General features: G+C 43.3%; 1 protein-coding gene and 1 long non-coding RNA gene across 2 annotated transcripts; one reads left to right on the top strand and one right to left on the bottom strand.

Annotated features, from left to right (window-relative positions):
• The first annotated feature begins 75,477 nt into the window (after positions 1-75,477).
• Positions 75,478-77,150, top strand: LOC120995174. The gene is made up of 2 exons (XR_005777545.1): positions 75,478-75,515; positions 75,599-77,150. It is a non-coding gene; the product is annotated as an uncharacterized LOC120995174 (long non-coding RNA).
• A 3,157-nt stretch (positions 77,151-80,307) lies between these two features.
• Positions 80,308-134,740, bottom strand: ADIPOR1 (adiponectin receptor 1). The gene is made up of 9 exons (XM_040424195.1): positions 134,653-134,740; positions 114,518-114,604; positions 105,923-106,065; positions 104,026-104,151; positions 92,113-92,284; positions 91,581-91,767; positions 89,733-89,920; positions 88,192-88,385; positions 80,308-81,757 (listed from the first exon to the last, which is right to left on the bottom strand). The coding sequence occupies exons 3-9, from the start codon at positions 106,058-106,060 to the stop codon at positions 81,629-81,631; spliced, it is 1,134 nt and encodes a 377-aa protein (XP_040280129.1). The 5' UTR covers positions 106,061-106,065; positions 114,518-114,604; positions 134,653-134,740; the 3' UTR covers positions 80,308-81,628.
• Between the last annotated feature and the right edge of the window lie 9,439 nt (positions 134,741-144,179).

Here is a 144,179-nt window from a genome sequence, read left to right as displayed (position 1 = left end):
CAAAACGTGACGCCCGTGTGAACCCAGCCTAAATCACCAAACTAGGCCTCAAGTGCACATGGTGCTCTCTCTCTTCCGAACCCTGCAGTGTCCCCAAAAAGCAGTTTATCACCACATAAGGGTAATTGTGCTCAGAATAAATTATGTAACAATGTTTGGGGTGCTTTTTCTCCTATTAACACTTGTAAAAATGAAAAATCTGGGGATAAAGCAATATTTTATTGGAAGAAATTAAATTTTTCATTTTCGCAGCCAAGTGTTTCTAAATTCTTTTAAACACATGTGGGGTCAAAGCACTCACTTCACCCCTTGAGGGGTAATGTTTACAAAATGGGGTCACTTCTTGGGTGTTTCCACTGTAGGAGTACCTCAGGATCTCTTCAAATGTGACAAGCACTGAAAAACCATTCCAGCAAATCCTGCCCTCCAAAAACCTTCTTTTCTGAGACCTACGGTGTGACCATGTAGCAGTTTATGACTAAATATGTGGTGTTGCCATATTTAGTAGAAAATGGGTAAACAAACTGTGAGGTGATTTTCTCCTGTTAACCCTTGTGAAAAAAAAACATTTTATTGTAAATAAAAATATAATTTTTCATTTTTACAGTGAAGCAATTCTAAATTCTATTAAATGCCTGGTGCACCAAAGTGCTTATTACACCCCTTAAAAAATTTAGGTTTAGAAAAAAAAAAAAAGAAATTTGAAAAATTGGTACTTAAATTCTAGGTCTTAAAGGGAACGTGTCATCAGAAAAGGACCTATTGTTTAAGTCACCTTTTTTAATGTTAAAAAATAAATTGGGGAATGTGGCTTGGCCGCAAGAGAAGCTCCGCCCATGCAAACTTATGTTACCACACCTGCTCTTGCCAGCGACTTTCCTTTTGCCTATGCTGATGCCAGGATTATTTCTGCTACATATAGGCAGGAGAAAAACAGCCAAGGACATGGCTAATAGACCGATTCACCATTTCTTTGCATTTGACATGGTGCACGCTAAAGATGGCGTCTTTCTCAGGGTTTCCGTCTGTGGGCTGCCTTTAGCTGATTTAATGTCTGTAAGAATTGTAACTTGGAATGTACGGGGGCTTGGCGATAAAGTGAAGAGACAAGCTGTCTTTGATTTAATTTATTAAACATTTGAAATTGAAATGTGGAAGGGCACTCACTAAATGGGAATAATTAATAAAATTGCATAAATATCCACATAAAACAATGATATTAAAACAGTAATAATAAAATAATATATTGGCACAGCAATATCAAACACCAGACATAAAATGCAGATATCTCATAAGTCCACAATCTTGTTATACATATGCTGTCTGATGATTGCGCAAGCCTACTGTATATTGCACAACCCGCTAAATAGGATCCAGACGAAGACTGAATTAGAAGTCCACACTCTCCATAGAAGACAATAGTGTAACTAATAAGTCCACAATATATACTTGTCAGATGGTTGGATATATATTACACGGGCCTGCTAAATTCATATATAATGCACAGACCTGCTATGTCCCATAATTGCTATGATAGACAGAATCCAGATGATAATAGGTGGACAGCAACAGGTGGTTAATAGCAGGATCGTATTACTATATTTGGTTTAGGATATAGTCCCCCTCGATTCAGGTACACAGTATTTGTTAGACAGTGCTAAAATGGTACATTACCGCTCCTGAGTTCTCCGGCTGTCAGTTGTAGACGCTCCTTATTTCAGCTTACCCAGCACGGCGTTCAGTTCGGCTTTACCCTGCGTGGCATCCCGCGTGGTTTCAGAGTCAGACGTAGCGTCCCACGTGACTCTACAGCCGCTTCCTGGAGAACGTCCTCAGTGTCCTGGGTCCTACTTTCCCTCTGCTTCCTCTCTCATTAGCTTAGAGACACAAGTATCTACGGGAATGTAGCATCAGGTATCCATGAATAATTTCATCAGCAACAATGTCCAATGTCCAGTTTCAGCATCAAACGCGTTTCAGGGTCTACACCCCTTCATCAGTGGCTATAACATTGGACTACTTGTGAGGGCTTTATATATCCCGCCATATTTGGGATAATACAGGTTATCCAAAATCCTGGAACTGGATTCATTATTCCATAGATAAATCCCACATTCATTCACAACTCCTAATAGGCATATATATGGAAACTCCTATACACTTATATTTGCATAAATTACATAAAAATCACTTTATTAGAAATAAATATGCAAATATAAGTGTATAGGAGTTTCCATATATATGCCTATTAGTAATTGTGAATGAATGTGGGATTTATCTATGGAATAATGAATCCAGTTCCAGGATTGTGGATAACCTGTATGTCAGTATGGGATCTGCATCTCCACTGCAGGGTGGCAGATCGCTGTCTACACATTGCAGCACTATGGGTCCCAGTACTGGCTTACCTTGTAGGAGACGCAGGTGCCCGCCAGCATACCGCCGCATCCGTCCTCTTTGCCAGGTGTCATCTGATGCGCTATAGCATGCGCGCGCGCACCTCTCCCTTTCTTATAGGGGTAGGCAGCTGGTTCCTGATTACCATCCCCACCCGGAGGCGGGACTATTTGTATTTAAGGCAGCTTCACTCATCATGAAGTGCCCAAGCGTGGTTGTTGTACCTCTTGACTCCCGCTGAAGCATTCCGCTGTGTCTGTTTATTGGATTTCCTGGATTCTGACCTCTGCTTCGTTTGACTACGCATCTGCCTGCTGTCTGTTTATTGGATCACCTGGATTATTGACCTCTGCACTGCCTGACTACACGTCTGCCCATCTCCTCCTGTAAGTCTGCCTAGATCCAGATCCTGCACTGCCTATGAGACTGCTTATATCTGCACTGCCTGACAACGAGACTGCTTATATCTGCACTGCCTGACTATGCATCTGCCCATCTCCTCCTGTAAGTCTGCCTGGATCCAGACCCTGCGCTGCCTATGAGACTGCTTATATCTGCATGCTATATTGCTCTGAACTTTGTGTTGCCTGTATCTGTCAAGTGACTTTTGAATACTGTCTGCCAGTAAAGACCATCTGTTCCTTTATTCTGCCTTTGTTGGACTCTGTTCTCACTACTGCAGGTAGCTGCATTCAAGGTAACCAGTGCAGACACCAGGGTCCTGTCTCTGAGAGTCAGCAGTCAGCAATATTGGACTAATTCCCAGTCCTCTAGCAGCTGACACAGAGGATCCACATCCTCTGGTCGTAACACTGTATTATCCCAAATATGGCGGGATATATAAAGCCCTCACAAGTAGTCCAATGTTATAGCCACTGATGAAGGGGTGTAGACCCTGAAACGCGTTTGGTGCTGATACTGGACATTGGACATTGTTGCTGATGAAATTATTCATGGATACCTGATGCTACGTTCCCATAGATACTTGTGTCTCTAAGCTATTGAGAGCGGAGGCGGAGGGAAAGTAGGACCCAAGACACTGAGGAGGTTCTCCAGGAAGCGGCTGTAGAGTCAAGTGGGACGCTACGTCTGACTCTGAAACCACGCGGGATGCCGCGCAGGGTAAAGCCGAACTGAACGCCGTGCTGGGTAAGCTGAAATAAGGAGTGTCTACAACTGACAGCTGGAGAACTCAGGAACGGTAATGTACCATATTAGCACTGTCTAACAAATACTGTGTACCTGAATCGAGGGGGACTATATCCTAAACCAAATATAGTAATACGATCCTGCTATTAACCACCTGTTGCTGTCCACCTATTATCATCTGGATTCTGTCTATCATAGCAATTATGGGACATAGCAGGTCTGTGAATTATACATGAATCTAGCAGGCCTGTGTAATATACACTCACCTAAAGAATTATTAGGAACACCATACTAATACGGTGTTGGACCCCCTTTTGCCTTCAGAACTGCCTTAATTCTACGTGGCATTGATTCAACAAGGTGCTGATAGCATTCTTTAGAAATGTTGGCCCATATTGATAGGATAGCATCTTGCAGTTGATGGAGATTTGAGGGATGCACATCCAGGGCACGAAGCTCCCGTTCCACCACATCCCAAAGATGCTCTATTGGGTTGAGATCTGGTGACTGTGGGGGCCATTTTAGTACAGTGAACTCATTGTCATGTTCAAGAAACCAATTTGAAATGATTCAAGCTTTGTGACATGGTGCATTATCCTGCTGGAAGTAGCCATCAGAGGATGGATACATGTTCTCATTCTGTTTACGCCAAATTCGGACTCTACCATTTGAATGTCTCAACAGAAATCGAGGCTCATCAGACCAGGCAACATTTTTCCAGTCTTCAACAGTCCAATTTTGACCCGGTGGGGTCTTCTGCTGTTGTAGCCCATCCGCCTCAAGGTTGTGCGTGTTGTGGCTTCACAAATGCTTTGCTGCATTCCTCGGTTGTAATGAGTGGTTATTTCAGTCAATGTTGCTCTTCTATCAGCTTGAATCAGTTGACCTATTCTCCTCTGACCTCTAGCATCCACAAGGCATTTTTGCCTACAGGACTGCCGCATACTGGATGTTTTTCCCTTTTCACACCATTCTTTGTAAACCCTAGAAATGGTTGTGCGTGAAAATCCCAGTAACTGAACAGATTGTGAAATACTCAGACCGGCCCGTCTGGCACCAACAACCATGCCACGCTCAAAATTGCTTAAATCACCTTTCTTTCCCATTCTGACATTCAGTTTGGAGTTCAGGAGATTGTCTTGACCAGGGCCACATCCCTAAATGCATTGAAGCAACTGCCATGTGATTGGTTGACTAGATAATTGCATTAATGAGAAATAGAACAGGTGTTCCTAATAATTCTTTAGGTGAGTGTATATCCAACCATCTGAAAAGTATATATTGTGGACTTATTAGTTACACTATTGTCTTCTATGGAGAGTGTGGACTTCTAATTCAGTCTTCGTCTGGATCCTATTTAGCGGGTTGTGCAATATATAGTAGGCTTGCGCAATCATCAGGCAGCATATGTATAACAAGATTGTGAGATATCTGCATTTTATGTCTGGTGTTTGATATTGCTGTGCCAATATATTATTTTATTATTACTGTTTTAATATCATTGTTTTATGTGGATATTTATGCAATTTTTTTAATTATTCCGAATTTAGTGAGTGCCCTTCCACATTTCAATTTCATTTTGCTTTTCTTGGGACGGGCGAGTCCAGTGAAGTGTGCACCCATTTTATTGTGCCCAATTGGTGAGCCACTGAATACACACAATTTATTAAACATTTGCCAGCTATTGTATGTCTATTGGAGACCCACTTAACTAATGAGTCCCTCCTGCGGATCAATAGAGGATGGATATCCCTGGCACTTCATTTCACATTTACTAGCCACTCCAGAGGAGTGACAGTTCTTATTTACAAAATGGTGGATTTTGCCTATGAATCATCCTCTGTTGATAAGCAGGGGAGATTAGTTTTTTTGTACAGGAAACTTTACGGAATGTCCTGTATTTTGGCTTTTGTTTATATCCCCCCCCTCCCTTTTCTTTTTGGGTACTTAGTCGTCCAATGACATACATGGAGCAGTGGCCGGAATGTCTTACTTTAGTTAACTTGGACTTTGTGTCATGGATCCCAAGATTGATAGGATTTCCTTAGGAGGGGATGCCCCCTCTGTACTTACTCAGGGATCTCCTCTGGCATGATTCTGCCAGGAATCTGGCTTTGTTGATGCCTGGGGGTTTCTGAGACGGGGGAGAAGAGCTTACTCGTGCGTTAGTAAATCTGGGAATTGCATGTCCAGGATTGACCTGGCCTTAATAAATGAAAAATATCTAGGTTGTAGAAAGCAGATGAGATATGAAGCCAGGTCACTCTCGGATCATGTACTGTTAGCTCTTGAGCTTTCTATAGGACATGACAGGGAAAGGGTAAGACCCCCCTTTAGATTAAACCCTCGCTGGTTGTCTGCTTTGGACAACCATTAATTAATTAAACAAGAGATGTCCTATTTTTGGGCTGTTAACTATAATTCTGCAGAGTCAATTGGTGTGGGACACATTTAAGGCCTTTATGAGGGGGTATTTGTTAGTAATATTTCTAATTTAAGAAGGGGATATGGGATTAAAGAGAGGAGTTTGAAAGAATCCGCTATATTCAGGGCAGACCTGTTTTTTTAAGAAAAAAAAACTGAAGAGACTAGAAGGGCCATGCAGAGTACAAAAATCAGTTATATTTGGATTTTCTTTTGGAAAAAGCCCAACAGAGGCTATTTTTTATGGGGCATAAATACTTCTGGGAATTGGATCGAACAGGAAAACTACTTGCAAAGGTGATCCACAATCAGGATCCAAAAAAAGAAATGGCCTCTGGTGACCCGATAACCCAGAATAGGACGGTGATCGGTGGTGTGATAATACACCACCAATCACCGTCCTGCAATCCTGAGAGGTGGTGGTCACGCCACCTCTCAGAATCGCTTCTGATTGGTTGACTGGGCGCGGAGCGGCAGTTTTGAATTGCCGGAGCTCCTCTCCCCGCTCATACCGGTCCGTGGAGCGGCAGAGAGAGGAGCCCGGCTGTGCTGTGAGGTTTTTTTTTGTGCCATCAGGCACAAATCTGTGTTTTTTTTTTTGGTGAGGTAGGAAGAGGTAGATTAGGCAGGGATAGTGAGGGAGAGTTAGGGGGGAAAAATAGTTTTTTTTATTGGGTTGTAGCACCAGATCGGGTGTCTGGGGTCCACAGCACTCAGCTGTGTGACCCTAGACCCCCCAGGGGTGCTGCAGCTTTCCCCCCCACACACATTTTTTGGGTGCAATTTTTTTTTTTTTTTTTTATATTTTTTTTTCTTAGCGTTAGCGCATCGCCCACCCCACCGCTGATCAGCTTCGTACCACTGATCAGCGTGTTTGAATCATTTTTTTTTACACCTTTCAAATTTTTAGTTATTTATTATTTTTTTTTCTGTTAGGTGTAGGGCAAAGTCTGTGAACACCCATCCCCCCCACACACACACTCCCCTATGGCCCGCCAGACATCCTCGGCCGAGGAGGCATACGCCCTGCTTGCCTCCGACTCCGAGAGCCCCAGTGAGGATGAGGATGACCCCACTTTCCTTTTGTTATCCGCGTCCTCCTCATCATCTAGAGATGATGATGAGCCCCCAAGGTGGCGGAGACGCCGCCAGGCGGAGCAAGGGGACTGCCATGCTAGGGGCCCTGTGGCCCACACTAGTACGAGCAGCTCTGGGGCTCGTACTAGTTTTCCGGCCCACCAGATAAGTCCACCTGAGCCCCCTACTGGTGAACTTGTCTGGTGTACCCCAGAGCATTTTGAGCCTGCGATTCCTGATTTTGTTGGCCAAGCAGGAATCCAAATTCCCACAGTGGGCTTCACTGAATAGGACTATTTTAGTCTTTTTTTCAGTGACCACTTTGTGAATCTGATGGTGGAGCAAACGAACCTGTACGCCCAACAGTTCATTGCTCAACACCCAGGCTCCTTTTTGGCTGGACTCCGGTAAGTGCAGCCGAGATAAGGACGTTTTGGGGCTTCGTGCTGCACATAGGCCTAGTCAAAAAACCTAGTATCAGGCATTACTGGAGTGGGGACGTCCTCTACCAGACCCCACTTTAAAGTACAGCCATGACACGTACCCGGTTTGAGGCCATCTGGAAATGCCTGCATTATGCAGATAATGCAGCATGTCCCCCCCAAGGTGATCCTGCCTATGAACGCCTATACAAAATCAGGCCTGTCATCAATCACTTTGGGGCGAAATTTTTGGAGGCCTATATACTTGGAAGGGAGGTCGTGGTTGATGAGTCTCTCATTGCTTTTCCGCCAGTATGTTCCCTCTAAGCGGGCGAGGTATGGCGTGAAGCTGTCCAAACTTTGTGAGAATACCTCAGGGTACACTTACAAGTTTCGTGTGTACGAGGGGCGAGATTCCCGTATTCAACCCCCAGAATGTCCCGCCACTCTGGGTGTTAGCGGGAAACTTGTGTGGGACCTTATGCACCCACTGCTAGATAAAGGTTAACACCTGTACATGGATAACTTTTATACTAGTATTCCCTTGTTCCAGTCCCTCGCCGCCAGATTCATGTCCGCTTGTGGGACTATGCGGAAAAATCAATGCAGCCTCCCTCCCCAACCCCTCCAGGTACCTATCCCCAGGGGTGAGACCCGTGCCCTTACCAGTGGAAACCTGTTGCTGGTCAGATATAAGGACAAGAGGGATGTCCTTGTACTGTCCACAATTCCCGGTAACGGCATCACCCCTGTCCCTGTACGAGGTACAGCGGCAACGGTCCTTAAGCCCAATTGTATCGTCAACTACAATCGGTATATGGGAGAAAAGTGGGGAAAATTGACTTCTACCTCACAGTTTTTTTTGCCTTCCTCTGGATCAACTTGCAGGATAACAGGCTGAACTGGATGGACAAATGTCTTTTTTCGGCCTTATGTACTACTACTACTACTACTACTACTACTACTACTACTACTACTACTACTACTACTGTGTTACTGTAGAAGAGTTGATATCTCTGATCAAGTCCTCAAGCCATATAATGCCATGCGCAAAACCCAGTCATGGTACAAAAAAGTTGCGGTCTAATTGGTACAGGTTGCCTTGTACAACTCTTTTGTGCTGTCCCGGAGCACTGGCAACACAGGGAAATTCCTACAGTTCTATGAGGCAGTCCTCAAGGCACTGATCTTTTCTGACCTGGAAAGAGCAGTCCGGAGTACCTCGGGAACCAGAGGCGCCCGGATCGTCCCTGGCTAACACTTTCCAGGTGTGGTCCCCCATACTGCAAAGAAGGGGCGGTCCCAAAAAAAGTGCAGTGTGTGTAACAGGAGGGGGATACGGAAGGACACCACCACTCAGTGTGACACGTGCCCCGATCATCCGGGCCTCTGCATTGACGGTTGCTTCAGGGAGTACCACACTTCCATGGAGTACTAAATTTATAATGCCCTTCCCCAATTTTAATTCCATTTAGCCACTGACAATTGGAAAAAAAACTATGGTTCTCAGACTTGAGACACTAAAACTATTTATTTTTATTTTTTTATATTATTTTGTAAAACTTAAATAAATAAAAAAAGTAGACATATTAGGTATAGCCGCGTCCATAAGAATCTGCTCTATAAAAATACCCCATGAGCTAACCGCTCAGATGAATACGGTCAAAAAATAAAAAAATAAAATAAACGGTGCAAAAAAAGGTATTTTTTGTCACCTTACATCACAAAAAGTGTAATAGCAAGCGATCAAAAAGTCATATGCCCCCCAAAATAGTGGCAATAAAACAGTCCTCTCATCCCGCAAAAAATGAGTCCCTACCTAAGATAATCGGCTAAAAACTTAAAAAAAAAACTGACTCTTAGACTATGGAGATACTAAAAGGATAATATAGTGTAAAACCTAAGTAAATAAAAAAAATTGACATATTAGGTATCGTCGCGTCCGTAAGAATCTGCTCTATAAAAATACCCCATGACCTAAGCCCTCAGATGAACACGGTCAAAAAAATAAAATAAAATAAAATAAAAACAGTGCCAAAACTAATATTTTTGGGCAGATTTTCAATTTTAAACCGTTTTTTCCAGTAACAAAGCAAGGGTTAATAGCCGAATAAAACTTAATATTTATTACCCTGTTTCTGCAGTTTACAAAAACACCCTATATGTGGTCATAAACTGCTGTATGACCAAACAGCAGGGCGCAGAAGGAAAGGAATGCCATACGGTTTCTGGAAGATTTTGATGGCCTTTTTTTCGGCACCATGTCCCATTTGAAGAACCCCTCATGCACCCCTAGAGTAGAAACTCCATAAAAGTGACCCCATCTAAGAAACTACACGCCTCAAGGTATAAAAAAACTGATTTTGCAAACTTTATTAACCCTTTAGGTGTTCCTCAACAGTCTACGGCACATGGAGATGACATTTCAGAATTTCTATTTTTGGTAACCTTGCCTCACAAAAATTTAATATAGAACAACCAAAAATCATATGTACCCTAAAAATAGTCCCAACAAAACTGCCACCTTATCCTGTAGTTTCCATAACGGGGTCACTTTTATGGAGTTTCTACTCTAAGGGTGCATCAGGGGGGCTTCAAATGGGACATGGTGTAAATAAACCAGTCTATCAAAATCTGCCTTACAAAAACAACACGGCGCACATTTCCTTCTACGCCCTACTGTGTGCCCGTACAGTAGTTTACGGCCACATATGGGGTGTTTCTGCAAACTGCAGAATCCGGGCAATAAATATTAAGTTTTGTTTGGCTGTTAACCCTTGCTTTGTTATTGTAAAAAAATGGCTTAAAATGGAAAATTTGCCCAAAAATTTAATTTCTAAAATTTCATCTCCATTTTCCAATAACTCTTGCGGAACACCTAAAGGGTTAACGACGTTTGTAAAATCAGGTTTTGAATACCTTGAGGGGTGTAGTTTCTAGAATGGGGTAATTTTTGGGTGGTTTCTATTATGTAAGCCTCACAAAGTGACTTCAGACCTGAACTGGTCCTTAAAAAGTGGGTTTTTGAAAATTTCTGGAAAATTTCAAGATTTGCTTTTAAACTTCTAAGCCTTGTAACGTCCCAAAGAAAAAAAAATGTAATTCCCAAAATGATCCAAACATGAAGTAGACATATGGGGAATGTAAAGTAATAACTATTTTGTAGGCATGTATTAGAGAAGTAGAGAAATTGAAACTTTGAAATTCGTTAATTTTGTAAATTTTTGTTAAATTTGGTATTTTTTTTATAAATAAAAAAGATTTTTTTTTTACTCCATATTACCAGTTTCATGAAGTACAATATGTGACGAAAGAACAATCTCAGAATGGCTTGGATAAGTCAAAGCGTTTTAAAGTTATCACCACATAGAGTGACACTGGTCAGATTTGCAAAAATCTGTGAGTAGTATATATCCATGGAACTTATTATGAGTAGGTGTAGATGGGTGATCAATGTGTACTCCTTGCAGCCAGAAGCTTGATAATAAAATACTGGAGGAGTGAGCACATACAATTTTTGTTGGAGATAACTCTGTTTGTGGACAACTATCACTTGTTGGAATTATGCATAAATGAGAATGAAGTATTTCTAATTACAAATAAATGGAAGATTTGGAGTGAGAAATTGTCCCTTCTTTAGGGCATAATCTCTTCCCTCACCCTTTTCTACTTTCTCCATATTCTGTTTCTTCTTTTTCTCATTTTTTCTATCTTGTATTTTTGTCTGTTGCCTGCCCGAGGTAGGGTGTTAGTCTGGCTCATGTCCGCCATTATCCTACTGTCCCTGGCAAGAGCAGGCATTGTTCCATTCTCCCTGTGTGTACTGGGACTAGTGCTCAGTGAACTCCTTTCAGCACTAGGAGAGTTAATCCCTTTTGTTTGCCCCTGACCAGGTGCTGGTTAACTTACTGATCAGCCTCCTATTCAGCTGGGCTGTGGAACCACCTCCTCACCTGAGCTTTTTTGAGGTTATTCTTGCTAGTAAACAGTGAAGGTGATCTCCTCTGGACATCAGTGTACCAAACCTTGTCTGTCTTCTGATTCTGATCCTTGCTGCCTGCCCTGACTTTGGAACTGTGACCTGGAATACACAAAAAATCTGCCTGCCCTGACTATTGGACTGTATTCAGGCTACGCTTTTGCCTGTATCTTTGGTGCTTCGCTTTACTGCTTTCATGTCAATGCATGGATTATGGATTACACAGGCAGAGAAATCCTCTGTGCTAGTTAGCAATATACATATGAGTCATATATTGGTTGAACCCTTCTCCTCATCTGGCTGCTCTGTTTCCTTATCACTTCCTTTTGTTAACTTGCATGTAGTGCATTTTCATAAGTGTACAGTATTATCTGATGATATTACAGTCATAATGGATGCTCATTGCCTTTAAGAGTGAAATCAACTTGAACCAAAGTTCTGTTATGTGGCTGAAGAGGCCAAGATGAGTTCATGGCAAGTTCAGTTTGTATAAGAGACATAGTGAATATTAAGGACATTGTATTTTAAAAGTTATTGATAAAAGATATGGGTTTATCTATAGGGAGTATATTGGTTTCTCCAGACATGTATGTCTGAAGGGAACAATGTTTGTTTCATGGCTGAGCCATGACAAGATAAGAATTTATATCCTTAAGACACATCTGGTATGTGATGTCTATTCATATATTCATAAGTATTATATATATTCATGTGTGCATTTATTTAGCTTTTTAGTATGAACATATCAATAATTCATGTATAATATGCAATACTGATATATAGTATAACCAAATATTAAGGTATACTTTATACCGTGTGTATCTCACTGGGTGGATATAGTCTTAGAGGGTATAGAAAGCACTAAGATTTTCTGCTAATGGAAGTTTCTCAGAAAAGCTAATGTTATTCCAGGTGCCATTACTCAATAGCTTGGACAGTTAGATATACAAACCCACGGTGCAAGTGTAAGGCCCATTGTATTTCTTATCAAACCAATAAATTCAAGAGTCTGGGCAAATCATAATGGTACCACTAAGTCTGGAAAGATTACTTCAGAGTGTCAGAAGTATTTGTCCTCTTTGATATACGTTAAAAAAGGTTAAAATGTACTCATATAAAATAAAGCCACGTTATCTAAGTTTTCACTTAAAAGTCTGATGTTACAACAGTGCCATCTGGAGGCAGATGGACAATATTACATCATTTACCTTTTTTTTTTTTAATACCATGCCAAGGGTTAATATGACATCATTGTGTTTTTAGCATATGAATACACCCACCTTACCTGATTGGAAATCCCTAATTCAGAATGGAATGATTCTTAGATAAGGTGGGGAATAATTACTCATGTGCAGAGCATCAGCGGCTCACCAAAAAGAAAAACTCACAAAGGAAACTGACCACAAGAAAGATCTACCAAAAGAAACTTGGATTATATTTTGACTACTAGGAAAGTCCTTGAGAACTGGTCCCATCTGAAACTCTGTCTGTCTATCTTTGACCCGGTAACGTATACTGTGCTTATTTCTCGTGATATTAATAAGATATTTCTCTCGGTATATAGCCAAAAGTCCCCAAACTGTGGGAATATATAGTGTTAGGTGCCTCCATAATGCTGATTATTCTCTTAGCAAAGATGCATATTGCTAATGGAAGATCTGACATTATTTGAAAAGAGGACTAAACCCTTGGGAAGTTATATTCCGTAGTCTGATTGCCAAGCTGGATATTTTGTCATATTAATGCATTTGTATTTTGTCATAGGTAACTTTAACTTGTACTGTGCTGGTGAGATAGTGGTGTGTTATTATTTTACAGCTTCATTGTTTGTCTTTGCAATTGTATTGATTTTATATTCTTGGTTTGTATTGTGTATAATAAATTACTATATTTTTGCATAAACAATTGTCCCTTTGTTTCACTGCTTGCACAAATCAAATTAAGATACTCGATAAAATAACTTAGAGGTGATTATATCTGCCTGAAGGATCATATAATTTTTATATATGTTTTTTTATCCTCTTTTATATGAAGATTCTTTTTATATAGAACATATCCAACATAAATAGAGGTCCCACCGAGATCGAGATAATTCTTTAGATTGATTGTGCAAATAGTGAAGGGTCCCATATTTCCACTCGGCTAGCCAGATTGTTGCTGACATCTGTGTATTGATTATTGATCAAAGAACATGAGTGCAACAGGCAGTGACCCGGGTAGTGGCCGTGCTACAGCAGATAGTCCATCTAACCCGGAGCAGCTGATCCATAACATTGTTGAATATATACATTCACGGGGTAAAATTGATAAAGATATAAATTAATGGATTAATGAGCTGCAGGAAAGAACCAAGGAAGAACGATGGGATATATGGAAGCCAAGTAGCCTGGTTGATAGATACCTGACATATATTGATGCATTACAAGATAATAATACCAAGATAGACCAACACCTTTTATGCACATTGCCAGCTGTTTTGTATGCATTGTTAGCGGTCAGTAATCTTTCACAAGATAGATATGAGTCTATGATGGGAACGAAAACCTATTTATACAAGTTAGAAACAGAACTAAAATCAGCAGAGGCAATGATCAAGGACTTAGAGTACAAGCTTGATCATAGCCATGATGCATATCAAAAGGCAAAAAGTGACTTGGAGGAGTAGCACCTCCGTTATTCAAAAATTCAGCAGACAGGCAAATCAAGCCATACTATGATTAATGCTGATAGAGATCTGTCTAATACTGTGGGATCTCCAGACCACCCAAATCTTGTGCCCCAACATCCAGACATGTCATCACATGCTCTTTAAGCAGACTCCATCCTAGACCCTAAGCCACCCGAAGGTGATGGCATGATTACACAGGAAGCATTGACCCAATTAAGTCGGGCATTCCAAACTGTAACCGCCCTACTAGGCGCCAGCAACATGAAAGCCCCTATAAGTGTCTCTCCACATATTCCCCTGTAGAGAGATGTAAGGGTTAAATCCCCTGTGCCATATGTGTCTCATAGAAGTGATCAAAGTGCATGTGATTCTGACAGTGATGTGGGAAAATGTGTATCTTATTCCCTACCACGCAGGCATGAGTTTGCCCATAAGAGGGATCAGGGTCCCAGGCGACCATCATATGCTGAAGTGGTCTCTAGGAGGAAAAATCCTCAGTATTCAGAAAAGGATCAGAGTTCCTCAAGCATTATTAAGTTTCTGGATGCCACTGTGCCCAAGTTCTCAAATAGCAAACCACTTAGAACTGTATGAGCCCACTAGGGATTCTTTAAAGTTGTACTCTGATGTTGACAGAAGCAGATTCCTACCATGGGCATTTGATGATAGGTACCGTCATTATTTTACTTCCTTTAGGGATAGAGGAATTCAAGATTGGCAAGATGTCTTGCATGAAATTAAACTGGAATTCGGACCTTACAGAACCATTACTGCTGCAAAACGTGAGATTTATAAACTCACATGTAGGCCCAATCAAAGTCCCCGTGAATTCCTCTCCAGCCTTAAAAATGCCTATGAGTTAGCATATAGATCCCCAAATTGGGAATCTGAAAAGTTTAAGGAGCTGTTCTATGATGCAATGCCAACCCAAATCAAACTTAGCCTAGCTAGAGATCTTGATATTGAAGCTTCCTTGGATAGGTTGGTGACGGCTGCCACCTCACTGTATAATATCAGTGAATGTCATGCTACAGGTGAGAGGAGGTTCAAAAAGTTCCCAGAGCAAAATGTAGCTAAAGCTAAGGTAAATCCTAGCTTGGGATTTGAAACCCAGCCACGTAAGTACCCTCAGTTTACAGGACCTGTCCGAAAAACCCAGCGACAACAGTTATGACTCAAACAGATAAAACCCCAAAACCTCAATGGGTCCGAGGGGAATAATTCTGGTGCTGGAAGATCCAACCACCGTCCCTATTACAATAGGGGTCCCTAGGGATACAGGCACTGGAATAACAGGCTCAGACAACAGAGGGAAGGTAGGCCTGAACCCTCTAATTTACCTAGGAGTAGGTCACCCACCAATAACCAGGGCGCGCCACAGGACCAAAATGTGCGCAAATCAAACGATCGGCTTGATCAGTTGGCAGAACAAGTGGCCAAGCTGAGTAACATCGTGAGTAAGTTGTCTCAGGGGTCCCAAGGAAATCAACCTGAACCTTTTTTAGGGGCAACTCCAGGTCCCAGCTCAGCCCCATAGAGCAGACAGGGCAGGGTCAGAGCCCAGGCCAACGCAAGGTTATCAAGGTGGTTGAGGAAGAATCTAAATTGATTTATAATCCTATTTTGCCTTGCAGTGTTCCTGACCTTAAAATTGTGGCCAGAGAGGAGGTGTCTACTATGTTATCTATCTAGCAGGTTAAACATGTCGATCCCTGCAATCCTGTGTCTTCTCTAACAAGTGATCCTATCGTATCAACGTCAGGCTGTGAACAGTCTATAAACTGTGACATAGTCCAGTTTTCCCCAAAGGTGGGGGCTATTACTCCTGCTCCGTGCAGTAGGAATGTCAAGGATTCACCAGAGGTCGGGACGCTGCAGAGAGGTCACGCTCTCAGAAAGCATGAAATGAATAGACACCCTAACTTCCTATATGATTTATTTCAGGTTAAAGGCCGATATTTTGTGGATTCTTATCTTCAAGATGAACATATCAGGCCGATCAGGGGTTTAATTGATAGAGGATCACAGGCCACTATCTTATCATATAGTTATTTCTAGTGATGAGCGGGAGGTGCCATATTCGATTTCGACGAAATTAGCGAATATTCACTTGAATATTCGTCTCATATTCGTCAAAATCGAATATTCGTCATTATTCTAGTTATCGCGATTAATATGCGATTTAAATAATCGCGTATTGCGATTTTAACTTAAGGTAACTTCCCTATTGGTTTGATATCTAGAATTAGCGAATATGACGAACGAATATGACGAATGTATTTGTCATATTCCTCAAAACGAAGATAACGAAGTATTCTCCATCTTCGTTTTATCTCCATATTCGTCAACTTCGCTAATTCTAGCAATCAAATAGGAAAGTTGACTAGAGACAGCTAAGTTTTTAATTCGCTATGCGATAATATTACTTCGCTTTTTTTTAAAATAAATAAAATAATTATAATACTTGATAATTATTATAATTATTCTATTTATTTTTTTAAAAAGCAAAGTAATATAATTGCATAGCGAATTAAACACAGCTGTCTCTATAGACGAATATGGAGCTAAAACGAAGATGGAGAATACTTCGTTATCTTCGTTTTGAGGAATATGATGAATACATTCGTCATATTCGTTCGTCATCTTCGCTAATTCTACCAAGCCAACCATAGTAAACCAGGTCTAAGTTGAAATCCCAATGCGATTACTTCAAGTTATAATAATCGAATTGCGATTTCAACTTAGAGCTGTGTTTCTAATGGGCCTGCTTGCTAGAATTAACGAAGTTAACGAATATGTAATATAGCAGTGCTATGTTGAAATCACAATGCGATTAATTCAAGTTATAATAATCGAATTGCGATTTCAACGTAATTCTTAAATCCGACAGTACATTCTAGTATGGAGGCGTTCCCATGGTGATGGGGACGCTCCATGAGCACAGAAGTCGGCAGAAGCGGCAACGGGCACTGACTGGAGCCGCCAGGAAGCCAGGAATCCTCAGAACAGGTAAGAACTACTTTTGGGAAGTGGGAAAGAAAAAAATATAACAATAAAAAAAAAAAAAAGAATATTCAAAATAGCGAATTTATAGTGCTATATTCTAAATATTCGCGAAGTGGCGATATTCGGAAAAAAAATGAGATTTTAGAATATTCGCGCTCAACACTCGTTATTTCCAACAAGTTCTGGATTTAAAAGCAAAGAGACCGAGATTAAAATTCTTCGATGGCTCTTTGATAAGTGTAGGTGGAGACGCTTTGCAGGTAAAAGGTACAGTATGGTTGAAATTTAAAATTGCCAAGAAGACAATTAAACACCCCACACTGATTGTGGACCTTCCATATAATCGGCTGATCATAGGAATTGACTTTCTGAAAAGGTTGAGTTCCATAATAAACTTCATTAATAAAGCAGTTTGGACTCAGGTGAAGGCACCCATTGCCTATGAATACTTTTGCAATGCACAAACCCAACGTGGTTGTCATATGATTGAAAAGAAGGCCTAACTCTGTTGAAGTTCATTTTAGGAACAGTGAAACGCCGGATGTCACGATCCTGAAAAATGGTAAGCCAGAGGAAGCTGTCAACGGTGCCACTCATATCATTACCATCCAGAAGGACAGAATCTAAAAGGTAAGATTGGATGAGGATGTAATGACTATTTCTCTTAAAGGGGGAAATCACGAAGTCGTGGACCTGGCCAAGTATACTCAATCCATGGTACAGATTGAAAAGGTCAATGACAATTTATTGATTCCCATACAGGTGAACAATATAGCCCGGGTGAAATATGCCAAGTTGGATCTGAAATCCGAAGCCAGCTACATAAGCCTAGGACTCTTAAAACAGGTCACCAATCCTAAAATGATTAAAAGTTTCTCTCCACAGGAAGATTCCCAGTCATAATGTGGTTGCAAGATGTCTTTTGTCTATCTCCATAGGAAGTCAGACTACAGAACATGTTTTCGTCGTGTTGAATGAACCACGGCATCAGATGTATAGGGGTAACGACCGTCTACACTGGTTTGCCGTGCAAATTGATCTAGCCAATAATAATCTGTGGTCCAGATCACCAGGAGACCCAGACGGATTCTAGGATGTAGAGCAAGCCTTAAAATGGGGACAACAGATGCCCTATGCCATAAGTATCATGGTTGCTGATGAGGTTAAAATCCCTGAAGGATGCAAACCATTTCTTCTTCCCTTTCAAGTGAAGGGACAAAATTTGAAGAACGCAGATGCTTTGATCTGTTTGTCCAACTGGATGCAGCAACTCGGCCTGAAGGTAAAACCCACTCCTATAATTAACATCCATCAGGATCCATTGCACATGATAATCCATAACATGGCTCCCCATAGCATATCCCTGCAAAAGAACACCGTAATTGGTCTAGCTATGGATTCGGAATACTATACTTTTGGATTCCAGAATTATGTCATTGGATTTATTCCTGATGAATACCTAACAGAAGAACAGGTAGTGGAACAATGTTTTTCCTCAACACCTCAGGGGTTATTCAATATCCATTCTGTTTATCCTTTCAGTTCTGAAGAAGGTACATGCCACATCTAAGAGTCATCATTGGTTTCAACCATGAAATTGATGAAAAGGAATATGAGTCATGCGAACAAGGAAAAGATAAGGTACGCTACACCCAAAATGATTTAACCAGTGAGCTTGAAGAAACTTACGAGTTAAGTCAACCTGAGATCTTTCCAGATCTATTCCAAAAGCATTCCTAGAACACTGTTGGGTCACTTTCTTCTAGCTGCGAGATTATGGATCACTAGAAAATGGAAAACTTGTTCATCCTTTACAATGGAGGAACTTTTAGCGCAAGTGAACTCCTCCTACCAATTGGGAAAAGCTGTTGCATATAGACTAGGATCCGTTATGTAATTCAAATAATTTTGGCGACTTGGGACTTCCTGTCCATTTTGTAAGGTTCCTTGATTTGTGGAATATAACTAGGTTTTTACATACTTGCTAATTGGACTTATCATACCCATTGAGGCTTCATACTTATTGATAGTGGATTTACTTGTCATATCTTTAAGTAAAACTAGTACTTGCAATCTTTCTCCCATTTTCCATTGTGTGCATTTACTTGTTTGTGTAAGTAACCTAGTGTATTATTTATCTATTAAAACAGAAATGTAAATAAAAAAAATGCTCACTTCACCCCTTAATACAGTACCTTTAGCGGCATATTTTCCCAAATAGGGTTATTTATTGGGGGTTTCAACTGTACAGGTACCTCAGGGTCTCTACAAATGTGATATGGCACTCAAAAACCATTCCAGTAAAATCTGTGCTCCAAAAGCCAAGTGGCTCTCCATCTCTTCTGAGCACTGCCTTCTGCCTATCCATAAGCTTGCATCCACATTTATGGCATTTCCATACCAAGTAGAACTCACTCATATACCACTAGGTCTAATACTAGACTCTCTCAATGCGTTATTATCATGTTTATCAGCAAAAGGTAGCTATTAAAATGCAATAGTTTACACACTGCCCCCCAGTGTATGAATTAAGCCTCATTAACACATCTGTGTTCCACGGATGTGTGCTGTATGTGTTCTCCACGGACAGCACACATACTCATTCATTTTAATGTGTGCATTCTCACATCCGTGTTTTACCATGGTCCATGGGTCAGTGTTTTTAGCACAGATGCATGCTCTACTTTGTCCCTGTTCACGGATTCCTCACGCCCATTATAGTCTATTGGTCTGTGAAAACCACAGATGCCATCCGTGTTTCACATATCATTAGGAAGAGATGCTTTGAAAATTATTTTTCAGCTGTGTAGTGTGAAACACGGACAGCAAAAAATGCAAACACGGATCCTTCACGGATGCATTACTGACCACCTTTTCACAGATTTCAGCACGGACATGGACGTGTGAATGAGGCTTTACTGTGTGAACAGAGTGTGAATTACTTTATTTTATTAGCCAGCTACAGCTGATACAGAGTAGCAGTCATTAGCAACAGCAAGTTGGCTTTTTAAATCACCTATTGCTTATAATTCAAGACAATAAATAAGAGTGAAGTTTTAATAAGCACTAAATATCTAAATAGACAAATGCAAAGAGGGGTAACTTGTAGCCCAATGGCTATTTGTTAATTTCTGCAAGGTACCTGTGGCATCAAGATGCTCTTTCTACACCATCATAAATACCTTGAGGGGAGTAGCTTCCAAAATGGTGTCACTTATTATTTTTACTCCAGGGCCTCTGATTTGTCAGTACCTACTACAAGCATTGACCTCAAATGCACATGGTGCTCTTTTATTCCTGTGCCTTGTTGTATGTAAAGGCAAAAGATTAGGGCCATATGCGGGGAGTTTTTAAAACAGGAGGCACAGCATAATAACAGAGCTTACTTTTCACACTGGCACATGCTGAGCACAACATATTGGCCACTGAAACAGCACATCTGTGCAAAAATTGTTAATTTCACTTTGCAACATCTGATTTAATTATTTAAGCAAACACCTGTGGTATCAAAATGCTCACTATAACCCTTGGTAAATTCTGTGAGGGGTGTAGTTTGTAAAATGGGGCTACTTCTTGGGGGTTTATTTTTTTTAAATAACCTCAGAGCCTCTGCAGTTGTCGTACAGTGCTGCATAAATCACCAAGCTAGGCCTCAAATAGGCCCTCTTTCTCTTCCGATCCCTGCAGAGTGCTGAAACAGCAGTTTATGACCACATAGGGGATATTAGTAATAAAATTATTTTTTATTTCATGTCCCAATTAAAAAAAATTCTCTGAAATATTGTGGAGTCAAGCCAATAACTATACCCCTAGGTAAATTACTTGAGGGGTTTCGTTTCTAAAATGGATAACTTTTGGGGTTTTTACACTGTACTGGTACCTCAAGGTCTCTGCAAATATCAAATGACGTATTAATAAACTCTATAAAAGACTTATGGGGACAAACTGCTCACTACACCCCTATATAAATTCCTCAAGGGGTGTAGTTTTCAAAATGTGGTCACTTCTTGAAAGTTTCCACTGTATGGGTAACTTAGGGTCTCTGCAAAAGCAACCTGGCACTCGAATACTATTACAGCAAAATGTGTCCTCCAAAAGCCAAATGGCGCCCCTTCCCTTCTGAGGCCTGTCGTGGGCCCATACAGCAGTTTACGACCAAATAGATGGTGTTGCTGTATTCAGGATAAAATGCTTAATAAAAGTGAGGGTTGCCTTTTTTTCTATTATCCGTTGTCAAAATAAAACATTTGGGGCTAAACCAACAGTCTATTGGAAAATAAATTGTAATTTTGCATTCTCAAGGCCCAATTCTAACAAATTCTATAAAACAGCTGTGGGATGAAAACCGGTGTTTCTTATATTTTGGCAGCTCAAGGCCTCTGCAAACTTAAGATTGTACTCAATGATTCTGTTTAAGTCAAATACCACCGCAGAATCAGGTTGATAAATATTGTGGTTTGTTTTGCTGTAATCCCCTGCTGTATTACAGTAAAAATTTTATTAAATTGAAAATCTGCAAAATGAATGTTTTAAACTTTTAACTCCCATTTGCTTTAATTCCTGTGGAACACCTGTTTTGAATAATTTGAGAGGAGCAGTTTCTAAAATGGAGTCATTTATGGGGGTTTTCTCTTATGTAAGCCCTTCAAAGCCACTTAAAGGGGTTCTCTGATACTTTTTAACCAAAAAAAATCTTCTTTTCCTCTCAGAAGCAGTAGATGGCACATCATCGCTGACATCACCGGTTCCTGCCGGCCTCCCCAGGTCGCGACGCCTGAACACAACTGCGCATGTCTTCTGAGTAGAGATGGCCTTGCGGTTCGCCCGACGGTCGGTTCGCAGCGAACTTTGCTTGTTGGCCGAACATGCGAACATATGGCGATATTCGCCAGCGCCATATTCTTTTACATTGCGAAGAACTTTGACCCATGACACATCCATCAGGTGGTACAGGACAGCCAATTGAGACATTTCAGCACATGGACATATCCCCTACCTTATAAATAGACCTGATCTGGCTGCCATTTTACATTCTGTCTTTTGTCAGTGTAGGGAGAGGTTGCTGTGTGGAGCAGGGACAGACTGTTAGAGTGTTAGTGACACAAATTGCTAGCTAATAGGGCCACAAAACTCCTTTTAAGGACTGGTATAGGTGTACTATTGTTTGAAGTGCAGTATATAGGGTTATAATACACTTATAATATACTTTCTAACATAGAAAGCATATTATAGTGGATTTGTATTGTGCAGCATTGTGACTGGTGAGCGGTTCTGCAGCGATACTACAACTACAAAGAGTGACAAACGCAATTAGAAAAAAGTATTATAACTGGTGTGATAGACCAGTGGCCCCCCAAAACGACAGATTGAAGCGTGTTATATAACAATATACTTTCATAATAGTGTATTTGGGTACTGCAGAAATTTTGCCTGTTTTGCTGCGTTCCCTCTGCTACACACAGTGACAAACATTACTGGAAAAAAAGTATTATAACTGGTGTGATAGACTAGTGACCCCCCAAAACGACAGATTGAAGCGGGGTGTTATATACCTTGTTCCACATACACTGCACTTCTCTAGAGACTTTTGTCACAGGGCGATTAAAAATATGACAGGCAGAGGAAGAGGCAGGCCCTTCCGCAGGGGTGGTAGGGGTGTAGGGTAGGAGTACCAGGCCGGAGCCAAAGTGGGAAGTTGCAGAAGGTGCGTTCGATTAAGTCAAAGGATGCACCAGACTTGGTTGAGTGGCTCACTCAGCCTTCTGCTTCTGCACCCTCCTCATCCTCTCTATCTGCACCCTCTTCACTCTCTGCTGTGTGCACCCCCAAAGACACCACCATATACCCTCCGCTTGAGTCACAGGAATTATTTTCCGATCCATCACAAGACATTTCCGATGCGCAGACATTCTTGGCATCGGATCAAGAAGAGGAGGTAGCAACGGCTGCCCCTCAGCAGTCTGACGACAGTACCCAGATCAGCCCAAGGAGGTTGGTCCCCGCTGTTGCTGCCTACTCCGAGATCTCTAATGTTAGTGGTGGGGAAGGTGACGTCGATGATGACGTGTCTATGGAAGTCACGTGGGTGCCCACAAGAGAGGAAGAGGAGGGGAGTTCAGAGGGAGAGATGGACCAGCAGATAGGGAGGAGAAGCAGGCAGAACTTATATTGCATAGGAGGGAAAAAGCAGACTGCTAATGTATCAGGAGCGAGCCATCAACCATGTACAGTCAAATCTGGCGCTCCCAGGACGCCAGCACATGGCTCCGCAGTGTGGGCTTTTTTTTAACATGTCCGCTGCTGACAATAGTGTTGCCATCTGCAGCCTTTGCAGTCAACGCATAAGTCGCGGTAAGCCCAACACTCACCTTGGGACGACCGCCTTTAGAAGGCACCTGGCCTCCCATCACAGAGCCCAGTGGGAACAACGCCATCAGAACCCACAAAGCCACACTGCAGGCGCTCACCGTCCAGCCTCTTCTCCTTCTCCTCACAATTGTCCTCCACTCCACCTTCCATTGTGCCGTCCTCACGTTTATCTGGCAAAAGGCAGGCTTCCGTGGCCCAAATGTTCGAGCGTAAAAAAATTATGACGCAGGATAAGCCTCTTGCCCAACGGTTGACCGATGGCTTGTCGGAACTGATAGCCCGCCAACTACTGCCATATAAACTGGTAGACTCGGAGGCCTTTTGAAAATTTGTGGCCATTGAAACACTGCAATGGAAGGTCCCAGGAAGGAAATATTTCTCCCAGAAGGGCACCCCGGAGCTATATGGCCACGTTCAGCGGCAAGTGAATGTATCTCTGGCACAGTGTTGGTGCCAAGATACATCTGACCACAGACACGTGGTCTAGCAAACACGGGCAGGGAAGGTATATAACTTTTACTGCCCACTGGGTGAACCTTCTGACGGCCGTCAAGCATGTAACCTGTGGCACCCGTGTAGATTTGGTTTTACCGCCACGGATTGCATGCAGGCCTGCCTCTTCTTCTCCTCCTCCTACTCCATCCTCCCTCTCCTCCTCGGCTGACTCCTCCTTTTCCGCTGCTACCGTCTCTTCCGCTGTGCCTCCCAAGATCCCCAGAACCTATTCGACATGGCAGGTGAGACGTTGCCATGCTGTGCTGCGTCTGTTGTGCCTGGAAGCCAAGAGCCACACCGGTCCTTTCAGCTTTGCGTTCACAGGCTGATCAGTGGCTAACACCGCTCAATTTGACAGTTGGTAAAGTGGTGTGCAACAACGGTGCCAATCTGCTGAGCACACTGAAGCAGGGCAAAATTTGCGAACTTGGTCGTGCAGAGATTCGTTGTCAAATACTCTGGGGTCCAGGACGTCTTGCGGCAGGCCAGGAAAATCTCGGGTCATTTCATAAGATCTTACATGGCCATGGCTCGCCTTGCTGACATTCAGCGGCGACACCACCTGCCCGTCAGACGTCTGATATGTGACTGCCCGACGCAATGGAACTCAACCTTGTATATGCTTGATAGGCTGCTCCAGCAGAAACATGCAGTTAACGACTACCTGTATGAACTCTGCGGCAGGACAGATTCTAGGGAGCTTGTTGTTTTTTTTTACCGTGCCAGTGGCTGCTCATGCGCGACGCATGCAGACTTCTGCGGCCATTTGATGAGATCACCAAACTGGTCAGTCGCAGCCATGGCGCCATCAGTAACATCGTACCTTACGCCTTCTTTCTGGAGTGTGCATTGCGTCGTTTCATTGATCAAGCCGTCGAGGAGCAGGAAGATGAGGAAGTCACAATGCTGGATGAATTCCCAGGGGGGGCTACTCCATCTGAGACAAGTCAACAACAGGAGTCTGAAGAGGAGGATGGTGTCGGGGCGGATGAGGAGGAGCATGAAGAGAATGCTTTAGACCTTTCTGGGATCCCTGGTGTTGTCCATGGATGGGGGGGGGGGGGGGGGAGGTGGGGAGAACGAGGACGACATTATCCTGGATGATTAGCAGGAGCCAGGCCACTACACTGCTTCCAGTTTTGTTCAAATTGGGGCCTTCATGCTCCAGTGTTTTAAGAGGGACCCCCATATAAAGAGCAAGGACCAGTACTGGGTGGCAACGTGCTTAGACCCCCGGTACAAATAAAAAATTACGGAATTGTTACCACCATCACAGAAGGCCTTGCTTCGAGAAATGCTGCATTCTGCTTTTGCATTTCCACTCACAGAGAAACAGTTGCGGGTACCAATCCAACAGCGCCTGCAAGAAGAGGGCGGTTTGAAGATGTGTTGGTCACTTCTGATATGAGATCATTCTTTCAGCCAACCCATCGACAGCTGTCCTCCGGATCCAGCATCAGGGAACGCCTAGACAGGTGTCCGACTACATCGGGTTAACGGCCGATGTGGACACTCTGAGAAGTGATGAACCCCTGGACTACTAGGTGGGCAGGCTTGACCTCTGGCCAGAGCTTGCACAATTTGCAATGGAACTGTTGGCTTGCCCCTCGTCCAGTGTCCCGTCCGAAAGGGCGTTTAGCGCAGCAGGGGGGATCGTGACCGATAAGCGCATTCGCCTAGCTCACGACAGTGTTGACTACCTCACATTTCTAAAAATGAATGAGGCATGGATCTCGGAGGAATTCAACACATATGACCAGTAGACCATGTTTGATTCAAATTCCTCATGACAGCCCACAAATATCCGCCACCACCCATAACAATTTATGGTCCCTGTCTTAGGTAAATACAGCAGCATAAAAGGCCTTTTTATGTCCGTTGAATGCCTAATTTTTGGGGCCTGTAGTGGCTGACACTTATTTATCGTGTGAATGCCTAATTTTTCTGACTGGAATTGAAAAACAATAGGTCTGTAAACGTTCTGCTAAAATGTGGAACGGATGCGGACCCATTTTATAGACGTGTGAATGGACCCTATATGTATTGGTCATGTATTTACCGGCTGCTGTCAGTTCTGGCTGATTTAGGCCAAGCTATTACACTAAAACAGAGCAATATTACAAAAACCAAAATACACGTTATAACTGTATAAACGATTTATATAACTTATTAGAAGTGGGGGGTGTGGTCTGCCGGCATGGAGTAAAGACGCTCACTGAAGAGCTCCCTTGCCATCCTGTTGAAAAATCCTGATTTCATTACCTCCTTTGATTTCTTGTGGACCCAATTAGGGTGTGAGACCCAACAAAAACCTCCGGTGGACAGCGGGAGGTAGCCGGCGGAAGTCCCGCTGCGCTCGTGGCGGAGAAGTGTGCAGAGGAAGGTCCGTGCACTGAGCGGAGCGGCCATCTTGCGGCGGGTCGGATCGTGCTGCAGAGACCCTGAGTTTGTAGCCACAGGGTGTGGCTGGTAGTGAGAATGGAGATCCAGGGCAGCACAAGGGAGGACTGCAGAAGGACCATCCTGCTCCCTAGTATGAGCAGCAGGTGAGCCAGAAAGATAGGGAGACTCAGTGGGAGTGGAATCAGTGAGCCCAGCTGTGCAGGAGACGTGGTGAACACCCTGTGAGGCGGCTGGAGGCACAACAGTAAAGGGCCCTTGAATTATCCAGAGGGGCTGAGTTGTAGTTACAGGGGCTGATAATAGCGTCACGCATCAGGTGGCTCAGAGACACCCACTGAGGCATAGGCCAGCCGATAATACATCTGGGGCCTTGGCTCACAGGACTCCCCATATCTGTGGACTCTCTGACCAGGATCACTGTGTGAGTCCTCTCCAGATCCATCTCCTGGACAAGGACTGTGTATTTGGTGGCTGTGTATGAAGGCAGATCCTCTTTTCTAAGTACTTATGGGCCGCAAAACTGCGACATCAGCAAGTCTTACTCCAGGGAAGGAGTTAGTAGATAACATGAGCCAGACAGACATGGAGACAGAGCAGTGAACGTCTGCAGGCCCTGAGACGCAGGCTGATAAGATAATGTCGGCCATTGCAGCATGTCAGGCAGTCCTGACCACAAAGATTGACCATCTACAGAGTGATATCAACTGTTTTCGCCACGATATGGATAAAATGAGAGATCGTACCACTGAAGTGGAGCGTCTCCTCGGTGATGTGGAGGATTCTGCAAATGTTACCTCAACAACTACTAGGAACTTACAACAAGTAAAAATCCTAATGGCGCGTGTGGAAGACGCAGAGAAACGCAATAGAAGGAATAATGTCAGAATCCTGGGCCTGCCTGAACGGGTGGAGGGGTCCAACTCAGAGGAGTATGCTGAGCGGCTGATTCGTACGGTGTTGGCTCCCATTGATCTGTCATCCAGCTTTGTGGTTGAGAGGGCCCACAGAATTCCTATGAGGCCTTTACCGCCGGGAGCTGCCCCACGACCTTTTATAATGCGGATTCTGAACTACAGAGACCGAGATGCTATCTTAGCGGGCCCGCCAGACGCAAGAAAGGTGTCCAGGTGGACAATGCGAGAGTGTCCTTTTATCCGGATTTTACAACAGAAGTACAGAAGCAACGTCGCCAGTTCAATTCTATCAGAGCACGTCTCAGGGAGCTCGGGATTAAATATGCCATGATATACCCGGCCAAGCTCAGGATCCAGGAGGGAGATAGATCCAGGTTCTTCCAAACTCCAGAAGAGGCGGTTGACTGGATAGATCAACAGCGTCCGCGATGACATGTGATGGCGCAGGCTGCAGGGACTCTAGCAAGCAACTGACGCCCAGGAGGGGCCACAGATTTATTAGTCCTGTCAAGCTGAGGTTGTTTACTCAGGCTCATTGTCGTTGCGCCTGTTAGCGTAACTGGCAGGACTGACTAACATTGTGTTATGTGATATCCTTATGGACAAGGGTTAAGCTCTACTTAGAGTTAGATAGTTCTTTCTTTGTATTAAATATTACTGATAGACTCAAGTTCCATGCTGGGTCATGTTCTAGCTAGATAGACTGTATTCCTTTAGTCTATAAAGCACAAGTTTCTGTTTAGGGAATTGAAGCTTAGACAGGTTGGGGATGTCTGGGCAGGATGGGTATGGAATGGGAAGTTTTGGTGGGTTTATTGTGTTGTGTGCGTGCAAGTATGAATGGGGCAGTGACACTGGGGTACCAGGAAGACGAAGAAGTTTTAGAAATCTGAAGATATGGCGGTATGCAAGCTGATCTCCTGGAATGTCTGGGGCTTGAATGACAAGGTTAAAAGAGCATTAGTGTTTAACTATGGTAAAAAATATAACCCTGATGTTCTTATTTTTCAGGAAACCCATCTCAAGGGGTCAAAAGTTCTAGCAGTGAAGCGACCATGGGTGGGAAGCGGGTACCATGCTACATACTCCAACAGCGCCAGGGGGGTGTCTATTTTGGTTAGTAAAACTCTTCCGTTTCAACTGATCTCCGTGCACATAGATCCATCCGGGAAATACATGATGTTACAGGCTACTATTAGAGGTTGTGAAGTAGTACTGATTGGTGTTTATGTCCCGGCGCCATTTAGGAGAGAATTGCTTGACCAAATTATGGGCAGGATGGCAATGCTCCCTGTGGTTCCTATTTTCATTTTTGGAGATTTTAACGCAACACTTGATAGCCAGTTAGACAGGTTTAGGCCACCTCTAAGACACGATGCGGCTCTATTATGTTGGGCGCAGGCTCATGGTCTTGAGGAAATATGGAGAAGTTTATATCCAGATGGGAGACAATACTCTTGCCACTCGGCTTCGGCTCACTCCTTGTCCCGGATTTATTTGGCCTTTACGAATCGGCCTGGAGTACCATGGGTGAAGGCGGCTGAGTACCTGCCGAGAGGAATTTCAGACCACGCTCCCCTACAGATTACATTGTCTCTTCCAGTTACTGTCACTAGATCTGCTTGGCGACTGAACCCAGTGTGGCTGGAGGTCCTCCCGGTTAGGACAGCATGCCTGGAAGCAATTTCAACATATTGGGAAATTAATGAGGGATCCTCTACTCCTTTGGTGGAGTGGGATACCTGTAAAGCAGTCCTTAGAGGGATCTTGATAGCTGCAATTGCGGCACATAGGGTGGAATTGCTATCCACGCGAGTGAAATTGGAGGGAACAATGACCCAGACTGAACAGGCATATCTTGTTGACTGCGCTCTGGTTGTCGGCTCAAAGGCAATATGCACTATACTTGACTGAATTCACAAAGAAGCGACTACTAGCTCAGAAACAAACCATTTTCTCAGATGGAGACAAGAGTGGTAAGGCGCTGGCGTACCTGGCTAGGGTGGAGACCCCACAAACAGTAGTGGATGCCATTAGGAACGAGAGGGGGGGATATATTTACCACGCTGGAAGAGGTTTGCAGTCAATTTGCCACTTATTATTCGACACTCTACACCTCCAAAACGAATAAGAACATAGCAGAAATCTCACGATTCCTAAAGACCGTCCCTATGACAAGGCTCGCACACGAGGATAGACAGATGTTGGATGGCCCTATTACCCAGTTAGAAGTCCAAACTGCCATCAAGTCAATGGCAAAGGGAAAGACTCCTGGTCCGGACGGCTTCCCGGTTGAGTGGTATCTGTTTCAGGTGGAGGAAGTGAGCAAAAGACTCTGCAACCTCTATAAACAAGCGCTAGAGTGCGGATCTCTACCAGTTTCCTTTTCCGAAGCCACCATAGTGGTCATACACAAGGCCGGGAAACCGCCAGATCAGTGTAGCTCGTATAGACCCATTTCACTGATTAACTCAGATGCCAAAATCTTGGCAAAAGTGTTGGCTAACCGATTGTCGTCAGTTATCTTGGAGATGGTCCAATCGGGTTTTATGCCCGGGAAGGCGACGGATATTAATCTGAGACTTCTTTTTACCAATCTCCAGGTGACGCACGATAGTGCAGGAAATAGGGCAATTGCCTCCCTTGACAACAACAAGGCATTTGATTCGGTGGAGTGGGGGTTTATGTGGGCAGTGCTGGAGAGGTTAGGGATCCCCCAATCCTTCCTCCGATGGCTGTACATGCTATATGCGTGTCCGACAGCCAGAGTCCGGGTCAATGGACACCTATCCAGACCGTTTGCACTGCGGAGGGGCACCAGACAGGGGTGTACCACTGTCACCTCTTCTGTTTGCATTGGTGATTGAACCCCTCTCGATCACTATTGGAAACAGCCCTGAGATACGGGGATGGGAGATTGCGGGTGTCTCTGAAAGAATCTCGCTGTACGCGGATGACATGTTGGTCTACTTGGGATATGTGGGTCCCTCGCTGGAAGCCCTTCTACAGACTGTTGACTCCTATGGGTCATTTTCAGGACTCAGGGTCAACTGGTCGAAATCGGCACTATATCTAGTGGATGACATCCCCCACTCAAGTATATCAGCTAAGTCCTCTCTGCAGATAGTGGACAAATTCACCTACCTGGGGATTGTGAGTCATAAGGATGTTACCCAATTTAATATACTAAATGTGCAGTATGTTACACAGAAGCTCAAGGCCTGGGAGTCGTTGCCATTGTCCCTGATTGGACGGATTAATGTCTATAAGATGGTGCTCTTACCCAAGCTGAGCAGCTCCACTAATGTTGCCTAAGTCTCACTTCCAAAGTTCGGAGCGGTTGATATCGCCCTTCCTATGGAATAAATCTGTGCCCCGTATAGCTAGGGAAACAGACCAACATGGAGCACGAGCAGGCGCAGTGGGATACAGCAGGCAGAAATTAAATAAACAAATCCATTGCGGTACAAAAACATTGTACGGTCAAACGCTGACCTAATGAGCCTATTTTCGGACAGATAGTTATATCAGTTTCAAGCTGCCATAATAGGCTATTCTGGATCAGTAACACGATTTGTGCATATAGTATAATTATGGTAAATACCAGTAAACATGCAGTATAGTAATGATGAAGACCAAAAACTTTTTGGACAATAGTAAAGCCACAATTCTGTACACATAGCAAAAAGATCATCAGTACAGTTTTATAAAATAACCACATGATTAATTTAGTACATTATACAAATAAATGAAACCATGATGGACCCAAAGAATATAATAATTATATATATATAATTGATGTAAACACACAGACATCGGGTATCATAATACACTACATAAATAAATATATATGTATAACAATTTCATAAACACATAATATCCTACAAAACAATATTCGTGATATGATCTCCAAACAAAAATATTCAACCAAATTCTATCATGTGCCCCATTGGCTGTTCACCCTAAATGGATGATAAAAAAAAATCATATATTCATCAATCTAGCATTAAACAATCTATACCAATGTAGTTAGGGTATATGCGAACCACAAGGTAGCCGACCATGCACCGGGGAGGAAGGCCAATCAAGCAAGGCGCAAAAGAGAGAGAGGGCCAACATACACAGATCTGCATACTAAATGTATATAGACAATCAGGTAGGCATTAGTTAATATAGGCGGAGGTGTATCACATAGAATATTATCAAAAACTCAAAGTGATATCCGAGGTATAACCAATGAAGTGCAAAACAATGAGTATAAGGGGTGTACCAGTGGAACCTGAGATGAACAAGGCTCAAGACAAGTACCACTAGCTTCAATAATTAAAGTGCAAAGTGCTTATAAAATGCTCAAAAAAATAAAGGGAACACAAAAATAACACATCCTAGATCTGAATTAATTAAATATTCTTCTGAAATACTTTGTTCTTTACATAGTTGAATGTGCTGACAATAAAATCACACAAAAATAAAAAAATGGAAATCAATTTTTTTAACCCATGGAGGTCTGGATTTGGAGTCACACTCAAAATTAAAGTGGAAAAACACACTACAGGCTGATCCAACTTTGATGTAATGTCCTTAAAACAAGTCAAAATGAGGCTCAGTAGTGTGTGTGGCCTCCACGTGCCTGTATGACCTCCCTACAACGCCTGTGCATGCTCCTGATGAGGTGGCGGACGGTCTCCTGAGGGATATCCTCCCAGACCTGGACTAAAGCATCTGCCAACACCTGGACAGTCTGTGGTGCAACGTGACGTTGGTGGATAGAGCGAGACATGATGTCCCAGATGTGCTCAATTGGATTCAGGTCTGGGGAACGGGCGGGCCAGTCCATAGCATCAATGCCTTCGTCTTGCAGGAACTGCTGACACACTCCAGCCACATGAGGTCTAGCATTGTCTTGCATTTGGAGGAACCCAGGGCCAACCGCACCAGCATATGGTCTCACAAGGGGTCTGAGGATCTCATCTCGGTACCTAATGGCAGTCAGGCTACCTCTGGCGAGCACATGGAGGGCTGTGCGGCCCTCCAAAGAAATGCCACCCCACACTATTACTGACCCAATGCCAAACCGGTCATGCTGGAGGATGTTGCAGGCAGCAGAACGTTCTCCACGGCGTCTCCAGACTCTGTCACGTGCTCAGTGTGAACCTGCTTTCATCTGTGAAGAGCACAGGGCGCCAGTGGAGAATTTGCCAATCTTGGTGTTCTCTGACAAATGCCAAACGTCCTGCACGGTGTTGGGCTGTAAGCCCAACCCCCACCTGTGGACGTCGGGCCCTCATATCACCCTCATGGAGTCTGTTTCTGACCGTTTGAGCAGACACATGCACATTTGTGGCCTGCTGGAGGTCATTTTGCAGGGCTCTGGCAGTGCTCCTCCTGTTCCTCCTTGCACAAAGGCGGAGGTAGCGGTCCTGCTGCTGGGTTGTTGCCCTCCTACGGCCTCCTCCACGTCTCCTGATGTACTGGCCTGTCTCCTGGTAGCGCTTCCATGCTCTGGACACTACGCTGACAGACACAGCAAACCTTCTTGCCACAGCTCGCATTGATGTGCCATCCTGGATAAGCGGCACTAGCTGAGCCACTTGTGTGGGTTGTAGACTCCGTCTCATACTACCACTAGAGTGAAAGCACCGCCAGCATTCAAAAGTGACCAAAACATCAGCCAGGAAGCATAGGAACTGAGAAGTGTCTGTGGTCACCACCTGCAGAACCACTCCTTTATTGGGGGTGTCTTGCTAATTGCCTATAATTTCCACCTGTTGTCTATCCCATTTGCACAACAGCATGTGAAATTGATTGTCACTCAGTGTTGCTTCCTAAGTGGACAGTTTGATTTCACAGAAGTGTGATTGACTTGGAGTTACATTGTGTTGTTTAAGTGTTCCCTTTATTTTTTTGAGCAGTGTGTAATATACTACGCCTCTGTAGTTGTGTTGTTTGGATTCCTTAGCCCTCTCAAATGCCTGAGAAACAACCTTTCTGGGGTAGCCCCTCATGCAGCCTTGATGTCAAATCTTGTGAAGCCTCCTTGAAGTCACTGAATTCACTGCAGTTACGTCGTTGGCGTAAAAACTGGCCCCTTGGTATACCCTTCTTTAGGTGTGCCGGATGAAAACTTGCAAAATGGAGTTGTTGGTTGCTGTGCTTTTACGGAACAAGGATGTCACAATTCTGGAATCCTGAAACTTTATTCGTAAATCCAGGAAATCAACGTCTAACTCGGAGATCTTATGCGTTAGAAAAGTATTCAATGAATTCACGTTGAGGTGGGCAATGAACTGTTCACAATCATGTCTGGATCCCTGCCAAAAGAAAATGATGTCATCTATGAAGTGATACCAGCCCACCACATTATCCCTGAACTGACCCAATGGGTACACCCGCGTGGCCTCCCACCAGCCTAAAAAAAGGTTGGCATAGGAGGGCGCACACCGTGCCCCCATGGCAGTCCCAGAGACCTGCCTATAAAAGGTGCGGTCAAAAACAAAATAATTATGTGTGAGCACAAATTCCAATAAGCTCACCAGGAACATGTGGTGGGCTGGATCACCAGAGGTGGAGCCAGACAGGAAGAACTAAACAGCCTCGAGCCCATCACTGTGGGCAATGTTGGAGTATAGTGACTCAACGTCACACGTAGCCATCAGAGTGCCAGGTAGTAAGACAACATCCCTCAATTCCTGTATCAAATGCATGGAATCCCGAATATATGATTTAAGGCCTAGAACATAGGACTGTAGAAAAAAATACATGCCTGTTCACATAGGCCCCCAATACCTACCACAATAGGGTGGCCAGGTGGTGTCTCAAGATGTTTATGCACCTTAGGCAGCATGTAAAATGTAGGTGTTATCGGACAGCTTACCTCCAAGAACTGGAGTTCCCATTTAGTAATGATCCTCATATCAGACGCCCTCTTCAAGAGTTGATCAAATTTTTTCTTAAATGTTACAGTAGGGTCTGCTGGGATGCGGGTGTAGAAGACTTTGTTGCCCAATTGACGCTTGGCTTCATTCATGTACATCCCCATATCCCACAGTACGACATTCCCACCTTTGTCGGCTTCCTTTATGACAAAGGATTTGTTCGGCGGCAGTTCTCGAATAATATTGGACTCAGTCACAGCCATGTTTCTCCCTTTAATGGTGTTCTTTTGTAGTTTGCGAACTTCTTGTAGGACTGCTTGGAAAAATAAATGGATATTAGGAAACATACTCAAGGAGGGCGTGATGGTAGATGGTTTGGATAAACTAAAGAATCTCCTACCCAAATCACTTTCATTCTCCTTGAGTAGGTCCATTAAATCCAGGAAGACACCGCGTTCATCCTCCGCAAGATCTTTCACTAATGTAGGTTGAGCATAAAAGAGTTTGAAACATAATTGTCTGCAAAACAAATAGACGTCCTTTATAAATTCAAACTTGTCAAGTGTACTCATGGGGGAGAACGACAGTCCCTTCTCCAAGATCAGTCTCTCTTTTTCTGATAATGTATAGGAGGACAAATTTATAACCTGCAATGACCCGATGTCCTGGGGATGTCCGGCTCTTACATCCGTTTTCTGTAGGATGGCGGATGATTGTTGCCCCAGCGCAATTGGGGTCCCCTTTTTTGGTGATTTACGTAGTCTCTCCGAGTTCGCTGTTTTCGGATAAAAAGTCGATGTCACTGTTTACATTAGTGGCAGTCTGCTTCATAGCGGTATCATGTGGATGAAAACCCTTTGAGAGTGCCCGTGTGTTACCACTGTGTTTCCACCTATAGGCCTGTTTTTTCTCAAAGTCACCCTTATCCCGCTGAAATTTGGATTTTTTACCCAACATAATGTCTTTATCAAATTGTTCAAGGGTATCCTTCAGTTTAACCTGAAAGATGTCTACCTTCTCTTTGTCATGCTGTTCAAGATTAGCTTCCAACTCAACGAGTCTATTTTTTTGAGCATTTTATAAGCACTTTGCACTTTAATTATTGAAGCTAGTGGTACTTGTCTTGGGGCATCTGGAAAAAGGCTTGTCCGGAGAAGAAAAGGTGAGCGCTACCATCAGTCCTGTGTCATGCCAACAGTAAAGCATCCTTAGACCATTCATGTGTGGGGTTGCTTCTCATCCAAGGGAGTGGGCTCACTCACAATTTTGCCCAAAAACACAGCGATTAATAAAGAATGGTACCGAAACACCCTCCAACAGCAACTTCTTCCAACAATCCAACAACAGTTTGGTGAAGAACAATGCATTTTCCAGCACGATGGAGCACCGTGCTGGAAAGGCAAAAGTGATAACTAAGTGGCTCGGGGACCAAAACGTTGACATTTTGGGTCCATGGCCTGGAAACTCCCCAGATCTTAATCCCATTGAGAACTTGTGGTCAATCCTCAAGAGGCGGATGGACAAACAAAAACCCACTAATTCTGACAAACTCCAAGAAGTGATTATGAAAGAATGGGTTGCTATCAGTCAGGAATTGGCCCAGAAGTTGATTGAGAGCATGCCCAGTTGAATTGCAGAGGTCCTGAAAAAGAAGGGCCAACACTGCAAATACTGACTCTTTGCATAAATGTCATGTAATTGTTGATTAAAGCCTTTGAAACGGATGAAGTGCGTGTAATTATATTTCACTACATCACAGAAACAACTGAAACAAAGATCTAAAAGCACTTTAGCAGCAAACTTTGTAAAAACTAATATTTGTGTCATTCTCAAAACTTTTGGCCACGACTGTATATATGATTTTTTATCATCCATTTAGGGTGAACAGCCAATGGGGCACATGATAGAATTTGGTTGAATATTTTTGTTTGGGGATCATATCACGTAGGATATTATGTGTTTATGAATTTGTTTTAAATATTTTTATTTTATTTATTTATGTAGTGTATCATGATACCCGATGTCTGTGTGTTTACATCAATTATTGTATCTCTTGAATTGATCATGGTTTTTATTGGTGCAATATATTTAAATAATCATGTGGTGATTTTATAAAATTATATTGTCTTACACTATGTCATCAGATGTCTTTTTCCCCACTAATAATTATTATATTCTTTGGGTCCATCATGGTTTCATTTATTTGTATAATGTACTAAATTAATCATGTGGTTATTTTATAAAACTGTATTGATGATCTTTTTGCTATGTGTACAGAATTGTGGCTTTACTATTGTCCAAAAAGTTTTTGGTCTTCATCATTACTATACTGCATGTTTACTGGTATTTACCATAATTATACTATATGCACAAATCGTGTTACTGATCCAGAATAGCCTATTATGGCAGCTTGAAACTGATATAAATATCTGTCCGAAAATAGGCTCATTAGGTCAGCGTTTGACCGTACAATGTTTTTGTACCGCAATGGATTTGTTTATTTAATTTCTGTCTGCTGTATCCCACTGCGCCTGCTCGTGCTCCATGTTGGTCTGTTTGCGTTCCACTGGGTGCCTTGGTTGTGACGTCGACACTGGGGTGCGTATCCGGTACTTGGAACGCATCGCGGCGCCAACTTCCGGACTGGGCGCCATCTTGCGCATGCACACTTGCGTTTCCAACATGCCGGCTTGTACCGGCACACGTATCTGCGCGCGACTATGCACCGGGGAGGATCCAGGTAACTTACACTCTGTCACCCGCTCTCTGTTTGCCGCCCCCCCCGATTGGCCATATCACAGGTTTAGTCAATTATGTTTTAATTATGCCGATTATAAATGTTGATACAACTATGTGGACATACATGGACCTCTGAGGAAGCTAGCATTTGCACTAGCGATACGAGTCAGGTTCTCTAGGCTCTCCTCACGGATGGATCTTGATTATCCCATGTGCTACCACTGTGTTCCACGATAAGTATTCTTGTTCAGGCTTCACAGATATTTCATTGTTGTCCTGCTGTGGTATTATTACTGCTTGGTGGTTCCATATATGCACTGTGCACTTTATTTCCTCATCTGTGAGGAGTGCTTTGTTCATCCATGTTTTTAATCTATTTGTCTCAATAAAATCATGTCTTAATTCTTGGAAGTGCGGCTGAGTTTTGGTATTTCTTTCTAGAATTGAATCTTCCGATTCTTTATGAAGATGACATACTCAGGGAAGTACTAAAGGATGGGTGCCGTATTGTATCTAGGAGACCAAATACCTTGGGTACAACATTATCACCATCTTTGTATATTCCAACACAAAAACAGACCCCACCCACGTGGCTCAAATATACGGGTTTCACAAAATGCAGGGGGCAACGTTGCAAAACATGTAAGGTGGCAAAAACAACAAAGGAATTCCATAATACAACACATTCAGAAACTTTCAATATTAAAAGTTATATCAACTGTAACACCATAGGTGTCATTTATATCATTATTTGCACTACATGCGATCTAATGTATGTAGAATGTACCAGCAGGAAATATAAAGAAAGATTACGAGAACATCTGAATTATATTTCCAATCCATTAACAACTGGAGTATCGAATGCAGCCAATCACTTTATTAGTGTTCATGACCGCAGCATTGACACTTTTAGTACATTTGCATTCGAACGTGTCAGTCTGCCAGTAAGAGGAGGCAATATAAAACAAAGAATTCTCCTACGGGAAGTCTTCTGGATCTGGAGACTCAATACCAGATATCCACAAGGTCTCAATTTCAGGAATGAATTAATGTATCTATACTGAATTTAGCATGCAGCAAAGCCGATCGTTACACTGTTTTTATTTTTTTTATATAACTATAAATTTTATACATATATTTTCCTTATTTTTTTACCTTAAGATGTGATCTCTGCATTGGCGCAAGCCTGGTTGATATACTTATAATACATACACATAAAAGGACCCATGTGAGGCTCATATATTTTTTATTGCCTTTATATTAGTAATCCCAACACATATATGATTCTTTGGAACGAGAAGAAAGAAGTTAGAGTGAAAATACTACTTACAAACCAGGATGGATCTCTTCCCCCCAGCTCACACCATGCGATTCATGGTAGATTGAACTACACTGCTCAAAAAAATAAAGGGAACACAAAAATAACACATCCTAGATCTGAATTTATTAAATATTCTTCTGAAATACTTTGTTCTTTACATAGTTGAATGTGCTGACAACAAAATCACACACAAATTAAAAATGGAAATCAAATTTTTCAACCCGTGGAGGTCTAGATTTGGAGTCACACTCAAAATGAAAGTGGAAAAACACACTACAGGCTGATCCAACTTTGATGTAATGTCCTTAAAACAAGTCAAAATGAGGCTCAGTAGTGTGTGTGGCCTCCACGTGCCTGTATGACCTCCCTACAACGCCTGTGCATTCTCCTGATGAGGTGGCGGAAGGTCTCCTGAGGGATCTCCTCCCAGACCTGGACTAAAGCATCTGCCAACTCCTGGACAGTCTGTGGTGCAACGTGACGTTGGTGGATAGAGCGAGACATGATGTCCCAGATGTGCTCAATTGGATTGAGGTCTGGGGAATGGGCGGGCCAGTCCATAGCATCAATGCCTTCGTCTTGCAGGAACTGCTGACACACTCCAGCCACATGAGGTCTAGCATGGTCTTGCATTAGGAGGAACCCAGGGCCAACCGCACCAGCATATGGTCTCACAAGGGGTCTGAGGATCTCATCTCGGTACCTAATGGCAGTCAGGCTACCTCTGGCGAGCACATGGAGGGCTGTGCGGCCCTTCAAAGAAATGCCACCCCACACTATTACTGACCCAATGCCAAACCGGTCATGCTGGAGGATGTTGCAGGCAGCAGAACGTTCTCCACAGCGTCTCCAGACTCTGTCACGTGCTCAGTGTGAACCTGCTTTCATCTGTGAAGAGCACAGGGCACCAGTGGCGAATTTGCCAATCTTGGTGCTCTCTGGCAAATGCCAAACGTCCTGCACGGTGTTGGGCTGTAAGCACAACCCCCACCTGTGGACGTCAGGCCCTCATATCACCCTGATGGAGTCTGTTTCTCACCGTTTGAGCAGACACATGAACATTTGTGGCCTGCTGGAGGTCATTTTGCAGGGCTCTGGCAGTGCTCCTCCTGTTCTTCCTTGCACAAAGGCGGAGGTAGCGGTCCTGCTGCTGGGTTGTTGCCCTCCTACGGCCTCCTCCACGTCTCCTGATGTACTGGCCTGTCTCCTGGTAGCACTTCCATGCTCTGGCCACTACGCTGACAAACACAGCAAACCTTCTTGCCACAGCTCGCATTGATGTGCCATCCTGGATAAGCTGCACTACCTGAGCCACTTGTGTGGGTTGTAGACTCCGTCTCATGCTACCACTAGAGTGAAAGCACCGCCAGCATTCAAAAGTTACCAAAACATCAGCCAGGAAGCATAGGAACTGAGAAGTGATCTGTGGTCACCACCTCTAGAACCACTCCTTTATTGGGGGTGTCTTTCTAATTGCCTATAATTTCCACCTGTTGTCTATCCCATTTGCACAACAGCATGTGAAATTGATTGTCACTCAGTGTTGCTTCCTAAGTGGACAGTTTGATTTCACAGAACTGTGATTGACTTGGAGTTACATTGCGTTGTTTAAGTGTTCCCTTTATTTTTTTGAGCAGTGTATATACACATGGGGGTTCTTCTATGAAGATTTGGGATTCCAGCAGGAATAGGATGCTATGTTAGAAAATGTTCACATTGCACGGATACTAATGCGACACTTTGAAGTATCCAAAAAGATACCGCATAGACATATTAAAAATATTCAAAAATAATAAAAACATGATGTATTCATGTATGGAATGTTCATATATTGACAGTTTTTCATGCATAAAGTGTGCCTGGTTCCACCGCAAGAAATTAAACATTTTATACACATGATAAGCCCTAGTAGAGATTCCAGCTCTGTGGATCCGAACTTTATTATTATTTCATTAGATATTTTATCTAAAATTATGACCAAATAATGTTATTCTAGGCAATATAGGAACCAGAGCTGGTTTATAATATACCTTTTCAACATTCAAAAGCTGGTCCTGTGTATCAAGCCAGCTATGGACTTGAGCTCGGTTTCCTTTAACCTGATTCACATTATGCAGTTCTGCTGACAATAGATGGAATCCGACACACAAATATGCGTGACATTGCTAAACTAAAACATGAACCTGGTATCCCCATGGATTTTCTATACTGCAGTGATACAAACATGGTATCCCAAAGTATGTTTTTTATATGGCTCTCTTGGTTGCGCCAATATGCAGGATTTGTTTTCATTGTGGTACTAAATTCGGATATTATATGTCACGGGTGTGTATGTATGTATGTTTGAACAAGTGTTTCACCTGCTGCTGATTGAGTCCACTTACACCTGTTTTCTCCCAAACCCCTCCCTTGTGGGTTGGGAAAACCAGGATGGACCCTATTTAAGATCGCAGCAGGTCAAATATCTTTGATTATGACTAAGAACATCATTGTTCGAAACGCATAAATCAACTGGGGAAGAGTGGGAATTTGTGCCACTGTGTTTGTATATACTTTGAACAAATTTTGGTGAATAAAAATCAGGACCAGAAAAAACATCTACAATTGGTGCTGGAGCCTCTTTTTCTCTTCATTTCTTTCTATAGTGTTGCTCATGTTTGCTTTTTTTGATACCAGGCCTGCACTCTGTTATGTATTGCTAGGTGTGCCCCTCGTTGTTCAGTGTAAGACCATTCGAACCGTTTACATCAGCGTGGTCTGCGTGAAAGACAACCTGCAAGGGTACCTGACCACACCACCAGGCAAAGGTTTCATCATCCTGCATGGACCAGGAAGCATCTACGCTGGACGAGGGACCAGTTGGCCTCAGTGCTGTTCACTAATGATTCACAATGAGCAGAAATGATGGCCGCCAACGTTGTTGGAAACGTAAAGGAGAGTGCTATGCATCAGCCACTGGTGAGCCTTTGGTGGTGGTGGTGGTGTTGTTATGGTGTGGACAGGTGTGTCTAGTCAATAAAGAACTGTCCTACACTTTGTGAATGGTACATTGACAAGCCCATAATACTTGAATAAAATCATTAATCCAGTCATTGTGCCTCTGCATGAACAACACAGGCATATTTTAATCATCATGGACGACAATGCGCCAGCTCATCGAGGTCGCATCATTAGGGAATGGCTGCTGGAGACTGGGGTACCTCAAATGGAGGGCTGCCTTTCAAGAAGAGTGGGATGCCATGCCTCAGCAGACAATAAGTCGACTTGTGAACAGCATAAGACGTCGTTGTCAAGCTGTAATTGATGCTCAAGGCCAGATGACAAGTTATTGAGACATTGACCTTTTTTGTGGCGGTATACCCACGGTTGTTGGCTTTTGTTTCAATAAATGGTTTAAGATGAAGAAATCACCATTGCATGCTTCTACTTAAATGCCCTACTTTCATGATATGAGAGTATAACTTTTTACGTGTTTCATAAATTTCACCCGAAAGCCAAGCATCCCTAACTTTTTGTGTGTAGTATATGTTGTTATTCTAACACCTTTACCCCTTCCTGCAAAATGCCATAGGATATAATGATCCAGTGGATGGCACAGAAAAAGACCTGTGCCTGCAAGATGAGCAGCACTTGCTCAATGTAATGTATATAGCCAACATCCCGCTACGTTTTTCATTTTTTTTTTACTGCAAAGCCACGACTAGCCACCCACTGTGCAGGGAAGTATAGCATGGTCCCATTCATGTGCTAGCATCGCTGTGGCCTCTTTATTCTCCGGATCTAACTACTGGGACCCCCACCAATCTTAAAATGATGACACATCCAACTCATAATGTTCTTACTTTATAAGATGGCAATACGTTTTAATTATTTAAAGGGGCTGACAGTGTTATTTTTTTGCTTTCAATTTCCCCATGCTTACCATATCAATTTTATCATGTACCGGCACTTTTGAATTTGCCCTTGTCCTATTTTTCTTGTGGTTCATCACATAACATAACCTGAAACGTCACACAGGCTAAGTCTGTCACTACTGTCACATCATGCATGTGCATAACTTTTAGATTTTTATTTATCTGATTATGGAGATGGGTTTGCAGTAAGGGAAGGAAAATATATGTGCATTACTAAACAGAAATAGGAATGGGGGAAGGTGAACAGCTAGCTGATCATGGGGCTAGGGTTACAATCAGGGAAGGAGAGGAAATTAGGAAGACATGATTTCTACACTCACTGGGAATGGCATGGTAGTTTTACCATGGTTTTGGGCTTCTCGTGGGTCTTGCAGGATCAAATGAATCCTCAGCAGTAAAGCTGGAACCTTGGAGTGCCAAGAGCACATGACTAAAGAACTGACCAGCACTGGGGCAGCGGGGTGGTGAGCCTTATAAAAACTGCCTACAGCTTGCAATGCTTTCTAGGAAGAGGAGTTGGAAAATCCATTTAACCATTAAACTAACAAAGTTTGTCAACATTTCTATACCTAGGCACACGACTATTATCAGAGGCACTGCTTGGCGCCTAAAGGAACACAGATTTTGAGTTAATTAAAATTTGATCAGTTTAGTAGAAACCAAATGCTGAACTGATCTGTCTTACTGTTGTCTGTAGCAACCAGACAGCAAGGAAGCTTGCCTAGAAACGTGCCAGTGAGAAATAAATAATACTCACTCTTCAGAAGCACAGGTTGCACTCTATCTCTTTCTTTATATATATTTCATGGCTTTCATGCCTCCTTTTTCGTGAGAAAGCGGAGCTCATTTCTATCCCATGCTGTGCGATGTTTCGGGGGTCACGCCCCCTTACTCATGCGTGATCATGGGATGTAACCAGGCCCCTAAATATGCACTAGATACATTACAACATATACAAATATTTTTATAAAGATTATATGCTCACAAAAATATAAAAAAAAAATTATTTAGTATTTAAAAACCTGTTACATAGACACTGTTTCAGAAGAACACTTTGAAATTGCAGATTTCATTTAACCGCTTTGGTCTCATTGTTTCCATTTTTGTAATCCATCTGGTTTCACGTTGTAATAATTTACATTTATTCTCTTCTGGTGTAATGCCTGGATTAATACATTACAATATTACCCATTTTAGTTCATACCATTTATGTCTCATTTCATGACAGTGTTGCAACAATGTAGTTTTGCTATATTTGTTTTCTCTTTTTTGTTCATTTCTATTTTGAGCTTCTATGTATCGTTTAATATTAGATTTATGTTCATTTAATCATATCCATATTTCTGTTTTTGTTTTTCCGATATACCACATGCTACATTGACATTGAATGCCATAAATTACATTTTTAGTCATACATGTAGCAAAGAGGTGTATCGGAATTATATTTCCTTGTCTTGGCTGGTTTATTGTGTCACCTTTTATAATAGAACTACAATTTGTGCACAATAAGCATAGGAAAGTGCCTCTCTTTTTAGCTGCTAAAAGGTTTGTCTGTTTTTCTTTTTGATCAAATATCTCCTCTAATTAGTACATTACTAATCATCTTCCCATTACGGTATATACATTTTTTTTTTCTTTAAAATACCTACCATATTTCTTGTCTTTATGAGTTGATAATGTTTTGGTTAAATCAAAGTTTATTTTAGTTGCTTACTTCAGGGTTTAGTCTATCATACACACCGCTGTGTACAGTCGTGGCCAAAAGTTTTGAGAATGACACAAATATTAGTTTTCACAAAGTTTGCTGCTAAAGTGCTTTTAGATCTTTGTTTCAGTTGTTTCTGTGATGTAGTGAAATATAATTACACGCACTTCATACGTTTTTAAAGGCTTTTATCGACAATTACATGACATTTATGCAAAGAGTCAGTATTTGCAGTGTTGGCCCTTCTTTTTCAGGACCTCTGCAATTCAATCAACTTCTGGGCCAATTCCTGACTGATAGCAACCCATTCTTTCATAATCACTTCTTGGAGTTTGTCAGAATTAGTGGGTTTTTGTTTGTCCACCCGCCTCTTGAAGATTGACCACAAGTTCTCAATGGGATTAAGATCTGCGGAGTTTCCAGGCCATGGACCCAAAATGTCAACGTTTTGGTCCCCGAGCCACTTAGTTATCACTTTTGCCTTATGGCACGGTGCTCCATCGTGCTGGAAAAGGCATTGTTCTTCACCAAACTGTTGTTGGAAGAAGTTGCTGTTGGAGGGTGTTTTGGTACCATTCTTTTTTCATGGCTGTGTTTTTGGGCAAAATTGTGAGTGGGCCCACTCCCTTGGATGAGAAGCAACCCCACACATGAATGGTCTCAGGATGTTTTACTGTTGGCATGACACAGGACTGATGGTAGCGCTCACCTTTTCTTCTCCGGACAAGCCTTTTTCCAGATGCCCCAAACAATCGGAAAGAGGCTTCATCGGATCAATCTGTCCCTGATGTTTTTTTTGGAGAGAAGTGGCTTCTTTGCTGCCCTTCTTGACACCAGGCCATCTTCCAAAAGTCTTCGCCTCACTGTGCGTGCAGATGCGCTCACACCTGCCTGCTGCCATTCCTGAGCAAGCTCTGCACTGGTGGCACTCCGATCCCGCAGCTGAATCCTCTTTAGGAGACGATCCTGGCACTTGCTGGACTTTCTTGGACGCCCTGAAGCCTTCTTAACAAGAATTGAACCTCTTTCCTTGAAGTTCTTGATGATCCTATAAATTGTTGATTGAGGTGCAATCTTAGTAGCCACAATATCCTTGCCTGTGAAGCCATTTTTATGCAACGCAATGATGGCTGCACGTGTTTCTTTGCAGGTCACCATAGTTAACAATGGAAGAACAATGATTTCAAGCATTACCCTCCTTTTAACATGTCAAGTCTGCCATTTTAACCCAATCAGCCTGACATAATGTTCTCCAGCCTTGTGCTCGTCAACATTCTCACCTGAGTTAACAAGACAATTACTGAAATGATCTCAGCAGGTCCTTTAATGACAGCAATGAAATGCAGTGGAAAGTTTTTTTTGGGATTAAGTTAATTTTCATGGCAAAGAAGGACTATGCAATTCATCTGATCACTCTTCATAACATTCTGGAGTATATGCAAATTGCTATTATAAAAACTTAAGCAGCAACTTTTCCAATTTCCAATATTTTTCTAATTCTCAAAACTTTTGGCCACGACTGTATTTACTATGACTCAATATTTATCAGTAGTTGTATTCATTTTGGTGCATCTCGACCTACATGGTATGAATAAATTGCAATTATCTCATATACTTTGCACTTTGATATACCACCCATCTTCATGCATTAATTACAATATAACTTTTTATGTATACTAATTACCTATTGGCTTTACATTTCTGGGAATGTGTTCCTCTTCTTGTAACATGATTTTTATATTTATTAATTTGTTTTTAATGAATTTAATAAAAGTATATATTTTTTTTAATTAACCCCGTCCCGACTGCCATACAGCTATATATGTGCTATCTGCACATACCCCGTGCAGCTAGCACGTGTATAGACGTCATGACAGCTCTTTAATCCAAGCACTGGCTGCTGTGTTCCCCCAATATGTGTACCCTGATCTGTGCCCCCTGATGTCTTCCTGTGCCCCGTCTGCCCCTTGATGTCTTCCCTGGTGTCCGTAGGTTGTGGCTGTGTTTCCTCCATGCCCTGCCCCCATCTGTGCCAGCCCTGCCCTCATTTTGACCCGCCACCACCCCTGGTGGGTCCCCCTGCTCCGCACCCCTGCTATTTGTGATGGCAGCGGCTCCATTCCTGAGCTGCCGCCATTAACAGCGAGTGTTAGCTGTATGCTGACACTCTGCTGTAAACCCTTAGATGCTGCTGTCAGCGGCATCCAAGGGGTTAACAGAGGGAAGGGGCTCCCTCTCTAAACCATCGGGCTGCCACACTGTGAAAATGTATACATATTATGTAGTGCCACGTCCATAATGATCTGCTCTATAAAAATGTCACATGACCTAACCGCTCAGGTGAACGCTGTAAAAATAAATACTGTTCCAAAACAACAAATTTTTTGGTCACCTTGCCCCATAAAGTGTGATTATGAATGATCAAAAAAAAAATCGTGTACCCAAAAATGGTACCAATAAAAACATCAACTGCAAAAAACGAGCCCCTGCACAAGACGATCGGCAGAAAAAAATAAATAAAATAAGGCGTTCAGAAAATGGAGACAAAAACTATTTCTTTTTCCAGAAATGCTTAATTATGTAAAACTTAAACAAAGAAAGTAGACATATTTGATAGCATTGCACCTGTAACAACATGCTCTATAAAAATAGTGCATGATCTACCCTGTCAGATGAATGTTGTAAAAAATAAAATATGAAAACTGTACCAAAACAGCAATTTTTTGGTTACCTCGCCTCACAAAACACGTAATATAGAGCAGTGTTTCCCAACCAGTGTACCTCCAGCTGTTGCAAAACTACAACTCCCAGCATGCCCGCACAGCCAAAGGCTGTCCGGGCATGCTGGGAGTTGTAGTTTTGCAACAGCTGGAGGCACACTGGTTGGGAAACACTGATATAGAGCAATTAAAAATGATATGTACCCCAAAATAGTACCAATAAAACTGGCACCTTATTCCCTAGTTTCCAAAATGGGGTAACTTTTTGGGAGTTTTTACTGTAGGGGTGCATCAGAGGGGCTTCAAATGGGACATGGCATCTAAAAACCAGTCCAGCAAAATCTGCATTCCAAAAACCATATGGCTCTCCTTTTCTTCTGTGCCCTGCCGTGTGCCCTTACATCAGTTTACAACCACATGTGGGTGCTTCTTTAAACCGCAGAATCAGGGTAATAAATATTGAGTTTTGTTTGGCTGTTAACCCTCGATGTGTTAAAGAAAAAAAAATGGATTAAAATGGAAAATCTGCCAAAAATAGAAATTTGATCTCCATTTTCCTTTAATTCTTGTGGAACATCTAAAGGGTTAACAAAGTTTGTAAAATCAGTTTTGAGTAACTTGAGGGGTGTAGTTTCTACAATGGGGTCATTTATGGAGGGTTTCCACTATGTAAGCCCCACAAAGTGACTTCAGATCTGAACTGGTCCTTAAAAAGTGGGTTTTGGAAATTTTCTTAAAAATTTTAAGAATTGCTTCTAAACTTCTAACACCCTAAAAAAATAAAATGACATTTACAAAATGATGCCAACATAAAGTAGACATATGGAGAATGTTAAAGGGAACCTGTCACCGGGATTTTGTGTAAAGAGCTGAGGACATGGGTCGCTAGATGGCCGCTAGCACATCTTCAATATCCAGTCCCCATAGCTCTGTGTCCTTTTATTGTGTAAAAAACCCGATTTGATACATATGCAAATTAACCAGATGAGTCCTGTATGTGAGAGGAGTCAGGGACAGGACTCATCTCAGGTTAATTTGCATATGTATAAAATCATTTTTTTTTTACACAATAAAAGCACACAGAGCTATGGGGACTGGATATTGCGGATGTGCTAGCGGCCATCTAGCAACCCATGTCCTCAGCTCTATACACAAAATCCCGGTGACAGGTTCCCTTTAAGTAATAAATATTTTACGAGGTATCACTTTGTTTTAAAAGCAGAGAAATTGAAAATTTTTCTAAACTGTGAATTTTTTAACATTTTGGGTAAAATTTTAATTTTTTTAATAAATAAAGGTGAAATATATTGACTCAAATTTATGACCATCATGAAGTACAATGTGTCACGAGAAAATCTCTGAATGGCTTGGATAAGTAAAAGTGTTCCAAAGTTATTACCACAAAGTGACGCAGGTCTGATTTGCAAAATTAGACGTGGTCACGGGGGTATCAATGACCCTTGGTCATGAAAGGGTTAATATTTGGGATGTCTGCACTTTATAGCTTTAATTGCATTGTAGTTCACATAATTCACAAAAGGCAGCTTTGTTTCCCTTCTCTGTGGCTGCGATGTCGAAAAAAAAATAAACTTTGAAGCAATATGTTAATGAGCTCACAAGAGCCCTGGGGCATTTTCTATTGCTTCAAGTGTCCAGGCCCCTCGGCGTTACTCGTCAGTAACTCCTACCCTGTCTTTCCTTAAGCCAGCCAAGTGTCCTGTGCTTACGTCACTATCTCTGCTCCTGAAATCCTGTGCCTGCATACATGACCACTGAGCCTGGGCATGCGCTGTGCAATATGCTCTTCCAGTTATCCAATTACGCACCAGTAAAAGTGCATGTGCAGTCCTTTTATGCAGCTGCCCACAGTTGAAGAAACTGATGCCCACAGAAGTTCACAAACAGTGCAAGACCATGCATAAAGGAAGTATGCAGCTGCAAGAGATCGGGAGGTCAGACTAGGCCAGGGATGGCCAACCTGCGTCTCTCCAGCTGTTGTAAAACAACTCCCACCATGCCCTGCTGTAGTCTGATAGCTGTAGGCAGTCTTGGCATGCTGGGAGTTGTAGTTTTGCAACAGCTGGAGAGCCGCAGGTTGGCCATCCCTGGACTACGCAGAAAAGAGAAGTGGGGAGGAGCAGGGCTCTGTTCTGATGGACACGTCTGGGCTGCTTTAGGGAAATGTACAGTCCCTTGGGCTATTTTATTCCCCATTAGAATAATTATAAAAATCTGTTTTAGTGAGCAAAAGAAAAGGGAGGAGAAGAAAGACATATTTGGAAATGATAATAGAACAGATACTCTGATACAAAAAGGTTAAATACTGTCACCAGTGGTGAAAAACTCATTTTCACTAAGCAATTCAATTTGAAAAGATCCAGGATTGTAAAATCGGAAGTATTACAAAATTAAGAAGTACTTCCACAAAAATGTTTATTCTCTGACCTGTTGGAAAGGTACATGATGTAAACTGGAGTGGCAGTATTTGTGAGTTATCCACTCTGTTCTGATCCTCAGCTGTGTCATGTGACCAACACTGACTTGTGTGGACAGGAAGCCAGTTTATATATTACTATGGGATCCTCAATGTCAGTCTCATACGAATGAATAGAGAAGTAAATAACTTCATGTCCTGTGTCAGCTGGTGAAATGACACAGCTAAGGATGAGAAAGGAGGTTATAACTCACAAATACAGTCAGTGGTAAAAAGATTACCATCACTACAGATTACATCACTACCCGTCTAACAGTTCAGAGAATTTTTTTTTTTTTGTGGGAACGCTACTTTAACACCTTCTACCCCAGAGTTTTTTTTTACTTTGCATTTTCGTTTTACGTTCCCCACCTTCCCAGAGCAAAAAGTTTGATTTTCTGTTCACAAAGTCATATGAGGGCTTATTTTTTGCTGGACAAGTTGTACTTTCCAAATCGCCACCATTTAATATTGCCTAGAATGTAGTGGTAAAAAAATTCCAAAGATGGTGGAATAAAAAATATAAACTGTTGCCACTGTTTTATGTTTTTTTTTTCCTCTTCATTATGCGGTAAAACTCACTTGTGATCTTCATTCTCCAGGTCAGTACGAATCCGGCGATACCACATATACATACTTTTCCTTGCGTTTTGATGCTGAAAAAAAATATAAACTTGAAAATTATTTTTTCTCATGTTCTGACCCTATGACTTTTTTTTGTAGTTATATGTGCAGAGCTGTATGAGACTCTGTGCTTTTCATTGATACCATTCTGGGGTGTGTACAACTTTTTGATCACTTTTCATTAAATTTGAGAGAGAAGCGACCAAAAAAAAAGGCAAATCGGCCATTTTGACCCGTTTTCCTTTTTGCCTTTCTGTATGGGATTATACTTTTATATTTTGAGTAGGGGCATTTTCACACACAGCTATACCCATGATGTGTTTTTTTTTTCTCATTTTGGGGAAAGGGGGGTGATTTGAACTTAGATTTAATTTTTTTTTATTGTAAAAACAATTTTTTTACTACGCCTCCACAACGTCACTACCAGCCTCCTTAGTGACAGGAAACAACCCCTTACCTGCTTCAGTTGTTTTGTGTCCCTTAGGAAGCAGGAGGTGTCAGCATGTGCCCTTCTGGTTTGTTATCCCCGACACGCTGCAGGAGGGGGATCGCGGGGCTAATAGATGACGCTCTCCTCCACCTATTTGCATTAGTCCAGTGTGAATACCCTTGGTCTGTGGGATTCCTGAAGGCAGTGGTTAGGGGGCGTTCCCAGGGCGTGCTCCTTCAGCATCGGGCAGAAGATTGGCAGTACCTGGTGAGTTGACGTTGGGACACGGCACGCAGCAGAGCGTCTGACCTTATTCCCCCTATAACCAGGAAGTGTGTAGCAGGAAGATGCAGCGTTCTGCCTTTGGTGCCTGCTGTTTTCTTCTGGTCAGCATGTTTCTCCAGCCTGACTGATTCCACCCGCAAAGCCACTGAACTTTCCAGGCCCTCTAGCCTGGTAAGCCTCCTCCCTGAGGATTTTTTTCTCCTTTGGTAGGATTGATTTTTTTGGCGATATTGCACAAGGTGTCTTGGTGCAGGCTTCCTTTTGGCGATGACCCTCTAATTGTCAGCCCCTCTTTACCTTCTAGGGCAAAGAGGGTTTGAAATCTGCAGGGGAGCTGTCCGTTGTGTAAAAAGGCTCTCTATGTCTTCCAACAAAGCCTTATGTTCTAAGTGTACGGAAAAAGTGGTTTCTGAAGAGTCTCTGTCCCTGGTGGAAAATCTTAGATCTTTAATTAAAGAGGAAGTAGGGGATGCCATTGAAACTAAAATGGCGTTGCAGTCACCAAAACCCTCTACATCTAGAGCTCTGACTTCTGTGGTTGAGGAACGAGAATCCAACTTGGATGAAGGACAGCTTTCATCAAACTCTGAATCCAGCATATCTGAAGACACATCAGGTTGACCCTTATGCTCTGCCGAAGAGACTGAAGCTCTGTTAAAGAATATTAGAGCCACGATATAGCTAGAGGAGTCAAAAGAACCCCTTTCGGTGCAAGATCAGATGTTCTTGGGGCTGGTGGATAGGAGAAAAAATAAATAAATAGTCTCCTTTTACGTAAGATTATTATAGTACTTGGGATAAAGCCCCTAAAGTAGACGCTCCTGAAGATTTCTAAAAAAAATCTTCCTTGCAGTTTGAGGATTTGGGTCTCCTTAAGAACCCTATGGACAAGAAGTGTGAATCCCTACTTAAAAAAAACTTGGGAAACCTCTACTGCTACTCTGCATTCTGGGATTGCGGCAACTTATACGGCAAGAACTCGAGCACTATGGCTGTCCCAGCTTGAAGAGCATATTGAGTCAGGCATTCCTAGGGAGGACATTTTGGCCTCTATTCCGGTTTTGAAACAGGGATCTAATTTCCTAGCGGATGCTTCAGCGGATATTGTAAAATTATCCTCTAGAACAGCAGCCTTGTCGAATGCCTCTAGAAAGGCTGTTTGTTTGAGGTGGAGGTCATGGTCTGGCGACTCTGCTTTTAAGAACAGACTCTGCTCTATTTCTTGCGAAGATGATAGGCTGTTTGGGACTGCATTGGATGATATTCTGGAAAAAGCTTCAGATAGAAAGAAAGGTTTCCCTACTGAATCTAAGTTTTTTCACCATAGGAGATCCTTTCGCTCCCATGGACGTCCTAAGTTTAATCAAAAGAAAAAAGACTCAAACTCTACGTGGCAGGCTTCTAAAGGGAAAGGAAGAGGGTTCCTCTTTAACCCTGACAATTCCGCTAGATCTACTTCACAATGACGCCAGGTGTCCAGTAGGCGGAAGACTGAAAAACTATGTGAAGGCCTGGGAAGAAATTCATGCTTGCCCTTGGGTATAATCAGTAGTAAGCACAGATCTCCAGTTAGAGTTTGTAAGTATTCCTCCAAACAGGTATCTGGAAAACAAGAAGCTATCCATGAACAATTTCAGTCCCTGCTCAGGAAAGAACGAGAGGATTTCTCAACAAGTACATTGTGTACTAAAAATTCAAAATGGTAATGGTAACGTCCACAATCAACCTGTTGACAAAGGATTACTTGATGTCAACCATAGACTTAACAGACGCCTACTATCATATACCGATCCACAATCAGTATAAAAAAAATATTTAAAAATGGCAGTCTGATTTTGGGGCAGTCTGCAACATTTTCAATTCCAGGTACTTCCCTTCGGCCTACGATATATGTTCAGCCCTGAGTGTATTGACAAAAGTGATGGCGGAAGTATCAAGTTACTTACACCTATCGAAACTTTTATTGATTCCGTATCTGGATGACTTCCTGGTGGCAGCCCCAACAGAGGAGATTTTAAAATCAACATCTGCAGGAAGTACAGACAACCCTGTCAAAACTAGGGTGGATGATCAATGCACAGAAGTCAGATCTCTGCCCAACTCGGAAGAAGGTACTGTGTTTCTGGGAATACTCCTGGAATTCAGTCTGATGTCTTCTTTTCTCCCAAGGGGGAAACAGGTCTTGCTAATTCAGAATGTAACAAGGTTTCGTTATTCGGACAGGACATCTATCAGAGACATCATGATGATCCTGGATCTCATGACCGCCACTATCCCTGCGGTAAAATGGTCCCAAGCCCATATGAGAGTCTTACAGACTTTTCTGCTGAGATCCTTGGACAGGACACAGACATCTCTGAACAAAACAGTGAACATTCCACACAAAGTGAGACAGTCATTAAGTTGGTGTTGCCAGAAAAATCTCAGAGTAGAATGGCATCAGACAGGACAGTTGGTCATTTTGATGGATGCAAGCAAACGAGGATGGGGGGCCCATCTGGAAAACTTTGTGTCCCAGGGAGCTTGGCAGGAAGATCTTTCCCAGGCATCCTCAAACCCAAGGGAGCTTTGTGCAGTCTGGCAAGCCCTAAAAGCCTTTACCTTCTCCATTCAGAACAGACACGTAAAGATCCTATCACACAATACTACAAGAGTAGCTTAGATCAACAAGCAGGGTTCTTTGGCTGCAATATCCCAAAAGATCTTTGTGTGTGTGTGTGGGGATCTAAAATCCCTGTCAGCAGTCCATGTGAAGGGAAAAGAAAATCTCCTGGCCGACTTTGAGCAGAGAGAAGTTAAAAGAAGGAGAGGAGTCTGAATCACTTGGTGTTCGATATGATCGGTGCATGATGGGGAGTCCCAGTAATCGACCTGTTCGCATCCAGAAAAAAACAAGAAAAAGTGAGAAACTTTTTTTCCCTTTCGATTCAGGACCATCCAACTCTTAGATGCCTTGGCCCCAGGAGCTGTTATATGCAGGGCTGTGCGGCCGCACAGGGCGCCATAGTGACAGGGGCGCTGGGCGGCCGACAGCTCGCAATGTAATCTGCGGCAGGCGAGGCTGTACTTGTGTTCTCCCTCGGGGCGCCCCCTCCCCTGTCTGACCTGCCTGCTGCCCCCGCCGCTGCCAATAAGAAGAGACGGGAGGAGGAGGGGAGGGGCTGTGGCCACTGCGCCACCAATGAAGAAAACTGACCTGAATACAAATACAGGAGGCGGGTGCCGGAATCAAATAGCCGGCACCCGACCTCTGTGACAGGGAGCTGCGATCAGCTGCAGTTGAGTTAACCCTTCAGGTGCGGTACCTGAGGGGTTAACTGCCGCTGATCGCAGCTCCCTGTCACAGAGGTCGGGTGCCGGCTATTTGATTCCGGCACCCGCCTCCTGTATTTGTATAAGAAACGTTGGTGGCACAGTGCGCCCCCCCCCCCCCCCAAACACCCCAGTATAAGAAACATAATTGGTGGCTCAGTGCGCCCCCCCCCCCCCTAGTATAAGAAACGTTGGTGGCACAGTGCGCCCCCCCCAGTATAAGAAACATTGGTGGCTCAGTGGGAAGTGCCAATGAGGGTTAAAAAATAATTTAAAAAAATTAACTCACCTCCTCCAGTTGATCGCGTAGCTGCCGGTCTTTCTTCAGGACCTGTGGTGACGTCACTGAGCTCATCACATGACCCATTACCATGGTGATGGATCATGTGATGTATCATGTAATGAGCACAGTGATGTCACCACAGGTCCTTTGACAGGTCATGAAGAAAGAACAGAAGACGATCAATTGGAGGAGGTGAGTTAATTTTTTTATTTTTTTTTTAACCCTCATTGGCACTGCCCACTGCGCCACCAATGTATATTATATTGAGGGGGGGGGCGCACTGCGCCACCAATGTTTATTATATTGAGGGGGGGCGCACTGCGCCAAACAATGTATATTATATTGAGGGGGGGCGCACTGCGCCACCAATGTTTATTATATTGAGGGGGGGCGCACTGCGCCACCAATGTTTATTATATTGAGGGGGGGCGCACTGCGCCACCAATGTTTATTATATTGAGGGGGGGCGCACTGCGCCACCAATGTTTATTATATTGAGGGGGGGCGCACTGCGCCACCAATGTTTATTATATTGAGGGGGGCGCACTGCGCCACCAATGATTATTATATTGAGGGGGGGCGCACTGCGCCAATGTTTATTATACTGGGGTGTTGGGGGGGCGCACTGCGCCACCAATGTTTATTATACTGGGGTGTTGGGGGGGCGCACTGCGCCACCAATGTTTATTATACTGGGGTGTTGGGGGGGCGCACTGCGCCACCAATGTTTATTATACTGGGGTGTTGGGGGGGCACACTGCGCCACCAATTTATATTATACTGGGGTGTTGGGGGGGGCGCACTGTGCCACCAATGTTTATTATATTGGGGGGGCGCATTGCGCACAACGATGGGTTAGGGAAATTTCACAGCAGAGTGCGCATGCGCTGGGAGCCTCGCCGGCGGTTAGGGTAGGGAAAAATTATGGGCCAGTGCACAGGTGCGGTGATCGGATGGATGTTCTCAGCTGGACACCGGCCGACACTGCGCATGCGCTGGGAGCCTCACCAGCGGTTAGGGTAGGGAAAAAGCACTGGCCCGTACGTAATTTTTCCCTTCCCTAACCGCTGGTGAGGCTCCCGGTGCATGCGCAGTGTCGGCCGGTGTCCAGCTGAGAACATCCATCCGATCACTGCGCCTGCGCACTGGCCCATAGTTTTTCCCTACCCTAACCGCCGGCGAGACTCCCGGCGCATGCGCACTCTGCTGTGAAACTTCCCTAACCTGACGTTGTGCGCCTGCGCGGCGCTGCACACCTCCTCACGTCATGTCCGGTGCGACCGGAAGTGATGAGGGTAGGGAAATCTCACGAAGTAGGGAAGTATGACATTACACCGGCCTTTGGGGTGTGTGGGCTGGTAACTACTTGGTTGGATAGTCAGCCAGCCTATGCCATGATGCCAGCAACAAGCAGTGTTTTTTTTTTTTTGGGGGGGGGGGGGCGGGGCGCCACAAGGTTAGCTCGCACAGGGCGCCTGGACACCTAAGGCCGGCCCTGGTTATATGCATTTCCTCCGATTGCTCTGATTCCCAAAGTACTAACCAAGACTATAGAAGAAAAGGCCAGGGTAATTCTGGTAGCACCCTTTTGGCCAAAAACAGCTTGGTTTCCCATCCTCAATAACCTGGCTGCAGAGGACTTCTGGAGTCTTCAGCTGCTTCCGGACCTGTTATTCCAGAGCCCAGTAGTACACCCGAGCATTCCTCAGCTACGGCTGACAGCTTGGATGTTGAACGTGCCATTCTGAGGAAGAAGGGACTATGGGATTCTGTGATTAATACCTTGATGAACAGTAAAAAAACTGTTACATCAAGTAGAAAGCCTGTTATATCTAATATTTAATTAAGGACCTGGAAGGCTTTTTTTTTTTTTTTTACTATCAGTGAGTAATTCCAAGCACTTTAAAAGTTCAGGTGGCAACTCTTAGTTCCTTTACAGGGATAAGACTGGCAGAGTTAGATCTAGTCAGAAGATTTGTTTAAGGACGCTAGTAGATTTCACCTGTTATGCAAGCGATTGTGGACCGACTGCACCACTGACTGGCTATACTCTGGAGGGGCATGACCAAGTAACTATCTGGTCTTCACTAGAGCCTCTAATGGTGAGGATAGGCTTGAGCCGTTCGGGTAGTTGCCAGGTGCCACTCCAGCGCAGTCCCCGAGTCAGTAGCAGCTGACCAGGGGGTCAGAGATACCGGTGCAAGCACAGAGGGGGAAGTACGTGGTCAGGAAGTCTGGGGTCAGGGCAGGCAGCTATCAAGCAAAATCCGATAAATCCAAAAGCAGGGTCTGGTACACAGAAAAGCAGAACGCCAAAAACACCTTCACACAAGGAACTAGACAAGCTAGTGACCATGAGTTGCTCAGGCATCTTCCTGGGGCAGGAAGTGCCTTTAAATACTTCCTGCAATCCAGCCATAGGCTGGGCAGACAGAGGGTGTGTACGTGCTGCCTCACAAGGGAGGAGACACACACCCATGCAAGCTCTGACAACCAGTACAGGACTCAAGCAGGAAGTAAGCTACAAGAGTTAAGCTACCTGCTGCCCACGCTTGTCAGCACAGCGTATTGCAGCAGGAGGGAAAAAGGGAGCCCAGCGCCCGTGTAGGGTAGGGGGTACGGGTAGGGGCAGCAGCACCGGCACGGACTGATGGACTAACAGCGCCCTTCTTTTAGGTCCTCAGTACACCCATGGGACTTAAATTTGGTCCTTTCAGGCCTTATGGAGCCTCCATTTGAGCCTATTTCTGACATCGCTTAATAAATGTTAAAATTGAAAACTTTCTTTTTTTTTTGCTTGCTATCACAACAGCTAGAAGAGTAGGAGAAATTCAAGCCTTCTCAGCCTTGCCTCCCCTACTTGACTGTTTTGGAAGATAGAATTGTTCTAAAACATTCTCCTAAGTTTCTTCCAAAGGTAGTGTTGAAATTTCATTGCAAACCATACATTTTTCTCCCCTTTGTTCACAGGCAATTGCAGAGGACGAGAGACTATTCCATAACTTAGATGTGAGAAGAAGCCAAAAAATCCTTCAGGAAATCAGAAGGGGCACGTAAAGCCTCCAGAGCACGTTGGATCAAATCCTGTATTGTCATGTGTTATAAGTTGAGGGACATCTCCCCTCTGGTGGGTCTGAGAGCTCATTCCACTCGGGCAGTTTCTACTTCCTGGGCGGAGAAAGCCTCTGCTTCACTGGAGAAGATTTGCAGGGCTGCTACCTGGTCCAGGCCTTCAACGTTCTTCAAGCATTATAAATTGGATGTTCTTTCCAACAGAGATTTGACTTTTGGTAGGAAGGTCTTATCTGCTGTGGTCCCGCCCAAGTGTGGCTGTTAGTTCTCCGTAAATTCTCCAGGTAGTGCCGTTGTGGAGGCGTGAGGAAAAGATGAAAATTACTCTTACCGGTAATTGGATTTTTCTCCACAACGGCACAAGGATTTCCCACCCTTGAAGAAAATTTTTCGTTTGAACAGATTTTTGTTGTCCGTTATGTTATTGGTATATACTTTTGATTAATTGTCTTGAAAAATTTTTAGGCATCCATATTTGAGTCCTAGGTTATTAACTGAAGCAGGTAAGGGGGAGGAGGCTTTTATGTGCTGACCTTTTCGGTTGTTTCCTGTCCCTAAGGAGGCGGGGTACTTTCCAGGTAGTGCCATTGTGGAGGCTAAAGGAAAATCCAATTACCGGTAAGAGTAATCTTTATCATCATTTTATATATATTTTTTTACATAGGGAACTATAACAAGCAATCATTAGATTGCTATTGTCATACTCTAATGCACTAGCATTGGAGTCTATGATGATTTTACTACTTTCCTATGGTGCCTTATTACGACAAGGGCTCCATAGGAAAGACTGTGCAGCAGCCTCCTGTCATTCACTAGGACAGGGGCTGCCGCACATAAGCTCCAGCTCCTCCCATTGTCGCACAGGGGAACATCACCGGAAGCCTGAGCTTTCAGTTTTCAGCGCGCTCAGATGCTGTGGTCAGGTTTTAACTACCGGCTTCTCTGGTGGCTGGGACTATCTCCACTAACTCTCTCCTTAATCCATTACAATCTGGTTTCCATGCCCTACATACATTCTACAGAAACTGCTCTCCCCAAGTGATAAATTACCTCTTGACAGCAATATGCAATGGTGACTACTCTCTGCTCGTTCTCCTTGACCTCTCTGCAGCTTTTTTACACTGTAAACCACCATCTCCTACTCACCATCCTACAATCTATCGGTCTAAAGGACACTGCCCTCTCCTGGTTTTCTTCATCTCTCTCTGACCACTCATTCTGTGTATCATTCGCTGGCTCCACTTCTCTCTCCTTTGCTGTTGGGGTTGCTCAGGGTTCAGTCCTAGGCCCTCTTGTCTCTCTACACAGCCCTAATTGGACAGACCATCAGCAGATTTTGTTTCCAGTAACATCCCTATGCTGATGACACAACTATACACTTTATCCCCTAACATCACCCCTACTGTATTACAGAACACCAGTGACTGTCTTTCCGCCGTCTCTAACATAATGTCCAATATCTGAAATTGAGTTTAAAAAAAAAAAATTGAACTTTGTGTTGCCATCAACTAACCTACCTAACACTACCATCATGCCTAGGCAGCACGCCCGCTGTCTCGGTGTTATGTTTGACACTGATCTTTCCTTCACCCCCTATATTCAATCTCTTGCCCACTTATGTTGCCTGCATCTCAAAAACTTCTCTAGAATCCGCCCCTTTTTCACTATGGAAACAAAAATTGATTGTGTCAATTACTGTAACTCACTATTAATTGTTCTCCCCCTCACCAGACTATCCACTCTCCAATCTATCCTTCATGCAGCAGCCAGGGTCACCTATATGTCTAACTGCTACTCCGATGCCTGCGCTCAGTGTCAGTCATTGCACTGGTTGCCCATACAGTATAGAATCCAATTTAAACTGCTTGTTCTCACCCACAAAGCTCTCCACAATGCTGCACCACCCTACATCTCTTCCTTCATCTCTGTCTACCATCCTACCCGTGATTTACGACTGACACCCACCATAATCTGAACCTCACTCACGGCGCCAAGACTTCTCCCGAGCTGCACCAGTCCACTGTAATGCCCTAACCCAAGAAATTAGTTTAAAACACAATATACAGTTTTAGGCGCACCACAAAAACACATCTTTTTACGGTGGCCTATCACATCCCCTTATCTAACTCCTCTCCATATATAGCCCATTTATCATCATTTTCTGAACCTGATCTTCCACCAAACTGTCCACCGCAACCCAAAAGCACTACAGATTGTAACCAGGGAAACAAGCAGTATATAATATGATGGAAAAATGAATCGAGCCAGCAAAGGAGGCAATATGGACAATCACAATAGATTATTAAGTGCCTTGTATTAACGTTCTCTACATGATAAATACCATTTGCTGACATGAGAAACCCCATTAAGTTTATCTAACAGTTTTATATTCTTATAATAAATGTTACATTCTAAGTTTTATAAGTCAGTGAAACGTAATTATTAGGCCATGAGTAAGAGCGGGCGGCATTTGTCATGTCGAATCCGAACTGGAAAACAGCAGGGACTGGAGCAGCAGCGGAAAACAGTGGATTGGTGGAAGTGAACAATGATTATTATTAATTTTTTTTGACAATTTGAGGTCGTCTTAATGTTATTAAAAAAACCTCCCTAGAAACCTCTTAACCGCTGCATAGAAGGTGCATGCAGCGGGCGAGGGAGCCCAGCATGGCGGGGACCCGATGGTTGACAAGGCAGCCCGATGCCATGCACAGGCTGCCCAATGCCTTGCACAGCATCGGGACCTTCCTTGTACGGGAGCAGAGGAGATCCAGCTCCAGGCTCGTCTCCCAGGCAACCTACTCAGTGTAATACATTAACAGGCAATGCATTACAATACAGATGTATTGTAATGCATTGCAGAGGGGATCAGACCCTCAAAAGTTGAAGTCCCAGAGTGGGACAGAAATAAAGTTTAAAAAAAAAGAAAAAAGTGTTTTTAATAAACAAAATAGTTTCAAGTAAAAAAAGAAAATAATGCCCTGTCCCCTGATTTTTTTTTTAAAGAAAAAAAAAAAAGGGAAAAACACACATTAGTTATCACCGCATCAGTAACGACCGGATCTATAAATATATCACATCACCCACCCCGTCCGATAAACACCATAAAAATGAAAAAAAATAATAAACTGTAAAAATAAAAAAAATAAAAAAGCCATTTTTGTCACCTTACATCACAAAAAGTGCAACACCAAGTGATCAAAAAGGCATATGTCCCACAAAATGGTACCAATCAGCCACCTCATCCTGCAAAAAATGAGCCCCTACATAAGTAAATCGCTCAAAAAATAAAGAAACTATAGCTCTCAGAACATGGAGACGTTAAAAATATAAATTTTTGTTTCAAAAATGCTATTGTGTTAAAGTGAAATAAATAAATAAAAAGTATACATATTAGGTATTGCCGTGTCCGTAATTACCAGCTCTGTAAATATATCCCATGACCTAACCCCTCAGCTGAACACCGTAAAAAATAAAAACTGCCAAAAAAGCCTTTTTTTTTCACCTATCATCACATAAAATGCAACACCAAGCGATCAAAAAGGCGTATGCCCCCAAAATAGTACCAATTAAAAAGTCATCTCATCTAAAAAAAATGAGATCCTACTTAAGACAAATCGGTCAAAAAAATAAGAAAAAATTTGGCTCTCAGACTAAGGAGACAGTAAAACATTGTTGTGTAAAACTTAACCCCTTAAGGACTTGGCCATTTTTTGCAAATCTGACCAGTGTCACTTTAAGTGCTGATAACTTTAACCACCTCCGGACCGCTGTACGCAGATTCGCGTTCCGGAGGTGGCAGCGCTGCGCACAATCACGCATATACGCGTCATCTCGCGAGACGCGAGATTTCGCTCCAAGCCGGCCCGCGCATGCGCATCGCGGGCCGGCAAAATTCAAAGAAGAAGTTCGTCACCAGCCTGCCAGCAACGATCATTGGCTGGCAGGCTGGCGATTTTTAAAAAATCCAATCAAAAGTCATATTAGTAAATATGATCTGTTATATGGCTTCTCTGCTCCTCTGCTGGTCCTTTTCGTCGGTTGGATCCAGCAGAGAAGCAGACTGAACTGTAAGTACACCAAACACTTCACTGTAGCCCCTGATCACCCCCCTGCACCCCAATTAACCCTTTGATCGCCCCTGTCAATCACCAGTGAAAGGAAAAAAAGTGATCAGTGTAAACTGTCACTTTTTTTTTTTCACTAGTATTGGCTGTTAGGTTTTAGGGATAGTTTAGGCCCCTTGGTTAGGTAGTTAGCGTCAGTTAGCGCCCAGCCCACCGCACCGCAGTCACTTTTATTCGCTGAATAGCGTATCGCTAATCAGCATTTGTACTTTTATAGTATCTGTAAGTGATCAAAACTGATCACGGTCAGATCTATAATAGTATTAGTGTCACTTTAGTTCGCCCTCCACCCAAAACGCAGTGTTTGCCCGATCAGGCCTGATCGGTCGCCCACACGTGCGTTCACCCACGCCCGCCCCACCGCAGTGACAAAAAATATATATTTTTTGATCACTGCACATTCATTTTACACGCACTGCGGCGATAAAAAAAAATCAGTTTTGATATTTTTTATCAACCGCAGCGGCCTCCGGTACTTCGCTAGCCTCCCCTTTGTAAGACAGGCTTGCTTTTTTTCTTGGGTAGTCTCAGGGAATACCCCTAAATTTAGTAGTCCAAAATGTCAAACAGGGGGTATTCTTCTGAAGAGGCCTACAGGATTCTGACCCAGTCGGATGAGGAGTGGGAACCCTCATCTGATGAATCTAGCGGGTCAGAATATGAACCTGTGGAAAGCAGTGGCTCTCTGACCCAAAGTTCGGACGAGGAGGTGGAGGTCCCTGGCAGCACCAGGCGTACCCGGCCCCGTGTCGCTAGACCACAGGTTATGCAGGATCCGCTTCAAGAGCAGCTGAGTGGGGCTGTCGCTGCCGGATCACGTGGTGAGGCATACACCAGCAGCGCAGCCCTCCCTGGACCTAGTACCAGCACTGCCGTACAACATGGTGACGTGGCGAGCACCAGAAGGGCAGTTGAAGCTGGTACGGTGGCACGTGCACTAGTTACCCCGTCGCAGCCACCGCACAGACAGGCCCGTAGAGCCCCTAGAATCCCTGAGGTGCTGGCAAACCCTGATTGGCAGTCACCAACTTCAGCCGCACCTGTAGTTCCCCCTTTCACCGCCCAGTCTGGAGTTCGGGTTGAGACGGCTCAAATCGGTTCGGCCCTGGGATTTTTTGAGCTGTTCTTGACTGCGGAGCTCTTGGACTTAGTCGTGGCAGAGACCAACCAGTATGCCACACAATTTATATCCGCCAACCCGGGAAGCTTTTATGCCCAGCCTTTCCGGTGGAAACCAGTCCAAGTTTCCGAACTTAAAATCTTTTTGGGCCTTCTCCTCAACATGGGCCTGACAAAAAAGCATGAATTGCGGTCATATTGGTCAACGCACCCGATTCATCACATGCCCATGTTCTCTGCTGCTATGTCCAGGGCACGATTTGAGGCCATCCTCCGTTTCCTGCATTTTAGCGACAACACCACCTCCCGTCCCAGAGGCCACCCAGCTTTTGACCGGCTCCACATAATTTGGCCCCTCATAGACCATTTCAACCAGAAATTTGCAGATTTTTTCCCCCCCGAGCAAAACATCTGCGTAGACGAGTCCCTAATACATTTTACCGGGCGCCTTGGCTTCAAACAGTACATCCCAAGCAAGCGTGCCCGGTATGGGGTCAAATTGTATAAGCTCTGTGAAAGGGCCACAGGCTATACCCACAAATTTCGGATCTATGAGAGAAAAGATCAGACCCTGGAGCCGGTCGGTTGCCCTGACTACCTGGGGAGCAGTGGGAAGACAGTCTGGGACTTGGTGTCACCCTTATTCGGCAAGGGGTACCATCTTTATGTGGACAATTTTTACACAAGTGTGGCCCTCTTTAGGCATTTGTTTCTAGAACGGATTTGCGCCTGTGGCACCGCGCGAACTAGTCGCGTGGGCTTCCCCCAACGGCTTGCAACCACCCGTCTTGCAAGGGGGGAGAGGGCTGCCTTGTGTAACGAAGAACTGCTTGCGGTGAAATGGAGAGACAAGCGTGACGTTTACATGCTCTCCTCCATTCACGCAGACACGACAATCCAAATTGAGCGAGCAACCCGTGTCATTGAAAAGCCCCTCTGTGTCCACGACTATAATGCGCTCATGGGAGGGGTGGACTTCAATGACCAGATGTTGTCTCCGTATTTAGTTTCCCGCAGAACCAGACGCTGGTATAAGAAGGTGTCTGTATATTTAATTCAATTGGCGCTGTACAATAGTTTTGTTCTCTACAGTAAGGCTGGGAGAACACGATCTTTCCTCAAATTCCAGGAAGAGATCATCGAGAACCTCCTTTACCCAGGAGGTTCCGTGGCCCCATCCACCATTGTAGTTAGCCGTCTACACGAGCGACATTTCCCCAGTGTCGTTCCTGGTACCTCAACCCAACCGCCACCCCGAAAAAGATGTCGTGTCTGTAGCAGGAGTGGAATAAGGCGTGACACCCGCTATTTCTGTCCTGACTGTCCTGACCACCCTGCCCTATGCTTTGGTGAGTGTTTCCGGAAGTACCACACACAGGTACACCTAGCATAGGGATTGCATCTCACAGGACAGGCACACAGGGCTATTAGGGCCCTTTTACTCTCAGCTGCTGCAAACCTCTCCTTTCACCTGGGATAAAGTGCATAACGTACTTCGCCACATCTTTGGGCGATTTGCGCTTTGCACATTGTCCCATGGGGAAGGAGAGGTTTGTTCTATAAAGGTAAAAAAAACTAAACAAAAAAAAAATTACCGGTAAGTAAAAAAGTTAAAAAAAAGTTAATATGTTCTGTTCTAAAGTTAATAAAGTTATTGCTTTGCGGCCTGGTTTTTTTCTTTTTTGTTTTGTTTTTTTTACCTTTCAGGTGGACCAACCGATCGACTAGCTGCAGCACTGATGTGCATTCGGACAGAAGCATTGCGCTGCTGTCAGATTACACGCAAGTCGGTGTATGCGGCGCTGCAAGACGAGATTTCTCCTCTGCAGTAAAAGATATGTTTGCCGAGGCATATGAGCTGAGGAGGTGGCGGTGTTCATATACTTTGGCAAACACTTTGTATATATATAAAAAAAAAAATCCCGGCAATGATTTATTCATCCACATCGATTGATGTGAATGGAGAAATCTGGTTTGCCAGGGCATACGAGCTGAAGTGGGTATGGATGTTGGGCGGAGCTCCTATGTCCTGGCAGACGCCTTTCCCCTCCTTTTTCTTTTTTTGGCAGAGATTTTTTCATCCACATTGATCGATGCGAATGAAGAAATCTGTGCCGTTCATTTTTTTCTTTCAGCCCAGAGGCTGAACGGAAAAAAAAAATCTCATTACCCGTATGCTCAATATAAGGAGAATAGCAGAAACTCCTAATGCTGGGCATACATGTAATGATTGCGGAGACCCTCAAATGCCAGGGCAGTAAAAACACCCCACAAATAACACCATTTTGGAAAGAAGACACCCCAAGGTATTCGCTGAGGGGCATATTGAGTCCATGAAAGATTGAAATTTTTGTCCCAAGTTAGCAGAAAGGGAGACTTTGTGAGAACAAAATCAAAAAAATCAATTTTTTTTTTCAATGAACTCGCCATGCCCATCATTGAATACCTTGGGGTGTCTTCTTTCCAAAATGGGGTCACATGTGGGGTATTTATACTGCCCTGGCATTTTAGGGGCCCCAAAGCGTGAGAAGAAGTCTGGTATCCAAATGTCTAAAAATGCCCTCCTAAAAGGAATTTGGGCCCCTTTGCCCACCTAGGCTGCAAAAAAGTGTCACACATCTGGTATCTCTGCATTCAGGAGAAGTTGAGGAATGTGTTTTGGGGTGTCTTTTTACATATACCCATGCTGGGTGAGATAAGTATCTTGGTCAAATGCCAACTTTGTATAAAAAAAATGGGAAAAGTTGTCTTTTGCCAAGATATTTCTCTCACCCAGCATGGGTATATGTAAAATGACACCACAAAAAAAACACATTCCCCACCTTCTCCTGAGTACGGAGATACCAGATGTGTGACACTTTTTTGCAGCCTAGGTGGGCAAAGGGGCCCACATTCCAAAGAGCACCTTTCGGATTTCACAGGTCATTTACCTACTTACCACACATTTGGGCCCCTAGAATGCCAGGGCAGTATAACTACCCCACAAGTGACCCCATTTTGGAAAGAAGACACCCCAAGGTATTCCGTGAGGGGCATGGCAAGTTCCTGGAATTTTTTATTTTTTGTCACAAGTTAGTGGAAAATTATGATTTTCTTTTCCATACAAAGTCTCATATTCCACTAACTTGTGACAAAAAATAAAAACTTCCATGAACTCACTATGCCCATCAGCGAATACCTTGGGGTCTCTTCTTTCCAAAATGGGGTCACTTGTAGGGTAGTTATACATATATTTTACATATACCCATGCTGGGTGAGAGAAATATCTTGGCAAAAGACAACTTTTCCCATTTTTTTTATACAAAGTTGGCATTTGACCAAGATATTTATCTCACCCAGCATGGGTATATGTAAAAAGACACCCCAAAACACATTCCCCACCTTCTCCTGAGTACGGAGATACCAGATGTGTGACACTTTTTTGCAGCCTAGGTGGGCAAAGGGGCCCATATTCCAAAGAGCACCTTTCGGATTTCACAGGTCATTTTTTACAGAATTTGATTTCAAACTCCTTACCACACATTTGGGCCCCTAGAATGCCAGGGCAGTATAACTACCCCACAAGTGACCCCATTTTGGAAAGAAGAGACCCCAAGGTATTCGCTGATGGGCATAGTGAGTTCATAGAACTTTTTATTTTTTGTCACAAGTTAGTGGAATATGAGACTTTGTAAGAAAAAAAAAAAAAAAAAAATCATCATTTTCCGCTAACTTGTGACAAAAAATAAAAAGTTCTATGAACTCACTATGGCCATCAGCGAATACCTTAGGGTGTGTACTTTCCGAAATGGGGTCATTTGTGGGGTGTTTGTACTGTCTGGGCATTGTAGAACCTCAGGAAACATGACAGGTGCTCAGAAAGTCAGAGCTGCTTCAAAAAGCGGAAATTCACATTTTTGTACCATAGTTTGTAAACGCTATAACTTTTACCCAAACCATTTTTTTTTTTACCCAAACATTTTTTTTTTTATCAAAGACATGTAGAACAATAAATTTAGAGCAAAATTTATATATGGATCTCGTTTTTTTTTGCAAAATTTTACAACTGAAAGTGAAAAATGTCATTTTTTTGCAAAAAAATAGTTAAATTTCGATTAATAACAAAAAAAGTAAAAATGTCAGCAGCAAAGAAATACCACCAAATGAAAGCTCTATTAGTGAGAAGAAAAGGAGGTAAAATTCATTTGGGTGGTAAGTTGCATGACCGAGCAATAAACGGTGAAAGTAGTGTAGGTCAGAAGTGTAAAAAGTGGCCAGGTCTTTCAGGGTGTTTAAGCACTGGGGGCTGAGGTGGTTAAAACGCTTTGACTTATCCAGGCCGTTCTGAGAGAGTTTTTTCGTCACATATTGTACTTCATGACACTGCTAAAATTGGCATAAAAAAAACACATATTTACCAAAAATTTTGAAAAATTTGCAAATTTCAAAAGTTTCAGTTTTTCTACTTCTGTAATACGTAGTAATACCCCCAAAAATTGTGATGACTTTACATTCCCCATATGTCTACTTCATGTTTGTAGCATTTTGGGAATGATATTTTATTTTTTGGGGATGTTACAAGGCTTAGAAGTTTAGAAGCAAATCTTGAAATTTTTCCGAAATTTACAAAAACCCAATTTTTAGGGACCACTACAGGTCTGAAGTCACTTTGCGAGGCTTACATAATAGAAACTGCCCAGAAATGACCCCATTCTATAAACTACACCCCTCAAGGTATTCAAAACTGATTTTACAAACTTCGTTAACCCTTTAGGTGTTGCACAAGAGTTATTGGCAAATGGGGATGAAATTTGAGAATTTCATTTTTTTTGCCTAATTTTCCATTTTAACCCATTTTTTCCACTAACAAAGCAAGGGTTAACAGCCAAACAAGACTGTATCTTTATTGCCCTGACTCTGCCGTTTACAGAAACACCCCATATGTGGCCGTAAACTACTGTACGGGCACACAGTAGGGCGTAGAGGGAAAGGTGCGCCGTATGGTTTTTGGAAGCCAGATTTTGCTGGACTGTTGTTTTGACACCATGTCCCATTTGAAGCCCCCCTGATGCACCCCTAGAGTAGAAACTCCATAAAAGTGACCCCATCTAAGAAACTACACCCCTCAAGGTATTCAAAACTGATTTTACAAACTTTGTTAACCCTTTAGGTGTTGCACAACATTTAATGGAAAATAGAGATACAATTTCAAAATTTCACTTTTTTGGCAGATTTTCCATTTTAATATTTTTTTTCCAGTTACAAAGCAAGGGTTAACAGCCAAACAAAACTCATTATTTATGGCCCTGATTCTGTAGTTTACAGAAACACCCCATATGTGGTCGTAAACCGCTGTACGGGCACACGGCAGGGCGCAGAAGGAAAGGAATGCCATACGGTTTTTGGAAGGCAGATTTTGCTGGACTGGTTTTTTTTTGACACCATGTCCCATTTGAAGCCCCCCTGATGCACCCCTAGAGTAGAAACTCCAAAAAATGACCCCATTTTAGAAACTACGGGATAGGGTGGCAGTTTTGTTGGTACTAGTTTAGGGTACATATGATTTTTGGTTGCTCTATATTACACTTTTTTGTGCGGCAAGGTAACAAGAAATAGATTTTTTGGCACTTTTTTTTTGTTATTTACAACATTCATCTGACAGGTTAGATCATGTGGTAATTTTATAGAGCAGGTTGTCACGGACGCGGCGATACCTAATATGTATACAATTTTTTTTATTTATGTAAGTTTTACACAATGATTTCATTTTTAAAACAAAAAAAAGTTTTAGTGTCTCCATAGTCTAAGAGCCATAGTTTTTGGGCGATTATCTTAAGTAGGGTCTAATTTTTTGCGGGATGAGATGACGGTTTGGGGTGCATATGACTTTTTGATCGCTTGCTATTACACTTTTTGTGACGTAAGATGACAAAAAATTGCTTTTTTTACACCGTTTTTATTTTTATTTTTTTACGGTGGTCACCTGAGGGGTTAGGTCATGTGATATTTTTATAGAACCGGTCGATACGGACGCGGCAATACCTAATATGTATACATTTTTTTTATTTATTTAAGTTTTACACGATTTCATTTTTGAAACAAAAAAAAAATTATGTTTTAGTGTTTCCATAGTCTAAGAGCCATAGTTTTTTCAGTTTTTGGGCGATTATCTTGGGTAGGGTATGATTTTTGCGGGATGAGATGACGGTTTGATTGGTACTATTTTGGCGTACATGCGACTTTTTTGATCACTTTTATTACCTTTTTTTGGGAAGTATGGTGGGCAAAATGTAAATTTCCTAATAGTTTTTATTTTTATGGCGTTCACTATGCGGGGAAAGTAACATGACCGTTTTATAGATCAGGTCGTTACGGACACGGCGATACCAAAAATGTGGAGGGAATTTTATTTTTCATCAGTGATAAATGTGTTTTTTGATTTTTACTTTTTTTTTCACATTTTTTTTTTGACCCAGACCCACTTGGTTCTTGAAGATCCAATGGGTCTGATGTCTATAATACAGTACAGTACAATATATAGTGTACTGTATTCTACTTACACTTTGTCTGAACAGATCTCTGCCTTTAGCACAGATCTGTTCAGCACCATGGACAGCAGGATGCCTGAGACGGCGTCCTGTTGCCATGGGAACCTTCCCCGTCTGCTCAGAACTTCGCAGACGGGGAAGAGTAAGGACGGGGCTGTCTGGGAGCTCTCTCCCTCTCCATCGGGGGGCTGCAAAGGCACTGCAGCCCCCCGATGGGAGAGGGAGGGAGCTCCCTCTTACTGTTAACTTTTTCCATACAGCGGTCTATACGGACCGCAGTATGGAAAGGGTTAAACGGCTGACATCTGCACAGATGTCAGCCGTTTATACCAGGGTGACAGCAATGTGCTGACACCCTGGTATACCCGCTGTACACCAACGAATTTTCAAGAGGAGGCGGGCTGCCGCACCGCCCCTACCACCCACAACTCCCCCCCCTGCACCACCCGCCGGCAAAAAATCATGCAGTGGTGCGGGGGGGAGGGGGGGGGACGACGGTGCAAAATCTTCATTTTCAGGACACTAAAGTTTCGGAACACTAAAGGGGATCAGAAGCTGCAGGAAGCGCAGCAAACCGCAGGTCTGAATTGACCTGCGGTTTGCGGTGATCGCCGATACGGGGGGGGGGGGGGGGGTCACATGACCCCCCCTGGCATTGACAGGATGCCGGCTGAATGATTTCAGCCGGCATCCTGTTCCGATTAACACCCGCGGCGCCGGAATAACGATTTAAAGTTAGGACGTACCGGTACGCCCTGCGTCCTTAAGGGGTTAAATAAGAAAAAGTATACATATTAGGTATTGTCACGTCCGTAACGATCTGCTCTATAAAAATGTCACATTATCAACCCCTCAGGTGAACGTTGTAAAAATAAATAAAATGGTCTCAAAACAACCAAATTTTTTGGTCACCTTGCCCCATAAAGTGTAATAATGAATGATCAAAAAATCATATGTACCCAAAAATGGTACCAATAAAAACATCAACTCTTCCAGCAAAAAAAGAGCCCTTGCACTAGACGATCGGCAGAAAAATAAAAACAAATGGCGTTCAGAAAATGGAGACACCAAAACAATTCTTTCTTCAAAAATGCTTTATTATGTAAAACTGAAACAAAGAAAGTAGACATTTGACATCATTGCGTCCGTAACAACCTGCTCTATAAAAAATAGTAGATGATCTACCCAGTCAGATGAATGTTGTAAAAAATAAAAACTGTGCCAAAACAGCCATTTTTTGGGTTACCTTGCCTCACAAAAAACATAACATAGAGCAATTAAAATCCATATGTATCCCCAAAACAGTACCAATAAAACTGGCACCTTATCCCCTAGTTTCCAAAATTTCCAAAGAGTTTCTACTGTAAGGGTGCATCAGAGGGGCTTCAAATGGGACATGGCATCTAAAAACCAGTCCAGCAAAATCTGCATTCCTGCTCCCTGCCGTGTGCCCTTACATCAGTTTACGACCACATGTGGGCGCTTCTTTAGACCGCAGAATCAGGGTAATAAATATTGGAGTTTTGTTTGGCTGTTAACTCTCGATGTGTTAAATGAAAAATTGATTAAAACGGAAAATCTGCCAAAAAAGGGAAATTTTGAAATTTGATCTCCATTTTCCTTTAATTCTTGTGGAACACCTAAAGGGTTAACAAAGTTTGTAAAATCAGTTTTGAGTAACTTGAGGGGTGTAGTTTCTACAATGGGGTCATTTATGGAGGGTTTCCACTATGTAAGCCCCACAAAGTGATTTCAGACCTGAACTGGTCCTTAAAAAGTGGGTTTTGGAAATTTTCTTAAATATTTTAAGAATTGCTTATAAAATTCTAAGCTTTCTAACGTCCTAAATTTTTTTAAATAAAATATTACATTTACAAAATGATGCCAACATAAAGTTGACATATGGGGAATGTTAAGTAATAAATATTTTATGAGGTATCACTTTCTATTCTGTTTTAAAAGCAGAGAAATTGAATTTTTTTTAAAGTTTCTGGTAAATTTGGGATTTTTGAATAAATAAAAAGGTAAAATACACTGCCCGTCCAAAAAAAAAGGTTGCCACCAAAAATATTTTGTTGGTCCGCCTTTAGCTTTGATTACGGCACGCATTTGCTATGGCATTGTTTCGATAAGCTTCTGCAATGTCACAAGATATTTTTCCATCCAGTGTTGCATTAATTTTTCACCAAGATCTTGCATTGATGATGGTAGACTCTGACTGCTGCGCAAAGCCTTCTCCAGCACATCCCAAAGATTCTCAATGGGGTTAAGGTCTGGACACTGTGGTGGCCAATACATGTGTGAAAATGATCTCTCATGCTCCCAGAACCATTCCTTCACAATCTGAGCCCGATGAATCCTGGCATTGTCATCTTGGAATATGCCTGTGCCATCAGGGTAGAAAAAAAATCCATTGATGGAATAACCTGGTCATTCAGTATGTTCAGGTAGCCAGCTGACCTCATTCTTGGAGCACATACTGTTGCTGAACCTAGACCTGACAAACTGCAGCAACCCCAGATCATAGCACTGCCCCCACAGGCTTGTACAGTAGGCACTAGGCATGATGGGTGCATCACTTTACCTGCCACTCTGGACTCATCAGACCACATGCCCTTCTTCCATTGCTCCAGAGTCCAATCTTTATGCTCCCTAGCAAATTGAAGCCTTTTTTTCTGGTTTGCCTCACTGATTAGCAGTTTTCTTACGGCTACATAGCTGTTCAGTCCCAATCCCTTGAGTTCCCTTCGCATTGTGCGTGTGGAAATGCACTTACTTTCACTATTAAACATAGCCCTGAGTTCTACTTGTATTTCTTCGATTTGATTTCACCAAACGTTTAAGTGATCGCCGATCACGATCATTCTGGATTTTTTTCCCGCCACATTTCTTCCTTGAATACGATAGGTCCCCACTATCCTTCCAGTTTCTAATAATGCATTGAACAGTTCTTAACCCAATTTTAGTAGTTTCTGCAATCTCCTTAGAGGTTTTCCCTGCTTGATGCATGCCGATGATTTGACCCTTCTCAAACAGACTAACATTTTTTCCACGACCACGAGATATGTGTCTTTCAACATAGTTGTTTAAGAAAGGAGAAGCAACTCGTTGCACCAGTTAGGGTTAAATAACTTGTTGCCAGCTGAAAGATAAATCGACCATGCAGTAATTATTCAATAGGAGGCTCATAACTATTTGCTTAGTTAAATCCAGTTGGAGACTTTTTTTTTGGGACAGGCAGTGTATATTGACTCAAATTTATGAAGTACAATGTGTCAAGAGAAAACAATCTCAGAATGGTTTGGATAAATAAAAGTGTTCCAAAGTTATTACCATATAAAGTGACATTTCATATTTGCAAAAAATGGCCTAGGCAGGAGGGGGAAAGCTGGCCCCGGGTAGAAGGGGTTAAAGAATCTAAAAAGTCAAATATGCAAAATGCATAGCTCATAAGGTTTGCAAAATACTCTAACCTCTAGATGACTCCAGGAACACAAATGCACTCAAAGTGTACCTACACTAAAGTTTATTAACCCCTATTCTAAATGCACTAAAATTTATTTTTTGAATATACACTTTTTTTTGCCATACGAAATAGGCAGGTCAAGTTCATGTACCTACTGCACTTTGCAATCCTTACACTTGTACACTGCTGACATGTCCACAATGTATGGAAGTAGATTTCACTGCGGGACCCAGTGAGTGCTGCACAGCAAGAGCATACAGAACTGCTTTTGCCTATCCACTCTGCTATAGCCAGGCTTTAGTGAAGTAGGCACAGGCAGGAGCAACGCTGCACTATGCTGACCTCCTGTCTGCGCCCGCTTGCTGTAATATACTAGACCCTGCACTATGCAAGTGTTTTAGCAGAGTGGAGCGAGCGGACGCAGGCAGGAGTTCTGCATAGTGCATTGCTGCTTCTGCCTGTGCCCGCTCCACTAAAGTCAGGCATAGCAAATCTATGTCAGGCTATAGCAAAACACACAGGCAGGAGTGGCGATGTGTGTTCCTGCCTGTACAACGCTCACTAGGTCACACAGTGGAATCTACTCCCATACAATGCAGACATGACCGTGGTCCACGAGTGTACAGATTGCAAAGATTGATAAGCTTTGACTTCAAGAGCCCATTTCACAAGGAAAAAAGGTATATTAAAAAAAATTCCTTTTAGGGCATTAAGAATGGGTTTAATAAACTTTAATAAACTGCTTCACTTCCAGAGCCATACATGTATAGCAGAAGTGTGAGGTTTGAGATAACACTTTCTCTTGAGAGCAGACATACGGGAATAATGTCTGTGATTGGAGATAACGATGATGCCAGCCATTTAACACCTCAGATGCAGTGGTCAAATGTGACCACACCATCTTAACACTAAAACCAGAAGCGTGTGCTTCCTGGCCCAGGGTGACTTCCCCTGGCTGAGATCGGGGAGGAGTTTCATAGTAGTAAAAGTCCTGATCCTAAACAAGGCTTCCACATCGATCACTAGTATATTCTAATGCTGGATTGTAGGTGGCAGCACTGCATTTGAATATACAAAATTCTGTAATGAAAAAAATAAAAAATAATTACAGAAGATAAATGGCAATCTAATGATTGCATGTTATTGTCACCATTGGTGACAAAGTAAAAAATAAATATTTTTAAAAAAAATCTAAAAATTCATATCACAAAAAAAAAATTAAAATCTGACATTGCCCATGATATTAAAAGTAGTAATGGCAGATTCTATTTTTTTCTTTGCTTCACCTCCCCAAAGGGAACAGGTCAGTTTTACTGCACAGGGATCGTCGTAAAAACAAAACCCATAAAACTGTGGTGGAGTTGCATTTTGTTTCTAATTCCACCCCATTTGGATGTTGTTCCAGCTTCCCACTACATTGTATGCAAAAGTTAAATGGTGCCATTAAAACAAGCCCTAATACAACAATGTGAATGGAAAGATATAAAAGTTATGGCTCCGGGAAGGCTGGGAGTAAAAAAAATTAAAATGCATAAGTAAAAAAAATCCTCCGGGATTGAAAGGGTTAAGGCAAAACACGACATCAGTCTTCATTGTAAAAAAAACTTCAGCAGTATCAAGCTTAGGGCTTGTTCACACGACCGTATGGCTTTTTCAGTGTTTTGTGGACCGTTTTTCACGGATCCGTTGTTCAGTTTTTTGTTTCCGTTGTGTTCCCGTTTCTCCGTATGCCATATACAGTATACAGTAATTACATAGAAAAAATTGGGCTGGGCATAAAATTTTCAATAGATGGTTCCGTAAAAACGGAACGGATACGGAAGATATACGGATGCATTTCCGTATGTGTTCCGTTTTTTTTGCGGACCCATTGACTTGAATGGAGCCACGGAACATGATTTGCGGACAATAATAGGACAAGACTCAAAATGTAGCGGAACGGAAATGCGGACATACAGAAACGGAATGCTCACGGAGTACATTATGTTTTTTTTGCGGACCCATTGAAATGAATGGTTTTGTATTTGGACCGTATACGGAACGCAATAAACGTCCCGTATACGGAACGCAAAAAACGTTTGTGTGAACGAGCCCTTGAAGGCATTCACATGTGGTACATGGGCACGTCACTGCTGCAGTTATCCAAACAAATCCCAGCAGAGGATAAGAGCAGCAGTGTTGTATGGGAAGAGGTTTGATACTCAGTATAACTTTTCATAATTTTTTACCCTCACAGTAGCCCTTCTGGAGTATGTGAAAAAGCTATTTCTATGTGAGAAAGTTACCGTACATAGATCCCACAGCTCCAAAAGACCTCACCAGTATAAATCTTTCAGTGCACAGAACCCATGGTAAAAGGTAAATTTAGCTTGGCGTTGGGAACTATCTCTAAATGAACTGGTGCATGAAGTCACAAGACATTAGTAGATTCATATATTGATCTCTTTATTTGAAAATGTGACATCTTAGTACACAAGCCCCCAGCGCTTCTCACAATTAATACTCAAGAAAAAATATATAATGAATTAAATCTGTTGGATGACTTTCCGGTTTGCATTTCTGTAGACAAGGATGGTGCCATATCATTGCAAATCATAGGCCTCTAAGGTTAAAACCTATAAAACAAGCTGGTAAGGAGATTTTATTATTATTATAATCCTATATAAAGACAATCACCAAGTGTTTAACAATGAACGTTAGGGCAAACCTCTTCTAGCAGGCTAATTATTTCTTACCAAAGCAGTCCACATCACATCTGCTAGGCGTATACAGCGATTCAGAATCAATGGCAGATGTATGCAGCTGTATAGGAATTCAGTTTTATACATCTAGCAGTACATTTCAAATATGTACACTGACTAAACCTGATATGAACAGTGACTAAAGAACAAAAAAAAAAAAACAAAACAAACTTTCATGTTCTACAGAGCAGCACTCTAATCATAGGCTGCAGAATTTGCTTCAATGGAAAACAGAAACCTTTTCATTTTCTCAATGAGAGACATCTAATATACAGGGGAGACAATTTTTGCCTACTCTTTTTCCATGGCAGACAAAATAAAAGTTTATTCTTCATTATTATGGATGAGCGAACTTGTGTTTTTAAGTTCGGTGTACAAGGTTCGAGTTATCTAAGAATTCCATTATGGATACCACTACCACGGACCATAACAGAGTTCATAGAAAACCCGAACCTTGTACGGCGATCCTGAAAACACAAGTTCGCTCAACACTATTCATTACTAATCATTCTGACTTTGGCCAGCTGTTTCCCTGGTGTGACATATAACATTTTGCACTGAGTAAATACATTTGAGGGCACAGCAACACATCATATTCCCCTTTGAAACAAAATAGTCACATGCATTTTTTTCATAGGCTTCAGCTTCTACATGGCTGTGTCTTCACACAGCTGCTGGATTTGTAACAATGTATAGCCTAGATAAAAGTGCAGCCTGGTCACAGAAGTAGTCGCTTCTTCTGCTACTCCAGTTGTTAATGGAGTTCTTCATAATTTTAAAATGTAGGGCCTATCCTTAGGATATGCCACCAATATAGATTGTGGGGGCGGACTACCTGCACCCCCACCAATCAGCTGTTTAAAAAGGGTGCATACAGTGGTTCATACTGCAAACACTATACTTTTTGTTGTGGCTGTGCTTGGTATTGCAGCTTTCTCCAACTCACCTTCCACAAAGATCAAACTGCTGATCGGGGGTTGGACCCCCAGGGATCTAATATTAAAGGGCTTATCCGATATCTAAAATATCCCCCTCAATGCCCAGACCCCTTGTATGGATTATACTTACCTGCTCCCCAGCAACAGCGTCTCTCCGGATCTCTGCAGGGCTGCCGCTGCATTTCCCTGGCGCTCGGCTCAAAACATATGGCGACGGGGGGAGCTGCCAATAGCAGGCCGCGACAGGGATGAGCCCCCTTGAGGTTGGTCACTGTCTATTGGCTGCTCCCCCCATCGCTAGAGGTTTTGATCCAAACGAAGGGGAGATGCAGCGGCGGCCGTGCAGGGATCCAGAGGGAGGTGGGTGCCATACAAGGGGGGGTCCGGGGATTGGGGGGATATTTCAGATATTGGATAACCCCTTTAATCGTATGTCAACAGCATACCAAGTACAGTGCCGTACACTGTATAGTGGCAGTACTTGGTACTGCAGCCCTGGCCCTTTCACATGAAATGGACTGAGCAACATAAAGGCCACGAGACTGATGAACATGACATCACTGACCTAGGAGTGCTTTGGCCTTTTCAAACAGCTGATCAGTGGGGATGCTGGGAGTCTAACCCGAAAAATCTGATCCTGATGATCTATCCCGAGGACGGTCATCAATATTCTACTCCCAGAAAACCTCTGTGAAGGGATGTTGTGCACCTTTGGTGGAAAGCCCCCCTCTATGGCAGACTTTTAAAAAGGAAGAATACATACCTGCTTCCTGGCCTCAGCTTCTTCAATTGACTGCGGCGGCATCAAAACAGCAGCGAGCTGAGAGGAGAAGCCGAGGCCGGGAAGTGAGGGAGCCAGCGACAGGATGCAGCCAAGTATGCTTTCCCCTTCAGTGGTTTGCCAAACCCCCCAAAAGGTGCACAACGCCTTTAAACAAAAGAATGCATTTAATCTAATTATTGAGTAATAAAAAAAGGTTTCAAAGTAATGAGTAAAGAACATATACATACTTTTTAGCTCAAGGTGATGGTAACAAATGAGACCATACATCTCACTAATCCATGTATAAAACATGCTAAGTGCTACAAATTCACTCACAGCTCTAGCTGCTATATTAACATACCACCAAAGCAAACAGACATTAGAAATTCCATGCAAAAGGGTTAGAGTAGTTTTTGCTAAACTAAAAAAGTCTAGCTCAACTTATGTTACTTAAAGGGGTTGTCCGAGCTATATAAAAACCTCGGGCAACCCCTGTAAATGGCCTAAAATAACAAATGAATGGATACTCAAATGTTTTCTGTGCTGTTTCTTAGAGCGCTGAGCTCCAGTCCTCCGGCTGCTAACATCTTCTTGGCTGCAGCAGTGACATTCCTTGCCACAGCAGCCTCAACCTTACATGGGACGTCTCTGCTGAAATGTGCACAAAACAGCACTGCTGCAGCCAGAATAACACATGGCAGCAGTGAGGACCTGAGCACAGTGCAGGAAGGAGCAGAAGAGAAAATAGGCGAGTATCCATACATTTGTCTTTATAGGCGGTTTAACTACACACTGATTTTATTGTCCTCCTCTCTGCATTGGTCAATAAAATTATAAGATTTCCAGTCTCTGCCTTTAGTTTGGCTGTAGTCATAATAAATCAAACTGGACAGAAAAGTTATAGTAGATCCCTGTCCTGGCTCACATGGAAAGACGCAGTGTCAAACCGGAGATGGAATGCAAGTAGGTAAAAAAATAAATTAAAAAAAGGTGGTAATATGTATAGAGCAAGGCTTTTGGTTGGCTTGCTAAGGGGGAATGTTTTATATTAAGCTTTAAGGAAACATAAAACATTATTTTGAAAAGTGTGATTGCCATCAAATGCAGAAAGGCAAAGCTTGTATGCTTTGTTATGGATATTGATTCTCTACCACTGCTGCAATTTACAAGAGTGGCATGCTTTCCTAACAAAGTGTTATTGCCTCCACCACCGTTTCAAAAGTCACCAACTTTGAGTTTCCCCTAACAAGCACAGTAACATGTGTGCTATTTTGGCTGGTTAAGAAATGACTGCTGGTTTCTGTCCCCATGGGGTGTTAAGGGGGTTCTCCTAGACTGAGAAACTCTTTTTCATATGTCCATGAAGGGTGCCAAGGTTAATAAAAAAAAAAAAAAAAAAGACTCACCAGTTCCAGCGCAGAGCTCCCTTCTCCTCCACTTCCATTCGCCGATGACCATAAGTGTGACATGACATCTGTTTGCCTGCTGTTGGCTTATCAAGGCGGCCAGAAGCAGAGGAGAAGAACAAATGACAGGTGAAAAAAATAAATAAAGATAAATATATATATATATTTTTTAAACCCATGCACTCTGCCTGGCTATCTGTCTTGGTCACGTAGAAACCTAATAAAGAAACATGTTAGGAAGAACAACAATAAGGGCATGAGGAAGCGCATACAAGGTTTGTGGATTGGTGTTCCTATGTATACTCTGGACTTCTCAAGTAATTAAAAATACATCAAGTTATTAGCATAAATCTGAGCATATATCTATATACATACTGTAATTACTAGGATGGGAGTTACCATACTAGCATAACTGGTATTTTTTTTTTTACAATGAGCAACGCATTACAAGGTGAAGATGTTTTGTGGTATCCAGTGTGCATCCTCTTTCTCAGTATTGTATACAAGATTTATAGCTTAAAAGGGGTTTTCCCATCTCAGATAATGGGGACATATTGATAGGATATGCTCCCATTGTCTGATAGGTGCGGATCCTACACCGAGAACGGAGCCCCAAAAGTTGTGGAGGGTGTGCATGTGCAGCTGGCCTCCATTTATTTCTAAGGGGCCGCTGAAAATAACTTGGGGGGTTCCGGCTACCACCTTCTCCGCTCCATTCTCGGTGTAGGCACCTATCAGACAATGGGGACATATCATAGCGATATGCCCCCATGGTCTCAGATGGGAATACCCCTTTAAGCACGTGGTAATATTACAACTCCATTCAAGAACCAAATATTTAGTGCCAAATACAGGATCTGAACCAAGCCTGGGAGTTCAGGAAAGTATTTTACAAAGATATTCCTATCCAATCACATCCCTGGGCTAACTATATACAGCTCATGTACATAGCTGTGATTCAGTCATGTACATGTGCCATGACAGATACTTTATTCCGATAAAAGTGATAGTCATAACCAAAATCAGCCATATTGTGTTACATCCTTGACTAAAGAACACAGAGCAACTAAAACATGAAAACACTATAAATACAGGTTACTGGACTAGATAACTTTTTCCAGAGAGAATATTGAAACTCCATTAGGCTTTCTCATTAAGAGGCAACCTAATGAAACACTGTGCATTTGTAAAAATAAAATTAAAACCATTAGTATAATTTGACATTGCAGTATTTTTACTTTTAATACATATACCGTTTTAGAATATTGGCCAATTTCTTTATTATGATGTTGATAGGGAAAGACATCTAAGAGTCACCGCAAGGGTCACCACAGCATTAGGCTACTTTTACACTAGCGTTTTTGCTGGATCCGGCAGGGTTCAGCAAAAATGCTCCTGTTACTGATAATAGAACCATCTGCATCAGTTATGAACGGATCCGGTTGTATTATCTTTAACATTGCCAAGATGGGTCAGTCATGAACTACATTGAAAGTCAATGGGGGACGGATCCGTTTTCTATTGTGGCATCCGTCCCCACTGACTTGCATTGGGGGTCATGATGGTTCCGCCTTGCTCCGCATCCCAGGACGGAAAGCAAACTACAACATGTTGCGGTTTGCTCTCCGGTATGGGAACGCAACTAAACGGAACGGAATGCATTTTGGAGCACTCAGTTCTGTTCAGTTTTGTCCCCATTGACAATGAATGTGGACAAAACTGAAGCGTTTTTTTCCGGTATTGATCCCCTATGACTGAACTCAATACCGGAAAACTTAAAAGCTAGTGTGAAAGTAGCCTTAAGCATTTTAAAGCACAACATGAATATTTTACACTTGCAATAGAATAGGAATTTGGAGATTTACTAGAATATGTTCGCATATGGCAGATTTGTTGCTGAAGTTTCTGTGACTGTCCTATTCATATGAGTAGCCTTAACACAAATACATGTGCTTGCCTACAAAAAACTCCATTCAAGTGTGTGGCTTTTCAGTTTCTGCAACAAATTTGATGTGTTTGAATACACTCTTAGGGCTGTTATACTGTAAAGCTTCTTTAGCTAATCCTCTGCTAAAGTGAGGACTGAACAGTAGTCAAATATTTTTAACTCCTTAAGGTGGTTTTACAAATGCTGGAAAAAAGCTGCAATTTTTTGAGCCAAAGCCAAAAGTAGGTCAGGGGTTAAGGGGCAATTCTATAGGTAGGCTTTGGCTATAAAAACTGCATTAAAAAAACAAACCAAAAAAACTGAGTGAAACCAACCTCAAAAAGTCCTGTGTTAGCATGATCAAGCCTATTAAACCTGGCATATTGCCTGTAGGGTTGATCATATTGATTAAAATCATACATTTCTTTTTAGCTTGCAATGAAGCGGAGATATCTGCAGTTTTATATTTATGTAACTTGGGCAGTTCGAGCACTGAGGTGCCGGTGTAGCTCTTGGTGCGGGGCTACTTATACGCCCCTCAATGCTCAGTACACTCCCCCACCTTCCCTGTTGATTGACAAGGCTAGACAGCCCTGTCTAATGGGGCCTGTGCTGTGGCTAACTTAGTCACTGGTGGCCCAGTGTTATTATGGTGTATCAGTGTGTTTTAGCAAAATCATGCCTAGGAATGCATGATTTTGCCAATGTTCTGTGGTCCATATGTAGGCATTCATTGGTGGCATCGGAGCCTCTGCAGAAGGAAGCGAGCGCTGAGCGGGGAGAACAGAATACTTACTAAACTTTCCACCCGCTTAGCTGCTGAGCTCCTCTGCTGTCTGAACCGGCTGGCACCTCCACTCTTGGGTGGACTGAAGTCGCTGACAGAGGCTCTTCAAACCTGAAACAAATCACTGCTGACTACAAAAAAGATCTGAATAGCTACAGCAGTTCTTGAGTGTCATGATGGTGAGAATGAGTGATATCAGGGTTAATAGCCGCAGTCAAATCTGAACGGTCAATTTTGAGGAGTTCAGCTTTAGGGTCAAATACAATAAAATGTTGTTTTATAGTTCTGTTAACGAAGACAGCAAACCCTCACATACTGGCATGTGTACATTGGTAAAGATTTATGTAATACAATAGGAACAAGTGCTCAACAAGTTGTCACCAAAGTGAAATTCCAGCTCCACTAATGCTTGCTCTCATTAGTACAAGAAGTTCCAAATCAGAAGAAGTGACTTCCTATAAAGTTTAGTTTATATGATTCCACAATGGCAGAAGAATGTTGAGTGACTGATATAAAATAATAGACCTAGTGCCTCTTTCCTCTTATTACACAAGGCAATGTAAACGTATTGTTCAATATACACTTTAGCTTCATTTTTATCTTCCCATATCTTGTATTCCATAGTGAGGAGTTATCATGCCCAAGGGTTTACAACGGAGGTCTTCTGGGCATATTGTGAAAATACAGTTGGGTTCTAAAATTGGTTTAGTTCTCTAACTATCCCCGTATAAATCTCCAGAGGAAAAAGGAAAATCTACTTATGTCCAGACATTACAGAAGAGAGTCATCTGTGCAGCCACCCTCCAGCCCATAACGGAACTCCTGTAGGTTGGAGACACCATAGAAGTGGATAAAAGCAGCAGCTACAACCAGGACATGAAAGATCTGGTGAGATTGAAACTGGAAAACAGGAAAGAAAATAGGGAAACAATTTTTATTTAACATACGTTGCCCAACCTATGCAACTTATCTACAAGTTACAGTACTCCTTATTCTCCAATATATAGTTGCAAGAAAAAGTATGTGAACCCTTTGGAGTAATATGGATTTCTGCACAAATGGGTCATAAAATGTGATCTGATCTTCATCTAAGTCACAACAATAGACAATAACAGTCTGCTTAAACTAATAACACACAAAGAATTAAATGTTACCATGTTTTTATTGAACACACCATGTAAACATTCACAGTGCAGGTGGAAAAAGTATGTGAACCCCTAGACTAATGACATCTCCAATAGCTAATTAGAGTGAGGTGTCAGACAACTGGAGTCCAATCAATGAGATGAGAATGGAGGTGTTGGTTACAGCTGCCCTGCCCTATAAAAAAACACACATCATTTCTGGGTTTGCTTTTCACAAGAAGCATTGCCTGATGTGAATGATGCCTCGCACAAAAGAGCTCTCAGAAGACCTACGATTAAGAATTGTTGACTTGCATAAAGCTGGAAAGGGTTATAAAAGTATCTCTAAAAGCCTTGCTGTTCATCAGTCCACGGTAAGACAAATTGTCTATAAATGGAGAAAGTTCAGCACTGCTGCTACTCTCCCTAGCAGTGGCCATCCTGTAAAGATAACTGCAAGAGCACAGCGCAGACTGCTCAATGAGGTGAAGAAGAATCCTAGAGTGTCAGCTAAAGACTTACAAAAGTCTCTGGCATATGCTAACATCCCTGTTAGCGAATCTACGATACGTAAAACACTAAACAAGAATGGATTTCATGGGAGGATACCACAGAGGAAGCCACTGGTGTCCAAAAAAACATTGCTGCACGTTTACAGTTTGCACAAGAGCACCTGGATGTTCCACAGCAGTACTGGCAAAATATTCTGTGGACAGATGAAACCAAAGTTGCGTTGTTTGGAATAAAACCACAACACTATATGTGGAAAAAAAAGAGGCACAGCACACCAACATCAAAACCTCATCCCTACTGTGAAGTATGGTGGTGGTGGGGGCATCATGGTTTGGGGCTGCTTTGCTGCGTCAGGACCTGGACAGATTGTTATCATTGAAGGAAAAATAAATTCCCAAGTTATCAAGACATTTTTCAGGAGAACTTAAGGCCATCTGTCCACCAGCTGAAGCTCAACAGAAGATGGGTGTTGCAAAAGGACAACGACCCAAAGCATAGAAGTAACTAAACAACAGAATGGCTTAAACAGAAGAAAATACGCCTTCTAGAATGGCCCAGTCAGAGTCCTGACCTCAACCCGATTGAGATGCTGTGGCATGACCTCAAGAAAGTGATTCACACCAGACATCCCAAGAATATTGCTGAACTGAAACAGTTCTGTAAAGAGGAATGGTCAAGAATTACTCCTGACCGTTGTGCACGTCTGATCAACCAAACGTTTCCTGTAGTTGCAGAAGTTATTGCTGAAATCTGAAAGAATAATCCTAAAACATAACATTTAATAGTTAATGCTGATAAAATCCTAATTAGTGTGTGCAAGAAAACTGTATACAGGGATAAGCATGGAGGCAAACCGCTAGATAGAGTGGTCCATGGTCACCCCAGCAACAGAAACAAAATAATTAAAGTGCACGGCGGCACTGTGGTGGTAACCAGTATGTCCTACCAGTACCCAGGGAAGGTCGTCAGGTGCTCCACCATACGATATTGTAGCAGTTGTTCATCCTGTATGGATGGTCGGATGAATAACAGGGTAGGAGAAAATTCAGATCAGACAATGCATGTAGGGTCCCTAGGGTGATCCCTATAGCTGTCTAAACACCAACCCTAATGCTATAGATATGGTAGCAGCCTGACCACAGGGCACTCGTCCTTGAAAGGACGACCCCGTCCGGAACCTGTCCCTGATCTAGAATACTATATGTCCCTAAATATGCATAGGCAAATCCCTACATGCACGTTTCGCTGCCAGGACATGGGGCAGTTCATCAGGGGAGATGATATGGTGTCAGGCAAGTCAAACCTGGATAAAGTGATCAAGCCTGCAGACCAAAATGACACGATCAGTCATATGGTCCTGAGGTGCACGAAGATGTTCGGCCCCTGCGTGGGCTACCTCATCGGTAGGAGGTTTAAGGAAAGATGCAGTATACAGATGTAAGTAACTGCATATGGGACGCCAACTGACCTGGTGTGCCCTCCTTGTTTAAATACAGCTCGTTTCCCGCTGCTGCCGTCGGTAATTGAGGCCAATGAACGCGCTTACCTGCCTGCACGTAAGCACGGCGCATGCGCTCATCACAATATGGAAACGAGGCCTGCAACGCACAGAGAGTGCCTGATACAGAACGCACTCCTGCGCATGCGCGAACTCACGTTGGTATCGCGAGATCGCGGACGCTGTGCAAAACAGCAGAAGAGATAAGAAGCAATTCAGATATCGATTGCTCCTAAATATTCAGCAAAATACAATCGATCGGACAATCGGGAGTACAGCTGAATATTGTGAACCACAATGGGTTCTAATTTATAGATATTATTGGCCATTTATCCTATGTGGGATAGGTACAGCTCAGGGATAGAGAGACAATCGGAAAAGCAGGTAGAAACAGGTGATCATTGAAAGTAACATTTAATATTAGTATTTCGTGCAGGGTCTTGGTCGCTGTTGATTATTGACCCAGAAACTGAATGTACAGAATTATGATACTTGGGTAAAGGCCAAAAGATGTTCACACTCAAAATAGGTGCACAAAATGTAAAACCGATGTCAGGAAGGTGACAGTTAATACAAAAAAGGGGTACACAGATCATTACTAACGGTGATGAGCCAGCATGTATTCTTTCTACAAGAAGCAACTATAATTCAGCTGCTCATTTAGGCCATTTGGTGCGACAGTCTTCAAAAGAAATATCCACCGTGACTCTCGTTTTAAAAGAATCTTGTCCCAATCACCCCCTCGTTTGGGGGGACTGACAGCTTCAATACCCATGACTCTAATGGCTTTGGGATTGCCTTGGTGTAAATCGCAGACATGGCGGGCCACTGGGGTATCACGGCTCTTAGCAATATCCAGGAGATGTTCTCCTATGCGTCTGCGCAGTTCGCGCTTTGTCTTACCAATGTATTCTTTTTGGCAAATACATGTAATTTTATATATTACACCAGTAGTTCTACATGAGATGAAATCTTTGATGTCAAAACTACGTTGGAGATTGGTACTGTAGAAGGTTTTACCTTGGTCAATATTGCTACAGGCCACGCAACCACTGCATCTAAAACATCCCACAGGGCGACGGCTCAGCCACATACTAAGTCTAACTAGTGGTGCAAGATGACTATGCACCAATACGTCCTTAAGACTTTGGCCTCTTATGAACGTCACCTGAGGGTGTTCATGCAGTACTTCTCGGACATCTGGATCCATGAGTAAGATGGGCCAGTGTCGTGCAAGAATCTCTCTGGATTCCTTTGCAGAACCATCAAAAGTAGTAATGAATCTTACTTTCCTGTCACCCTCCTCTCTGGTCTTAGGAGTAAGTAAGGTCTCTCTGGGGGTGTTAGCCGCTCTCTGAAAGGCCCCTCTCAGTACCTTGTCAGGGTAACCCCTGGCCCTAAACCTTTGGCGAAGGTCTGCTGCCTGACGCAATAACTCTTCCTCATCAGAACAGTTCCTGCGTAAGCGCAGGTAATGTCCGTAGGGAATACCTCTCTTTAATGGCAGGGGATGGCTACTCTGCCAATGCAGGACTGAGTTAGTGGCCGTGGTCTTACGGAAAACGGTTGTGGAAAGTTCACCTCCAGGTTTCTTGGAGATGCGGACATCCAAAAAAGGAAGGGAACAGTCATTGGCCTCATAGGTAAAACGGAGACCTATGGTGTTATCATTAAGAAAGTCCACAAACTTTTTAAATTCCAGGGTGCCCGCATTCCAGACTATAAGGATGTCATCGATGTACCGGGCCCATAGGGTAATGGGCCCGGTCATCGGTTCACCCTCTCCAAAAACGACGGTGGCCTCCCACCAGCCCAGGAGCAGGTTGGCATACGACGGCGCACAGGAACAACCCATGGCCGTACCCCTGAGCTGGTGGTAGAGGCGACCGTCAAAAGTGAAGAAGTTATGCGTCAGCAGGAATCTGAGCAGCTGTAGGACAAAGGCATTGTGTGCCTTAAACTGCTGTCCCCGCATGCTAAGATAATAGCCGACCGCCAACAAGCCAGCTTCATGTGGTATGGAGGAGTATAATGCCTCCACATCGACGCTGGCTAGTTGGGCATGATCCTCAATGCAAATTCCTTCCACCCGTTTTAAAAGGTCCATTGTATCGCGGGTGTAGGAAGGAAGTGCAACAACAAATGGCATTAGAATTTTGTCAATATATACCCCAATATTTTGTCCAATGCTCCCAATCCCGGCCACGATTGGTCTCCCCTTGAGTGGTCTAAGGCCTTTATGGACCTTGGGGAGACTGTAAAACGTAGCCACTATCGGTTGCCGGGGGTACATAAAATCCAATTCATCTTGTGAGATGAGATTTAAAGCTCTTCCTGCCAGGAGGATCTCTCTTAGTTCAACTAAGTATGGTACTGTCGGGTTAGATGTTAATAACTGATAGCTGTTTTTATCTTTAAGGATATTTTGACACATGGATTGGTAATCTGGGCGATTCATGATCACCGTATTCCCACCTTTATCTGATGGTTTTATAATTATATCTTTATCCTCTTTCAAGTATCATAATTCTGTACATTCAGTTTCTGGGTCAATAATCAACAGCGACCAAGACCCTGCACGAAATACTAATATTAAATGTTACTTTCAATGATCACCTGTTTCTACCTGCTTTTCCGATTGTCTCTCTATCCCTGAGCTGTACCTATCCCACATAGGATAAATGGCCAATAATATCTATAAATTAGAACCCATTGTGGTTCACAATATTCAGCTGTACTCCCGATTGTCCGATCGATTGTATTTTGCTGAATATTTAGGAGCAATCGATATCTGAATTGCTTCTTATCTCTTCTGCTGTTTTGCACAGCGTCCGCGATCTCGCGATACCAACGTGAGTTCGCGCATGCGCAGGAGTGCGTTCTGTATCAGGCACTCTCTGTGCGTTGCAGGCCTCGTTTCCATTTTGTGATGAGCGCATGCGCCGTGCTTACGTGCAGGCAGGTAAGCGCGTTCATTGGCCTCAATTACCGACGGCAGCAGCGGGAAACGAGCTGTATTTAAACAAGGAGGGCACACCAGGTCAGTTGGCGTCCCATATGCAGTTACTTACATCTGTATACTGCATCTTTCCTTAAACCTCCTACCGATGAGGTAGCCCACGCAGGGGCCGAACATCTTCGTGCACCTCAGGACCATATGACTGATCGTGTCATTTTGGTCTGCAGGCTTGATCACTTTATCCAGGTTTGACTTGCCTGACACCATATCATCTCCCCTGATGAACTGCCCCATGTCCTGGCAGCGAAACGTGCATGTAGGGATTTGCCTATGCATATTTAGGGACATATAGTATTCTAGATCAGGGACAGGTTCCGGACGGGGTCGTCCTTTCAAGGACGAGTGCCCTGTGGTCAGGCTGCTACCATATCTATAGCATTAGGGTTGGTGTTTAGACAGCTATAGGGATCACCCTAGGGACCCTACATGCATTGTCTGATCTGAATTTTCTCCTACCCTGTTATTCATCCGACCATCCATACAGGATGAACAACTGCTACAATATCGTATGGTGGAGCACCTGACGACCTTCCCTGGGTACCGGTAGGACATACTGGTTACCACCACAGTGCCGCCGTGCACTTTAATTATTTTGTTTCTGTTGCTGGGGTGACCATGGACCACTCTATCTAGCGGTTTGCCTCCATGCTTATCCCTGTATACAGTTTTCTTGCACACACTAATTAGGATTTTATCAGCATTAACTATTAAATGTTATGTTTTAGGATTATTCTTTCAGATTTTTGCATATACCCCAGATGATCCAGAGCGCAGATATATATTGATCTGACCTCTATGCTTTACCTTTTGATTTTTGAAGTTATTGCTGCCAAAGGAGGTTCAACCAGTTATTAAATCCAAAGGTTCACATACGTTTTCCACCTGCACTGTGAATGTTTACATGGTGTGTTCAATAAAAACATGGTAACATTTATTTCTTTGTGTTTTATTAGTTTAAGCAGACTGTGATTGTCTATTGTTGTGACTTAGATGAAGATCACATTTTATGACCAATTTGTGCAGAAATCCATATAATTGCAAAGGGTTCACATACTTTTTCTTGCAACTGTAGCTGTAATGTTCACAGTTAACATGTACCTATTTTAGTATTCATAAAATACTCCTCCACCTACACTGAACATTACATCTAAACCTTAAAGACATATTTAGTCATATTTACCCAGATATCAAACTTTCCAGGGAAGAATCGTTCGGGGATCCGTGCTGCATAAAGGCCAGCTCCTGTTATATACATAACAGCCATTAGGAAAAACCAGCCCATCTGACCTACTGTAGTCGCTTTAACAAAGCCTTCTGCAATCGTGAAATGGAGAGTAGGAACAATGCCACTGAGACCAAGACCTAGAAATACACCTAGAAAGAACAGATGAATAATGGATTACCCTTGAGAAAAAGTACATATTACACAGTATAGTATGTATTTAACGGTTTTGTGCATGTATTTTAATGTGTGTGTATATACCTGACCAAACATATTGAAAAGGTAAGATACTGGGGGAAATTTATCAAAACTGGTTCTAAAGGTTAAATGGCTTACCCACTGCAGCTAATCTGATTCCACCTTTCATTTTTCAGAGCTCATTTGGAAAATGAAAAGTGGAATATGATTGGTTGCTATGGGCAACTAAACAAATTTTCCTTTACACCAGTTTTGATCAATTTCACAGATTTTTCCCAAAGGGGAAATCTAAAATATGCTGAGCGTATCTTGTTCTTCAAAGTTGGCAGATCACTGCATGAAGGGACAGGCTGTAAAACATCACTGACACAAAGAAACAAAAATGTTTTTTTTATTTTTACAAGCTGTTGACTAAAAGACGGCCATACACATTCAATAGCTGTCAGGTGAACGAACATTTGGCTACCTCAGCAGACTCCTTCACAACTACCTCATACACTTTTGGTGGCAGCTCATCTCCCAGAAGAAAAAGAATTGCGTGAAAATATTAATTTCCTCAGTCCTTCTCTCCCCAACATCATCTGTCACGGGAGAGTAGGGAGCTCCCCATAAACATTACACTGTCGGCCGAACCTGCCGTCCTCGGCCGGATTCAGCCAACAATACACTAATGTTTACAGGTCTTTAAAGAGATTGTCCCATCTCAGACAATGGGGGCATACCGGTAGCATATGCCCCCATTGTCTTACGTCCCACCGGAGGCCCGAAAGTGGTGTAGGGCGCACTGCGCAGCCGTCCTTCATTCATTTTCTATGGGGCCGCCGCAAATAGCCAAGCCCTGGTTCGGCTATTTCCGTCAGGCCCATAGAGGTGAATGGGAGCGGTGGTCGGTCATGCGCGGCATGCTCCTATTCACTTCTATGAGGAGACCGCTTGGTGGTGGCCAGACCGGAGTCCTGAGATGAGATAACCCCTTTAAGTGCAGTCATCTCCCAATATAAGGACCTTAGAATAGAACTTTCAATCACACTGTACTTTTACTACTGAGATGCAATGAACTGTAAGAGCACAACAGGGTTGTACTTGACTTGCATACTACACTATAGCACCAGTTCAATCATGGTATTTACTATACAGAACACATTCCTTTGTGTTGTATGATAGAAATGTAAAGAGGAAAATTCCAATGTAATACTGGATTACTGTTAACTCACACATTACACATAAATGGCATCAGCATCTAATAATTATACATGTAAATGCATATAACCATAATTTCTGTTGCATATGATGACTATTACCTGCTCGTGTAGGTCTATGCTTTGGCGTGGAAAAGCGATCCCATTGTGCTACAACAATTGCACTGATGCCCAGCACACAGACTATGGATAAGTATATGAGACGTGGTTGAGGGGAGCAGTAGAACGAGTAATACAGCCAGGGCACAAAGCTTCCCATGATCAGTAGGGCAATACCAGAGTAGTCCAGCCTAGAAAATTAGAGTGGAATGCATCTCTGCATTAACAAGGAAATACTAATATCCCAGTCCCACAAATGACATCTTTTCCTGTCCAAGCACCAACTATTTTCAGGTAATTTGTATAGTTTCTGAAGACATTCATGTCAACTACTCGTGATGAAGAATATGTGATAGCTTCCATTGATTTTCAAAGCACATTTACAATGTCAAGGTCAAGAGACAATACATCTAAGCATTACTGACTGTCTAATGCACTGATCACCACAGAACGCAATTAAACCAGAATGACATATTGTGGGAGGAACATGTGATATGTGCACACTTGTGAGGTCTGATATTGGCCCAAAACAGATTTCCGGAGTGAAAGAACCAATAGAAAGCTCAACATTACTGCTAATGTTTCTTTTATTGGAAACCTAAAAACATTCCAAGCACCCGGCTACTAATTTGATTGACCTTAGCTTCATGGCCTTTTACACTGGCAAATATTGCACAAAATTGTACAACATGTCCTACTTTTATTCCGGCCGCCTCTCGCCATGTTTGCCGTGCTGCCGCCGGAACTCCGTCCCGTCCCCATTATAGTCAATGGGGCCGGAGTGGTAGTCTGGGGGCACGCATGCACTAGCGCCAGAACAGCCTGCTGGACTTCCTTGCCGCTAGTGTGAAACTAGCCTAAGATGTCTGTTTTTCTCTGCAGGGACAAGAGATGGCTGAAAGAAATCATCATGGTGGTGTGGTCCGAATGGAGAAGATGAGGAAACAGAACACGCATATCAGAGGAGACGTCACTGGATATAAGAGGTATGTGGTGCTGTATTACCCTTTACTCTGTATGTTTTGTAGCATTTTATGTAATGTTTTCCAAGTATGGGATGGAAGGAAGGGGTTCGGTTGAGAATTTGGCATGCGGGGGTGGCGCAGAAAGGCTAGATGCACCCCTGCCCAAAAGGATTGACAAACTAGCCGTGATCACACCATTGAATTCTGGCTCCCGGCCAGCAGCATCTCTACATTATGCACACAGCATAGCCTGCCTAGAACGGACGTATAGGGCTGCAAGGAACGTGCAGATCTGCAAGGGCAAATCGCGCACTTCCAGACCAGACATGGTGAGAACACGCAGTGTGGAAGACAGCCCGGGTGGGGAGTGATTCCAGAGATGCAGGTAAGCTGCCAGCAGAGCACAGAGCCAGCCTGCAGAGTGGAACGGGGTTGGCGTGTGAGTGGAGCTGAAACCAATATGGCATGTTGGGATATGAGGTTGTTGAAGTTTGAAGATGAGGTATGAAGGGGCATTGAGATTAGGGAGCCCAAGCTGAACTCTTGCACCAGGGCCCATGAGCCTTTAGGTACGCCCCTAGAGGGTTCTGAACAAATCTGAATATATCATGGTCATTGGAGCTAGATTAACCAGGGCCAGTATTTCAAAAACTGCCAACCTTAAAAGAATAAAAGTCATTACATTTTTTACATAAACAGCCCAAGTGACTATAAGAAATATTGTAACATATCCTGTTGATGCTTCTTTCTGCTCTTATTGGGCTCCTCTCTTGCTCCTCTTCACGAACTCTTAATTCACTGCTCATATGAAGAGGGGCAAGTACGTAAGTGTGTTCACTGCACTGCATGCAAGTATCTAAACAGCATGGAATCTGAAAATACTTACTTAGAGAATGTGCGGGATACTTTCTCTGAGTGACAGTACACAGTGTGAAACAGCCAGGAAAAGCTGAGACACAACACGGCCCCCAAAAAGAACATTCCAAAAACCACCTTTTCTTGCAGGGGAGCCATGAAGTACATGTTAGGTCTAAGCATCGTCAAAACCCCCAGGAAAAGGAATAGTAGAAAACCTGTGAATGGAGCGAAGTAATGAAAACCAAACTAAAGTGAGAAAAAATATACAAGCTGGAAAACAGGATGCATTTAAAAGAACACTAAAAACTTACTGTACTCTGATATTTTTCTGGGCACAGTGCTCTTTTAATAGGTTAACAAGAGCATTTAGGAAATTATGAACATATTCTACTCAAGATAAGTTTGATGACGAGCACATCAACTGAACCTGCATGGCGAGAGTGTAAACACATCTCCTAGTTTTCGGCAGAGTTTGTATATACATGGCAGCACAGATGCCATGTTTCCTACCCACCCATTTATAATAAGCTTCCATTATACAGTATTTACCAGTAACATACCTAGTAAATGAGTCCATATATTTCCAGTCTCAGTATGTATTCTGAAAATGCTCCTGAAGCAGGCGCGGAATGAAGGCATTGGTGGACGATGTCCATGCAAAAGATAATCATTGTCCTTAAGCCAATCAGGGAGCACATCATAAGGAATTACTCTCCACCGGCCTTCCCAAACCTTTTATAAAAATAGAGAAATGTAGATTTATATTAAAACCTGAATACCAAGATGCACACTGTAAAGTCAACTAGGAATTTAAACACAGTCATTTCATTTAAAACCATATGTATGCAAACTCCATAAGATTGGTAACACAGTTTGGACTGAGCCCTCATTGAGATACTCCAGGATAGCATCTCTTAGAAAGCCTTCAGTTAACCCATAACATACAGTCCTGATGAAAAGTTTAATATAATCTTATTTAGCATGGCTGGATCTTAACAAGGTTCCAAGTAGAGCTTCAACATGCAACAAGAAGAAATGGGAGTGAGACAAAACATTTTTTGAGCATTCAATTTAATGAAAACAACGAATAAACTGAAACAGGCTGTTTTTCAGCTGATCAAAATTTTAGGACCACACCTCCAAAAAAAATACTAACCCCCCCCAAAACAGAAATCCAACTTCCAAAACATGAACTCAGTAAGGAGTAGCTCCGCCGTTATTTTTTATCACTTCCAAAATTCGTTTCGGCATGCTTGATGCAAGCGTTTCCATGAGGTGAGGGGAAACATTTGTCCAAGTGGTGAAGACGACCGCACGAAGGCCATCTACTGTCTGGAACTGTTGTCCATTTTTGTAAACTTCCCTTGCCATTCATCCCCAAAGGTTCTCAATTGGATTTAGATCAGGGGAACACGCAGGATGGGCCAAAAGAGTGATGTTATTCTCCTGTAAGAAGTCCCTTGTCCTGCGGGCATTGTGTACTGTAGCGTTGTCCTGTTGAAAAACCCAGTCGTTACCACACAGACGAGGGCCCTCTGTCATGAGGAATGCTCTCTGCAACATCTGGACATAGCCAGCGGCCGTTTGACGCCCCTGTACTTCCTGAAGCTCCATTGCTCCACTGAAGGAAAAAGCACCCCAGACCATTATGGCGCCCCCTCCACTGTGGTGCGTAGAAAACATCTCAGGTGGGATCTGCTTGTCATGCCAGTAACGTTGGAAACCATCAGCCATTAAGGTTAAATTTTTTCTCATCCGAGAATAAAATTTTCTTCCACCTGTGAATGTCCCATGTTTGGTGCTCTCTTGCAAAGTCCAAACGAGCAGTTTTTGTGGCGTTCAAGGAGACGAGGTCTTTGAAGACGTTTTTTGTTTTTGAAGCCCTTCAGTCTCAGATGCCGTCTGATGGTTATGGGGCTGCAGTCAGCACCAGTAAGGGCCTTAATTTGGGTCGAGGATCGTCCAGTGTCTTGACGGACAGCCAATTGGATCCTCCGGCTCAGTGCTGATGACATTTTCTTGGGTCTTCCACTTGACTTTTTTGTTTCATAACCCTTAGGATCATTTAAAAATTTAAGAAATTCCAAATGACTGTCTTACTGCGTCCCACCTCAGCAGCGATGGCGCGCTGTGAGAGACCCTGCTTATGCAGTTCAACAACCTGACTACGTTCAAAAAGGGAGTATTTTTGCCTTTGCCATCACAACGTGTGACTACCTGACAGAAAATGACAATAAATCCACATCTTTGCACAGATTTGGCCTTTTAAAAAAGGCATGTGGTCCTAAACTTTTGATCAGCTGAAAAACATCCTGTTTCAGTTTATTCGTTGTTTTCATTAAATTGAATGCTCAAAAAATGTTTTGTCTCACTAATTTCTTCTTGTTGCATGTTGAAGCTCTACTTGGAACCTTGTTAAGATCCAGCCATGCTAAATATGATTTTTTGCCATTTTTCAAGTGGCCCTAAACTTTTGATCAGGACTGTATGTTAGACATACCGGCCTACAGTTTTTGGGCTCTGTTTTTGACCCCTTTTTGAATATTGGCACCACACTTGCCAAGAGCCAATCATGTGGAACAGATCCTGTCATTATAGAGTCCTTAAATATAAGAATTAAGGGTCTGTCTATTACATAAATTCACTGTCTGGAAAAAATTTTGGGGTATACATCTCAGTGGAAACTAAAAATATCACAGAAATTTAGGACGCTAAAACTAATATACTTTATTAATACTAGTTAAAAACCAGGGGAAATGTGAAACATGATTCACTCATATGTAAAATCTTAAGGTGGATTACAAAACAAAATAGGGTGGATGGTGTCTATAGGTAAGTATGAGAGCACCTGATGGTCAGTGTTCTGCTCACTGAAGTATGACCAGCTCCCACAGACTGACCCCTTACATATGGTACCCACCGACTGGTTATTTATGACAACACACAGCCAAAATGGGAATACTCTCAAGACCCCCCACCACCTGCCCACCACTAACAAAAGCTACCATATATGTTGCATCACATGCTCGACGCGTTTCATCAAAGAATCATCAGGAGCGGATGTAAAGCAAGGTAGAAGAGCATCTAGCTGAAACTTATGCTGCCACACTGGTGTTGTGTGACAGCATCTCCGGCTCTATGGCGGCCGTGAAGCAGCCCCGCCAACTGCCGGGATATAAATGGGAGTGAGCCACACCCCCTGGAGGAGTGAAGAACATGTGGCCAATGGGACACACGCAAAGGAGGAGCCAAAGAGCCTTACCCCTTTGCGTCAGCCACAGCCGGACAAGATAAATCCAGCCTCCTCTCCTTACTAATTAGCAGGGCCGATGTGCGCAGGTCACCTATCGGGACATGTAACTGAATAGGGACACTATGAGAACGGTGATGATGAACGGCGAACTGGACAAAGCCATGGCCGCTGTACGTTCCAAGATAGTGACGTCACGATTTCTAAGTTAGTGAATCCATATATGGGGCTAGTGGATCACTAGATGTAAATATCATAATTTGGAAGTTAGATAGATAGTGAAGTCATAGTATATGGGCAAGTGGAACATTAGATGCACATGTAGCCAGCCATTTAAGATGCAACATAGTAACAGCCAAGGTCAAAAAATCAGAGACAGTGTACATGAGAAGAAACTATAAAGAACATCTGTTACGGTGGTGATATTAAAGCGCTGTTAATAAACCGGGAATTGGGGCCACAGTTAATGGTAATGCACATTTATGGTAATCCATGTTAGGCCCATAACCAACTCATAAAACCTGATTTTAATTAATGGTTTGATATATTATACTATGTCAGGGTTATGTATAAACAGGCCCAGTCAACCATAAAATAAGTGGCCGCTATTATTGCTCCTCATACAATGTATGACTCAGGGTTAAAACCCAATAATGAATCATAAATCATACCTGTACTTGTTCGATAGAATAATAACCATCAATAAAGCATGCATAAAAAATATGATCATTAAGTCCTAAGGGGAGGAAATGTCGGAATGGTCCTCTCATATTTTGATGTGGCTCAGGTACATCGACGATGTGCTGTTTTTATGGACTGGGACCGTAAAGGAGTTTGAAGAATTCGTCCGATTCCTGAACATCAATGAATGTGGCCTATTTTTCACATCGGCGATTGACCATACTCAAATTACGTTATTGGACCTTATTTTGAAAGCTGAGGATGGCAAGCTCCATACTAGCCTATTTCGCAAGAAAACAGCGACCAACAGCTTATTACACTGGGATAGCTGCCATCCCTTCCCTCTAAAAAGAGGAATTCCGAAAGGGCAGTATCTCGATCTGCTCGTCAATCTCAGATTTCAAAATAAAGGCCAAGGACCTAGAAAATAGGTTTCACAGACGTGGATATCCTCGTAAGATTCTCACGTCAGCGTACAAGCACTCTCTGACGTGTACCCGTGAGTCCCTCCTTAATCCCAGAGATACGGAAACGTGAGATGAACAGATTTGCCTAATAGCAACTTTTGATGCTGCCAATGGACCGATTCAAGAGATCTTGCGGAGACATTGGGGTGTCCTTTATAATGGATATGGACATTGAACATCTAGTGGGTGATTTCCCTGTGTTCGCATTCTTTCTGATGTCGTACAGATGTTCGCCTATTCTGCGGCGGAATTCGCAGATAGTCTTGCCGACATATTGTAGGCCAGACGTATTTAGGCCACAGATGCAGGTGGCCAAATAGACCAACCCCGAGGACCTACAATTAAGGCAACATCTGATGTTGTAAGATTTAGAAGTGGCCGTACTGGTGAACGTGCACCCCAATTTAATGGAGTCACATGCTATGCAGCCACTACACCGAAAGGTGCCATACATGGGAGTTTGTTAAAGGATAACTGTCATGTTTTTTATTTTATTTGCTAGTTTATTAGAGCTAGGCATGTATACCTGAGTTAATGTCTGTCAATGACTGCCAAAAGATCTGTAATTACCTTATAATAACCGCTTTCATTAATGTTCTCTGTCCCTTTCCACTGCTCCCTTAAAAGACTGTTGCATGGCTCATCTGTCTCCGGCTAGGCCCTAGGAAGACAAAGGGGCGGTCCTTCACACTGCATGCCTGCATTAGGCTTCAGAGTGAGGAGGCGTGTCTCTCAGTAATCCAATCTGATTGACTGGCAGGAAGCTACTGGTACAGCAAGTTTGTATGTGACCTGAGGGAATGCAGTTTTGGCCTCGGAGAACTGGCAGAGGAGCCATCTTGAGAAGATCCTCAATGTAGGATTCAAAACAGCCATAACTAAGGGGGAAACTCAAGGAAAACAGTGGTAAGTGAAGAAACTAAAGATTGCTTTATACATAATGCTGCTGCAGCAGTAACATATGCTAAAATTGATTTTTTGCAGAAAATATGACAGTTATCCTTTAACCATGTATTAGAAACCGGGGTCTGAAACAAACTGTGGATCAAACGGTCCTTCAAATTTCAGCCTCTGCGATAAGTCATCACATATCCATTATAAAGGACACTCCAATGTCTCCGCAAGATCTCTTGAATCGGTCCATTGGCAGCATCAAAAGTTGCTATTAGGCGAATCTGTTCATCTCACGTTTCCGTATCTCTGGGATTAAGGAGGGACTCACGGGTACACGTCAGAGAGTGCTGGTACGCTGACGTGACAATCTTACGAGGATATCCACGTCTGTGAAACCTATTTTCTAGGTCCTTGGCCTTTATTTTGAAATCTGAGATTGACGAGCAGATCGAGATACTGCCCTTTCGGAATTCCTCTTTTTAGAGGGAAGGGGTGGCAGCTATCCCAGTGTAATAAGCTGTTGGTCGCTGTTTTCTTGCGAAATGGGCTAGTATGGAGCTTGCCATCCTCCGCTTTCAAAATAACAAGGTCCAATAACTTAATTTGAGCATGGTTAATCTCAGATGTGAAAAATAGGCCACATTCATTGATGTTCAGGAATCGGACGAATTCCTCACACTCATTTACGGTCCCAGTCCATAAAAACAGCACATCGTCGATGCACCTGAGCCACATCAAAATATAAGAGGACCATTCTGACATTTCCTCCCCTTAGGACTTAATGATCATATTTTTTATGCATGCTTTATTGATAGTTATTATTCTATCGAACAAGTACAGGTATGATTTATGATTCATTATTGGGTTTTAACCCCGAGTCATACATTGTATGAGGAGCAATAATAGCGGGCACTTATTTTATGGTTGACTGGGCCTGTTTATACATAACCCTGACATAGTATAATATATCGAACCATTGATTAAAATCAGGTTTTATGGAGTTGGTTATGGGCCTAACATGGATTACCATAAATGTGCATTACCATTAACTGTGGCCCCAATTCCCGGTTTATTAACAGCGCTTTAATATCACCACCGTAACAGATGTTCTTTATAGTTTCTTCTCATGTACACTGTCTCTAATTTTTTGACCTTGGCTGTTACTATGTTGCATCTTAAATGGCTGGCTACTAGGGCTGCACGATATGGGAATTTTGTGCGATTGCGATTAGGGCCCTAAAAGTTGCGATAACGATGTGCGATGCGATATTTTAAGGGAATTGTGCTAGAGGTCTATTTGCTTGGATTTTCCCATAAGAGCCGCTGACGCGGCTGGGTATGACATAGTTATGGGGGATCTGCGGATGGCGCCGTTATGTGGGGGATCTGCGGAGGACGCCGTTATGTGGGGGATCTGCGGAGGACGCCGTTATGTGGGGGATCTGCGGAGGACGCCGTTATGTGGGGGATCTGCGGAGGACGCCGTTATGTGGGGGATCTGCGGAGGACGCCGTTATGTGGGGGATCTGCGGAGGACGCCGTTATGTGGGGGATCTGCGGAGGACGCCGTTATGTGGGGGATCTGCGGAGGACGCCGTTATGTGGGGGATCTGCGGAGGACGCCGTTATGTGGGGGATCTGCGGAGGACGCCGTTATGTGGGGGATCTGCGGAGGACGCCGTTATGTGGGGGATCTGCGGAGGGCCCGTTATGGGGGACCTGCGGAGGGCACCGTTATGGGGGACCTGCGGAGGGCACCGTTATGGGGGACCTGCGGAGGGCACCGTTATGGGGGACCTGCGGAGGGCACCGTTATGGGGGACCTGCGGAGGGCACCGTTATGGGGGACCTGCGGAGGGCACCGTTATGGGGGACCTGCGGAGGGCACCGTTATGGGGGACCTGCGGAGGGCACCGTTATGGGGACCTGCGGAGGGCACCGTTATGGGGGACCTGCGGAGGGCACTGTTATGGGGGACCTGCGGAGGGCACTGTTATGGGGGGATGTGTGCTATGACACATGGGGCCACGAGGGGGGCCAGCATAAGACACACATATAGCATCTTATGCTGGTCCCCCTCATGGCCCCATGTGTCCCTTCATGTGTTAACTCTCCTATTCATAAAATGGCCAGCCTCTGTACTTTCACTATGAATGCACTCACACTGCAGAGAGCGGCAGAGAGCGAGCCGGCCGGCGCGTGACTGACGTCACTGGCACGCTCCTCCCACTTAATTCAGGAAGCAGGACCGTGACTAAGTGACGTCAGTCCCGCGCCGGCCGGCTGCCTCGCTTGCTCCCACTCGCCGCTGCAGTGCATGCATTCATTGTGAAAGTAAGTACAGAGGCTGTAATAGGACAGAGGACTTTTTTTTATCAATAGGGGCCCCTTCATATAGAATAATCGCGGCATTTTTGGCTCGGCCGAATCGCCAAACCGCATTTGCCGATTATCGCGATTCGATTACTTTTGCGATATATCGTGCAGCCCTACTGGCTACATGTGCATCTAATGTTCCACTTGCCTATATACTATGACTTCACCATCTAACTTCCAAATTATGATATTTACATCTAGTGATCCACTAGCCCCTCATATGGATTCACTAACTTAGAAATCATGACGTCACTATCTTGGAACGTACAGCGGCCATTGCTTTGTCCAATTCGCCGTTCATCATCACCGTTCTCAGTGTCCCTATTCAGTTACACGTCCTGATAGGCGACCTGCGCACATCGTCCTTGCTAATTAGTAAGGAGATAAGGCTGGATTTATCTTGTCCGGCCGTGGCTGACGCAAAGGCGTAAGGCTCTGCGGCTCCTCATTTGCGCGTGTCCCATTGGCCACATGTTCTTCACTCCTCCAGGGGGTGTGGCTCACTCCCATTTATATCCCGACAGTTGGCGGGGCTGCTTCACGGCCGCCATAGAGCCGGAGATGCTGTTACACAACACCAGTGTGGCAGCATAAGTTTCCACTACATGCTCTTCTACCTTGCTTTACATCCGCTCCTGATGATTCTTTGATGAAACGCGTCGAGCATGTGATGCAACATATATGGTAGCTTTTGTTAGTGGTGGGCAGGTGGTGAGGGGTCGGAGAGTATTCCCATTTTGGCTGTGTGTTGTCATAAATAACCAGCCGGTGGGCACCATATATAAGGGGTCAGTCTGTGGGAGCTGGTCATACTTCAGTGAGCAGAACACTGACCATCAGGTGCTCTTATACTTACCTATAGACACCATCCACCCTATTTTGTTTTGTAATCCACCTTAATATCGGTATTGGGTGTGTAAAATAGACCCAACCAGATTATTAGGCATCTTTGATAGAAGATTTTACATATGAGTGTTCACATTTCCCCTGGTTTTTAACTAGTATTAATAAAGTATATTAGTTTTAGCGTCCTAAATTTCCGTGATATTTTTAGTTTCCACTGAGATGTATACCCCAAATTTTTTTCCAGACAGTGAATTAATGTAATAGACAGACCCTTATTTCTTTGATTTAAGGACTCTATAATGACAGGATCTGTTCCTCATGATTGGCTCTTGGCAAGTGTGGTGCCAATATTCAAAAAAAGGGTCAAAAACAGAGCCCAGAAACTGTAGGCCGGTAAGTCTAACATATGTTATGGGTTAACTGAAGGCTTTCTAAGAGATGCTATCCTGGAGTATCTCAATGAGGGCTCAGTCCAAACTGTGTTACCAATCTTATGGAGTTTGCATACATATGGTGGCTAAATGAAATGACTGCTTTTAAATTCCTAGTTGAAATTTTATTTTATTATGGTCACTATTTGCCAGGTGTCCCCCAACCTGCAAGTCTTTTGCTCTGCCAGGTCTATTGGTTAATACGAAGTCCTCTTGTAGGATCTTGTACCAGTTGGGGAAGGTTATTTAGTTACTGACAAGAATCTATGAGGGAGATTTATCAAAACTGGTGCAAGGGAAAACAGGCTTGGGCTACTTTCACACTCGCGTTTGGTGCAGATCCGTCATGGATCTGCACAGACGGATCCGTTTAGATAATACAACCGCATGCATCCGTTCAGAACGGATCAGTTTGTATCATCTTTAACATAGCCAAGAGGGATCCGTCTTGAACACCATTGAAAGTCAATGGAGGACGGATCAGTTTTCTATTGTGCCATATTGTGTCATAGAAAACGGGTCCGTCCCCATTGACTTACACTGTGTGTCAGGACGGATCCGTTTGGCTCAGTTTCATCAGACGGACACCAAAACACTGCAAGCAGCATTTTGGTGTCAGTCTCCAAAGCGGAATGGAGATGGAACAAAGGCAAACTGATGCATTCTGAGCAGATCCTTTTCCATTCAGAAAGCAATAGGGCAAAACTGATCCTTTTGGACCGCTTGTGAAAGCAAACTGAAAGCCAAAACGCCAGTGTGAAAGTAGTCTTAGTTGCCCATAGCAACCAGATTCCTACTTTCATTTTCCAAAGGAGCTCTGAAAAATATAAGGTCGAATCTGATTGGTTGCAATGAGCAACTAAGCCAGTTTTCCTTTGCAACAGTTTTGATAAATGTCCCCCTATTTTCTTTATGAAATCGACAGGTTTCAGTTTCCCAGTCTATATCTGGGTAGTTGAAGTCTCCCATAATACTGACCTCATTATGATCTGCCGCCTCGTCTATTTCCATTAGTAATAGATTTTCTGTGGACTCTGTTATATTAGGTGGCTTATAACAAACATCTATCCATATTTTATTATTGTTTTTCCCTCCATGTACTTCTACCCACAGAGACTCCACATATTCATTACTCTCACTTTCCAGAACACAAGGCTTAAAGGGGTGTTCCCATCTAAGACAATTGGGGCATATCGCTAGGCAGCAGGCAAAGTCCCGGAGGGTGCACCATGCGTGCGCGGCTGCCCTCCATTAATTTCCATGCGGCCACCGAAAATAGCCGAGTGATGGCTCGGCTATTTCCATTGGCTCCATAGAAATGAATGGGTGCAATGGCAGCGCAAGCGCGGTGCACTCCCATTCACTTCTATGGGTGGAGCACTTGGTGGTAAGTTTGTAATAAAGTACATTCCAAGGTTTAGGTACAAATTCCATGAAATTCAGCTTATACCCTTTTCCATAGAATGAGCACATCATCAATAAAACGCAACATACAGAAGGGACTGGGTATAGTGCAAATATGGTGCAAATTTGTCCGCATGTAGATTTAAAAACTGCACCCCAGAAACAAAAACAAAAATTGACAATTATTGAGGAAGATTCTACTTGTTTCATATCAGCGTCAGATTTTTCAGCCACCGATGATATAAACATAGTTTTACCAGTAAAATGTTGAAGGGGTTGTCCGGGCTACAGATATTGATGAACTATCCATCAGGATAAGTCATCAATATCAGATTGGTGGGGGTCTGACACCCAGCAACCCCACCTATCAGAAAGAGCTTTCAAAATCTTTTCGAAAAAGCTGCAGTGCTCTTGAGACAGCTGTATCCTCTTCAATGTTTACCTGCAAGTTGTCTCCCTTGTTGTGGTCATGCAGTGTAATTACAGCTTTCTCTCCTGTTCACTTGAAAGAGATGAACAACTGTAATTAAACTTCACCAACATTGCAAGAGAGACAGCATGCATCTGAAGAGGAAGCAGCGCTTGCATATGCCTCGTGACCCCTGCAATCAGCTCATCAGAAGGGGGTGTCAGAAGTCAGATCCCTGCCAATCTGATCGTGATGGACTATGGTCCCTAGGGATCTAGATCCCATGGGTGAGATTCCCCCCCTCCCTTTCCCCCTTCACTCTCCATTAACTATTCTACCCTTCATAACCAATTATAATTTTTTGACTAACCACTTTACCCCTTCCTACCATTTTTATTATTTTATCAGTTGTGTCCTTTTATTTGGATTCTTTTCAACTCGGTCTTCAATATACAGTACTTCAATATCTCAATATATCTTCAGCTCACACTTACACTCATATTTTTTAGGCATTAACACATACATCATATCACCCTTATCCTCTTCTGTATATCCAGTAATTATAGCTTAATACTCCCATAGACTATCAGTGTCCATCACCTCTTCCTATTTTGCAGCCACAGCTTAATTATCCTTGTTTTAGCATCCCCTCTTCTTCTCCCTCCTATTACACTATTTACATATACCCAACATACCAGGACCCCCCCCCCCCCATTATGTATTTACATTGTAGGAAGTTTCCGTACAATAAGGGCATAGCCCTTGCCCTCTTCAGCCTCACCATGTGCTATGCACATGCGCGCCTCCTTACCGGCTGACGTCAGACACCCGATACGTCACCTCCTGGAAGACGCTACATTCCAACCCCTATGTAAAGGTGGCACGCCCGAACTGGCGTCCGCTTCCGGAGCACACATGTCCAACTGAGGCCACAGGTACTGTACTCTTCATGTCCCCTCTATGCTTCCTTTGACCACCTTCCTCTCTTCAGTAACTTACACTATGCCCCTCTCCATGATCCTTTATATATACCCAACAGTATTATATGTACTTGATTATATTATAGGGACTTAAATGTAGTGGATATTCATGCACTTGTCCATTCCCTACTTGATTGCCTTCATTTCTCCAGTGACCTTCACCATCCATAATTATTCTTATGTATACCCAATTGTACTATATATACCTTAATGTAACTAATTACACTGTTTGGACTTATATACAGAGGACATTTATGCACACTGTACACCCATTTATTCCTTACTTTATTTGCCATTTTCTCCTCTGAACCATTTTTACCTAGAGCGATATATGATTGCTAATCCAGCCAGCATATATACATATACTTTCCCTATTTATATGAAAAAGCATCTACCATTTATTTGCGTGTTAATGCTACATCCTCATTTTTATTATCATTTTGCAATCTAGGATATCCCATAAGATAGTTTTATATTCCGTCTAGATCCCTTGATAAAGGTCATTACCCGACTGAAACGTTGGGGTTTCTTTCATGGCCGGTTACATTGACACTTTCTCTGTATGGAACAAAATGATGTAAAATGAAACGTTATGTATTAAAAGCATCTTCTGAAAAAGAAAAAAAAAAAAATTGTTGTGCAGTGGATTTCTCCTTTGAAATCTGATAGTGATGACCGATCCTTGGCATAGGTAATCAATATCTTTAGCCCTGACAACTCCTTTAATTTCCTCACCTTATAAACAAACTCTTCCATTTTCTCCATGGCGTGATGTGCTTGAAGTGGTAGGGTCAGTATTCTAACCTCCTCCTCCTCCTCTTCTTCTTCTTGAGACCCCTTTGCTGCTTGGCTTTCATTTCCCTATAGCAGAATCCGACATTATTTCATTACAAAACATCTAATATCACTGGACTATCTGTTACAAGGAAACAAATCGTTGGTTCATCGTTTCTGCCATCTACCTGAGTAGATTACTGGGTCTCAAGTATCTTTAAGGGGAAGAACAATATATTTAGTCTAACAAGTAAAATCATCACTAATAAAAACGATCAGGATTGCAATACACCATGAATACAAACCTGCACCTCTGCAACTCATTTTATTTTGCTCCAACAGTACATTGGGAGGGGTTGTCTCACTAAGCCAACCACTTTACATAATAGCGATCTCCCTCTATAAGCTCACTTCTTGCTCCAGTGGAATCCAGCCATTCATTTACTATATGGACAATCAGAAATGGTCGCCATGTAATACTACATTACACCGATTGTGGAAATGTCAGGGTGGTCTGGATGGCTGTATCTTCCCTCAGTCAGTCTTCATTGGGCATCCCCTTTAAACACTGTACCTTGTAGTTTCTGATATAGTGAAGGTTAGGCATCAGACCATAGCGTCATCTATGGACAGCTCCTCGCACATGCAATAAATGGACCCATTGGCCCACATTATACCAATGGATTTTTTTTTGGTATCTGTAAGTACTCACCACAGTTTTCGTTTTTTCTACTGCATTTAAAAAAAAAAAAAAAAAAAAAAAAATAATATATATATATATATATATATATATATATATATATATATATATATATATATATATATATATATATATATATATATATATATATATATATATATATATATATATATAAAATCTATAGCTCTGTGAAATATTTTTAAAGGGGTTCACGGGAATGATTTAAAATGGCTGCCAGAAACCTGTCCCAGAATGTGAGCAGTATTGGTTAACTTACCCTTGCAGAGCCATTTAGGGGAGTGACTTGGTCTCAATACACAATATGATCTGGCACTTGCATATACAGCATACTGGTGAGGTTTTTCTGTCAGGCTGCTCAGCCATAATAGCATATCGTAGGCAGCAACCAACCATTGTAGAGCAGTGTAGTGAGGCCCGCCCCCTCTCCGTCCTAGGCAGCTCTAAGTGGTGGCAAACAGTTTTATTCATATTCTAGGACAGGTTGCTGGTGGCCATTTTAAATAATTTGCATTGAACCCATTTAAGAATGGCCTTCTGAGAAGCACCTGATGCACTGTGTGTGCCTGAAGCTTCATCTGAAAGATTCCCCGACAGAAGCCTCAGCATAGGCAATGGGAAAAGTGGCTTAAAGGGGTTGTCTCAGCATGGACAATTGTCTTAAAGGTGTGGGTCCCACTGCTGGTAACCGCACCTATATCGAAAACGGAGCTCCGCAATGTTGTGCCCGGAGGACTCCGGTCCGGCCATCACCAAGCCGGCTCCCCATAGAAGTGAATGGGAGCGTACCGCACACGCACGGCCCCCGCTCCCATTCATTTCTATGGGGCCAACAGAAATAGCCAAGCCAGCTCTCGGCTATTTTCGCCAGCTCCATAGAAAATGAATGGAGGGTGGCTGCGCATGCGCAATCCTTAATTTGCGGTGCTCCGTTCTCGATATAGGTGTGGGTCCCAGTGGTGGGACCCGCACCTATAAGACAATGGGGGCATATCCTAGCGATATGCCCCAATTGTCCATGACGAGACAGCCCCTTTAAACACTTTACAGATACCTTATAGACACAAACAGAAAATAAAAAGGTATATTTTATTCAAAAGGAGTGATATATTCAGCAATCACACGTTGCTGTATACTTACAGAGTTTGATGCCTGGCCCTTTCTTTCTCTTCCTGTTTCCAAGAGTGGCCCCAATTCTGTCAGCTCCATGTCTTCAGCATCTCCCCGAGTACTGCTGGGCAAGCCGCTTTCTTGCCCTGACACTTTACAAGTGGCCATCTGGCCTGTGTATGAAGGATTGGGAGAAGGTAATTAAATAGCAGTTTAATAAAAAATAAAAACTACGAAACTAGAAACAAGTAATTTTTCCTTCTTACTGTAGCTAACCATAGACAGGGAGTTGATGCTGATTGCCTATCCTCAGTATAGGTTATCAATAACCTATCAGTGGGGGGGGGGGGGGGGGGGGGGGGGGCGACCCCCAGTACCCCTTCTGATCCATGTTTTCGTTTTAATGCTAATGTGGGAACTACACAATTACATCTACTGTGTAGTGAAGTGAAGCCAGCAGTGCTGCAGCTACACACTTTGTCCACTACACAAAGGATGGCGTTGTGAACTTCTGGCACAACTGTGTGTGACTGCTGGAGAAAGAGTGCTTGTACTTGGCTATCTCTAGCAGTCTAATAGAGTTGAATGGAGCAGTGAACATGCATCCATGTCTGCCACTCCATTCAAATTGGTGAACAGTCTAGTGAATGGTGAGGACTAGGGTTGCACAATTAATCAAATTAATTTGTTTTCTTTTAGCCCCAACGATGTTCATTCTTAGAAATCTTGATAGCGACTTCTTTCCTTCTGAAGAGCTGAATCAGCGCAGCACCTGTGGGTCATTTAAGTCTCTACCACCTGCGCTATTAATCCAGGAGTGGGTGCAGAAAGCCTCATGAACTGTGCAGATACCACGATCCAGATAAGGCTACATGCACACGACTGTATGTGTTTTGCGGTCCACAAATTGCGGATCCGCAAAAAAACTACGTACATCCGTATGCCATCCATTATTTTTTTTGGCGGATCCATTGTAACAATGCCTAAAACGGACAAGAATAAAACATGTTCTATTTTTTTCCCTGGGGCTACGGAACGGACATAATGATGCGGACAGCATGTGTGCTGTCCGCATTTTTTGTGGACCCATTGAAATGAATGGGTCCGCATCCTATCCGCAACAAAAATGGAACGGACACGGAAACAAAATACGTTTGTGTACATGTAGCCTAACAGCGAGAGCCAGCATTGACAGTAGTGTGGGTGGTGAAGAGAGCTCACAGCTGGAAAGTATACCGACCAGTTCCCTGAGCAAGATAGGAGCACTGAGTCTGGGACTGCATATGGTTGCTGAGAACCAGATCATCAGTACATCTAGGACTGGAGGAGGATATCTATATATGTGTGTATGTACAGTCGTGGCCAAAAGTTTTGAGAATGACAAATATTAGTTTTCACAAAGTTTGCTGCTAAACTGCTTTTAGATCTTTGTTTCAGTTGTTTCTGCGATGTAGTGAAATATAATTACACGCACTTCATACGTTTCAAAGGCTTTTATCGACAATTACATGACATTTATGCAAAGAGTCAGTATTTGCAGTGTTGGCCCTTCTTTTTCAGGACCTCTGCAATTCGACTGGGCATGCTCTCAATCAACTTCTGGGCCAATTCCTGACTGATAGCAACCCCTTCTTTCATAATCACTTCTTGGAGTTTGTCAGAATTAGTGGGTTTTTGTTTGTCCACCCGCCTCTTGAGGATTGACCACAAGTTCTCAATGGGATTAAGATCTGGGGAGTTTCCAGGCCATGGACCCAAAATGTCAATGTTTTGGTCCCCGAGCCACTTAGTTATCACTTTTGCCCTATGGCACGGTGCTCCATCGTGCTGGAAAATGCATTGTTCTTCACCAAACTGTTGTTGGATTGTTGGAAGAAGTTGCTGTTGGAGGGTGTTTTGGTACCATTCTTTATTCATGGCTGTGTTTTTGGGCAAAATTGTGAGTGAGCCCACTCCCTTGGATGAGAAGCAACCCCACACATGAATGGTCTCAGGATGCTTTACTGTTGGCATGACACAGGACTGATGGTAGCGCTCACCTTTTCTTCTCCGGACAAGCCTTTTTCCAGATGCCCCAAACAATCGGAAAGAGGCTTCATCGGAGAATATGACTTTGCCCCAGTCCTCAGCAGTCCATTCACCATACTTTCTGCAGAAGATCAATCTGTCCCTGATGTTTTTTTGGAGAGAATTGGCTTCTTTGCTGCCCTTCTTGACACCAGGCCATCTTCCAAAAGTCTTCGCCTCACTGTGCGTGCAGATGCGCTCACACCTGCCTGCTGCCATTCTTGAGCAAGCTCTGCACTGGTGGCACTCCGATCCCGCAGCTGAATCCTCTTTAGGAGACGATCCTGGCGCTTGCTGGACTTTCTTGGATGCCCTGAAGCCTTCTTAACAAGAATTGAACCTCTTTCCTTGAAGTTCTTGATGATCCTATAAATTGTTGATTGAGGTGCAATCTTAGTAGCCACAATATCCTTGCCTGTGAAGCCATTTTTTATGCAACGCAATGATGGCTGCACGCGTTTCTTTGCAGGTTACCATAGTTAACAATGGAAGAACAATGATTTCAAGCATCACCCTCCTTTTAACATGTCAAGTCTGCCATTTGAACCCAATCAGCCTGACATAATGATCTCCAGCCTTGTGCTCGTCAACATTCTCACCTGAGTTAACAAGACGATTACTGAAATGATCTCAGCAGGTCCTTTAATGACAGCAATGAAATGCAGCTTTTTTTTGGGATTAAGTAAATTTTTATGGCAAAGAAGGACTATGCAATTCATCTGATCACTCTTCATAACATTCTGGAGTATATGCAAATTGCCATTATAAAAACTTAAGCAGCAACTTTCCCAATTTCCAATATTTATGTAATTCTCAAAACTTTTGGCCACGACTATGTGTGTATGTATATATGTGTGTGGTTGCCATAACAACTGATCACAGGTTTTAGCAGATCGCAGGTCCTGAAATATTCAGTCATATGACGTATGACAGCACAACTACACTGCTACATGCATGGGGGAAGGGGCCACTATTAAATGGACGGCCGTTGTGAAGTTCACTGTTAAAGGGGCCGGCCACTGTGAAAGCCACCGCTATTTAATATAAATTGCAATAAATAAATACCCCAACAACGCTGCGTCATCAGCTAGTCTAATATATAAAGCTGTATGTATGCATGTATGTATGTATGTATGTATGTATGTCCACTAAAGGAATCCGCACCGTCGCATTTACAATCACGAAATTTGGCACACGGGTACATCAGGTGTCAGGTAAGGTTTTAGACTGGGTCTCAGCTCTCTAGGACGTACCGTTCCTGAGATATTCCCAAAAAAATGCAAATATGGCACATCACATGGCCTACATTAGCCAATACAAGCCTGCAGTTCTTTCTTTTCATATACCAACTGCCATACACACAGTCGCATGTCCCTTATCAGCCAATAGAAGCTCGCAGGTCCTTAGTCTCCACATACACACTGTTTAACACCAGGTTTCCATAACAACCCAGCCATTTTTCTTTACTGCTGCAAGTCAGCTTTAAAGGGGCAGGGCACTGTGGATGACACACCCATGATCCAGTTAGGCCACACCCGCTCCCACTCTGCAGCCAACAGGGATTTAAAAAAAGAAAGTAAAAATCAACTTCTGTCAGCTGCAGGGGTGGGAGGGAGGGTGACTTTCTCCCTGCAGCTCACACTCAGACAGCACAGTGCTGCTGTCTGAGAGTGAGCTGTTCAAAGGAACATCCCTGTTCTTTTGAACAGCTCACAGGGAGTCTGAAAGCTGGACTGTCCGGCCTTAAACCGGACCTCTGGCCACCATACGGACAGGCTGCTGTGGAGGTCACAGTTAAGGGGACGGTCCACTATGGAGGTCAGTGTTAAGGGGCAGATTGCTGTAGAGGCCACTGTTAAGGGGACGGGGTGTTGTGGAAATCACTGTTAAGGAGATGGGGTACTGTGGAGGTCACTAATAAAAGGGGTGGGACGCTGTCGAGGTCACTGATGCTGTGGAGGTCAAGTGGGGCAGGCACTGTGGAGGTCACAGTTAAGGGGACGGTCCGCTATGGAGGTCAGTGTTAAAGGGCGGGGTGTTATGGAAGTCACATTTTTAGGGAGCAAAGCTCTGTAGAGATCAGCAATCACAACACGGTCCCATCTTTATTTCTTGTACTTAAAAAGAATGTGTACACAACAGCAGCAACGTTTCAGCTACATAGAAGCCTTTTTCAAGCTTGAAAAAGGCTACCATGTAACCGAAAGGTTGCTGTTGTGTACACATTCTATTATCAGGTATATATATCAGGTATATATTTATATACCTCATATTATACACATACTACATCATACACTCCTTCTATACCTCACAAATTATTATATATATTAATATATATATATATATATATATATATATATATAATTTGTGAGGTATAGAAGGAGTGTATGATTTAGTATATGTATAATATGAGGTATATAAATATATAGCTCACATACACAGTGTGTTAAACCTCATACTACATCATACACTCCTTATATACCCAACAAATACACTGCTCAAAAAAATAAAGGGAACACTTAAACAACACAATGTAACTCCAAGTCAATCACACTTCTGTGAAATCAAACTGTCCACTTAGGAAGCAACACTGAGTGATAATCAATTTCACATGCTGTTGTGCAAATGGGATAGACAACAGGTGGAAATTATAGGCAATTAGCAAGACACCCCCAATAAAGGAGTGGTTCTGCAGGTGGTGACCACAGATCACTTCTCAGTTCCTATGCTTCCTGGCTGATGTTTTGGTCACTTTTGAATGCTGGCGGTGCTTTCACTCTAGTGGTAGCATGAGACGGAGTCTACAACCCACACAAGTGGCTCAGGTAGTGCAGCTTATGCAGGATGGCACATCAATGCGAGCTGTGGAAAGAAGGTTTGCTGTGTCTGTCAGCGTAGTGTCCAGAGCATGGAGGCGCTACGAAGAGACAGGCCAGTACATCAGGAGACGTGGAAAAGGCCGTAGGAGGGCAACAACCCAGCAGCAGGACCGCTACCTCCGCCTTTGTGCAAGGAGGAACAGGAGGAGCACTGCAGAGCCCTGCAAAATGACCTCCAGCAGGCCACAAATGTGCATGTGTCTGCTCAAACGGTCAGAAACAGACTCCATGAGGGTGATATGAGGGCCCGACGTCCACAGGTGGGGGTTGTGCTTACAGCCCAACACCGTGCAGGACGTTTGGCATTTTCCAGAGAACACCAATATTGGCAAATTCGCCACTGGCGCCCTGTGCTCTTCACAGATGAAAGCAGGTTCACACTGAGCACATGTGACAGACGTGACAGAGTCTTGAGTCGCCGTGGAGAACGTTCTGCTGCCTGCAAAATCCTCCAGCATGACCGGTTTGGCATTGGGTCAGTAATGGTGTGGGGTGGCATTTCTTTGGAGGGCCGCACAGCCCTCCATGTGCTCGCCAGAGGTAGCCTGACTGCCATTAGGTACCGAGATGACATCCCCAGACCCCTTGTGAGACCATATGCTGGTGCGGTTGGCCCTGGGTTCCTCCTAATGCAAGACAATGCTAGACCTCATGTGGCTGGAGTGTGTCAGCAGTTCCTGCAAGACGAAGGCATTGATGCTATGGACTGGCCCGCCTGTTCCCCAGACCTGAATCCAATAGAGCACATCTGGGACATCATGTCTCGCTCTATCCACCAACGTCACGTTGCACCACAGACTGTCCAGGAGTTGGCAGATGCTTTAGTCCAGGTCTGGGAAGAGATCCCTCAGAAGACCGTCCGCCACCTCATCAGGAGCATGCACAGGCGTTGTAGGGAGGTCATACAGGCACGTGGAGGCCACACACACTACTGAGCCTCATTTTGACTTGTTTTAAGGACATTACATGAAGTTGGATCAGCCTGTAGTGTGTTTTTCCACTTTAATTTTGAGGGCGACTCCAAATCCAGACCTCCATGGGTTGAAAAATTTGATTTCCATTTTTTAATTTTAAGTATTTCAGAAGAATATTTAATTAATTCAGATCTAGGATGTGTTATTTTTGTGTTCCCTTTATTTTTTTGAGCAGTGTGTGTGTATAATATAGAATATAGAATATATATATATATATATATATATATATATATATATATATATATATATATATATATACGGAACAGCACCTCCTGAGACAAATCGCAGGTGCAAGCTACCTGGCAATAATACAGCAAACAAAGAAGCTACCTTGTCGTCTGGTAGGTGGGCTCAACATATTATTGATCAGTTATGTAGACACCAATATTATATAGTTTTTTTTCCATTTTCTACCACTTTTAAATCCTAAAATCACTTTTTATTAAACTTTTTGTTGCATCACCAAAATCTAAGACCCATAACTTTTTTATTTTTCCAATAACATAGTTGTATGAGGGCTTATTTTTAGCAGGATGGGCTGTAGTTCTTATTGGTATCAGTTTTGAGATGCATATGACTTTTTGATCACTTTTTATTAAATATTTTTGGGAGGTAAAGCAAAAAAACAGCAATTTGCCATTGTTTATTTATATTTTTTTACAGCGTTCACCATGCGGGATTGGTACCATGATCATTTTATAGATCAGGTCATTACGGATGCGGCGATACCAATTATGTGTAGTTTATTTTTCATTCTCTTATAAAAGGAGCAGATGTGGGAAAAGGCAATTTATTTTATTTTTACATTTTTCTTACATTTATATATTTTTTCACACTTTTTTAAAATCTTGAAGATCCAGTGGGGCTTAATGGCTGTACTGTACAGTACTTTTCAATGCAGAGTGCAGATCAGAGCCTGAACCCGGCACTTTTAAATTGAGACAATCCGATTGGTTAGTCTGTGCAGAGTAACCAATCTGAGTGATCGCCGGCAAGGGACCACTCTAATTGGTCCCTTGCTGGCAGTACTGGACTCTACACTGTCCATAACATCGGCAGGGCAGGGGCAGAAACTTTAATCCAAGCACATTGCAGCGCATGGATTAAAGAGGTGCCATAACGTATACATATGTTGACTTTATCACATCCAACTCAACAAATATGACAGAAGTGGCGGACTTCCTGCACAATGACACAAAAACAAATTTGAATGTTTGAATGCCCTCTGACACCCAGAGGTTTACAGGTTTTAAAAAAAAAAAAAAACATCTGAGGGGTTAAACGTCTGCAATCACTAATCACAGACACTATATCCGGGTGTTTCCTGTTCAAAAATAGCCACCAGGTTTCTGCTGTTTTTAAAATAGGATTTCCACCCTACATGTATGGCAGTGGTACTGAAGGGGTCAAAGCCTCCCTGGCACCCAGCAGCTATGGCACGGACCAGTTGACATGATTTGGATATCCATATGTCCTTTCTGCTCCTCCGCAAAAAAAAAAATAGAACATGTCCTATATTTTTTGTTTTATGCACAAGGAGAGGATAGTTTTATAGAGCAGTGATCCTCAACTCTAGTCCTCAGGGCCCAACTGCCAGTTTTGAAGATTTCCTTAGTATTGAGCAGGTGATATAATTAGTGTCAATGCCTCAGGACTTACCACAGGTGTTCATTCTGTGTGATATTCTTAAATCAAAACCGGTAGGTGGGCCCTGAGGACTGGAGTTGGGGAACACTACTAGAGAGGACAGGATGCTTCGCAAAATGCAGAACACACGTGGCCGGAATCTATGCTTTGTGGACCCACAATTTTCGGACTGCAAAGCAGGCTACGTTCGTGTGCATGAGCCCTTATATTGGTGAAAATGACATGACAATCTCCCTTTAATGAGGTGACCACGTGCGCCATTGTTGTCTGTTACAATCATCAGCAGAAGACACACTGAGGTTAAAAGGAACTGATCAAAACTATTAACTTATGCTAGTCTCACACCTGTGATAGGTGTTAGAAGGTCTGAAAGACTGACTGCACATGAGTGATCTGACAGCCTCTTTTGGTTTCACTTTGTCTCTGTGTTGCTAGTATGTCCACCTCCTGTTCAGGTGTGGATCATGTGACCTTTATCTCTCCCTATTTAGTCTGACTTTACCCATCACCTCTGAATAGCTTCATTTGGTTTTGGAAGAGCTGGAGTGTGGTTCTTGTTGAAGTCCTGTTCATCCATCATCCTCAGAAGTTAAGTGCTCCGCTTGTTGTGTTTTGTATGCCCCCCCTTGTTGTTTACTAGGCCTCAGCGAGACACTTGTTCCTTCACCAGGGAAGGAATGGGTTGTCTCTGCCCTGTCATTACCTTTAGGGCATCAGAGGGTTACCAGGGCATCCCAGGTTCCTGTGTATGGATAGGAGTTAGGGCCAGGAGCAGGGTTTTATAGGTGGTGACCCTTTTCCTTCTCTAGCGGTGAGGCCTAATGTATTTCCTCTTCCTTCTTGTTGTCTTTTGGTGTTCCCCCTACTACATCCATGACAGCTAGACCCCAAAGTTATTAACTTTGACTCCTCTACTTCATTAACCCCTTCCCGACTGCCCACTGGATATATACATCCTATCTGCAGATACTAATTAAAGCTCCTGCAATCTAGCAGGAGCAGGTCGGGTCCTGGCTATCAGACACAACTGGGACCCTGTGCCAGAAGGAGAGCCTTACCTGAGCGCAGGGGGGAGAGCAGGAGCCGTTTCCTATGTTAGTCCCAGCGGTCACGTGTCCACCGGGTGTCTCAAGGCAGGAGCAGAGCTGCAGGGTCAAGTAAAAAAAACATTGCAAAAATTATTTTGGCAGTCAAACAAATAAAAGTTAAATAAATAAATAAATGCCTGGGCATTAAAAAAAATGAAATGGGACAGGTTAACCCTTTCATAACAGTGCCTAAAAAAAGGCCTGAGTTTTTTTTTCTTTTTCCTCCCATTCCAAGAGTCATAACTATTAAAATGTTCAGTTCAGTTTTCATTTTGAGTTCACACAGCAATATAAGGGCTTATTTTTAATGGCACCATTTAATTTAATTTGCTATGTCCTGTATTAAAAAAAAAAAAAGAAAAAAAAAACGTTCCATGTTAAAAATGCCATGATGTCCTTAATATGTGGGTCAATACGATTATTTGTATAGTTTTTTTGTTTTATTACTTTAAAAAAATAAAAACCTTTTGGGGAGAAAATTAAAAATTTTCTTTGCATGGCCATATTCTGACAGCTGACTTTTACTTCTACAAAGCTATATGAGGCAGGGCTCCAGACTTAAAATGGCAACATGACTTTTTAGTCTTGTCGCCATTTGCGACTAGATCCGCCGCCGCAGCTCTGCCATTAAATACAGCGGCGGGGCACAGGAGATGATAGTTCTCTGCCCCGCCGCCGATGTTCTATTCAGCAGCGCAGTGGAGAAGGAGTCTCTCCCTCCCCCCTGTGCTGCCTGCCGCCAATAAGAAGATACAGGAGGAGGAGGGGCTGTGGCCACTGCGCCACCAATGAAGATAACTGACCTGTTAATACAAATACAGGAGGCGGGAATCAAATAGCCGACACCTGACCTCTATGACAGGGAGCTGCACCTGAGGGGTTAACTGCAGCGGATCGCAGCTCCCCGTCAGAGGTCGGGTGCAGCTTATTTGATTCCGTCACTCGCCTCCTGTATTTGTATTTACAGGTCAGTTATCTTCATTGGTGGCGCAGTGCGCCCCCCCTCCCCAGTATAATAAACATTGGTGGGTCAGTGCGCCCCCCCCAGTATAATAAACATTGGTGGCGCAGTGCGCCCCAAACCCCCCCCCCCATATAATAAACATTGTTGGCACAGTGCGCCCCCCCCAGTATAATAAACATTGGTGGCGCAGTGCGCCCCCCCCCCCCCACCAACATAATAAACATTGGTGGCGCAGCGGGCAGTGCCAATGAGGGTTAAAAAAAAAAAATAATAATATTAACTCACCTCCTCCAATTGATCGCGTAGCTGCCGGTCTCCTGTTCTTTCTTCAGGACCTGTGGTGACGTCACTGAGGTCCATCACATGGTCCATTACCATGGTGATGTATCATGTGATGAGCACAGTGATGTCACCACAGGTCCTGAAGAAAGAACAGGAGACCGGCTGCTATGCGCCACCAATGTTTATTATACTGGGGTGTATATAATGTTTATTATATTGACCTTTTACAAAGCATTCTGTATTAAAGAATGCTATTATTTTCCCTTATAACCATGTTATAAGGGAAAATACAGTGAATAGAATTTCATCCTAGCAACCATGCGTGAAAATTGCACCGCATACGCACTTGCTTGCGATTTTCACGAAGCCCAATTAACTTCTATGGGGCCTGCGTTGCGTGAAAAACGCACAACATAGAGCATGCTGCGATTTTCACGCAACGCACAAGTGATGCGTGAAAATCACCGCTCATGTGCACAGCCCCATAGAAGTGAATGGGTACGGATTCAGTGCGGGTGCAATGCGTTCACCTCACGCATTGCACCCGCGCAGAAATCTCGCCCATGTGAAAGAGGCCTAAGGGTGAATAGGACAAGGGTTCCAGCCCCTAAGGGGGCTAATGGTAAGAAAAAAAAAAAAAAAAGCAAACAAACACTAAGGCTACTTTCACACTTGCGGCAGTGTGATCCGGCAAGCAGTTCCGCCGATCTGGATGTGACTGAAAGCATTTGTGAGACGCATCCAGATGCGGATCCGTCTCACAAATGCATTGCAAGAACGAATACATCTCTCCGCTTGTCATGCGGACAGACGGATCCGTCTTGTATCTTTTTACATATTTTTACCGGTCTGCGCTTGCACGGATCCTGCATTCCGGTATTTTGAATGCCGGATTCGGCACTAATACATTCCTATGGGGAAAAAAATGCGGCATTCAGGCAAATCTTCAGTTTTTTTCGCCGAAGATAAAACCGTAGCATGCTGCGGTTTTATCTTTTGCCTGATCAGTCAAAATGACTGAACTGAAGACATCCTGATGCAAACTGAACGGATTACTCTCCATTCAGAATGCATGGGGATATACCTGATCAGTTCTTTTCCGGTATAGAGCCCCTGTGACGGAACTCTATGCCGGAAATGAAAAACGCTAGTGTGAAAGTACCCTAAAATATTAAGTTTAAATCCCTCCTTTCCCAATTTTACATATAAAATATATAAACAATAAATAAACATATTACATAGCGCTGTGTCCGAAAAGTCCAAACTATTAAAAAATATCTCCTATGCGGTGAGCATTCGCCATTTTTTTGTCACCTTGTCACCCCAAAAGATAGGATAGGACTGTTCTATTATGGGCCGAACGTTTCATAAAATGCGAAATGCACGCGGCTTTTTTTGGCGTTTTTTTTTTCTCGCGGTATTGAGTATCGCAATACTTTTTAATGGTGACGAAAGCGAATCAAATTTTTGGTATAGAAACAACCCTACGCCAATCTGATCGGAGTAGCATTGTCACGATACCAAAATTTTGATTCGGTTTTGATTTGGCGACTAAAAATTTAATTTGGCTCCTAAATTTTTCAGTTCAGGAGCCAATGGCTACTAGGTATTTTTTTTTAGTCTGGAGCACTGTGAGGGCTTGTTTGTTGCGGGAGTAGTTTTTATTAATACCATTTTGGGGTTACATATGACTGATCACTGTTATTCAGTTCTTTTGCGGGGTCATGTGACAAAAAAATGCCAGAATTTTTTAAAAATATTTTAATAGTTCAGACATTTTCTAACATGGTGATACCGGTTATGATTATTTTTTATATGTAAAACTAGGAAAGGGGGGGTGACTTGTATTTGTTATATTTTTATATATCGTATTTTTCGCCCTATAAGACGCATCAAGGAAAATAAGAAAAACATTTTAAATCAGACCTCAGCTCAGACCCCCAATGTTAATCAGACCTCAGCTCACAGCCCCAATCAGACCTCCAATGTTAATAAGTCCCCCAATAACACCTCAGATCGGACCTCCATGTGAATGATCCCCATTCAGACCTCAGAATAGACCTCAATTAAGTCCCCCAATCAGACCCCTGTCTTAGAGGGCAAAAATAATGGTATTTAAAAAAAAAAATTTACTCAGTAACTTTTAGCCCAGGGGGTTATAACCTGTGATCTTCTTATCGCTTATCTCACAGACCATGAGAGAGAACTACAGGGTGGGCCATTTATATGGATACACCTTAATAAAATGGGAATGGTTGGTGATATTAACTTCCTGTTTGTGGCACATTAGTATATGTGAGGGGGGAAACTTTTAAAGATGGGTGGTGACCATGGCGGCCATTTTGAAGTCTGCCATTTTGAATCCAACTTTTGTTTTTTCAATAGGAAGAGGGTCATGTGACACATCATATCTTCACAGCATAGACGATTGCCTTCAGATGATACGAGATGTGCAGCACCTGAAACTACGGATACTGGAAGCCTGTGCTAGCATTTCTCCTGCAGTGTTGCCATCAGTGTGTGAAGAGTGGGAGAAAAGGGTTGCATTGACAATCCAACACAATGGGCAGCACATTGAACACATTTTGTAAGTGGTCAGAAACTTGTAAATAACTCATGAAAGAATAAAGTTACGTTAAAACCAAGCACACCATTGTTTTTCTTGTGAAATTCCCAATAAGTTTGATGTGTCAAATGACCCTCTTCCTATTGAAAAAACAAAAGTTGGATTCAAAATGGCAGACTTCAAAATGGCCGCCATGGTCACCACCCATCTTGAAAAGTTTCCCCCCTCACATATACTAATGTGCCACAAACAGGAAGTTAATATCACCAACCAATCCCATTTTATTAAGGTGTATCCATATAAATGGCCCACCCTGTATAATGGTCTATGAGATTTTCATTGCCTGTCTGTAAAGTTGTGCCTCGGGTACAGCATTACCGGCAGCTTACAATGAGGCCTGGGAAACTTCAAGTGATCTCACTGTGGGGGCTCCAATCGGAAGGCAAAGGGAGCCACTTTGCTCTGTCTTACTCCACAGATGCTGCGATCGCTATTTTCTGCGGCATCTGAGGGCTTAAAGAGGTTGTCAGGTCCCAAAATCAAACTTCTTTTTCTATGCTTTTAACACCCCTCACCTTCCATACATATGCTTTCCCCCCCGGAAAACATTAGATTATCCTGGCAGATCTGTTTACTTTCTCCCCTTCTTGTTTTGTTGAATACATAACTTTATTGATATACAAGCCTGGCTGCACTACACAGTGATGAGTCACAGGCTGGACACCCCCCACACTGCTCTGCCTGCAGCAGCTACTTCCTCTATAAAGCCTCATTCACACATCAGTGTTTCATGGATGCGTGCTGTACGTGCTCTCCAGGGACAGCACACGTCCCCATTCATTTTGAATTCAGACATCAGTGTTTTAGCACGGTCCGTGGGTCAGTGTACCCCATGTGCCATCCCCAGTGCTGTGCAAGCACTGACCTGCATAGTGCATAAAATTCACCAACCCTCGGTAATGCTTGTGGTTTATGGTGCATTTTGTAGCTGACAGGTTCCTTTTAATCCGATAGAGCTAACATTGACGAAGTACAGTAAACTGCTTGCGGTACTTGGTCAGTGATTACACAATCAAGGAAGTGCAGCCTTTATTTTGGGTTCTGCGGGAGGGTATATGTTGAGGCAGGGTCAAATTAAAGACTGTGTACACCTTTGAGGTAATTTTTTTATTATTGCATTTTCAATTGGTCTTTATTAAAAATAGGGAGCCATCTTTTCTGTACATAGCTAAGGCTACTTTCACACTAGCGCTTGATCGGATCCGTTCTGAACGGATCCGATCATATTAATGCAGACGGAGGCTCCGTTCAGTACGGATCCGTCTGCATTAATAACTTAGAAAAATTTCTAAGTGCGAAAGTAGCCTGAGCGGATCCGTTCAGACTTTCAATGTAAAGTCAATGGGGGACGGATCCGCTTGAAGATTGAGCCATATGGTGTCATCTTCAAGCGGATCCGTTCCCATTGACTTACATTGTAAGTCTGGACGGATCCGCACGCCTCCGCACGGCCAGGCGGACACCCGAACGCTGCAAGCAGCGTTCAGCTGTCCGCCTGGCCGTGCGGAGGCGAGCGGAGCGGAGGCTGAACGCCGCCAGACTGATGCAGTCTGAGCGGATCCGCATCCATTCAGACTGCATCAGGGCTGGACGGAAGCGTTCTGCTCCGCTCGTGAGCCCCTTCAAACGGAGCTCACGAGCGGACAGCAGAACGCTAGTGTGAAAGTAGCCTTAGAAATTTTTCTAAGTTATTAATGCAGACGGATCCGTACTGAACGGAGCCTCCGTCTGCATTAATATGATCGGATCCGTTCAGAACGGATCCGATCAAGCGCAAGTGTGAAAGTAGCCTAAGATGCTCTAGAAGCAGCCTATGTATTTTCTCTCTTTTGAGTCAGGCAGGGAAGCTAAGCTCCTTATCTTTGCTCTCTGACATTATAAACACTCATTTTAGCTCAGTTCTTATCTTACTGATAAGAATGTGGCTTATAAGTGTTTATGTCCTCTTAGTAGTTTAGAGAAAAGGTTTATTAGATGAACAAAGTGAAAGTACCAGTCACACATTTAGAAAAACAGTTAACCCTTTACGACAGAACAGCAATATTTTTAATAAAGCCCAAAAAATAATTTTAGCCAAAAATTAGTAAAATTATATCAATAACAAAAATTGCCTCTGAAGGTGTGTGTACATAGCATTGACCCTGCCTCAATATAAACCCTTCTGCACAACCCAAAGTAAATGGTGCACCACCTTGTTGTGTTATCATTGACCAAGTACCATTAGCCGTTTATACTTTGGCAATCACATGAAAGGGGTTTTCCCAAGACTTTCATATTGATGATCTATCCTCTGGTTATCAGTACCTAATCGGTGGGGGTCCGACACCCACTGATCAGCTGTTTGAGCATGCATCTGTGTCACCTAGTAGGCTGGCTGCAGGCTGTTTCCTGTGTATGTTGGTTGCTAGGGGCTGCATGCTGGCTGCGTTGTTCGTGTGTGAACCGTTGCCTGTGTTGTGTCTCCCCACACCCATATCCCTGTGGTTTCGGTCACCGATGCCGTGCTAGCTGGCAGCATGCGCTTTGTGTACTGACTGTGGGTGTTCCCATGTATGCTGGTTCTGCAATGCATGCTGGTTGCCGCCTTGCGTGTGAACAGGGTCTGAGTATGGATGCTGTGTGCAGTTCTGTCGGCTGGCTGCCTGTAACCTCATACTGGCTACAGTTATCCTGTGTATGCTTGTTGTCGTTTGGAGCGTGCTGGCTCCTGGTTCTGGTGGGGTATTTCTATCTGTGATAAGCCCTCATACAGCTGGCTATACAAAAAGTTGTCACCCCAGAAAGGCAGGGAGTAAAAATCGAATATGCAAAAATGAAAAACCCTCCGGGGGTCGAAAGGGTTAAAATTTCTTTTATGACACTTGATACCAGATAGAGACACATCCTTTTTTTCTATTTTTTTTTTTATTCTCTAACCAAACATTTTTTTAAATTCTACTTCCTAATGCCGATTATGGGGGCTGCCATCTTGTCCCAGTTGTTCTTAACCCCTTAAAGAGGACCTTTCATCAGGCTAGCTTTAGTCTTATTATCCTACCTTATAGGGCGGCCCCCACTGATGCCATGGCACTTTTTTTTCCTTTCTAAAGAACCCCCTGTTCGTCCGCTGTTGGACCCCGTATATTTTACCGCCTTATATTATAATGAGGCGACTGTTATACTAGGCAGAGACTTTTATTTTCCCTGGGAGTGGTTATCTTCTCCCTGGCTGTGAGCGCATCCAATCAGAGCACCTCGCTTTTAGCCAAGGAGAATGAGCTCAAGTTCTCGCGAGAATTGCGCTCCATGTTCTCCTCAGCAGCACAGGGAAGAAGGAAGCACTCTCTCCCCCCCCCCCCCCCCCCCCTGTGCCACAGCCACCAGTGAGGAAAGCGGGTCGGGCGCACTGCACCAGCAACAAAAGTAAACGTTTAATACAAATCCAGGAGGCGGGTGCTGGCGGGGAGCTGCAATCAGCGGCAGTTAACCCCTCAGGTGCCGCACCCGCCTCCAGTATTAAATGTTAATTATCATTGGTGGCAAAGTGCGCCCCCTCCCCTCAACCCCCCCAGTATTAAAATCATTGGTGGCAGTGGCCACAGGGTCCCCCCCTCCTCCTTAGTGGCAGTGGCAGCTTCTGATGGGAGCCCCAGCAGTGTAATCCTGGGGCTCCGATCGGTTACCATGACAGCTAGGACACTACTGAAGCCCTGGCTGCCATGGTGAGCTCCATGCTGGTGTGTGTACTATGCACATGGCAGCAGGGAGAGTGTGTGAGATCATATTCACCGTAATAGAGATGTATTAGGGTGAATAGTACAAGGCATTAAAAGATCCTAGGTTCTAGCCCCCAAGGGGGGAAATAGTTATCAAATAAAGAAAGTGTAAAAAAAATATATATATATTACACCAAAATATTAAGTATAAGGCTACTTTCAGACTAGCGTTTTGGCTTTCTGTTTGTGAGATCCGTCATGGGCTCTCACAAGCGGTCCAAAACGGATCAGTTTTGCCCTATTGCATTCTGAATGGATAAGAATCTGCTCAGAATGCATCAGTTTGCCTCCAATCAGTCTCCTTCTGCTCTGGAGGCGGACACAAACGCTGCCTGCAGCGTTTTGCTTTCCGCTTAACGAAACGGAGCCAAACGGATCTGTAAGTCAATGCGGACGGATCTGTTTTCTCTGACACAATCTGGTACAATAGAAAACTGATCTGTCTCCCATTGACTTTCAATGGAGTTTATGACGGATCCGTCTTGGCTATGTTACAATAATACATCATGAACGGATCCATTTGTAACGGATCCGTTTTTTTGCAGATCCATGATCGGCCCAAAACTCATGTTAAAGTAGCCTAAATCACCCCTATTCCCAATTTTACATATAAAATATATAAACAATAACTAAACATATTACATATCGCCACGTCCAAAAAATTAAATTAAAAAAATGTCCTATGCGGTGACCGCCGTAACAGAAAAATAAATAAAAACTGCGCGATTCGCCATTTTTTTTAGTCAAAAAATAGGATCGAACTGTTCTATTATGGGACGTTCCATAAAATGCGGAATGCACGCGGCTTTTTTTGGTGTTTTATTTTTTTTGCCCCTAATGGGGGAAATGGTTATTAAATAAGGGGGGATATGGTTATTAAATAGTCTCTCTTGTTCCTCCCCGCCTACTACTCCAGATCAGCCTAATAGCTACACCCATTACATAATCATTCAGAGCCCAGTACTCCAGGGAGCATGCTCAGTTTGTTTCCATGTACTAGACAGTACATTTCCTTCTTGCCAGTACTCCTAGCTGTGTTTTTCACCTCCTCCAGTGCTATATGACAGCAATACACAGAGCACTATTCCAATCACAGACATGGTAATCATGATTATGTTATTTTCACTAGTAAGGCTTTTGATCCCTAGCAATGCATAGTGATATAGAGTTATAAATAAATTATATATGCACATGTTATACGGACTATATATGTGCATGTACATACATTTTACATACCTTATTTTTGTACAAATACATATTTAGCAGTGTGTCTGTATAATATATGTGTGTCTATGGCTGGGGATTCTGTGTCCCTAGCAAGGTATTATCTGTTAGAACATACAGCTACACACTTCTCTTTGCACACCTTTTTATGCTACAAATGGTTGGATACACACTCATCTATGCTATCCCTCAGTGAATCGCAGTAATCAAAGTGATCTGATGTACATTAGACTATGCTATCATATTGTATATCACTTTTTATTGATATCACAAAAGTCAGATCCACACTCGTCTCCGGTATAACAATGTGTCCCCGGATATATGTCAGTTACACACTTGTCTCCAGCAGTATGAACTTCATATCAGGGTATGGATCTACTGATTTCATTGGGTCCACCATGCACAAAATATGGCAAAAGATAGGACATGTAATATCTTTTGCAGTGCAGATACACAGACCCGAAAGCGCACAGAAGTGCTTCCGGGTGTTTCTATGGGCCCGCCAAACAATTCTCTCAAGACGCCATGGTGCTCCAGATAGCATTGCATTCTGTTCGCAGCGCACCATTCACAGCACGGTACATTGTATAACGGCTATATATGGCATTGCAGCCCCATTTACTTCTATGTGGGTGAGCTGCCCCAAGTCATGTGACCAATAAACATGCCGTCACTAGCCCAGACTAAGCTACAATCACACTGCTGAGCAGCGGTGGTCTCAGCTGTTGGACCCTCTCCGATCAGATAGTGATGACTTAGAGGGCGTTCACATCATAGTTTCTTTTTCCATTCTTATGATCCGTCAGAAGAACAGAAAAACGGTATCCTGAAAAATAAAGGATCCAGTTGCATCAGTTATGCACATTAGGCATCCGTTTTAGCCATTAGTGTCTGAGAAGTTTCTCCAGACAGAACAAAAGTCCTACATATAGTGCTTTTGTTCCATCTGAAAAAAACTGATCTCAGACAGAAATGGCTAAAACAAATGCAAAAGGATCCATTTTTTACAATTTACTCCCCCCCCCTCTTCTTCTGACCGATCAGAAGAACGGAAAATGAAACTGTGATGTGAACTCCCCCTTAGGCCTCATACACAGGGCGATGGCTGTCCGTGCCCATATTACAGGCTGCAAATGGCCGGTCCGCATATACGGGGATGATGAATCAGGGCTAATGCACATGGCCGTAGTTGGCTGGGGCCCGTATTGCGGCCTGCAAACAGTGGGTGCGCAATATAGAGGCACAGGACGTTTTTGCACCGCATCACAGCTGCAGACCCCTTCACTTGTTCTATTTTTTTTCAAGTTTATTCAGGTTGAATGGGTCTGCGTCCGTCAGCATCAGCCATACGGACGGTGCCCGTGCATTGGGGACCGCAAATTGCGGTCTGCTTCACAGAAACCATTTTTTTCCGTGAGAAAACATACCATTCACTTGGTGAACAAGCAGCAGCCGTTTTTTTTTTTTTTTTTTTTAATGAAACCTTATACACAGGGAAATTATCAGTAGAGTATATAAAAGAAACATCCACAAAATTTGGCGATCAATAGTTCGTGTGAAAGTGATGACCCCAGAATAAATGAAACTGTATAACAAGTCTACTGTAGACAAGTGATGCCAGCAGCCATACGTTTACAGTGGAGGTGATGACTGCATCTAAATACAGTTCTTCACCTCCACTGACGAGCAGGCAATTATCAGGAAGGAAAGGTACTTTTATTCCAATTGCCATCTCAATTGGTGCATGAACATTAAAGGGTTTCTGTCATGAGAAATATGTGATTACACTTACTGGTAATCTTTTTTCCTTGAGCCTATGACAGGACCCTTAGATAGCGTCCGCCCCCTCCTCAGGACAGGAAACGGGAAACAAAACCACTTTAAAAAGGAGGTACCAACCTCTCTCACGCCAGTACTATTTCAAGAACTAAGGAAACAAACATCTCATACCAATAAGAAACACACACACATATATATATACATATATATAATATATATATCACACATTTTTTGGGGAAGGGAATTAAGCGGGTGCTGTCATAGGCTCAAGGAAAAAAGATTACCGGTAGGTGTAATCACATATTTCCCCCCTCGCCTATGACAGCACCCTTGGATCTATAAGTGAGATCAGATTAGGGAGGGATAACTGCCTGAAGGACTTTACGTCAAAATACTAGACCCTCTTGAGAAGGTAACTGAAGCCTGTAACGCCCGAAAAACGTGTGGGGAGAACTCCATGTGGCAGCCCTACAAATTTGGTCAATGGAAGCAGAGGATCTCTCTGCCCAGGACGTAGAGACCGCTCTTGGAGGAATAAGCTAACAGAATAGCTTGTCTTATCCATCTGGCTATAGTTTGTGAGGAAGCAGCCGAACCTTTTTTCTTGCCTTGAAAAGAAATGAGGAGCTTAGAGGAAGATCTCCAAGACTGGGTGATTTCCAAGTACTGTAATAAACATCTCCTGACATCTAAACAATGGAATTCTGATTCTTTTTTATTTTTTGGAGAGGCACAAAAGGAAAGCAAGATAATATCCTGAGAGCGATGAAAGGAAGAAGACACTGAAGGAAGGAAGAATCCGGTGACAATCACCTGATCTTCCAAAATGTTTAAATATGGCTTTTCGGTAGAGAAGGCTGAGATTTCACTTGCTCTCTTAGCTGATGTAATGGCTAGTAAAAAGGCTAACTTCAATGTTAAGACCTTTATGGAGATCTCTTTAATGTGCTCAAAGGGTTCTGACGTAAGGGAGGACAGAACTAGATTTAGATCCCATGGAGGAACTCTAACCTTTTGTGCTGGGGCTAATTTAGAGATTGCCTTAATAAAAAATTGTATCCAGGGATGCTCAACCAGCCTAAACTCAAACAGAGCACTCAAGGCTGAAACGTGTACTTTTAGAGTACTAGGTCTAAGCTTCTTTCTCCTTGTAGAAATTCTAAAACTAAAGCTAAGTCAGGAGCTTCAAATACATTGACTGGTCTATTTGCAAATGCACAGAGGGCTTTCCAAACCCATAAGTAGATTTTGGCTTGCTAAAAGAGTATTTACTACCTCCTCTGATAGCCCCTTCTTCCTCAAAATCTGCCTTTCAACAGCTAGGCAGTCAAATGCAGATTCATCACCTCTGGATGAAGGATGGGACCCTGAGTCAGAAGTCCTGGAAAGACTGGTAGGACCCAAGGGGGAAGATACCAACATCCTGCGTAGCCAAGAAAACCAAACCCTCCTTAGCCAAAAGGGAGCTATCATGATCACCAAGGCATTCTCCTCTCTTATCTTCCTCAGTACTCTCGGCAGTAACTTCAATGGGGGAAAAGCGTTAAGAAGTCCCTCTCTCCAAGATTGAGCTAGGGCATCCACAGCAGACGGACGCTCTTCTGGAAAAAGAGAGAAGACTTTCTTTACCCTTCTGTTGTCTCTGGTGGCAAAGAGATAGTTGCATTATGGGGTCTCCCAATCATCAATCTCGTTGAATATCTCCTGACTTAAAGACCATTCTCCCTGGCGAATCTGATGGCATCTCAGGAAGTATGCTGTTACATTCTAAATGAACTGCAGAAATTGATCAAAGAGAATTTTCTGCCAGACAAAAAAAATCTTTTGACTGAGAGACATAAGACTCGGGAATTTTGTACCTCCCTGCCTGTTGATGTATGCCACCGCTGTCATGCTGTCTGACTAAACCTGAACATTTCTGCCTTTTATTAGCTAAAGACTCTCGCTCAGGGCCATTAGGATAGCGTTTAATTCCCTGAAATTGTGAGACTGGGCCTGGATCTCCTGATTCCACTGACCCTGCAGAAGGAGAGATTCTATGTGAGCCCCCCAACCGAAAGGGCGTGCATCTGTGGTTAGGAATAAGACATTTTGTCTCTGCCATGGAACACCTCCCTGAAGGTTTAACAGGTTCATCCACCACTCCAGCGAGGAGAGCGTCTGGGGTGATAAAAGAATCTCTGAGTCTAGGGACAAAGGATTTTTGTCCCACATTTCCAGAATTTGTTGTTGGGAGAGGTCTCGAGTGGAATTGAGCCAACTCCACTCCGGGAATAGCCGCAGTCATGAGACCCAAGACTGACATGGCATCCCTCAGAGACACTGACTGGCGAGAGGAAAGCCACTGAACCCGGGATCTGATGAGGCAAGCTTTGTAAAGGTGGAAGAAAACACATCTGCATTCTGGAGTCTAGAGACATCACCAAAAAGGTACACACTTGACTCGGCACTAGGCTGGACTTCTCTATGTGCAGGTCCCAACCTAACCTGTCTATTACCTCCCTGAACCATGAAATCTGCTAATCTAGCTCATTTGACGTCCGAGAGAGAAGGAGAAAGTCGTCTAGATATGGGATAATGACCAGATCTCTCTCTCTCAGATGGGCCATCATTTCTGCCACAATCTTTGTGAATATTCTGGGGGCTTGAGATAACCCGAAGGGAAGAGCCCGAAATTGTGGAGGATTTTGTCCTGCAACTGAACCACTACTCTTAAGCAGGGTGGATAAAAATCAATGATTAAAATCTATTAATTTAAATCAAATTTTTTTTAAAATATAAAATGCTTTTTGGAGGAAAATATATTACCGTCCAAAGGTTATTCCATCATGAAATTAAGATTCGTTTTTTTAATTATGTAGAATAAGGCTGTATATGTTTAATTTTTTTGGTAAATAAATTTGATTAATCCATTCACAATGTCAAGCTCTTCCAGAGGTTTTTGTAAGATTATTGGGCAGTTTCTCTGCCTACAAGATATTATCACAGATGCTTGGTTTACTTTTGCAGTTCTCAAAACTGAATTTGACTCAGCAGAGATCACATGCCTCTTCTTCACAGCAAAAATGTTATAACGTGAACAGAGTTGAGAAAAAGACCTTAATCCTAACTTCTACAAACCTATGAATACAGAATCAACCTAATCAAACTAATATGAAAAGTTGTTATTCTAAAAATCTTCATCTACTTGCATATTATAAGTTATACCAGCAAGAATGAGTCTTTATGTAGAAAACTAGGATTTAAATCAAGCCTTACTGACTAGTGATTTAAATCAGTTTAATTTAAATCAAATCCACCCTGCTCTTAAGTATCTCTGATGATCGGGAAGTATGGGGACGTGATAGTATGCATCCCTGAGATCCAGGGATGCCATAAAACAGTCTGGAAACAGATTTAATATCACTGGTCTAATTGTTTCAATACGAAATTTCTCGTACACTAGATACTTGTTCAGAAGTTTTACGTTTATTATTGTACGGTAGGTGCCATTTGGCTTTTTTACAAAAAAAGAGTGTTGAGTAAAACCCCTTTGCTCTTTCCTGCATTGGGACTTCTAACAGAACCTTATTTTCTAATAGGGAAGATACTTCTGAAAACAAGGTCGCTTGTTTTTGGGGACTGGATCGATAGTCTGTTATAACGAATCTTTCTGGCAGCATTCTCAGAAAATTAATTTTGTAGCCCTCCGATAGGATGGAGATTATCCAAGGGCTGTTTGATATTTTCTTCCAATGTTCTGTGAAGAGAGAAAGTCGACCTCCTACCGAGGCTCTGGCGTCATTGTTGCTGCTTTTTTGAGGCCTCTGCACTAGAAAAAAAGATAACCCTTGGATTTTCTAGTATTACTTGAAATCTGCCTGGATACATCTCGCCTCCTATAACTATTTCTATTTGGCTGAGGGCGAAAAGGTCTGTTATGAGATTGCTAGTTAGTTGACGGGAAGCCCTTCTTGTCTGAAGCCTTCTCCAGCAGGTCATTCAAGACAGGCCCAAATAAGAACTCTCCCTGACAAGGTATTGCACATAATTTTGCTTTGGAGGATGAGTCACCCTTCCAGTCCTTTAACAAGATGGCTGTACGAGCCGAATTAGAAAGGGCGGAAGCCCTAGCAGAGAATCTTAAAGAGTCAACAGAAGCATCCACAAGGAAATCAATGGCATTAAATATGGTTGGAAAGGAGGAAAGCAACTCATCTCTAGGGGTTCCCTCCTTAATATGATCTTCTAATACTTTCATCCATATCTTCAGGGATCTTGCAATAGAGGAGGCCGCAATGGCAGGTCTAAAGGCACCCACCGTAGCCTCCCAGCTCTTTCAAATAAATCTCAGCCCTTCTATCCATGGGATCTTTCAGGGAACCAGAGTCCTCAAAGGGAAGGGCTGCTTTTCTGGAAATTTTGGCAACTGGGGCATCCAATTTTGGGGCTCTGTCCCAATAGGCTGAAACATCCTCATCAAACGGGTATTTACGTTTTAAGGCAGAGGGAATAAAAAAAATTCTATCTGGTCTACTCCACTCTTTTTTGATAACAGCAGCAATATTTTCCTGGACATCAAAACCCTTAATCTTTCTAGGGCCCAGACCTTCAAACATGGAGTCTCTAACAGACTGTGGCTCTTTACAATTATCCAACCCCATGATGGCTCTCACTAAGGCTCCATTCACACGTCCGCAAAATGTGTCCGCATCCTTTCCGCAATTTTGAGGAAAGGGTGCGGACCCATTCATTCTCTATGGGGACGGAATGTGCTGTCCGCATCCACATTTGCGGATCCGCACTTCCGCATCCGTGCTTCCGTCGCCGCAAAAAAATAGAACATGTCCTATTTTTGTCCGCAATTGCGGACAAGAACAGGCATATTCTATGTCAGCAATGTACGGTCCGCAAAATGCGGAACGCACATTGCCGCTTTCCGTGTTTTGCGGATCCGTGGCTCCGTGTATCCGCAAAACACATTGCGGACGTGTGAATGGAGCCTAAAAGTGGCTTTCCCGCTACATGATCAAAGTATGGATTCAATAATGGTCTTTCTCCCTCTTCCTCCAATCCTGACAACAGTTCCTGGTCGCTGGAGGGGGGAATAGAAGCGGCTGCAGAGGTGCTGGGGCGATTCTGCAGGAGGCTATTAACCGACTCCTTAACTTCATCCTGGATCATCTGCTTTAGGCTCCATTCACATGTCCGTGGTGTGTTGCAGACCCGCAACACACCCGCCCGGCACCCCTATAGAAATGCCTATTCTTGTCCGCAAGCTGCGGACAAGAATAGGACATGTTCTATCTTTTGCGGAGCTGCGGACCCGAAGATCGGGGCCGCTGTCCGCATCCATTCCATCCCCATAGAAAATGAATGGGTCCGCACTCGTTCCGCAAAATTGAGGAACGAATGCGGACCCATTTGCGGACGTGTGAATGGAGCCTTAGGCTACGTCACCGCTTGATGCCCGATCACGTGACTATGGAAGCGCCGGCGCACCCTCTGAGGTTATCGCCCGGCGCCTAGTCATGTGATGACGGCAAACGCCGGGCGCATGCGTTCCACCAGGCCCCTCTTTATATTGTGGCTGTGCAGTCTCAGATGCTGCCGGACTATTTACTGAAAGAGGACACCATCACTTTGGTGACCCCCTCGCCAGGTTTACAACCATACGCTGACCGCGGTCATCTAACAAGTAAGTGCCACTTCCTCTCTCATCCCCTATTTAGGTGATTGAGGCTTTTTTTTGGTCAACATCCTTATATGGCTCTTTTCCGTTATGTGTTTTATTCTAGGTTACACCCCACTGCTGAGCCATACGCCTGCCTCGGGTAATATCTATTAATATGTCCCATGTCCCCTGAAGAATCTAGGGGCTTATATGGAGGAAACGCGTCGGGACACTCTTTTCGCATGCATAGCTTTGTAAGCTCTTTTTTTTTGCCCCAGGATCCGGCACATGGTCCATTTAGGTTCTGCATAGGGCCTCTAAGGGCCTTCAGAATTGGATCAGGTTCCAGCCCAGGCCACCACTTGCAGGGTTTTTGGACCCCATTCCTAGGATTACATGTAGGGTGTACCAGGCCAAGTAGGGTTTTATAGGGTCAGTTTACATCTACTACTACTACCCCTTCTCCCTTGAGCCTTAACCACCCGCTAGTCCATCCCAGGTGCCTCTGTGACATTAAGTTCTGTACCAATCTTTTGGAAACTCTCTTTCCATTATGGGGGGACAATAGGATCTTGTCTTCCCTGGTCCATTAGACGGTGTGGGCACCCACCCAGTCATTTTGATGGTCATACCCGGCGCTCTTGACGGTCCTCCACCAATGACCAATTGAGCTCTGAGGCCATCATCATTTATTTATTTGTAGGGGCCTTTTTACCTTTAAATATTAAAAGTGAAGTTTTATGTAGTAACTGCACCCCTTCTAGTTTAAGTTCTCTCAGCTTTGGAGCAGTATTCAGGGTAGGCATATAACTGTCTCCCCTGATTGACCAATTTATCTGGGGATCTGTGGATGACACACTGTCATGGAGGGGATCTGTGGATGACAGCGGGGACCGATGCAGTCCCTGTTATCTAATGCACCGGCCCCACTCACTGTTGTATAATATTACCGTATTTTTCGCTTTACAAGACGCACCTGATGATAAGACGCACCTAGATTTTTGAGAAGGAAAATAGGAGAAAAAAAAATTTGAACCAAGAAAGGTGTGCTTTTTGCTGGGTTTTGAACTAATGGTGGTCTGTGGATGACACACTGTTATAGGGGAACCTGTGGATGACGCACTGTTATAGGGGACCCTGTGGATGACGCACTGTTATGGCGGACCTGTGGATGACGCACTGTTATGAGAGGGACCTGTGGATGATACACTACTACAGGGGATGTGTGAATGACACACATATAGAATCTTATGTAATGGGGGTCACTATTCACACAGGGACAATATACTGTGACACACATGATACTGTGACCAGCATAAGATGATCTTATGCTGGTCACAGTATCATATGTGTCACAGTATATTGTCCCTGTGTGAATAGTGACCCCCATTACACCACAGGGCACACAGTAGACTTTATATGTAAAATCTTTTAATGGCTCTGCTTTCTTCTATAACAGTACTCACTATAAAAGCAGCAGTCCGGCCAGCACGTGACGTCACTCAGTCAGTCACGTTCCTGCCAGCTTCATTAATGAAGTGGGAGGAGCATGACAGAGTGAGTGATGTCACTCGCCGGCTGGACCGCTACTTTCATAGTGAGTACTGTTATAGAAGAAAGCAGAGTGTAATGAAGCAGTTTTCATATGTAAAGTCTATAATCTTCAAGCAGTATCTCTGCTTTAAAGGGATTCTGTCACCTCCCCTAACCCAAAATCGGATTTTAAAGCAGTCATGCAGCACAGCTTACCTTGAATTGGCTGTGCTCTTCTATCTTGTAATCCATCCAGTAGTTTATGAGAAAAACGACTTTTATGATTATGCTACTTAGCCCTGAAGGTGCCCCGAGGGGCGTTTTATTCCTCTTAGTGTGCCCAGTGACGCCCCTCTTACAGTGCCCAGAACGCATTCCTTCCGACTGCCTAACCGCCCACAGCCTCTCATCCCTCTCCTTCCCCTCCCTCACGGCCGAACGAACTCTCGCGCAGGCGCAGTACCCACTGAGGGCTGCGCCAGTGCGATTTGCTGGAGACTGAGGGAAGAGACGTCGTCACTGGGCTCGGCGCATGCCCAGTGACGAGGATGAAGCTCCTGCCCTCAGTCTCCTGCAGATCGCACTGGCGCAGCCCTCAGTGGGTACTGCGCCTGCGCGAGAGTTCGTTCGGCCGTGGGGGGGGGAGTGCGTCTTATAAAGCAAAAAATACGGTATCTAACATGTAGGCATTGTTGAAATATAATCCTGTATAATTCAGCTGTATTACTTACAACTAAGTAGAAAAGAGGAGACAGGCGGGCGAGGCGTCACTCACTACATCACACGCCCGCGCCGCCTGCTTCATTCTTAAAGAGGGCGGCGCCAGTGCATGACGTAGTGAGTGACGCGCCGCCCACCCTGCCTCCTCTTCTACGGAATTTAGCTGTAAGTAATACAGCTGGATTATACAGGATTATTATATTTTAACACCTGTAACCTACCTCAGTCCAGCCTCTCCACTAACCTGCAGACTCCTATACAGACGGTTGACCGGACGGGGGTGCGACAATATACACTGCTGCAGTGCGCTTACATTCACTGGCACACTGTGGATGGAGAGCAGGGGGCAGTCCATGAACGTGTTTTTATTTTTTTACTTTAAACTTTAATTTTTTTTGTAAACCCAATGGACACCCGGCAGGATACCACGGTAAGCGGCCTCCAATGCACGGAACGGCCGAACAACGGCTATGTGAATGAGCCCTTATCAGGTGATCCGAACAATATTTTTGTGCAGTTTAGGGTACTAGAACTGACCTGTCTCAGAAATATGCCACAAGATCGGCTTTAAAGGGAGTCCGTCATCAACATTTCACCTTTGTAACCCTTCCCATAGGTTTCTAGCATCCTTACAGTTAATAAAAACTTTACCTTTAGCATCAATCCTGGACTTATAAGATCGGCAAAAAACATCTTTGTAGCATATGCAAATGAGGGCTCGCAAGTGCCCAGGGGCGGCGTTACCCTCGTAGGTGCCCTGCTAGCTCAGCCTTTTCTTCGCTTCCCCCCATCTACTAACTTGATGTTTCGCCGAGATCCTGCGCACTCATAGGTACCCTACGAGGGTCGGAGGGTAGGAAGGGGCGGGGGGAGCGAAGAAAAGGCTGAGCTAGCAGGGCACCTACGAGGGTAACGCCGCCCCTGGGCACTTGCGAGCTCTCATTTGCATATGCTACAAAGATGTTTTTTGCCGGTTTTATAAGTCCAGGATTTATGCTAAAGGTAACGTTTTTATTAACTGTAAGGAGGCTAGAAACCTATGGGAAGGGTTACAAAGGTGAAATGCTGATGACAGACTCCCTTTAAATAGTGGATTCCTAGAAAATTCCTGCACAACAATTATTGTGGCATCCATCCAGCTATGGAAAAATGACATAAAAGCGGCTTCTACTGTTTTGCAGATACATGGTAAAGTCAACCCAGAACGGATTTCCAACATGAAGGGGCTCAATAGAGCGCGACGTCCACTCTGGCATCCCTCACTGACGACATTAGATTGCAGTCTGCAGAGCTATGCAGTTTCCCCCTATAGGGTTGCATTAACACGTATCACACAACATAAGGCGCTTATCCTATACAGGTTACCACACAGGGTGCGAATTACATAACCCACAGTATACGCGGAGACAACACTGACATCTCCGGGCCAGACAGCAGGCACACAAACAACCGGACGTCTCTCCAGCCTCATGCATCATGTCTGCGCCTATGGAGCGAACTAAGCAAGCACTCTCTACAAGCGCCCTAATGTCGTCCTCGCAGCAACCAGAAAAGAGTAAACGTATTTACCTCAGGCTTCCTCCTTACGCTTCCCGAACAACCACAGCCTAGGAAATGACAACATACCAAGAGCAACTTCCGTCAGCGCAGACCAAGGCGGAAGCTGTAAAACTGGAGATGTCCGCGCTCACAAATGTGGACCTCCTCATACCGGCGCCTGACGCAGTCTTTCCTGCTCTGGAACTTGTCTGCCTCCACGTGTATAAGCAGCAGCATAGCAGCACACAGAATGTATTCTGTCTCTTCAACCGCCATTTTACCGTAGACTAACTTCTTACCCAGGTGTGCTAAATACAAGAGGGCAGCGCGGGCAGGTTCATACACAGGATGGCTTCAGCTTCCTGATAGATTTTATAGCATTAGTTGGGGATTCTTTAAGTTATTTATTTGAAAGTAAGGCCTCCCCACATGGCACCTCTGGGGCAGGATTGTCAGCAGCTGTCCTGGGTAGAGTGGCCACTTTCCTAACCCCAAAAAGGAGTACATCACACTCCCAAAAGAAGTAGCTGACAGTGGGGCACAATACTAATCATACCTCCCAACTGTTAAAAAGGATGGACACTGTTAGCAGCTCACTTAGCCTCCTACAGCTCATTTATTTTTATGCTCAGCCACATCAGTGCAATGTCTGTCAAAACACACCACAATCCTGCCTAGTCCCCTTTAGTGCCCCCACCCACAGTAGAATAGTGCCCACACACAGTGGAATGCCCCTTTAGTGCTGGCCCTTGTATTGTTAATAAATGAAAGAAAGCCACCCACCTAGCCCTGTTCCCTATGTGAAAGGTGCACATCCTGCTTTCCCCAGCATCAGGGCAATGAAGTGACATCATCACCCCTGCTGCCCGCAGGGTCCAGGGAAAGATCATCATTCGCCCGCCTCAGCGCTCAGTTTTTCAGCCCGGCAGATGAATGGTGAAGCAGGGAGCTAATGGCTCCTTACGTTGCCATTGCACTCAACTATCTCTAAGGGCTTGACTACACAACTACATTTGTTGCGCAACTATTTGTCACAGCAATGTTGCACAACACTTTTTGTAATGATAGTCAGTGACAGCACACTGCGATATGCGTCATGCTGCGACTGCGTCAATCTTACAAAAATCCAAATGTCATCGTGTAACCGTACCCTAAGGGCTGTTTCACACGAGCGAGTCCATTGCGGGAATCACGCTCCGTGTGTGAGTGTGATCCTCCGCTCTGGACTTGCAGGAGCGCACGGCATTATCAGAATGTATAATGCTATATGTCTCTGCTTGGCCTTTTTTCCACAGAATCATAGTGACATAAAGCTGTCGGTATGATTCTGTAGAAATAAGGTCAAGCAGAGGCACATAGCATTATACATCATGATAATACTGTGCGCTCCTGCAAGTCCAGAGCAGAGGATCACACTCACACACGGAGCGTGATTCCCGCAATGGACTCGCTCGTGTGAAACAGCCCTAAGTCCTGGTTGAGAGCTGAACATGCAATAGCTGTCCCAGGATGGTTGGGAAGTATGATAGTACAACACACATCATCATATACAGTGGGATGCGAAAGTTTGGGCAACCTTGTTAATCGTCATGATTTTCCTGTATAAATCGTTGGTTGTTACGATAAAAAATGTCAGTTAAATATATCATATGGGAGACACACACAGTGATATTTGAGAAGTGAAATGAAGTTTATTGGATTTACAGAAAGTGTGCTATAATTGTTTAAACAAAATTAGGCAGGTGCATAAATTTGGGCACCACAAAAAAGAAATGAAATCAATATTTAGTAGATCCTCCTTTTGCAGAAATTACAGCCTCTAAACGCTTCCTGTAGGTTCCAATGAGAGTCTGGATTCTGGTTGAAGGTATTTTGGACCATTCCTCTTTACAAAACATCTTTAGTTCATTCAGGTTTGATGGCTTCCGAGCATGGACGGCTCTCTTTAAGTCACACCACAGATTTTCAATTATATTCAGGTCTGGGGACTGAGATGGCCATTCCAGAATGTTGTACTTGTTCCTCTGCATAAATGCCTTAGTGGATTTTGAGCAGTGTTTAGGGTCGTTGTCTTGTTGAAAGATCCAGCCCCGGCGCAGCTTCAGCTTTGTCACTGATTCCTGGACATTGGTCTCCAGAATCTGCTGATACTGAGTGGAATCCATGTGTCCCTCAACTTTGACAAGATTCCCAGTCCCTGCACTGGCCACACAGCCCCACAGCATGATGGATCCACCACCATATTTTACTGTAGGTAGCAGGTGTTTTTCTTGGAATGCTGTGTTCTTTTTCCTCCATGCATAACGCCCCTTGTTATGGCCAAATAACTCAATTTTGGTTTCATCAGTCCACATCACCTTATTCCAAAATGAAGCTGGCTTGTCCAAATGTGCTTTAGCCCACCTCAAGCGGCACTTTTTGTGCTGTGGGCGGAGAAAAAGCTTCCTCTGAATCACTCTCGCATACAGCATCTCCTTGTGTAAAGTGCGCCGAATGGTTGAACGATGCACAGTGACTCCATCTGCAGCAAGATGATGTTGTAGTTCTTTGGTGCTGGTCTGTGGGTTGACTCTGACTGTTCTCACCATTCGTCGCTTCTGTCTATCCGAGATTTTTCTTGGTCTGCCACTTCGAGCCTTAACTTGAACTGAGCCTGTGGTCTTCCATTTCCTCAATATGTTCCTAACTGTGGAAACAGACAGCTGAAATCTCTGAGACAGCTTTCTGTATCCTTCCCCTAAACCATGATGGTGAACAATCTTTGTCTTCAGGTCATTTGAGAGTTGTTTTGAGACCCCCATGTTGCTACTCTTCAGAGAAAATTAAAAGAGGAGGGAAACTTACAATTGACCCCCTTAAATACTCTTTCACATAATTGGATTCACCTGTGTATGTAGGTCAGGGGTCACTGAGCTTACCAAGCCAATTTGAGTTCCAATAATTAGTTCTAAAGGTTTTGGAATCAATAAAATGACAACAGTGCCCAAATTTATGCACCTGCCTAATTTTGTTCAAACAATTATAGCACACTTTCTTTAAATCCAATAAACTTCATTTCACTTCTCAAATATCACTGTGTGTGTCTCCTATATGATATATTTAACTGACATTTATTATCGTAACAACCAACGATTTATACAGGAAAATCATGACGATTAACAAGGTTGCCCAAACTTTCGCATCCCACTGTAGAACACCCTAATATAATATCCATCATCATATAGAATGCATGAGCGCTGGAATGCATTATATAAAGATACACTTTGTACTTTGTACCTCCACATCCAGCTCTATACATGACACACTATGGGGTCATTTATATCCAGAAATACATCTATATTAGGCCTTTTTCTGGCGCAGATTGTGTCGCAAAGGTAATTTGCGTAGCAATCTGCGCCTTTTCTCCGCCTACGCCAGGTCTAAAAAAAGTGGGTGTGGTGTGGGCAGGGAAATGGATGAGACAGCAGGCCCGTCTTATTCATCATTCGGTCCAGGGGCGGGCTGGGACGGGGGACAGGGAGGCAATTGCCCCCCAGGCCGCCCTAAAAAAAGGCCGCTAGGCCGTCTTTAACAAATAGTTATTATTATTATTATTTTTTATTCCTCAGGGCCGCACCCCCGATCACCACAGGTGGCACGGCCCTGGATGTGGTGGTGGCAGGCATCTCCATATTAATCTGTATCGCCATCCTCAGGACAGCGATACAGATGCCTGTGCTGCGGCAGGGGAGGGAAAGGCGTCTCCCTTCCCTGTTCTTCTGATAGGTCGCAGGCACTAATGCCTGCAGCCCATCAAAGGCCGGCTCAGGCGGCGCGATGACATCATTATCATCGCGCCGCCTGATCCGGGCAGCACACAGCGGGGGACACACGCCAGAAGAGGCCTGCTTCACATCGCTGCTGATGGAGGTAAGTATTAGTGTTTTTTATTTTGTTTGTTTTTTCTTTGCGGGGGGAGCTGGCACTATGGGGGGAGCTGGCATTTCTTACAGCCCCATTTTTTTTTTTGGGGGGGGGGGGCATTCTGGGGGCATTTATTTCTTGCCTATTTTTGGGGGGGCACTATGGGGGCATTTCTTACTGGCACATTATGGTAGGCCACAATGGGGTAGAGGAGCACTATGGGGGCATCTGGGGGCTCTAAAGGGGCTTTTTTTTTTATTATTGGCACATTATGGGGGGCACTATAGGGGAGAGCAGCACTATGGGGCATCTGTTAGCACTATAGGGGCATTATTTGGGGGCACTATTGTCATATATCTTCTATATGAAAAAGAATCATCATATAAAAGAGAGGATAAAAAAAATATAAAAATATATTATCCTTCAGGCGGACATAAAAAACGCCTCTAAGCTCTTTTTATCAAGTATCTTAATTTGATTTGTGCAAGCAGTGAAACAAAGGATCAATTGTATGCAAAAATATATAATAGTTTATTATAAAAACAAAATATAAAAACAATACAACTGCAAAACAAATGATGAAGTTACAACGTAACATCCAAAATGTACCACACGGTGGTGTTAACACACCCCTATCTGATCAGCACAGTATGATTTATTGATTCTTGACAACCAGTGTCATACTTTTAACAAATGGACTCATGTACCAAGAGAAACTTAGGATCTTCTGTTATCAAACAGGTTATACCATTAAAACACGGATTTACAGGAAAATAACTGTTATCCCTTGACTCTGTTTTCCTATGACCAATCAAAAATATATGATATTAATATGATAAAATATTCAGCTCGGTAATCAGACTAAGGAAAATAACTTTCCAAGGGTTTAGTCCTCTTTTCAAATAATGTCAGATCTTCCATTAACAATATGCATCTTTGCTAAGAGAATAATCAGCATTATGGAGGCACCTAACACTATATATTCCCACAATATGGGAACTCTTGACTATATACCGAGAGAAATATCTTATTAATATCACGAGTAGTAAGCAAAATATACGTTACCGGGTCAAAGGTAGACAGAGTTCAGATGGGACCAGTTCTGAAGAACTTTCCTAGTAATCCAAAAAGAGTAATCCAAGTTTCTTCTGGTAAAGTTTTCTTTTTGATTGAATGAATGGATGGATCAATGGATATATGGATCTTTTCTCTAGCTTTCTTTTTTTCTCTTGCTACCTTTTCATGCTACCCCGCACACGAGTAATTACTCCCCCCCTTATCTAAGAATCATCCCCTTTAGATTATGGATTCCCAATCAGGTAGGGTGGGTGTATTCGCATGCTAATAACCTCATGACGTTATCTCAACTCCTAAAATGGTATAGAGCAAATAATGAAATAATATAATGTTGCCCATCTGCCTCCAGATGGCACTGCGGTACTGTAGGTGAACATCCCAACTTTTAAGCATTAAAATTAAATATCTAATAATACTTTCACAGGACCTCGTTGACCTTTCTACCATAAATCACTGAGGAAGGTCTTTTCCTTACACTTTTAATTACCTATATCCTGGACTTGTTGGAGTTGACTGTCTTCTCCTATCTTTTTGAAATATAGGCTGAGCGGCTTTGATGCTTGGCATCGGAACTTGTACATTTCATTTATCCATGAATAACTATTGTTTTGGAATCCAATTAACTTAAACTTACTTGTTTTTGTATCTTCTACAATACCTTCTAAATGGTAAATACATAGTATGACATATATATAAATCGATACATTGTTGTTACACATAGATAACACATTATATGAATTATTGATTAACATATGTTGTAAACTAAATATACCATGCAAAGATATATATGATATAATTATGAATATATAAATTGAACCTCATACAGCAGGTGTGCTCCAAGGACATGAGTCCTTATCAAGTAACCATGTTCTCTCCAGACAGACATGTTGTAGGGAGTTGGCATACTCCTTACCAGATGGTCTCATATCTTTAGTAATAACTTTTTAAATACAATGTCCATTTATGTTCAACAATTATTATTTTTTCATATAAACTGAACTTGCCATGAACTTATCTTGGCTTTTTCAGCCACATAACAAAACTTTGGTTCAGGCTGATCTTATTCTTAAAGGCAATGAGATGAGCATTCATTTTGATTATAATGTCATTAGATAATATTGTATACGTATGAAAATGCACAACACTATGGGGAAGTGGGGGCTCTAAAGAGGCCTTTTTTATTAGCATATGGGGGGCACTATGGCATCTGGTGGCACTAAGGGGGCATTTTTTAGTGGCACATTATGGGAGGCATTATAGGTGTTAAAGATGTGTGAATTTTACTGTTAAAGATGTGTGAATTTTATTCTATATTTAGTATCTCTAGGACTGTAATGAGTTAAACTTTTTATTTTCCAAGTGCCTCCCTCCCACCCCTCTCTTTGTCTCAAGCAGGAGAGGAAGGGGGCAAAGTGCTGTGGGCAGTGTCTGATCTCTCACCTCTTTGCAGGTGTCCCATGGAGTGTGGTGGAATGTGTAAACCAATCATATGACTTGATGATATATGTTGTTCACTGCCTATAGAGAAGCACCTCTTTGAAGTGTCACATATGACGTATGCAGTAGTAGTGTTAGACTGTCCACCATTACAAAATGGAGATCCTTAGATGTTTACAATTAGCTTAACATTCCAAGGTGGTACCCACTGCGCAGATGTTGAGTATTATCTCTGTTTCTCTTATCTCTTTTTCCCTTTGACCAATGAAACAATGGTTTGTGTCTCAGTGAGGACTGCCCTCTTCTGAAGATATATATATGTCTACCTCATGTAATAAAAGTTAGAGTGAGATTGCTTTGACCAACTTCTGTGTCAGTGTTCAGTCTTTCTACCACGCGTGGATATTAACCCCCTGAGGGTACATCGATTCGGAACACCAGAGTGTATCTTAAATGCCCTAATTTAAGTGTGGCTTTAACAAATGGCGCCCGAACAGGGACTCTGAGCGAAAGTAGCTTCCAACAGCCGACAAGACGGGCCCTGAGCTTGACGAACGGCAGAGGGGAGAGGACTGCAGCCTCAAAGAAAGGTGAGAAAACTTTTATCTTATCTGCCTTTCTGCTATTTACTTCGTCATGCTCAGATAGCTCCGTCTGCTGTGGGGTGGTACTGATGTAAGTATAGTAGTCGGCTGTAATGCTGAAAGCTTAGAGTCTATTGAACCAATAGTCTGAAATCATAGATCACTCTGGTGTGTATATGTTTTGTGTGTGTCTGTGATTTATGTGAGGAGTGAGTGAAGCACAGACGGTAAAACCACAGACAAAGGGAGGGGACAGTAACCTCCTGGTTTGGAAGGGGGCGCTGTAGCGCCGAGGTGTGGGACAAAGGAACTCCGGCTGACCTGACCAGGAAGACGGTAGAACCACATGACTCATTGATCTAAGGGAAGACTGCGGAGACTACCTGAACTGACCCCAGGAAGACGTTAGAACCACATGACTCATTGATCTAAGGGAAGACTGCGGAGACTACCTGACCTGACCCCAGGAAGACGCGACGGAGCCCACCTGACCCTCTAGGGGGAAGACGTGCGGGGAGTCCCAGCTGACTAGTCAGACGTGATAGTCAGATTTGAGCAAACCAGTGGAGAGGGTGAATCCTTTGGCTGCGGAGGAAAGGGTTAAAGGTGCTGATCACTCCTCTGTTTTGTGTGTGTGTCAGTCTGAAATACTGTTGTTAAGATGGGCCAGTCCCACTCACATGGAGAAGGAGAATATACTGCTCCTCAGATTGTAGCGAGAGAAGAAGGAAGTCAACATGTGAAAAGTTATAAGAAGTTAATGAAGAATGCAGGATGTCATATAAATGGAGAATTGAATGTTGAAATATTGAAACGGCTGATACAGCGATGTCGGGGAAAGCTGAATGATGAAGGATTATTAGGTGCAGTACAGGCATGGCACCGAGCGGCAAGTCGATTTATGGCAACTGGAGGGACAGAAAGATGGGATGAAAAAACAAAGATGTATATGTATACTGTGGGACCAGATGAACCACCACCATATCATGGTGCTCACAGACAAAGGAACTCACAGCCCCTGTTGAAAAGTGCCCTCCCCCAACAGAGACCTGAGGGGTGGGTTTGTACTGGCTGCAGGCAAAAAAATCCGGATGCACATAACACTTGCCTGGCATGTGGAGCCCCCATGCTTCGTAACGCCTCTTCTCTGATAGCAGTGGCTGCAAACCCCTCAGCCTCCCCCCTCCTTGTGGCTGCAGATAATGTACCGCCTCTCATCTCCCTTGGGGAAACACAGGAGACAACTCAGCCCATGACCCCCCTGCCAGCGTCCATATATCCAGTCATAAATGCTGACGGCACCTACTACGTACCAAACAGGGGAGTGTCACAAAGAGGGAAATCAGTGGTGTCAATCATGATGGGGGCAGGAGAGGGGGGGGAGTGAAGAGAACAGGAGCTGCAAAATCTAGCAGAACGGAGGATCATAGAACAGACAATGAGGAGAGTACAGGTGTACCAGAAGGTGTAGCAGATGAGGAACCACCTGAGTTGGATGATATGTCCAGAGTAGAGAAAGAGAAGGAACTGGATCTGATGGTAGCCAAACTGTCTGGCCAAATAGACATCCTAACACGACAAGCCCAGACCTCAACAGCCAGGTCCAGTGAGGAGTATAAAACAGGAGGAAGATATGTTACGTTTAGCCCCACCCAAGCCACAAACTTAGTGAACTCACTCCCGGATCCAGAACTGCACCGTATGCCTTTCTATAGAGCAGATAAGGAAGACGCATTCAGCTGCATGGAGGGACTTGTCTGGGCTGGTACAAATCAAAGCAGGGGACTCCTTCTGGCCCACCATGCAGCGAGAATTGAATCTCCCACCGTATGCATCAGAAGAACACTTAAAGACATATGAGTCAGGGGAGGAGTTTAGTCAGAAATTGGAAGAATGGGCAAGGGGGAGATTAGCTGATCAAGCTACTCAGATACAAGATATGAAGCAGGATAAAAGTGAATCCGTAGAAAAATTTGCTAACAGGATGGAACAGATGTTCCGGGATCTAGGATTCAATTGCAATGATACAGTGCAAGTAAGAATGTTATCCAGTGCCTTCGTGGATGGGCTAAAAATACCTATCCAAAAAGCCTTAAAAATTGCCCGCCCTGAGTATCGGACGGTTGACTTGGAAACACTTGTAGTAATAGCAAAAAGCATTGAGGCAGCCCCTCAAACTCATCCTGTCATGGTTAGCAGGGAAGGGCCCAGGGGAGCAGAAGACAGATTTCAGGATCCAGCCTGGAGAGCCCGTATCACCTGCTATGGATGTGGACAACAGGGACATTTCAAACGGGAATGCCAACATCGGCCAAGGGAGGGGCAGAGGAGACCTTCCCAATTTCCTTGGGCACCGGAACAAACTGCCCAGGCAGTTCAACAAATGGGGGCACCCCCAAATCAACCGTAGGACAGGGGCAAGCCAGATCCACAAGTCGGAGAGGCCATTAATACTATGGCTTTGTGTCCTCCCCAGTGTGGCCCTACACCAACTGTACAGCTGCAGGTGGGGGGGAACCCACACACCTTTCTTGTGAATACTGGTGCAGCCAGAAG

The sequence above is a fragment of the Bufo bufo genome, chromosome 3 (genome assembly GCF_905171765.1).
Source record: "Bufo bufo chromosome 3, aBufBuf1.1, whole genome shotgun sequence".
Taxonomy (NCBI): domain Eukaryota; kingdom Metazoa; phylum Chordata; class Amphibia; order Anura; family Bufonidae; genus Bufo; species Bufo bufo.
This window is presented reverse-complemented; position numbering and strand designations above follow the sequence as displayed.

What these genes read in the sequence shown, in the direction of transcription:
- ADIPOR1 (XM_040424195.1), bottom strand. Translation starts at nt 106,060, where the DNA reads ATGGCCACTTGTAAAGTGTCAGGGCAAGAAAGCGGCTTGCCCAGCAGT. An exon ending in TGGAAGAGTTTGTTTATAAG is followed by an intron (nt 92,285 to 104,025) that starts GTGAGGAAATTA and finishes TTTTTATAAAAG; the next exon opens with GTTTGGGAAGGCCGGTGGAG. An exon ending in GCATAGACCTACACGAGCAG is followed by an intron (nt 88,386 to 89,732) that starts GTAATAGTCATC and finishes TGTTCTTTCTAG; the next exon opens with GTGTATTTCTAGGTCTTGGT.